At 44.0% G+C, this 124,887-nt stretch overlaps 3 protein-coding genes and 1 long non-coding RNA gene across 5 annotated transcripts in view; 2 read left to right on the top strand and 2 right to left on the bottom strand.

Moving 5' to 3' along the window:
- Samd4a (sterile alpha motif domain containing 4A) overlaps positions 1 to 17,530 on the bottom strand; it is a 214,672-nt gene extending 197,142 nt beyond the window's left edge. For both annotated transcript variants that reach the window (XM_087911988.1, XM_087911987.1), the window contains exon 1: positions 17,335 to 17,530. In XM_087911988.1, coding sequence (XP_087768114.1) covers positions 17,335 to 17,530 — 196 coding nt within the window. The remainder of the gene's footprint in view (positions 1 to 17,334) is intronic.
- LOC148120117 (uncharacterized) lies at positions 17,061 to 18,614 on the top strand. The gene is made up of 3 exons (XR_015739375.1): positions 17,061 to 17,211; positions 17,360 to 17,662; positions 17,862 to 18,614. It is a non-coding gene; the product is annotated as an uncharacterized LOC148120117 (long non-coding RNA).
- A 33,390-nt stretch (positions 18,615 to 52,004) lies between these two features.
- Cgrrf1 (cell growth regulator with ring finger domain 1) lies at positions 52,005 to 77,120 on the bottom strand. The gene is made up of 6 exons (XM_048429999.3): positions 76,889 to 77,120; positions 63,663 to 63,802; positions 58,285 to 58,462; positions 58,012 to 58,159; positions 53,160 to 53,267; positions 52,005 to 52,953 (listed from the first exon to the last, which is right to left on the bottom strand). The coding sequence occupies exons 1-6, from the start codon at positions 76,990 to 76,992 to the stop codon at positions 52,633 to 52,635; spliced, it is 999 nt and encodes a 332-aa protein (XP_048285956.3). The 5' UTR covers positions 76,993 to 77,120; the 3' UTR covers positions 52,005 to 52,632.
- Positions 77,121 to 85,677: 8,557 nt separating this feature from the next.
- On the top strand, positions 85,678 to 99,410 carry Gmfb (glia maturation factor beta; the record flags this gene model as incomplete). Its single annotated transcript, XM_087895865.1, has 6 exons — positions 85,678 to 85,855; positions 92,537 to 92,586; positions 93,113 to 93,162; positions 93,674 to 93,759; positions 94,408 to 94,481; positions 95,745 to 99,410. Coding segments are annotated over 6 exons (510 nt in total), but the record flags the coding sequence as incomplete, so codon positions are not given.
- Between the last annotated feature and the right edge of the window lie 25,477 nt (positions 99,411 to 124,887).

Consider the following 124,887-nt stretch of genomic DNA (forward strand, 5'->3'; position numbering starts at 1 on the left):
ATCCAAGGAGTGAATGGCTAAGGAATACTACATTCCTTTCAAAGCCCAATGAAATAGTAGAATATTAAACACAAGAGGTCTCTTTCTCCCTCAGTGGGGAAAATAAGAGAGAGGCTTGGAAACACCAAAGTAGCAGATGATAGCCTCATTCAACCCTTCCTGGTGGAAGTTCTGAGCTAAGTGCACGCGTTCTACTGACTGTCACCTCAGCCACCAGCAGCTCACCATCCAAACCACAGGGACACCAGCTTGACTTTACCGCTCTGAGTTTCAGTATTTTAACTGAGCTCAGATCATTGGCAAATGCCACAATAATCTGGAAAATGTGCTAACGCAGCCCGTTCTGCCCCCAAAACAATGTGGAGATAGGAAGGTTTTGTTTGAACAACACAAAGACTACTGGCAAGCAACTTTCCACTCTCACAACCTTCGAAGGAAGGTGCAGGGAGAAATAAAAGCGAAGAGTAACAAGCGAGGCACAATTATTTTCTCAGTTAGCTGAAGTATGCAAAAATACGTAAAGGTCTTCCATGAATGGTTTTAGGTTAAATAATTGCTTCTGCAAAGTGTTTTTGTTTTACAAGCAATTCTTTTAAATAATAACAAAAAAAAAATAAAGAATGCAGACCACTAACAGATGTCTAGATTGCATCTTTTAAAAGGCTTCATGTATACCCATACTGGGGAATTTATAGGCAGGGACTCTTATCATAACATGCTATTTTGTGTAAATTTCCTCTAAAGAATTCCATTTTTAACTTTTTGGAATTATTTCTGTGTGTATGAATTTTCTGTCTGCATGCACATGGGTGCCTTTTGAATCACTTGGAACTGGAGTTTGAATCGTTGTGAGCCATCATGTGGGATCTGGGAATCAAATCCAGGCCCTCTGAACGAGCGCCAATTTCTCTTGACCACTGAGCCTTCTCTCCAGCTCCGTCTCCTTTGAAAAGAATTCTTTAGCAATGATCTGAGTCCTTTGCCCAGGAAGAGTATGTGCACGTACGTCACTAAAGGAAAGCATAAAAGTTGACCCCCAGTTAACTTTGATGGCTGACAGGGGGCTAGCCTGTGGGAGCGCCAGCACACACACTCAGTTCCAGCTTAGCAGCAGACCCAGGCCCACGGTCACCATTGTTCATGAAGGGAACCATGCTTCCGTTTCTGCTCTTGCTAACTGAGGGGAAGAGAAACCAAATGCAGTATCTCCCTTGTTCCTTTTGAGCATCTGCATTGCTGTCAGCCTCCTTTAAAATAATAACAACAGTAATTGGTGCGGTTTATGAAGAACTGGAGCTAGGTAAGCGTATAGTCCTACTGGTGGGCCTGTGTCTTCCACAGAGGCTCCCTCTCACAGATGAGGTGACCGACAACCAAAAGGTGTATAAAACTTAGAAGGTGACATGTTTATAAGTCAAGAACTCAAGCCTCTATTTTCTTTTCTTTTTTCTCTTTTTGTTTTCCCGAGATAGGGTTTCTCTGTGCAGCTTTGAAGCCTATCCTGGAACTCGCTCGGCAGAACAGACCAGGCTTCCCTCAAACTCACAGAGACCTGACCAACTCTAACTCCTGAGTGTTGGAATTAAAGGTATGTGCCACCGCCGCCTGGCCCCAAACCTCTATTTTCATCTAGTCTTTATTGCAACCTTCTTGATAACAACACAGTTGTCTTCTGCTTATTTTTACGTTTTTAAGCCTCTCTACTTTCCTCGTCGTCTAGATGGCTAGTCTCGCCAGAAATGGAGCTAGGCATGACATTTCTTTGCATCATTTTTCCCCTTATATTAACAAAAACATAGCTGAGGTTGGTTGTGATGGTACATGCCTTTAATCCAAACATTTAGGAGTCAAAGGCAGGCATATCTCCATGAGCTTAAGGCCAGTCTGGTCTACATAGTGAGTTCCAGGCCAGCCAAAGATACATAGTGAGACCCTGTCTCAAAACAATGTACTGAGATCCTCTGCATGTCAGAAAGAGTATAGAGGATGGAGGATAATGGTGTGGGAGAATTGTCTGTATTTTGTCAATCATATTTTAATAAAATGCTGATTGGCCGGGCAGGCAGTGTAGGTGGGAAAGCCAGACAGGAAGTAGGGGTGGAGCAAAGAGACTGGGAGTATTCTGGGAAGCAGGAGGCTCCCTAGCCACTCCTGCGCAGACCACCAAAGAGGCAGCATGTAACTTGCCCAGCTGAGAAAGGTACGGAGCCATGTGGCTAATGTAGATAAGGATAATGGGGTAAGATAAGTTATAAGAGTTAACAAGAAGCCTGACCTAATGGGCCAATCAGTTTATAACCTTATGGAGTCCTGTGTGTGATTTCTCTTTGGGATTTGCTGGTTGTGGGGTACCAGGCAGGACAGAAACCCCAACAAGCCGGCCCCCTCATGTTACAGGATAAACTAAGACCCACTGAAACCAAGCTGTAGTGAACAGAATCAGTCTTCTCCTGAGAATGCTACACAGAGGTAATGCAAGCTGTTGGCCAGGCCCCAGGAGGTGAGGCCCACTGAGGTGGAGCCAGGGTAATGAGGGAAAGGTTGGTTGACCACATCCCCACACAAATAAACACCGAGTCAGGATGTGCTTCTGCAGTAGATGAATGAAATCCCCTCCCACAGGCAGCAGGCAGTCATGAATGACACCCAGTTCCTGCTGGGATCTAGGCTAACTTCAGAATGGCTGAGTCAGATTCCGCATAAACCCGGAGGACATTACTGGAACTGTGGATAAAACATGCTAAAATCCAGCCAAGCCTTCCTACACACCACTCTGCAAATTCAAAATAAGAGTGCTCGCTGTCATCCAATAGAAACGAAACCTGCGAGAGCTGGCAAGACAGCACAGCGGGTGAAGAGCTTGCTCTGAAAACTCGAAGACTTTAGTTCAGATGCCCACATTAAAAGCTGAGTCTGTTTTCTTCATGCTGGAGGGCAGAGATAGATGCCTAGAGCTCATTGGCTAATCAGTCTAGCTCAGTCTGTGTGTGAGCTCTACTTCAGTGAGAGACCTTGTCTCCAAAACAAGACAAAACAAAAGCCCAAAGTGGGAGAGATGGAGGAAGACACCTGTATGGAGGAGAGCACGTACAGACACCCCAAAACTCATGCGAGCATGCACACACATGCGCACACATGTGCCCGTGCACGCACACACACGCACACACAAATCTTCAATTTATCATGAACAGAGAAACAATGGAGACTCCTGGAAGCATCTCGAGATCAGTTTAATGAAGGTCATCTTTGTAATGTGGGTAAACAGACCCTCTCTCGTTCCCAGTAGAGAAAGGTATTCAGTGTGGTAAGAGACAGGCATGAGAGCACCGTCAGACGTCAAAATCTAGGTCACAAGTGGCCAGGAAGCAGCTGGAAACGCAGCCGTTCTTTTCCTACCAACAGGTGCCCATAGCTGACCTTGATCCGCCTTCCCAAATCCTCAACAAAAGGCTGTAGCAGAAATGGTCTTGACCAACTGTTTGTGTAACGTGTCTTGTACATTAATAGTCAGAAATGTCACACCATTTACAGGCAAGAGGAGAGTCCATTTTGATTTATAGCTCTCAAACTAGTGTGGTTCCCCATTCCAGGCCCTAAAGCAATCTTCATCTAATCCAGCCATTCCTGCTTTGTCAAAGTCAAGGACTCCTGAGCTACTGAGTAACACATTCTTTAGTCTTTCCTCAGACTTGCAAAGCCTGTTTCCCACCCAAGTAGAGGCAGCAGAGACATCCATTCCCCTTAAAGAAAGGAGACAGCTGATGCCCTTTACATTGAAAAAGGAGGAGGAAAAAGAGGAGGAGAAGGAGGAGGAGGAAGAAGAAAACTATATAAAAAAACAAAAAGAGGCCGAGGTACATGGGATAAAAATGGAACACACAGAGAAACATTGAAATGGGCAAGTCCAAAAGCAAAAAGAATCCACCCAAGATTAAATACTTAAAATATTACAGTAAACTATTAGAGGCTAATATTACAAATTCTGAAGCACTTTTTCTTATTTATTAATGCTGACGATTGAACCCAGGGATTCACTTACATAAACTGAGCTAAATCTCCAGTCTCAGTATTTTTCTTTTTCAATGCCAGCATTTTCGTTTCAGTAAGAATCAGAAAGATTTTCATCATTCGTGGGGTGGCACATTTAACATGGGATCAGAAGCATCCTGGGAACCTCCAACCCCCTGAACCCTGTCTCCATGCCTGTCATCCTGGGGACCTCCAACCCCCTGAACCTTATTTTCATGCCTGTCATCCTGGAGACCTCCAACCCCCTGAACCCTAAGTCTCCATGCCTATCATCCTGGGAACCTCCAACCCCCTGAACCCTGTCTCCATGCCTGTCATCCTGGGGACCTCCAACCCCCTGAACCCTAAGTCTCCATGCCTATCATCCTGGAGACCTCCAACCCCCTGAACCCTAAGTCTCCATGCCTATCATCCTGGGGACCTCCAACCCCCTGAACCCTAAGTCTCCATGCCTATCATCCTGGGGACCTCCAACCCCCTGAACCCTAAGTCTTCAGGCCTAATCCTGGAGAGCTCCAGTCCCTTGGACCCCGTCTCCATGCTTACAAGATGGAACTGTTAGTCAGCAGTTAAGCACTTCCTGTGTACGAGAGTCCTGTCTGGGAGCTTGAGTGCATTATCTACTGTAATAGATTGCTTTAATTTCCCACTACTGGTTCTGCTCCTTGTCCCATTCATCCTTTTGATAATTGGAGAGAGCTTGTATCCACTCAGTGCTCAGCACACACAAAGTGCTAAGGAAAATGAAAAAGAGAATGGAAAATGGAAAGGAGGGGTGGTGGGAAGCAGGAAAGGAAAGAGAAAGACGCCGATTTTGGTTGAGCATTCCTCATCCTGAAACCGAAGTCTGACATGCTGCAAACGCTGGAAAGGGATGAGCACCAGCAAACACTGAAGCCAAAGCAACACTGTTCCATTGATCTCGTTCTACCCTTCCTTAAACACCCTGCCTTAGGTGGCAGCCCTGCTCCTTAGCTGAACTAGCTTACCTCACTGCCTACTTCAAAAGAGGACGAACTTGCTCTGTAAGTATAATTCACAGACCACAAGCCACACGTCGGTGACCCAAACTGCCCAGAAGTATAGCAGGAAAACACCAGAAGTCAATTGACGATGCTCGTCTTCTCTTTACTCCTGCCCCTTCCCTTTGTTGTTCTCTTCCCCTCGACAGTCTTGTTCCTCTGTCTTCTTTCCTCATGACTCACAGAAGTTAGAGAATCTTAAACTCAGAAAGGACTTTAGAAGTCACCCAAAAGGTCACAGGTTTTTTTCTTCGTAAATAAGCCCTGTTTCCTGCGGAGGGGAGATGCAGGGAACCTGGCTGTAAGTGACGTAATGGAATGACTGAGGTAGTGGATGAGTAACTCGGGAAGGTGCTCGACACAGAGCAGGTTCATAAGGACGACCTCACCTCGGTTAGACAAATGTTTCTCTGCCCAGCCCAAGTCTCCTCTTTCTTGGTTGAAAGTCAATCTCCCTTTGCTGTATCCAGGGTCTGGGCAGCTCATGCCGAGATAGCTGTCTACTATTTTGAGCTGGTTGTTATCCAGACAGAATTCAAGTCCTCTCCTTCAAACCAGTTCCCCAGTGACCACTCTGAAACAGCTTCGCTCACCTTTGTCTCAGTTTACTTAGGTTTCCAAGTAGGGTTTCTCACCTCTCTTTCTCTCTCTACCCCTGGCCACATCCTGATTCACACATTTTTCCCAAGTACGTATCCAGCGCTGCACCCAGCCTCCAGGGATGGACTGACCAGCAGGGCACAACTGTTCTGAATACAGCAGCTGTATTAGAGTTCAGTAGGAGGCAAGCACGCTGTGACACTATTCATGTGTGGGCCCATATCTACTAAAGGCGAGAAACTCCTTCACGGCTTCTACTGATGAACAATGCCTCCCCCAAGGCTTAAGGAATGCCAGTGTGGGGCTGCTTTTTACTACATTCAACTATTTGGGGGTCACACTTCTGCCCCAAAGCTTCTCATCCTTCTAACAAATACACTGTCTCAGTAGTGCACTTGAAAAAAATGTGTAGGGTTTGGTGTAGGAGTTCCTTCTGTTTGTGTGTTGCTTTCATTGGTTAATGAATAAAGAAACTGCCTTGGCCTAGTTGATAGGGCAGAACTTAGGTAGGTGGAGAAAACAGAACTGAATGCTGGGAGGAAGAAGGTCAGAGTCAATGAAGCCATGGATCCTCCGCCTGGGGCAGACACCCGTTAGAATCTCTGGTAAGCCGCTGCCACGTGGCGATACACAGATTAAAGGAGATGGGTTAAACTAATATGTAAGAGTTAGCCAATAGGAAGTTAGAGCTAATGGCCAAGCAGTGTTTTAATTAATACAGTTTCTGTGTGGTTATTTCGGAGCTAAGCTATCCCGGTGGCCGGGACGAACAAGCAGCCCCTCTTACAAGAGTTCTCTTTTGTAGAGTTCTCTCACTTCCTGGTGTGAGACACCTGCAGACATGGATGAACACTATGTATGTGCCAACCTGGAGGTGCAGAGAGAACATCCTGGGATTACTCTAGACCCAGAGAAAAGGGGGACCAGTATACCCACTCCAGGCCCTGTCCCTTGGCCAATTCTAAAGCACATTCCACATGGCTCCTCTGAACGTATATGGGAAATGAAGCCCCCGCTGCCCCCAGCAATGAGCAGCTCCATCCCAGGCCAGGCAGGTTCTCTTTCCTTTTCTGTTTCTCTCTTCCTAGCTCCCTTTCCTGTTGACTTGGATCAGTGCCCAAAATAAAGCATCTGTATGGGCAGCCCCTGCCTTGGGCTCTGCTTTCCTGGAGCCCTGGGCTAAGTCAGACTCCTCTGGCAGGAGGATGATGCCTAACGTGTGTACCCTGAGGCACTGCAGTAGAGACCTCCCTTCAGGCTGACAGCCACCAGAGCCAGAGCCGAGCCATTCTAAGGCCACACACTAGAACCGCCCGCCCGTCTCAACTCTTCATTTGACTCATCAGGAAATGGGGGCTTTGTCAAAGCTATGTTAAAACTTAAATGAGAGACGCCCACCAGAATTCCTGTGACTGGCCGGAACACAGCAGCCTCTCAGTGAATGCCCTTCCTCCCTCTCTCCCTCCACCCTGCTGAAAGAGAAATGACATTAACCCTGCATGGCACAGCCTTCCCGGTCTTAGATAACCCAGGCAATTCCCTTTTCTTTATCCAGTGTTTGCAAATCACGAGTGTGTGTGTGTGTGTGTGTGTGTGTGTGTGTGTGTGTATTGCATGCATAAGTGCACATGCAGAGGCCAAAGGTCAATGTTAGGTATCTTCCTCTCTCTGTCACTATCTAGCTTTTGTCTTTTTTTTTTTTTTTTTTTTTGAGATAGATTGTCTGTCTAACACTGGTACTTGCCCTTTTGACTATACTGGCTAGCCAGAGGTCTCCCAGTACCCAACTATTTCCTCCTCCTAGTCTGGGATTCCAGGGATTCCAGGTATGCATCTCACTTTTATGTGGGTGCTGGGGACTACCAGGTTCTCATGCTAGTACGGAAAGCACTTTATGCACTGAGCCATCTCCCCAGCTGCACAAAGCACGGTTTCAATGCCCTTCTGGAGGAATACTGCCGAGAAAACGTGCACCTTAACAATCCCAGTGGTGCACAGATCCTACCCCTCCTCCTCTACCTCCTCCTCCTATTCTTTTGGAAATAGGATTTGACCAGGTATCCCAGGCTATCCTTAAATACCCAGTCTTTCTGCTTCAGCCTCTAGGGTACTGGGATTACAGGTATGCAACACGAAACCCAACTGCTCCTTCCTTTTCCATTTTCAAACTGGAACTACCATCTACCCACAGGCTTTGGTGACACCTCAATCCTGTCACCTCTTCCAGGAGTACATCAGCGTCATCACTGCAGTCATGCTCTTGACTGCTGACATCACAATCGGTTCCCAGGAACGGACAGAAATGCATACCGTACCTAGCAATGCTACATATGTTTATGCTGCACACGTATAACAGATTCTACCGGGAGATCGGGATATGCCATTTCAGAAATTCTAATAGCTGCTGTGCAAGAGAAAGCTGAGGAAGTGGGATGAGATTCCCCCGACTCCGGTCTCTGGAATTCACATTCTTGCTCTCTCCAGCTCATCCCTGCAGTCCCCAGCATCAGCAATACTTTAAATGTAAAAGACACCTTTTCAGGAGCATCATAGTCTATGACCGTGATGCTATCAACAGATCATGTGTTTGTTTTCCTATGTGTAAACATCTTCGAGATCATGACTGCTCTGATGGACCCAGAAATCATCGCGCTGTGTCTCATCAGAAGCATGAAAGTCCTGTAGAGGACCATCAGAACGCTCAGAAAACTCAGCAGAGTCAGTCTAGAAGGCTCAGGGCAATGCCACGGCAGGGCTCTGTTCTGTCTTCCTCAACTGGAGCCTCACTGTGAGAGGCAGGTCCAACAGCCAGAAAACGAATGATGACTGAGAGCCGTATATAAAAAGTTGGGTGGTGTAATGAGTGATCACACAGCAAGATGAAAGCACACCTGGCTGGGGGCCTGTGTGTCTAAATAACACGCGAAACAGACGGCAGGCCAGCGATTCCATTTTACGAGGCACACTAAGATCACTGGTATACTATATACTCTTGAAGCAAAACAGCCCGTGAGGATTTCCCAAGGCTCGCCTGGGGAGCTAGCTGGGCATGAATTTCTAGTTAGGACTGACCACGGAAAGTCCCCAGAAGCACCCTGTCCTGTCCCTTCCACACTTACCTTCCAAAGATGGCTGCCCAGAAGAAAGGATTTGCTTCCTTCTGTTGGTGAACCTACCATAATACTGTGAAGACTCAGTAAACCACCTTTCTCATACAGGGCAAGCTCAAGTTGTCACAAGGAAGGTGACCGGTTTAGAACACACGTTAGGACGAAGAAGTGGCTGGCAGACACTGGGTGGAATCGGACAGAGCAGAATAAGAACAGTGCCTGGGGGAGTCTGGTCCCAGTCCCAGATCAGCTGGCAACCAATGTCCCATCTAGGAACCTAGGAAAATCACAGTTGTGGCCACAGATTTTCAAACGTCCATTAGAGTTGGGACACCCATTTCCCATAAACTCCCATAGAAGTTTCCATGTGCAAATGCAAACCTTTGGGGACACACCTGAAGCTTGAACGTCACCGCATCAAACACCTCTGCACTTCCTCACCTCTGTAATACTGTGTTCTGTGTGCTCATTCCTCGCCTCTGTAATACTGTGTTCTGTGTGCTCAAAGGCAGATCTACAGACCTCCAGGGTCAACAGTGCCAGGGGGAGCTCAGAGCCAACAAGAATGTGACCTCACCATGAACACCCTTAGTCAGAGTCTCTGTATCAAGCCCCAGAATGAATTTGCCTGTATATGAAACTTGGAGAAAGATGAGCCCAGGCCACTTCCTCTTTTCTGATCAATGTTTTAGAAGCTGTTGCTTAACATGAAGTCCTAAACAAAGTTCCCTGCAAAAGCCTTACCCTGTGAGGAACCAAGGGAACCAACGACATCTCAGACTTTCAAGGACCTTCAGAGAGATCTTTAAAAAATTAGAGAATCAGATGTTTTGTTTTCCAACATGTTAATATCTTCGAAACCATGACTGCCTGGGTTGACCCTGATACGTCTCATGTTTCCCTCGCTAACATGTTCATCTGTTAATGGCCATGAATCCTGTCCTTAAGGTGGCGCGTACATGGAGTCTCTCTTTGTCTGTGTGACTTTCCTAGTGGAACTGACAGACATGCAAAAGAGGCAGATGTCTTGTGAGCATCAAGGCACATCTTCCGAATGCTATACACCCATTCGGCTTCTCGCACTACCCAAACCACCCAGTCTTACCCCTTCAGCAGTCCAGTGTGGTTCTGTGGCTACAATCATAGCACAGAGCAGTTGTTTACAGTGTAGCTATTACATCTGTGTTTGTTTCTCTCCGCAGCTTGAGTGGAAGCTACTTGAGATGAATTACTACTGGGGCTTCATTACTTGGCAAAGCAGCCAGCTCTTGGGTGGTTGGGGAGTTTGCGTGTGAGCCTAGCCCCACAATTTCTTACCGTGCATTCATCTTTGGCACCATCCAAGTGGTAGTACCTAGTGTATAGCAGAAGGCACGGACTCGTGTGGGCTTTATCCAGGAAACTAAGTAACTATGGTAAAACTGTATTACACTTGATATTTGGAGTTCTGAGATCTGAACTGTCCCAGGCTCCTACAGAAGAGAAAGCCAGTTCTTGGGCATTCCACACTGGCTCTGGGGTGTCAGGCTTCAGGACAGAGCCTGAATCTTGACTGGAATACTAAGAGAGAACACTCGCTCTAGATCTGAAAGTTCTGCTTTCTTTGGGAGAATCCTGCCTCGGGCAGCTTCCACAGAGGCAAAAAATAGCTCCGAGGGGACGCCTGATTCGGCATCTTAATCTGTGACTGTGGAATGAGTTCTGTCAGGCCTCAGGAGAAGTGATGGGGGGGGGGGGGGACTAAAGGACAGGGTCAGGCTAAAAACTCAAGTAGTGATTATATTAAGAAAAACACGAAGTTCTGAACTCCCCATTTTGCCTGGCAAATAAAGGGACATGGGCATTTCGTGAATGACTGACCATCTCCCAAGTCCTTTTCTCCGCGCCACACCTTCTCTTCAGAATCACACCTCTGCAGGATGCGGGAGCATTTGTTGGGTTACTTCTCAGCCCGACTAGCCTTCAGTTTGCCCTTGCTTGTTTATGCAGACATAAACAAGCCAACTTGACTGCTCCGAAGTCTACCCTGTATTTGCTTTGCTGAGCTGGATTATAATATATTCTAGCTACTGAAGTCAGGGATACCCACAGCAAATAACAAGCCCAAGTCATTCACAGCACAGGGTGCGATCCTTATGTAGCACGGGCTACAGTTTGCAGTTGTAACTTGCTGGATTCTTCCAAACCACCGCAGAGATAAATGACAATACCCTACCTTAACTGCATACCACAGAGGCCCTGTCTGCCCATTCTCTTAACCTAATGAGTTCTTCTCACAGTCACACACTGAAGAAGGACAAACAAACAAACAAACATTGATTATTGGAAAAAGTAAGTCAGCGCTACAATTTTTTTAAATATCCAGGCTAAAACAAAGAAGCTGGAGCATGCTAGCCACATCTTTCCAGTAGGCCCCAACATCTTCTTGATAATTTTTAAATGCAGAGATCTCCATTGAAGAAAATTTTCCTATGCCAATTCCATATGACGAGAGGCAAGATCAAACCTGAAGGATAAAGCAGAGCCTTATTGGATCCTTAACTGGGAACTTGTAGACAATGAACAATAAGGTTTATCACTATTATCATGAGAAAACTGAAGCTCAGAAGTTAACTTAGAAGTCTGGTCTGGTGGGTCTCAAATCTGTACTCCAAGAACCGTCTATATCCCTGCCTGCCTGTGGGGATAAATGAATGAGCTTAGGAACAACACCTTGCTTTTCTCTCTAGCTCAGTTCTTTCTTCCCTTTACAGTGATGTTGGCAGCACCCACACAGCCCTGAGACAATGGTGCCTATGGAAAATGCCAGAATCAAGTTGCCTCTCTTCCCCTCTTCTGTATCCTGGGGGATGAACATGTATTCCAAGTCAGCTTTCCCCACAAGTGGAACACAGACAGACAAGCGCAGCATACACACCACACACATGCCCACATGTCATATACCTCATACTACCTATACTGTACACACACCCCAACATAGCACAGTCCTGACACCCACAGGTCATGCATAACCCTATAGACACCTCACATACTTTATCAGCCATACCCAGACCTGCTACTCACACCCACAGTGCATATGGTATACATATCTGCAAGTTCAACATGCCCACATTCCTACATGTCACTCATAAAACCCACGCAGCATACTACTCACATGCACACAACATACCCCTGCCATACACATACACTAGCCATACCACACATACAAATTCAAATGCCACACCATTTACACTCTACACCATACATACACACACAACTAAACACATGTCACACACATCATATGCCTACCACACACACCACCGACCAGTTATCCACATCACATATACACCATACTATCAATAAGCCACGCACTGTGATACACCACATACACGCTATCCACAAATGCCACACATCTGTACACCACATGCCACATGTACATACCACACACACTGCACTACCCATATCACACGCAAATCCACATATCACACTACTCACATCCCCACGCCATGCATGCACATTGCACACACCACACGACCCATATAACATACGGACACATCAAACACATTAAAATCTACGATACTTGTACCACATACATCCCTCCCACCTGTGAGCCCCTTCCCTGACCCTTCCCAGCATGCCCCTGCATAGCAGTCCACCAGGGCTTTCAGTCACTTCTGCAGAATGAACTCCAAACTCTTCGGCTGGCCACACCATGCACAGACACCATTTCTGTTTTGAACTTCTGCACCCTAGAGCTCGACTACGGCACACTCACCGCTCCCTGCCTTACCAGGACAGTTGGACAAATGCTGTCCTCTGCTTTGCTAGTGCGACTTTGCCTCCTCGTTGAAATCTTCTCTATGTAGAACCAGTCCACAGCCACCACTCCAGATTCAACTCCACACGTATCCAGCTCAACGAAGTCGCCTCAGCCTTTGCCGGAGCAACTTGCTGCTTTCTTCACCATCCCTCAGTATGCCTCCTCCCATATGTTTTATGACCGTACGTCCATTTCAGCACCTCAGAGAATTAGCTATTCACTCAATACTGCAAACAGCTACCGTGTGCCAGACACTGGAATATGGCGGGCTATCTCTGTTTTCCCGCTGTGTAGCATTGGGCCAGGGGAATAGCAGACAATCAGAAAGTGTTCGTTGAGAGAATAAATTAAATGAAAAAACTGCAAATAATACCTTATCACGTCATCAAGAAAACCCCCTCTGCTGTTCATTTTACTCTGTTTGCAATCCTGAAAAGTCAGTTGAGGAGAGGAAACAGCACACCAGCACTACGTGACCCAAAGTCATAACACCCACAGGACCAGCATCTTCACTCACTAAGGACAGCAGATCCACCCCAGGAGTGCCCCCCAACTTCTATCCATTCCTGTCTCGAGCATTCCCACTTCAGAGAGTCGTCTCTGGTTTTTAATTAGAGGTAAGCAACAATGTTTCTTTTTTACATTAACTTACTATAAAAGCACCTAATTCCCCTAAAAATACATGCTATTTGTGAATTAAAAGTCTTTATGCATTAACTTGTAGATCGTGATTTATCATTCGCTTTCTGCTGACAGAATGCAATTCAAGCGCAGATGACAGAAAACCCTGAAGAGTGTCACACAGTCTATTGTTCTCTGCAAAGCTTTGAGGGAAGTTGCAGACGTTCTAGTTTGCCATAATGTTAGCATCGAAGCCCCTGCTATTCCGGGAAACTGTCGCTATAAACAGAGACCAGCAAAGTCACAATGTGAACCTGCGCTGGCTCACACTGAGCCCTTATTTAAGGTCACAAGGGTTCTGGAAACAAGCAGTTACTTACTGGGGACATGACCGCCATCCTTGACTAAGTCTGGAGTGCAGAGGCAAAACAGTTGCACAAATGCAGGGAACCGCATTTGTCAGCTTCCGTGACTGTAGCAAATGCCTGCAGTGGTCAGCTTATGAAGAGAAAAGGTTTGACTCACAGTGCTGGAGGTTTCCATCCATGATCAGTTGCTTTTGCTGTTGTGGGCCCATGGTATTACATCATGGCAAAGCAAAAACATTCACCTCAATGTGGAAGAGCCAAGGAGAAGAAGAAGGGGCACACCCACTATTCTCTTCCAAGGGACACCCTCCATGATCTGGAGGCTCCCACCAGACCCCTCTTAGGGGTTCTACCACCTTGCAGTGTTTTCAATCTGGAAATCAAGACTTTAACACATAGACCTTTGGGAAGATTGCACATCAAAGCCATAGCAGAAACTGAGCCAATTCCTTCTTTCCATCTCTCTCTGGTGGTTATGAACCCAGGGCAAAGAAGAAATCAGCATATCACTAGATTCTTTTCCCCCTTGGTTTTTCAAGAGAGGGTTTCTTTGTGTAGCCTTGGCTGTCCTGGAACTTGCTCTGTAGACCCTCAAACTTATAGAGATCCCCCTGCCTCTGTTTTCCAAGTGCTGGGATTAAAGTCATGTGCCACCACCACCCAGCCACTAGATTCTTAGTAAGGAGGGAAATGAAAAACACATCCCACAGATCTCCAATGGACCATGTTCAATGTGCAGCCTATTTAAAGTCACTTCATAGTAATGCTTTTTCTTTATGAGCATAAAATAAAGCCTCAGATACAATTTTGATCCTCATCTACTAAGTTTGAAATCTCCAAGCACAAAAAGAAATGTGCATATATTTTAACTGTTGATTACAAAATAAACGACACAGGATGACTTGGGTATGGGAAATCTCAGCCATTCAATGAATGAGTCACTCTGCACAGCCTGGCTCTCTGAATTGCTGACGCGCACCCGAACAGTTTGGAGGTTAATTACCTTGGATGTAAATGTTCTCTATGTATACTGAACACTTTCTTATCTTCTTAAAGAATGTGTTTTAAGAGTAAGAACCTTCTGGCACTTTGCTGCTGTCGGCAGGAGATAGAACGAATCACTCGTTCATATCATCATGTAGACATGAGCCGAGAGTCAGTCGAGAGGGCCTAGCTAAGCAGTCCCAAGACTTCACTCAGGGTTTGTGATCAATTCTTAAGTTTAGCGTTATCCTTGACGTCATGTTATCTGGAGGTACTCTTCACCACTAGTTACGGAAGTTCTCACCCTCTTCAAAATACGGAGCTGTATAGATTATTATTTAGAATGTTTTAAGGGTTGTATGCACCTGGGGGTGTACCTCAGTTTGATAGAGTGCTTGCCTCACATACACAAGCACCCCCCCCCCCGTACCACATAAGCCAATATGAAGGCACATCCCTCTGACCTTAGCCCTTAGGAAGACCAGAAGTTAAAGATGCCTACACAGCAGCTCTGAGGCCAGGCTGGACTACACAAGGTCCTGCATCAGAAAAGAAAGAACGGTATCTAGGGAAACACTATGTTCTGAGAAAGTCAAGTTTTCTGTGCATTTTATATCATCTTCTCTGGTTGCTAAGCAGATTCTTTTGCCAGCTTCCTGGTCCTTGGCTAAATTCCAGATAAGCAGAGAAGAGCAACAGGTTTGCTAGGACAGGACACATCCGGGGTTTGCTAGGACACATCTGGGGACTCTTTACGTTCTCCACCCTGGGATGGCATGCCCTCACGTCACCTCCAACAGCAACGTGGACGCACAGAAGAACAAGAGCCAAAGGTTTCCACGCAGGAAAAATATTTAGATTGAAAGATTAATCCGTAAACTGGAAAGTTATTCCTATCACATGCAATGGTTTCACATTTTATATTTCTGCATCATTTAGTAGCCCAAATTGGCCAGTATTTTACATAAATATGTTTTCAGTTTAAGAGAGAAAAATTAACAACTGTGCCTCAAAAGCAGACAGAATTTTAATTATTCTTGTTTGTTAAATTATAAGATTTTTTTAAATGAAGCCATTTATTTTTAGTATCATACATCTAATTGCTTTACTTACTCGCTCGATAGCTACTATATTGGAAAAAGTCCTCACAATTACTCAAAGGGGAAAAAATGCTGCATCCACATCTGAATAGCATAAAGACAAATTATTGTTAGTTTAACCAGCCCCTGGGCTTCCTGAAGTCAAGCATTGAACATAAATGACTGTACTTAGATTCCCTGCATTCTACAAAAGGAAAAGTTTACATAATCCTGTGTGTCAAGTCCAAGGAAGCCAGCTCAAGCAGGTGAAAAGCTATGCTTTGACTTAAGGACAGAAGTGAGGTGGGCAGATCATCGGTCACCCTGGTCATGCGTCTACACCCAGGGGAACGAGGTTGGCCTTCAGCTATTTATAAATGTAGCATTCAAGCTTCAGCAAGGGGGCCCAAACACTGTGCCCTTCTGAGTAGCTGTTCTGGCCTGCCAGGCTGGGGCTGAGTGGAGTCTTCCCTCAGAATGACCCTCCATACTTGGCAGTTCAGGGTCCTTTGGATGCAGTCAGGAAAAGGCCTGCAGGATTCCTAGCTCCACTTCCACCCTATGATTCTATATAAGGAAACATCCCATTCTACGGTTTTCAGTATCGTAAGCGCTGTATCAGGCTGGAGGAATGAGGAAGCCACAGGCTCTCCTCTGCCTGTCCTAAAGACTCACTCACTTCAGCAACCTCCAATCCTTAATGCCCTGGACTGGACCTTGTCAACAAATGGCAACCAGGACTCCCCCCTCCCCAGTCTCATAGACTCCCAGATGGAAGAGGACCCTACCTTCTTTACTCTGCATTAACACTGGGGGCTCTGTTAGCCTTCCTGCCGCAGAAAAAAAAAAAACCAAAGAATTTCCCTGCCCCCCAAAATCACAGTCACCAGCCTCTCACACACCCCCATCCCCAGCCTCCCCTTACTCGAGATATAATTTATAATCACCACCCATAACGGCAGATGGCAAACCGCTGGACGTTCCGGCTATATTTACTTTTTGTGTAGTCGCTGTGTCTGTAAATACTAGAAGGTTACTAAGAAACAATTCTGTTCTGTTCCTTAAAGTTTCCTCACAAAAGCCACACACTGTGGAGCCCAAGCCATGCCTGCTCTTCCCACAAGATCTCTTATCAATGCGGATAACGTCATGACCAGTAAGTGTAGCCACATCACAGCCATACTGCAAATGTCATTTTGACAGCCTATAGCGTCACCTACATATTATTCGGAAGACAAACCTCTAAAACAGTGCTATCTGTGGGGGTTGGAGGAGAATGAATAATAAAATTGCATTTTCAGTTATTCTTACAGCCTGTCTGAGCTCGGCGACTGGAAGGGCAGTCCCCAGCTTCCTGGTGTATTGCTGAAAACCAACGAGCCACGTTACCCGAAAGGAGAGGGGGGTTGGGGGGGCGGGTTGGCAGAAAATCCAGACTCTACGTGACCTGACTTACTTATTTCCAAGGAAAGCGCAGGAGAGGAAAAAAAAAAATCAATCATTCATGCTACCGTAGCTACCACACGGAATGGACTAAGGAGTTCACAATGGGCAAAACCCCAAAGCGGACAGAAGAGGAGAAGAGGAACAGGGTCCGAGGTAGATGCCCAGAGCCCCGGGGGCCAGTAAGGATGAGGTCCCCGCGGAGTGGAGGCCGGGGGGCGGGGCCCGGGAGGGAGGCGGGGAGTCTGGATTCCCGGGGAGCCACGGCCACGCACTTACCCGGACTGTTGGCCTCTCCTTCCAGGACGTGCAGCTCGGCGCAGTCGGCCAGCGAGTGCTCCAGGCAGAGCTGGAGGAAGCGGGCCTGGGTCTGGCTCACGCGCTTGAGCAACGACAGCAGCGCAACAGTCTGCTCGCACTCGTTCCAGCCCTTAAACCAGCCCGCCAGCACCCCGACCTGGTCGCGAAACATCATGGTTAGGAGGCCGCCCTCCGTCTACGAAGCCTCTCGGCGCCCCTGCCCGCCCCAAAGTTTGGCGGAGCCGCAGCCCCGCGGCCTCCCGAGACACGTTCCGGTTCCAAGGTCTCCGGTGCCCGGGCGCTGCAGGTACTGACTCGGCTCCTGCCTCTCTCTCTCTCTCGGTTCAGTTACGTTCCGGTGGTTCTGGTTGATTCCCCAGAGACGGTGACAGACAGTAGCACGGAGATTTTTTTTTTTTTTTGTAAAAAAAAATAGCGATTACAAATATAAATCCCTCACAAGGCACAAAACTGAATGAAGAATGCTCTTTCTCCTTTTCTTGTAGCTTCAGGATGGTGATTTCCGGCGTCCCGGGGTCTCCTCCCCGCTGGGCGGCAGCTCGGACCCTTCACACCCGCATTCCCAAACGGCAATCACTACTGAAAAGATAGAAAGAGCTGCAGTGAGACCTCGGCCCCAGGAGGAGAGCGTCTAGGGGGATCCGGGCACCAGGGGGAGCCCGGTAGAGGGGGGTGTGGAAGCTAAGGTTGGGGGTGTCCCGTGCAGGCAAGTCTCCCAAATTCCAACCGGCCCCTCCACACTCGGATGCGCAAGCTGAGCTATGGCACAGCTTCCTTCCCAGGTGCGGGAGGAGACCCCGCGGCTTCCTGTTGCTGCGGCTGTGACCCGCTAGTGCTCCCTGCACGCCCCACCCGGGGTGGCCTCCAGGGCTGTGTCTGCGAACGCCAGCACCAGCAACAGATCCTCCCCGCGCTGAAAACTTGCAATGCGGCTGCGAAGGGGCGCGGGGGTGGGGTGGGGGCTAATGCAAAGCAGAGGCGGTGACAGAGGCAGCCAGGGTTCCAGCCTCCTCCTCTCCTCCTCTTCTTCTTCCTCCTCCTCTTCCTCCTCCCGCTCTCCTCCTCCCTCCTCCAATTCCTCCCCTCCCTCCCTCCACCTCCTCCCGGAGAAGCAGCCTTACGGCTGCAGCTCCATCTACAGCAACAGCCAGCATCTCCACCGCCAGGCTCCCCTCTGGATTTAGGCCGTGAGCAGCCGCTGCGACAGCTGAGACAAAAATAAACTCTCCCTACCCAAAGCTCGGCAAGGCTCAGTCGGAGCTCTCACTCCCCAGCGCCGCTCCAGCCCACCGGGGAGGTTTCCCGGGCCTGCTTGGCCCACAGCAGTCAGACGTGTGTGTGTGTGTGTGTGTGTGTGTGTGTGTGTGTGTGTGTGTGTGTTCGCGCGCGTGTGATTTAGGCATCCTGCTCCCGTCCCCGCCTCAGCCTGCGGGTCGGAGTGTCCTCGCCTGTGGGTCCCAGGCCCAAGGCGAAGCAGTTGTGGGAGCACGCCTTGCTCGAGGACCGTGGGAGCCCATAGTACGGCTTTCCCGAGTGGCAGGGCGGTCCCGATGGGGAATGCAGATTCCTCCCTCCAGCATACGCCCCCCCACCCCAGGATCGCAAAGAAGAAAGTTAGGTTTGGGGGCTCTACCGTCCCACCCCAGCTCTGGTGGCGCAGCGAGTAGGAAAGACTAACCGCCCGGCCCTCTGGGGGCCGCTCGCTTTCAACATCTGCCGCCTAGAAGTTCTGAGTGGGAGCGCGAAATCCCCGGGTAAGGGTCGGAGGGACCGCTGAGTGCCTCGCCGGAGGCAGTAGGAGGGACACTCACCTCCACTCGGCTCATTCCTGCGGCTTGGGGCCCTGTGCGCGGGTCCAGGTCCGAGGCAGCAATCAGCAGGGTTGGGGGCGCTCGGAGCGCGGGCTGCGGGCCATGCCGTCGGGGCTGGTGGCGCGCGGAGAGTGCAGCGCTGCGGGTTCGGGGCGCTATCGCCGCCGCCACTGCCGCCTCCAGTGTCGGCTCGCGAAGGACTGAGCCGCCCGGAGCTCCCCACATGCTACTGATTAACATACACCATTACATCATGGGCTTGGCAGGGAGCGCCCGAGCGGGGGGAGAGGAACCCGGGCGGCGGCGGCGGCACGCGGGGGAGTCGGGGGAGGATCCCCGGGCCCGGCGGGCGGCGGGCTTGGGGGAGGGACGGATTCCTAAGCCGGGACCGTAGAGGCGGAGGGAGCCAAGTGGGAGGAGCGGAAGAGCACAGATTGGAGGATCTGCAAAGCAAAGCACAGAAGTTTGGAGAAGGGGAGGGGTCCGGGAGAATTACTCCTTGCTGCCACCCGCGTGTTCTACAGCGGCAGGGGCACCGGAGTCGCCAGAGCTGGGACAGAAGGGGACCCGAACGGAGCTGGAACTGGGACTGTGCTGCCACCCGCTGCTCGCCCTTGGGAATGTGGCTCTTCAGGTCCTGACCCTTTAGCCCAGCTGGTAGCTGACCGGAGTGTAGACACCCAGAGTTACTGTCGCTGGGGGTTTGGAGAGGTTCCTGGGGTCTGGGATGTATAAGGTGGCAGAGAGCGGCGAAGGACACAGCACAGGGTTGGATGTGCCTGGCCATAGGGCTCCACTGGGCCCTTGTTCAGGAGAAGCGAGCTGCGCCTGGTGGACCACGCTCGGCCAAAGCCGGTCGCTGGATGCCCTTTACTTTGCGGTGTCCAGGTCGCGCTCTCAGGGAGAAGGCCGACTTCAGGAGTCCCATCTCATGCTACCCCTGGCGCGCGGCTGTGGCTCATGGCCTGGAGCTGTGGCCCTAGACGCCCTGGGTGACAGAGAGGCGGGGCAAGGCCACCTGTCAGTGCTGCCGGGTGGAGGGGGAGGAGGTGGAGGCAGACAGTGGGCAGCCTTCACCTGCGCCTGCCTCGGGCAGGGGCAGAGGCTGGGCGGGCTTTTATCGCTTGATGTTCTAGGATGTTGCGGAGAGAGTCACCTACTACCAAGAGCCTGGACCAGTCTCCCACATATGTGGTTGGCTTAAAACACCCTAAAACTTAAACATCTCTGCACCTTCTAGTATTCACAAAGAGGACTCAGTCGAAATTCAGCCTGTTTTCAGGGTAAACGCCAAGCCCTAGAATTTGTTTTACAGCGACTTGGGGCCCATTTGTAAAAGAGAACTGGAAAAGTAAACGTGGGCCCCATATTCCGCTGCCCTGAAATGGCTAGCAGTTTTTAAAGGTATAATCAAGAGTTTATTCCTCCATATTTCAACTCCCGCACTTGCATCACGATTTCCAATCCTTTATTGGTCTCTTCCACAGATTTCCTTTCTGCCGTGTGTCGGTCCTGTCGGAGTGACAACTCCTACCATCTGTTAGGGTATTGAAAGGGCTCGTGGGGCAGCAAAATGTTTTGCCAATATTTCCATCACAACTGAGCTAGTGAATTTTTTAATGTTCATTATTAACCACCCAGAGGAGGTATCTGCATAATTTGATGAGTAGTTTGCTCTATTTGGGAAACATTAATCCCGGAGTCAGTATTTGACTTCTGATTTGTTTTATTATTGTAGAAGCAGGAAAACTTTATAAAGCTTTTTATCCAGCATGCCAACTGTTCCTTGGGAAATGGGGGAAGACGATGAGAGATGGGATCCCGCGGGGCTAACTCAGCCAAGGCAAAGATGCTCCTCATCTGGGGCTTTTAGCCGTCTCCGCAGTGATTTAAAAAAGAAAAGAAAAAGAAAGCAAAAGATACACCAATAACCAGTAATTATTGTCAGCTGCTACCTAAAACAAGGATGGTAAGGTGGAGGGGCGGGGCGGGCGGGGGTGTAGTGGCAAACACTCGAAGAAAGAAAATGGTGCCATCTACCGGAGAAGAATTGTTCTTACAGCAGCCTTCCACCTAGGAACCGACGACTTCGCTAGTCTTGGAAGTCTTGTTGTTCAACACTATTTTGCATTTTCCTCCTCCTGGGGAGAATCTGGAGAGGGAAGAAATTGGTGCTTGCTTAGCAAATAATATTCCTGGTCAACAACTCAAGAGTTCAAGTGTTTGAAAGATTATTGATTCCAGAAAGATCAGTTCCATGTTTATAAGTGCTGAAGAGGATTTCTAAGTATTGTTTTTATCACATATCCTTGAGGATATGTTTATGTACTTTTCAGTTCAAAATGCTTCTAGAAGAAATAAAATAAATTGGGCGAGATGGTTCAGTGGGCAAGGACCTGAGCTTGAAGCCCCAGTGAGGAGCTGAGGAGCTTGTCGGAGACAAGGGGACGTCGGAGGCCCGCCGGGAAGCCAGTCTAACCAAGACAGGGAGCTCCGGATTCAGAGAATGGTCCTATCTCTCCAAATAAGGGTGGGGAGCAATAGAAGCCGCAGAGCAGAGAGCAGGGCCAGGGGACAACAACACTTATTCTCAAGAACAAGCGTCAGGTCCTCAAGAGGAAATACCAAAGGTAGATGGCATCTCCATCCAACATGGAAGGTCGTGTGACATAGGATTATTCATTATCTAAATAAGTAAGTAAAATCTACATTGCTTGAATTATGAGATTATTGAATAGATTAAGAAAACATATACATAAACATTCAATATTCATTATATATGTGTCCTAGGAAAATGTATGATATTACCCTAAAGAGTGATTTTTTTCCCCCAATATGGTAGGACCTCTGAGGATTGTCATCTTCTTTCTCTGTCTTTCCTACAATAAATTAAAAAATCAAGGCAAATCGCTGCATGAGCTCATGACTGCTGCCGCATAGTTAGAAGACGTCCTGAAGAAATGCTGGTGATGTTCGAGGAGAGCACTGTCCTGCAGATGGAAGGGGATGTGTTGATTCTAGCATCACTGTGCTGTGAAACTTAGGCCTGCACCTCCCAGGAACTGGTACTGAGCCTCTTTGGCTTCTTCCTTTAGTCTTGTCCTAGCATCAGAACCCAGCCTCCCTGCCTCCACTCTTAGCTTCCCTGGCAGCTCAGACAACATTCACATTTCAGATTCTTCAGGTTGGTAGACAACATAGAAAGACTCCAGGCTTTGAGCATTTTCTGCTCCTCTGGGCTTCTAATTTATCACCCATTCACTAATGTATACAAGAAGCACTTAGAAAATTCAGAGCATCTATGCTGGGCAACGTAGAAGAGGCATTGATCTTTTGGCCCACTAATTGAAAGCCTGAAGTATATTTTTGCTATACATGTATAGATGTGTGTTGTGAGCATGTGCGTGCACACACACGTGCAGACACACACACACACACACACACACACACACACGGTGCATTATCAAGTAGGTTGGATCAAAGCAAGCCTCAGAGTTGAGAAAGCCCAAAAGAGGCAGGCCTTCTGCCAGGAAATGAAGAAAGACACTGTAGCTCTGTTACCTTCCCAGCCTGAGCCAGTATTACTAGGATGAATTAGTTTAGCTGGAATGGGGCAAAATTTTAAACAATGATGACATCCAGAGGGAGGCGGGTGTACAGATATTGTTTGTCTCCATATGGCCTCTGGAGAACTCCATGTCTGCTTGCTGGAAGTTCACGTTTATTTTGGCAGCAGTAGGAAAAACAAGGAGAGAGAAGGTACTCCTCCATGCAGTAGCACATGTCAGTGGCAAGTAGTATCTAAGTTAGGAAGATCCCTTTTGGATTACCTGGTAATACGGGTTTTAAAGTAAAATTTTGCCTTACACCATTAGTGTAAGGCAAACAGTACTGAAGTATAAGATAAGCAAAAATATGTAATGAGTCTTTCTTTGTCCTGCCAGCCAGCTCCGAAATATTGACATGGAGACTTATTATTAATTATGAAAGCTCAGCCTTAGCTTAGGCTTGTCCCACTAGCTCTTATAACTTAAATTAGCCCATTTTTAAAATTAATCTACATTCTACCATGTGAACTTTACCTCTCTCCCATTCTATGTGTCTGATTCATTCCATGTCTTCATGACTTCTCTGCCTCTCTCCTTCCCGGAGTCCTCTTTGTGCGAAGAAGTCCCACCTATACCTCCTGCCTAGCTCTTGGCTGTTTAGCTCTTTATTAAACCAATCAGAAGGTGCCTTGGCAAAGACACATCTTCACAGTGTACAAAAATATCATTCCACATACAAAAAAAAAAGATCTTATTTAAGTGTCATTTGAAGTAGCAAAAAAAAAAAACTATCAAACTTCCACCTCCATGCTCCTGTTTTCAAAAGTAAGTTACATCTGAGGACAGTGCCTCCAAACACAACAGACTGAGGGGCACAAAGAAGAACAGATAGGTAAATAACATATGATAAAAATATAGCTGTGATGATTTGGATGTAATTGGCCCCCTATAATCTCATAGGGAGTGGCACTATTAGAAGGTGTGGCCTTGTTGGAGGAGGCATGTCATTGTGGAAGTGGGCTTTGAGGCTTCCTATGCTCAGGATATCACCCAGCGTCTCAGCCGATTTTCTGTTTCCTGCAAGATGTAGGACTCTCAGCTACTATTACAGCATCACATCTGCCTGCCTACCACCGTGCTCTCTGCCATGGTGATAATGGCCTGAACCTTTGAAACTGTAAGCAAGCCACCCCAATTAAATGTTTTTGTTATAAGAGTTGCAGTGGCCATGGTGTCTCTTCACAGCAATAGAAACCCTAACTAAGACAACAGTCAAAATATTAAGTGTAGAAATGGGTGGTGAATACCATTCAGTTCTTGCAACCTTTCTGGGTTTGGAAATGTTTCTAGAAAGGGATTAAAAAGGGATGAATCAATAGAATACAGATGGCCTAGAAAATCATGGTCCAAAATCTGCTCCATAATTCTAGCTTTGTGATTGAGAAAGCCATCTCAATGGGCTGGAGAGATGGCTCAGCAGTTGAGAACATGAACTGCTCTCCCAGAGGACCCTGGTTCAATTCCCAGCACCCACGGAGTAGCTTACAACTGTCCATAGCCTTCACACAGACATACATTCAGGCAAAAACAACAATACACATAAAGCAAAAATAAATACATTTTTAAAAGATTATCTCAAATGGATAAAGGATTTTGGGGAACAGGTATTTCAAGGCAGGGTTTCTCTGTCTGTCCTGGAACTCGCTCTGTAGACCAAGCTGACGTCGAACTCACAAAGATACTCCTACTTCTACCTGCCAAGTTCTGGGATTAAACGTGAACACCACTACTGCCCAATGTTGTTACAGAGTTTTAAAGAAAATTTTCTGCCATTTGTGTCAGAAAAATTCAAAACCACTTTGAAAGTTTATCTCACCCCAAGCTGTGATCAAGAAAGCTGACACGTGCTGCCTGGAGACGCAGGGACATAAGAGCAGATTCATTCACTGTTGGGGGGATATGAACTGTTAATGACGATGGAGACTAGGCTGGAAGTCTTTCAAAGTGGAAAAAATCACTACCTTGGGACCCTGCCACACTACCCCTGAGTCTATCCCAAAAGACTGCACCCTACAGCCAGAGATGCCACATCCATGTTTGCTGCTGTCCTGTTCATGATAGCAGAGGAATGGAGCCAGCCTAGTTGTCCCTCAACGGATGACTGGATAAGCTAAGCATGACATATATACACAAGAAAATTTTATTTAGTTGTTAAGCAAAATGAAGCTATGACGTTTACAGAAATAACTGCTGAAGCTGGAAAAGACCGTGTTAAGCAAGGTGAACTAGTCTCAGAAAGACACAAACCATCACTTGTACCACATAAACAGGAAAGGACTAGGGATGGAGGGGGGCCCAGGGGGAAAAGAGGGAGAAGAAGAGGAAAAAAAAAACAACCAAAACAAATTCTTGGAAAAATATTGTCTTATATGGGTTTCTATACCTGTGAAGACACTGTGACCATAGCAACTCTTATAAAGGAAAACATTTAATTGGGGTGGCTCGTTTAAAATTTCAAGGGATTCAGTCCATTATCATGGTGGGGAGCAGGGCGGCATGCAGGCAGACGTAAGGCAATAGGAAGTGGTCACTCTGAGTAAAACTTGAGCAAAAGAAATTTTAGAGCCCACCCCCACAGTGACACACTTCCTCTAACAAGACCACACCTAATCCCAATGCCACATGTCCTGATAGTGCCGTTCCCTTTGGGAGCCATTTTCTAAACCACCACAAGCACTATAATGAAATTTAATTTTCCATAAGATAATAAAACTATTTAAGAAGAAAGAACACCAGTTCTTGGCTGGAAATCCTGGCTTGCATGCCAGTCCTATCTCTTACTAACCCAGTGGCTTCGTATGAGCCACTTCCTAACCTGAGCCTCGGTTCTATTGGTAATAGCCAATCTCATTTTCATTATGACTAATAAATACCTTTGTATTTCTACATTTATTAAGATGGTGCCTAGAAAATGCTATCATTAATTATCATTGCTTGAAATAGGGTGAACGGGCGGAGAGGAGCAAGCACATGTGTATCTCTCACCATCAGAAATAAGTACACAATGCGGGTGGAATGGAGAGAGAAGCATGGTATGGAGCGCTGTATATTTGTTGTTTAAACACTGAATGCAACTGTATGAAGAAAAATCAGACAACTCCAGAATCAGGAACAGGCTCCAAGATAGCTGGCCTGCAGGAGACTAAGTCTTGTATTCAAAATGGCTTGGCTAGGTCATAAGAGGAAGGTAACTACGACTATCTAATCTTTAACCCCGCTGAAGGCCTGAGAAGGGAGACAATATTACTTGAGTAGACAGGAAATACAATCAAGCAGCTTCCAAAATGTGTAGTAGATGACAGAGACAACTGGCTACCTGAGCAATCACCCAAAGTCTCATTTGCAATGTTGAAGCAACCAACCTTGGCTAAGGCCTAGAGTAACTGGCAAACCATTTTCTGAGGCAGGAAAATTTTTAGAACCATCTTACCCTGTCTTGGCAAGGTTTGGCAGTCTTTTTTCTTGTATCCTTCTTGTCCTGTCTGGACATAATGCATTTTGTCAGTGGTGGAGGTATGGGCAGTTCCTTACCCAAAGACCAGATTTGCCGAGAACAAAACTCCAAATGGAGTGTCTTCAGTGCTCAACATTCTTTCAGGAATAAATTGGTGCTTCCAGGAGCAATTGCATCTCACGTCAACAGAACCCTAAGTTATTTAAATGCCATGTTCTACAGATTTTTGAAGTGGTCAAAGATTACCTATTTTGGTAGAATACAATCTCTATATATCTAAAGAACCTAATTAGTCTGACAATAAGTATGACAAATATGAATGACTATTGACCTATAATACTTAATACCTATGTAACTTAAAAACTAAGACTTCATATTAGAGTATTAAACAATCTTCAAACAACTGTAAAAGTTGTTTGAAAAGTAAAGGAGGACAATGACCTCAAAATGTAAACAATGTATAAGTATCTTGAACAGAAGTAGAAATATATAATTCAATATGATAAATATATCCAAAAAATTGTATCAATATACAAAATGTCTTAAACAGATGTAGAAACACGCATGCATACAATCTGACAAAATAACTTTGAATAGGTGTACAAATATTATAAACATAAATACGAGCATATTCGATATAACAAATATAATTTGAACTTGTATCAATATACAAGAACCTATACTAATATAAATTGTCCATAAATAACAGCTTACAAGTATTCACTCTATTACTCACTATTATTATTATTAGTGTGAGTAAGCTCATACTAATCTACCTATTGTCCCATTTAATTTCCCATAATTTCCACCCCAGCCTCCAACTGTAAACAGGTAGTAATCAACCCCTAAATGATATTCCTAACCCTGAGGACAAACTTTGTTGGGAGAGGGGACGTCATCTTCTAGAATTGCTTCCAGCTGTCATGGGGTGATGTTCTTTCTATGGGGTCCTGTAAAATTAAAATGATGGTTAAGTTTTAAGATTACTGTCATGTATAATTGCAAATGATCTCTGAGTAGTTGATAGGGTTTTTCAGAAGATTTTATTTGGAGTTCTGGTCAGAACATTGTAAGAAGGTACACCATTTCAGCTAATCAAGTTGGAATCATCTTGAGTAGTTGGTACCCAAAACTGGTCTGATAATAGCACTATCAGCATCATGACATCATATCAAACAGGTGGAGTCATTGTTGAGGGGTCCCATCTTCTTCCTGGAAACTTCGAAGATTACTGCAGGAAAATCTACTCTTCATTGTGGAAAACTTAAACATTATTTGTATATACATATATTCAATGAAAGATATGATATAGGCAAAAATAGACATGGAGAAAAGTAAAATATTTCCTTAAAAAAATCTATCTTCTTTCTGTGCCATACGAGATGACTCCTGACATTAGACAGAAACTCTGAATTTTTCTTTTAACAACATGCTTGGATTTAGAGAAGGGTAGCCATTGTCCAACTCCAAAGCCAATGCATCATATATGTATATATACATGTGTGTGTGTGTGTGTGTATGTGTGTTTGTGTGTATACATATAGTGATTTTTTTACCCTCAGATGACCAGTCTTTGTAAGTCATATTACTTTTTGCTTGGTGATCCTTTCTGGACAGCTATTTTTTCCTCTTTAGGCATCCAAACATCCACAGTCTCTTGACTTTTTGAAGATGTGTATTTTCCTGTAAAGACAAAAACAGAACCCTACTCCAACCCTATATGGTTTCTTTACCACATACTTACTGTATGGCTGTTACCTTTGTGGATGAACCATTATTTCTCTTTCTCAAGAGGTTTCTTTTTCAAAAAGAATCTTTATTAATATTGCTGGTATTCATAGCTTTTCTTCTCCTGTGGAAACAAGAGCAAAACCCTTTCCCCAATGTAGCACATCTCCTGGTTTACATTGTGATGTCAACACAACCTTGAAATACACTGGCTGATTTAATTCATAAGTTTCTTCTATTATCCAATGTCTCTCTGCTTCCATTGTTCCTTATTATTAGTGTTAAGAAAATTCAAGGTTAATAAAGCATTATAGAATCTATTTCTGGGGATATTTTCCATCTCTATTTGTTTAGCACATCCTTTATAGTTTGATTTGATCTTTCTATAACTGCCTGACCCATAGGATTCTTTGGTATACCGTAATATGCTTTATATTACAATAATCAAAAATCTTTCATTTTCTTAGACACATATGCTGGACCATTGTCTGTCTTTATTTGTGCAAGTATACTCATGATGACCATAACTTCTAATAAGTTTGCGATTACTGAATCAGCCTTTTATGATCTCAAGGCAGTTACTCATTGAAAACCTGAATAAGTGTCAATGGTGTGGTGCACATATTTTAACTTTCCAAATTCTGTAAAGTGGAACACAAGCATCTGCCAGATTTCATTCCTTTGAGTACCCTTTGGGTTACTCCCTGATGGTAGCGGTATTTGGTTATAGAAAGAGCAAGTAGGACATCTCTTTATAATCTCCTTCATTTGCTGCCATGTAATAGAAAACTCTTTTTTAAAACATTTTGCTACTGATGTGGTTTTTTTTATGAAATTTTGAGGCCTTCAGCACACTTCCAATCAATTATCAATCACTTTCTGCATTACCTTGTGCTAGAGGACCTAGCCAACCTGTATGGGATTGGATGTGGGTTATGAATATAGAACAAAGCCTATTCCTGAATATGTCTTGAACTTGAATGAATAATTAAGTCAATTCTGTATTATCTTGTATAAATTCAGTGGTTTTGATATGCAAGACCATTCTTTCTGCATATTGTGAACCAGTAACTATATTGAGAGATTCTTTAAAATCCCTTAATACCATGAGAATAGCATATAATCTTGCCTTCTGAACAGAATTATAAGGCTTTGTTCCACCTTACTTAACTCTTCTGATTTGTAAACTGCCTTTCCTGGTTTATTTACATCAGTATAAAATTACAGGCTCCAGTTATAACTGTGTCACACACAATTTGGGGAAGAATCCAAGTAGTTCTCTTTATAAGGTTAATTCAATCACTTTTGGGATAATTATTATTAATATCTCCAAAAAAGATTAGCACAAATTCTTTGTCATGGTTCCCTATCTTCCCATAATTTTTTTAACTTTATCAGTAGTAAAAGGCACTATAATTTCTGCTGAGTCTGTACCTGTTAGTTGACAAAGTCTCAATTTTCCTTTTATAATTAATTCAGAGACTTTTTCCACATAAGTTTGTAACATGAGGGCCGGCTTGTTGGGGTTTCCGTCCCGCCCGGTACCCCAACAGCCGGCAAATCCCAAAGAGAAATTACACACAGGACTCCATAAGGTTATAAACTGATTGGCCCATTTGGTCAGGCTACTTATTAGCTCTTATAACATATATTACCCCATTATCCTTATCTATTTTAGCCACATGGGCTCAGTACCTTTCTCAGTGTGACAGCTTACATGTTGCCTCTTCGGTGGTCTGTGCAGGAGTGGCTGAGGAAGCTCTGCTTCCAGAATGCTCCCAGTCTCTTTGCTCCACCCCTACTTCCTGTCTGGCTTTCCCGCCTATACTGCCTGCCTGGCCAATCAGCGTTTTATTAAAATACATGATTGACAGAATATAGATAATTCTCCCGCACCATTTCCCTCTTTTTTTTTTTTTAAACAAAGGCAAATACCCATAGTCCATTTGTTGGGAATGTGGGCATAGTATTTCAGGCTACTTCCTCCTGGTTGGGGGCGCTGATAATCTTATGGGGACCTAAAGAAAATTTAGAGTTATGATCAAGTCCTGACTGAAGTATCCTGTGAGTCTTGATCATCTCAGGCAGCAGTCTTGAACCTGTTCAAGAACTCAGACATCCGGATCATCTGTTCCTACCGGAGATTGCTCAGGTGGTCTCCCTTGGTCAAAGATGATTTTTCTTAACTCTGAATAAATCCAGAGCCTCTCATTTTCTGTGGAAACAAAAGCAAAATCTCTTCTCCAAAGTAACATACCTTTTGACTTCAATTTTGAAGCCAAGGTATTTTCAAAATACCTATCTTGGATTAATTCTGCAGCATTTATAAGCAAATATCTTTTAGCAGCTGTTGCTCCTTCCTCAGCATTCAAACAATTTAAAGAGAGCATAATAGCATACAGTATCAAGATTCTCTGTGTATTTTCCATCTTTACGTGGCTTTATTTTAACCTCTATTTTTTTTAATTTCTACTTTTAACTTTTGGCTTTTTGAGATAGGTTCTCTGTATATATCTTTGTCCTGGAATAACTCTGTAGACCAGGCTGTCCTTGAACTCACAGAGATTCTTCTGTCTCTGCCTCCCCAGTGCTGGGCTCAAAGGTGTATGCTACCACACCTTGAACTCACAGAGATCTGTCTGTCTCTGTCTCCCAGGCATTGGATTAAAGGCGTGTGCTACCACACCTTGAAGTCACAGAGGTCAATCTCTACCTCTGTCCCTTGAAGTTTCAGAGGTCAACGTACCTCTGCCTCCCAGGCATTGGGATTAAAGGTGTGTTCTACCACACCCAACTACTCTCTTTCTTCCCTTTTTACCCTAAGAACTTTAACCTTTAGCCTGTATATATTTTTAACACATAGTAAACCATTTAGAGGTTTTTTTCGTCTTTGAACCTCTCTTTACTATATCTCTCTCTCTTTTTTTTTTTTTTTTGACCACATGAGTCTAAAAACCATGGCTTTGACGGCTGGATCTAGGCCATTTCTTAGCTTTCCAGCCTCATGGCAGAGGTACTGCTGAAGCCATTTTTATTGCCACAACTCTGTGGCATTTCAAGGTCCCTGCTAGCAAGCAAGCTGCAGCATTCTGCTCACAGACCACACTCAGTCGGACTGCCTGCCTGAAAGAGTCAGAGATTGCCTTGGCAGGACAGCCCAGAAAGCCGGCATTTTAAAACAGCACAGCTTTTTTCCTGCTACTGCTGAAAACCCGAAAAGCATGCGTTCAGCTTTTCACCAACACCATTTAAGTGTTTCATGGCAGGACCTCTTAATGAGCTGCAAGGTTTTGCAGCTAAAGCTGAGTCAGGAAGCCTCTCTTAGATGAGAGTCTTGCTTGCCTCTAGCAAGCAGAGCAAACCCGAGAAATTGCTGCTACCAACAAAACATGCTTTACTCTATTCTTTCCCAAGCTTTCTCAGGCTTTCTGTGGATTCTGTTATCCACACGTTGGCGCCATATGTAACATGTGGGGCCGGCTTGTTGGGGTTTCCGTCCCGTCCGGTACCCCAACAGCCGGCAAATCCCAAAGAGAAATTACACACAGGACTCCATAAGGTTATAAACTGATTGGCCCATTTGGTCAGGCTACTTATTAGCTCTTATAACATATATTACCCCATTATCCTTATCTATTTTAGCCACATGGGCTCAGTACCTTTCTCAGTGTGACAGCTTACATGTTGCCTCTTCGGTGGTCTGTGCAGGAGTGGCTGAGGAAGCTCTGCTTCCAGAATGCTCCCAGTCTCTTTGCTCCACCCCTACTTCCTGTCTGGCTTTCCCGCCTATACTGCCTGCCTGGCCAATCAGCGTTTTATTAAAATACATGATTGACAGAATATAGATAATTCTCCCGCACCATAAGTTTTTAATTTTTTACTTGGCTTATGTGGTTAAAAAAATCCATTCTAAAATACTATCTTCCCTCTGCATTAAAATTCCTGTAGGGAAAATTTTGAAAGGCAATATGACTAGAATCCAATTAAGATTTAGATGCACCCTATCTACATGTGCCTCCTGTAATTTCTCTTCAACAACAATCAATTCTTTTTCCACTTCAGCTGTTAATTTTCTGAGACTATTTAAGTCTTTGTCATCATCTAAGGTTTTGTTTAAATGAATTATTAGATCAGGAGTTATCCCAACAGTTGGTCATAGACTGGAAATGTCTCCTAACAATCTTTGAAAGTCATTAAGAATCGCAATCAGTCTCTCCTAATTTGTGCCTTTTGTGTTCTAATTTTCTGTAAACCTATTTTGTAACCTAATTAATTGACAGACTCTCTTCTTTGTATTTTTTCAGGAGCAATTTGTAATCCCCATTTAGGTAAAACTTTCTTTGCTTCTTCAAACATTCTTTCTAAAATATCTGCATTTGAATCAGATAACAAAATGTCATCCATGTTATGGTAAATTATAGGAAATTGCTTACATATCATTTCCAATGGCTGACTTACAAAGAATTGGCACAGGGAGGGGCTACTGAGCATTCCCTGTGGGAGGATAGTCCATTGGTATTTCCTAGTAGGCTGAGAATTATTATAAGTAGGCACTGTGAAGGCAAATTTTTCTCTGTCCTTTTCTTGTAAAGGTATAGTGAAGAAATGATCTTTTAAATCAATAACTATGAGAGGCCATCTTTTGGGTATTAGAGAAGGCAGAGGCTTTCCAGATTGTAGAGGGCTCATAGGTTGAGTTACCTTGTTGACAGCTCTTAGATCTGTCACAGTTCTCCATTTTGCAGATTTCTTTTTAACAACAACAACAGGAGAATTCCAAGGACTGGTAGATTCTTCAATATAGTGAACATCTAGTTGCTCCTGTACCAGCTGCTCTAAAGCCTGCAGTTTGTCTTCTGTTAAAGGCCATTGCTTAACCCATATTGGTTTCTCAGTTGACCATTTTAAAGGCAAGGCTGTTAGTACCTCTGAAGGTTTGCTAGTTGCTTTGTGTTTTTGTACAGTCTGAAAGATAGGTGACCTTTGTTTATAATACCTTATAATATCCTTCCCAGAAACATAAGTTTTTGGGACTGCAGAAATGTTAATCTGGGTATCCCATTGCTGCAACAGATCACGACCCCATAAATTCACTGCAATATAGCTACATATGGCCTCAGCCTTCCTTTGTGTCCTTCTGGCCCTATGAATTCAACCCATCTTGTGCTTTGTTTCACTTGAGATAGGATTCCAATTCCTAGAAATTCAGATACCAAAATTCTGGAGTAATGATACTCATGTCTGCACCCATGTCTAGTAATCCCTCAATTACAATGTCATTTATACACACTCTTAGCTTTGGTCTTTGATCATTTATACCCAAAAGTCACACCCCAACCTGGTCCAGCCTCTTAAAGGCTACTGGCTGAAGGAGGTTCCCTATCACAGCTCAGGGTGATTTTCCAAGGTTTTCACCCTGGGTCAGGGTGTCAGGGCCTGCCAAGGGATTCCAGGAACTGCTGACAGACAGAATGTAGGTAGGCCACATCAGAAACCAGCTCTGCTAAGACAGAAACACTTAAAGGAGGGTAGGTAAGGTCCAGGCTTGGGCTAACCTGAGCTCAGAACATCTCAGTATTATTCAGGGTGGACATTCCACTGAAAATCCAGTGTCCTGTTAGGCCAGAGCAATGTAGTGAGTTCCTGAAGCCATTTCCTGAATCACTTGCACATTTTTACACCAATGAGATCACAGCCTCCCAATGCTAGCTCATATCTGTACTGTTGGTAGCTGGGGGGACACTGACTGGGAATTTTTGGAAATCTGTTCACATTCTTTTTTTTAAGAAGATAAAATATGTAACCCTTCAGGGCTGGCCTATAACTTGCTATATAGACCACGCTGGCTTCAAACTCACAAAGACCTGTTTCCTTCTGTCCTCCCAATGACAGGATTAAAGAAACATACCACACCTAGTCCCTGTCTACATTGTTTATGAAAGTTCTTACTGCAGAATAGTTTCAACTCTTCAGTTTCTCAGCTTGGAGCTTTCCTCCAGATGGAAGATTCCTTGAAGCCAGAGCAAGCAGCTATGACTATGCTGGGGAGCCAAAGTAGGATGTGGGCTGGGTGAACATTGACTCAATACAGGGGAAAAAATTCCAAATTTTTTATTATGCTAAAATGTACCTTCCTCTACCATTTCTGTTTTGTTTTTTGAAACAGGACATTGTGGAATATTAGTCGAAGCTGCATTACATTTGTTTATGCTGTGGAATACCTGTTGAATGATGCAAAGATATGTTGAATACTTTATGCTGCACTTGTGAACCCTGTGAAGCTGTGTTACTTTGCCTGTCTAAACCTCCTGATTGGTCTAGTAAGGAACTGAAAGGCCAATAGCTGGCAGGAGCAAGGGTAGGTGGGGCTAGCAGGCAGAAAGAATGAAATAGGAGAAGGGGAAGGAGAGAGGACGCCAGGGACCAGCCACCCAGGTACACAGTCAGCTATGGAGTAAGAAGTAAAGAAAGGCATAGTGACAAGTAAAAGCTCAGAGGCAAAAGGAAGACAGGATCACTTAAGAAAATCTGGTTAGAAATAAGCCAAACTCAGGCCAAGCATTCATAAGAAAGAATTTTAAAAACAACAACTACAACAGAGTTTCTCTGTGTAGCCCTGGCTGTCCTGGAACTAGGTCTTAGATCAGACTGGCCAAGAATTCACAGAAATCCACCTGCTTCTACCCTCTGAGTGCTGGGATTAAAGGCATGCACCACCACTGCCCAGATACTCGTTTTTGTTTCTTTTTTTTTTTAAAAAAAAAAAAAGCAAAAAACCACATCTCTTGAGTATGAACCTGATGGCATGAAGTCCACGTACAGTACTGTGCAGCTCTTCCTCCTCCAAAGCAGAAGCTCCACGCCCTCTCTTACCATCCTCTCCTCCAGTCCTGAAGCCACCATTTTGCTTTCCACCTGTGTGAACATGAACTCTCAAGCGACTGGAATGGTACAATACTGTCTCTTACGGCTGGTTTAGCACAAAGTTGTCCATGCTGTAACATGTATCAGGACCTTGTTCCTTCCTTTCTGCCATCTCCAACCCCTGTCTCAGAGAGAGGTGCAGACAGCAGGCACTCAGTATGCAAGGCCGTATATCCACCTATCCCATGAAAGAAATTTGAGTATCTCTCCCTAGAAAAGAGTCTGATAAGAAAGGCCTACCTAACTCTAATTTTTTCAAGCACTTAGATACATTGTCTTCTTGACAGATTTGTAAACGATACAACTCAAACCAATTAACTGATAAAGTTAACCAAATCAGGAAAATATAAGTAAATGTGGCACAATCTCAACACAAATGCAGATGGATTCACACTTCTTAAAAATAAACAAATGTGTGAAGCATTAATTATAATTTTTACAGCAGAACATCTTCTAATGTGTCATAAACTATCAAACAAGTGCAGTCAGAAGGTCAAGTGTAAGCACTGAAAATCTTATTTACAGGATCTATGTGGGTCAGGAACTAAGGGATGGGAATAAGAGCTCACTCTCAGACTGACACAGGGAAAGAAGTAGAAATTGCTCCTACCGGAAGTCATCAATTCCTTCTTCTGATCATGAGCAAAACTTACCTGTATGTGGTTAGGCACAGTGGGGCACACCTGTAATCCCAGCCCTCAGGAGACGGAGGCACAAGGGTTGCAAATTCCATACCGGTCAGAGACTTGCAATACGGCAGTATAGTTCTCTATGTGGCGAGACCAAGTCTCAAGAAAACAAATAACAGAAAAAGAACTGGCCGAGTCTTCTCCACCTGAAAGTGTGATTGACATGTGCCCACAGTTTTCGGTATTTGACTTGCAAAGAAGAACAGACTGAAAGCCATAACTGGGGAATCTAGCGATCAGAGTAAATGACAGCCTCTGCACTGTATGACTGGAACACTTGCTTGCAAGTGTTCCCCTAAGCAGACACTACGGTTGCCCAGAATTCATTAGATCGAATGATGATCAATCCTTCATATAGATTTCTGTTATTATAAAAATAATGTAACACAATGAAATTACAAAAAAGGGGGAATTGCCTTAGTTTGTAGTTTTAGAGAGCTCTGCCCATGACTGATCGGCCCCGCCCACTGCTTCTGGATCGTGGTGATGCAGCATCCCATAGTGAAGCCCAAAACAGAGCAGCAGTCAGAAAGTGAAAGGAAGAGGCTAGAGTCCTACAGTCCTGTTAGAACCTCGACTCAAATGATCTGAAAACTTCTCATTGGAGCCCACCTTTTTGGTTTTGTTTCGTTCATGCTTGTATGTGGTATGTATGCATGTATACATGAATGTTTATATGTGTGCGTGTTTGCATAGGTACGTGTGGAAACCTGAAGCTGACATCAGAGTCTTCCTCCACTGATCTCCAATTTGTTCACCCAGAGTTTCCAATATAGCTAGCTGGATAATCCTTCAATGCTATCTTTGCCTACCAAGACAGGCTGCCACAGCCATCAGGAAATAATAGTGTTGCTGGGGTCCTCATGCTTGCAAACCGACCACTGTAACCACTGAGCCATCCCTCCCACCTGTAGGTCCCACCTTTTAAAGGTTTCATAACTCTAGTAGTGCTGGCTTGAGGAACAAGCCTTCACCACTTGGAACCTTGGAGATACAACATCCAAGCCATGGCGTATCATTCCCCATCGCACTGCCCAATCCATATTAGATTTTATTGCAAGATTTTCCAAGCCGTTGTTAGACAAATGCTCACTGTGATTCCTCTAAGTAGAGTATATGGTAATTCCTAAACTTACTTCAGTCTAGAGCCCATAGTTCACAGGCCTTGTTGTGGTAGCATTGTCAGGCATGTATTTTGAGATAATAGATTAAAGCAATGACAATGAAAGAATTTGGAAACTGCCCATACAGTTTGATGTTGAAGCACCATGTATACATAGTTCAGGCATTGTAGAAGGGCAACTGGAGTTTAGATGCTGTGGTATTTTGAATGTAATCGGTTCCCATATTTCCATAGTCGCAAAAGGTCATAGGGAGTGGCACTCTTAGGAGGTATGGCTTTGTTGGAGTGGGTGTGGTCTTGTTGAAGAAAGTGTGTCACTGTGGGAGCAGGCTTTGAGGTTTCCTATGCTCAGGATACCACCGAGTGTGTCAGTCAACTTCCTGTTGCCTGCAAGATGTAGGACACTTGGCTATTTCTCCAGCATACGCCTGCCTGCTGCAGCTCCTCACACTGATGCACTGAACTTCTGAAACTGTAAGCGAGTCACCACAATTAAATGCTTCCTTTAGCTGGGTGATGGTGGTGCATGCCTTTAATCCAAGCACTTGGGAGGCAGAGGCAGGCAGATCCCTGTGAGTTCAGGTACAATCTGGTCTACAGAGTGAATTCCAGAACTGACTCCATAGCTACTGAGAAACTGTCTTGAAAACAAACAAACAAAACCAAATGTTTCCTTTATAAGAGTTGCTGTGGTCATGGTGTCTCTTCAGAGCAATAGAAATCCTAAGACAGACATGCAGATGTGTTTAGCCTGCTACCCACAGGCTACATGTACCCCAGGGCAACTATGAATGCTGCCTGGCACAGAATCATAAAACATTATAGGTTTGTGTATGTGAGAGTGCGTGCGTGTGTGTGTGTGTGTGTGCGCGCATGTGTGCATGCACGTGTGTGTGCTGGTTTTATTTGTAACTTGATTATGAGGATTTTGAATGTGACCTTTGCAGAAGACAATGTGGACTCACTAAAAGGCTGCCCATACCTAGGAGCCTACACTTCTGGCAAAGTGAACCGGTTTCAAGTCCTATTTCTCCCATCAAATAGCTGCATGTTAGGGGCTAATTATTTAATCCACTTCATCTCAGTTTTCTGTCTTCCTTAGTAAATTGCTCCAGGATTATGTGAGAGTATATCAAATTATAAGGATTGAAATCCAGCCAAAAGGCATATATTTTATGAATTTATGAGTTTATGAATGTGGAATTGTTAACTGGAAAACACAGTAGTTGCAATTGCAGAAGGCCAGTCACAGAACTGAGAGTCCAGCCAGGCTGACCTTATAATGTTCTCTCAAGGTCTGTGAAGAATTTTGATGGGATTTTGATGGGGATTGCATTGAATCTATAGATTGCCTTTGGTAGAATTGCCATTTTTTACTATGTTGATCCTACCAATCCAAGAGTATGGGAGATCTTTCCATTTTCTGGTATCCTCTTCAATTTCTTTCTTCAAAACCTTAAAGTTCTTGTCAAATAGATCTTTCACTTCCTTGGTTAGAGTTCCCCAAGATACTTTATGCTATTTGTGGCTATTATGAAAGGTGATGTTTCTCTGATTTTCCTTTCAGCTTCTTTATCCTTTGTGTATAGGAGGACTACTGATTTTTTTGAGTTGACCTTGTATCCTGCCACATCACTGAAGGTATTTATCAGCTGTAGGAGTTCTTTGGTAGAGTTTTTGGGTTCACTTATATACACTATCATATTATCTGCAAATAATAAAAGTTTGACTTCTTCCTTTCCAAATTGAATCCCCTTGATCTCCTTATGTTGTCTTATTGCTATTGCTAGAATTTCAAGCACTATGTTAAAGAGATATGGAGAGAGGGGACAGCTTTGTCTTGTTCCTGATTTTAGTGGAATGGCTTTGAGTTTCTCTCCATTTAATTTGATGTTAGCTGTCGGCTTGCTGTGTATTGCTTTTATTATATTTAGGTATGATCCTTGTATCCCTAATCTCTCCAATACCTTTATCATAAAGGGGTGTTGAATTTTGTCAAATGCTTTTCAGCATCTAATGAAATGATTATATGGTTTTTTTTCTTTCAGTTTATTTATATGATGGATTATATTGATAGATTTTTGTGTGTTGAATCAGCCCTGCATCTCTGGGTTGAAGCCTACTTGATCATAATGAATGACTTTCTTTTTAAATGTGTTCTTGGATTTGGTTTGCCAGTATTTTATTGAGAATTTTTGCATTGATGTTCATGAGTGAGATTGGTCTGTAATTTTCTTTCTTGGTTGAGTCTTTGTGTGGTTTTGGTATCAGGGTAACTGTAGATTCATAAAGAGTTTGGCAATGACTCTTCTGTTTCTATTATTTAGAACACATTGAGGAGTATAGGTATTAGCTCTTCTTGGAAGTTCTGGTAGAATTCTGCACTAAAACCATATGGCCCTGGTCTATATTTGGTTAGGAGGTTTTTGATGACAGCTTCTATTTCCTTGTGACTTATAGGTCTATCTAAATTGCTCACCTGGTCTTGATTTAATTTTGGTATATGGTATCTTTCTAAAAAAATGTCCATTTCTTTTACATTTTCCAATTTTGTGGAATACAGGTTTTTGTAGTAAAACCTAATGATTCTCTGAATTTCCTCAGTGTCTGTTGTTATGTCCCCTTTTCATTTCTGATTTTGTTAATTTGGGTGTTCTCTCTCTGCCTTTTGATTAGTTTGGATAAGAGTCTGTCAATCTTGTTGATTTTCTCATAGAACCAATTCTTTGTTTCATTGATTCTTTGAATTGTTTTCTGTGTTTCTATTTTGTTGATTTCAGCCCTCAGTCTGATTATTTCCAGTCTTCTACTCCTCCTGGATGAGTCTGCTTCTTTTTTTTCCTAGAGCTTTCAAGTGTGCTGTTAAGTCTCCAATGTATGCTTTCTCAGTTTTCTTTAATTGGGCACTTAGTGCTATGAACTTTCCTCTTAGCACTGCTTTCATAGTGTCCCATAGGTTTGGGTATGTTGTGTCTTCATTTTCGTTGAATTCAAGGAAGACTTTAATTTCTTTCTTTGCTTCTTCTTTGACCAGGGGTGGTTCATTAGTTGACTGTTCAGTTTCCATGAGTTTGTAGGCTTTCTGGGAGTAGTTTTGTTGTTAAATTCTAACTTTACTTGATGGTGATCCGATAAGACACAGGGTTGCTCCAAATTTTTTTGTATCTGTGGATGTTTGCTTTGTTACTGAGTATGTGATCAATTTTCGAGAAGGTTCTATGAGGTGTTGAGAAGAAGGTATATTCTTTCCTGTTTGGGTGGAATGTTCTATAGATGTCAGTTAAGTTCATTTGATTCATTACATCTTTTAGTTCTCTTATTTCTCTATTAAGTTTCTGTCTGGTTGATCTGCCCATTGGCAAGAAAGGAGTGTTGAAATCTCCTACTATTAGTGTGTGTAGTTTGATGTGTGATTGGAGTTTTAGTAATGTTTCTTTTACATATGTGGGTACTTTTATATTAGGGGCATAGATATTCAGGATTGAGACTTCATCTTGATTAATTGTTCCTGTTATGAGTATAAAGTGTCCTTCTCCATCTTTTCTGATTGATTTTAGTTTGAAATCAATTTTGTTAGATATTAGGATAGCCACACCTGCTTGTTCCTTAGGTCTGTTTAATTGGAAAACCTTTTCCCAACCCTTCTTGTGAGGCAGTGTCTGTCTTTGAGTTTGAGGTGTGTTTCTGTTAAACAGCAAAATGCTGGATCCTGTTTTTGTATCCATTCTCTAAACCTATGCCTTTTTATAGGTGAATTGAGTCCATTGATATTAAGCGATATTAATGACCAGTGGTTGTTAACTCTGGCTACTTTTTGGTGGTAGTGTTTGTGTGTTTCCCTTCTTTGAGTTGTGTTGGTAGAGGGTTATCAGATGTCTGTGCTATTATGGGTGTTGTTAGCTTCCTTGGGTTGAGGTTTTCCTTCTAGGACTTTCTGTAAGGCTCAGTTTGTAGATACATATTGTTTAAATCTGTTTTTGTCATAGAATATCTTGTTTTCTCCATCGATGGTGAAAGAAAGCTTTGCTGGATATAGTAGTCTAGGCTTGCATCCATGGTCTCTTAGTGTCTGCAGCACATCTATCCAAGACCTTCTGGCTTTCATGGTTTCCATTGAGAAGTCAGGTGTAATTCTGATAAGTTTACCTTTGTATGTTACTTGACCTTTTTTCCTTTGCAGCTCTTAAAATTCTTTCTTTATTCTGTATGTTTTGTGTTTTGATTATTATATGGTGAGGGGATTTTTTTTTGATCCAGTCTATTTTGTGTTCTGTAAGCTTCTTGTACCTTCATAGGGATATCCTTCTTTAGTTGGGAAAGTTTTCTTCCATAATTTTATTGAATATATTTTCTGGGCCTTTGAGCTTGACTTCTTCTCCTTCTTCTACCCCTATTATTCTTAGACTTGGTCTTTTCATGGTGTCCCAGATTTCCTGGATGTTTTGTGTTAAGAATTTATTGAATTTGATGTTTTCTTTGATCAATAAGTCTATTTCCTTTATAGTATCTTCAGCAGCTGAGGTTCTTTCTTCTATCTCTTGTATTCTGTTGGTTATACTTGTCTCTGTAGTTCCTGTTTGTTTACCCAGATTTTCCATATCCAGCCTTCCCTTGTTTTGTGTTTTCTTTATTACCTCCATTTCAGTGTTCAAGTCTTGAACTGTTTCCTTTATCTGTTTGATTGCTTTTTCTTGGTTTTCTTGGGTATCTTTGAGGGATTTATTTTACTTCTAACTTTTTGTTTTTCTTCTCTTCCATTTCTTTAAGGGAGTTTTTCACTTCCTGTTTAAGGGTCTCCATCATTTTCATAAGGTTACATTTAAAGTTGTTTTCTTCTACTTCTCCTGGGTTAGGATGTTCAAGTCTTCCTGTTGCGTGTTCACTGAATTCTGGCGTTACCATGTTGCTTTTCAGGATGTTAGAGGAATTCTTGCATTGGTGCCTACCCATTTCTTCCTTCAAATGTGGCCAGCAGGGTCTTGGCATCTTCGTCCAATCTTTGCTGTGGCTGACTGTGTACTTGGGGGATTTTCATGGTCTGCCCTCTCTTAAATCCCTTCAGCACTGGAGCAGGCTGTGTCTGAGGATTTCAAGGACCTCAAAGGCAAAAGGTGGGCTTGAGGGCAGGATGGGTTGGGGGAAGCCCAGCAGCAGGGACACTCCCAGTTGGCTGGCCAGAAAAGCTAGGGAGTTGTGGAGGCGCCCCTACGTTCTGGCCCACTGAGAGTGGGCTGTCCAGCTGTCCGGGCCCGTGGGCACTGACTCACCGCTCAGATTCCCTCAGCACTGATGCAGGCTGTGTTGGGGGTTCCAAGGACCTCACAGGCGAAAAGGCGGGCTTGGGGGCAGGGTGGGATGAGGTAAAGAACGTCCCACAGCAGAAACACACCCCGCTGGATGGCCAGAAAAGCTTAGGGAGTTGGGGGGGCCTGGATTCTGTCCCCCTAGGAAGGTCCCAGAGAGTGGTGCTTCTGGCTGTCCGACCCTATGGCCATCAACTCACCTCTCTGGTCCCCTCAGCATGGGAGCAGGCTGTGTTGGGGGTTCCAAGAACCTAGCGGAAAAGGTGGGCTTGGGGCAGGGTGGGATGGGAGAAAGAAGGCCCAGGCTGAACTTATAAAAATGTAGCATTTTGAAGGCTCTGCAGAGCTAAACCGCTGCCACCTCTAACTGGAAGGAAGTTTGCAGCTGGGTTGGGTGGGGGGAGGGGTCCTGAGGGGGATGAAAACAGGTGTCATCTGGCCCAGTGGCTGCTTCTAGAGGTGACCATGACAGAGACTGGCACGATGCTCTACGGAGCAGGAAACAAACAGCAAAAGTGTGGCTGTTGGTGGAAAAGTGAGCAAGGATGATTCATCCTCCCCATCACATATGTGCCTCCACACCAGCAACACACATACACGCAAATACCATCCCACATGCGTGCCTCCACACCAGCACACATGCAAACACCATCATCACACGTGTGCCCACACACACGCATACACATGCAAATACCATACACATAAGCAAAAAAGGATAGATTTGTACAGAAAAACAAACGCCTCATTGCTGGCACAGCGCAGAGCCTTTGATGCTTGGAAAACATCTGGTCTTTATTCTTCCTCTGAAACTGACCAGTCAGGCCTGTACATGGTGTGTATGTGCAGAATTTCTGTAAGTCAGAGTTAGATCAAGTGTCTGGAGTGACAAGAAATTCCACAAAACCAGCAAGGCAGGCTCAGCATTACATCTCACATGTAAAAGGTCTAAGATTGAGCTCTTTTGTTTTGTTTTTCAAGACAGGGTTTCTTTGTGTAGCCCTGGCTGTCCTAGAATTAGCTCTGTAGACCAGGCTGGCCTCAAACTCACAGAGAACCACCTGCCTCTGCCTCCTGAGTGCTGGGATTAAAGGTGTGCACCACCACTGCCCAGCTAAGATTGAACTCTCTATTTGCTTCTCTACTCTTCCCCAAATCTCATCCTCCCTCAGGCTTTGAAAGTATAAATCAAATCTGGTCATCTCCCTGAGCTCACTCCCCTGCCTTACTTCCTACTGTAGAGAGGACCCTGGCTGCTCACACCTGCCCACATTCCAGGCCTGCCTGTCGGCCCCCACCACCATCACCACCAACCCCACTTCCTACTGTAGAGAGGACCCTGGCTGCTTACACCTGCCAACATTCCGGACCACCACCGCCCCACCACACACACACACACACACACACACACACACACACACACACACACACACACACTGCTCCTTCTTGCTCACTTGGTTTCAGTCACACAAGGCCTCTTCTCTGTTCTTAACACCCCACAGTTCTTTCTCACCTTGGGTTCTGATGCTGTCCATCCTCTGTGCAGATTGCTGTGCCCCAGCTCTTAGTAAGGCCATTGTTTCTTAAGCCTTAGAACTCAAACCATCTCCAAGCTGGTGCAGTGGGCGTGTGTTCCCGAGTTTACAGACAGTCACTCTCTCTGCCAAGCCAGAAGCACAGTGTCTTTAAATTAATTATCCTTAAATGAGGCAACTCATAAATTAGACCTCATCACCCGGTCAACAATGGAATGTTTAAGCCCTTAATCTTTTAATATGGGGCACTGCAATACTGTCTTGACCTTGGCTTTCCTGCCTCAAACTCTCCCCCTTCAAATACTAAACTCTTCTGCCAATTTGTACAGTCATTTGTAAGTGGTGGCCTATGGCCAACTTGAAATTAGTAAAATCCAATGTCCTGTGTAGATAAAAATAATTATGAATTCTAATTCTAAATCTTATTCTTTCCCTAATGCCAACACCTTGAGCCACCTCTAATACAGAGAATCATAAGGTGCAAATATGCACTTGGGAGGCTGAGGCAGGAGGATCTCTGTGAATTCGAGGCCAGCCTGGTCTACAGAGCAAGTTGTAGGACAGTCATGGATACACAGAGAAACCCTGTCTCAAAAAGAAACATTGCACTTAATCATCATATATTCATCAGCTGATATTTGTCAAATGGTAAACTCTGTGCAAAGCAACGAAAACACAGATAACCCAGGCAGGTCCTATCCTGAGTAGTTCTATGTGTTAGGACACAGAGACATAGAGCAACAAACAAAATATAAAATGCTCAGTGCAAAGATGACTGTAAGCAGGGCATCTTGTGTGAGGAGAAGGAAGAGGGACCTACTTTGGACATGAGGCAGAGCGTTCCAGAGATGACAGGAGCCAGACATGAGAGAGACGGGAACTGTATGCACAGGACACGGAAAGAGTTCAGGTAGCTGGAGTGTAGCGTGTGCAGGGGGAAACACAGGGAATGAGCCTGCGGGGACCAACAGAGGCAAGAACCACGAAGAGGACAGGTATGAGCTGGGATTCTTCCCTGAGGGCAAAAGAAGCCATTGAAAGATTTTAACCAAAAGTAGTTTCAAAACTAAGTATAGTTGTGCACACCTTTAATCCCAGCACTCGGGAGGCAGAGGCAGATGGATCTCTGTGAGTTCAAGGCTAGCCTGGTCTACAAAATGGGGCTTTTAGGGCATCTAGGACTGTTAGAGAGACATTGTCTTAAAAAAGGAGGGGGGCTTTAAAAATAAAAATGGGCTGGAAAGATAGCTCAGTAGTTTAGAAAGTGTAATATTCATGTACAAGCCCTGAAGTTAGTTCTCAGCACCTATGCCCAGTGGCCCACAACTGCCTGTAACCCAGTTCCAGGGGATATGACAATTCTGGCCTCTAAGAACACCAGAATTCTCTCTCTCTCTCTCTCTCTCTCTCTCTCTCTCTCTCTCTCTCTCTCTCTCTCACACACACACACACACACACACACACTTGTATACATAAAAATAACAAAAAAATAATAAAGGCATTTACTGGTTGAGTTAGGAAACAAGCGTTGGGATGAAGTCTTTTAGTTGTTGGGGTGCTAGCATGCAGGGGTTTAGGCGTATGCAGAAGAAGAAGAGGGGGCGTGAAACGCTGGCACACTTCTGGCTTGGGAATGAGGTGGCGGATGCCATCATTCACTAAGATGAATGACCCTGGAAGACAAAGGGGTACATGGAAGAGAAGGAGCTAAGCTTTTGACATGTTGAGGTTGAGGAGCCAGCAAGGCAGAGATCAGAGGTCTAAGTCTAGGGACCAGGAGAAAGTTCTGCTCCTGAGACACACAGAGCCCATGAGCACAGTGGCAAGGGGAAGCAACTGCGGTAGGGAAGAGGTTCCTGAGGTCTGACTCTGGAGGGAGCTCACACTGGAGAGAGCAGTGTGGCCGGGAGAGGCATGGCAGACAGCCAGGTAACAGGATGTACAGAAAGGAGGCAGACACTACAATTAGTAAAACGGCGGGGAATCAAGACCTGCGATTGTATCAGATGCAAGGGGAGCAACGCGGGAGCAGGAGTGGAATTGGGGGGTTTTAGATAGTTGGGAAGACAGCATGTCACAGGCTGAGGAAGGGAAGATGGGAGTCAGCCTTTCACAGGAAGCTGCTACACTTTGGTTATGTTGGTAGTGTTTGGGAGAGGTGCACAGAAACTCATTGAGCACGGAGAAGTAAAAGCTTGAGTGTCAGAGAGATCAAGAGTAGATAAACATACGGAAGGAGAGTCAACCTGGGAGTAAGGGCTAGACTCAGCTAGCGGGAGCATGCGTAGTGCACTCTCTGGGGTCACCACATCACGGCAATGGTGTTTAACCAGGGGACACTGACTGGTGGGGTGCAAGGGGAACAACTTGATGAGACATTTAAGCGAGGCTATAAAAGAAAGACCAAGCACCCCAAGGCCAGGTACTGGAAGAGGATGGCTATACCTACCTACTTCCATTCAACGTGCTGCCTGAGCAGAGAGTTAACAAGCAGCCCATGGTGATGGTACTAGGATCACACAAGTCTCTGCAGCTAGCATGAGCTGGCTGGTGCCAATCCCAGAGCTAGTGAATCGGAGTTTAAGAAGGGTGGATATGAAGATCTGCATTGTCCCCTTGTCCTCAGAAGCAGTTCTCCAGCAACACTGAAAGTCAGTGGGCGGTAATGACGCGAACCAGAGGAAGTAGGTTTCTGGGAGGAGAAAGGTGTGTATGACCCTTCACAGGGGTCATAGAGCACGGGGCAAGGAAAAGATGACTGGATGGGCTAACATGCTCTCTGCACACACACACAACCTCCACCCGGTGTGTAAGAAGAGACAGACCAGACAGTGAATGGAGCATAACAAAAGTGACTGTAATTCTAGACTTGGGAGGCAGCAATGGCTGCCTAGGAAACTTGGGGCTCAGCGCGCCCAGGGTTTGGATAAATGGCAGCCTTGAAAGCATGGGAGTCAAATACCTTCTCCAGATGTTCTGTTCAGGAAAACAGAAGACGGACAGAGGTTAAAACGGAGTTAGAGGAGTTGGGAGGTGTTTCTTTAGTACTGGTAACACTTAAAGCTAATAATTAAGGTTGAAAGAAATAAGGCAGGTTAAAGATGCCAGAGGAGAGGCACACGCACATGCGTTTGCTTTCCGAGGGCCGAGTGTCAGCAATTGCTCCTGTCAGCCCCGCAGCACAGCAGTTACTTCCAGGCTACGATGTGGTGAGTCTTGAGAGCACCGTGGTAAGATGGAAGTCAGCCACAAGACACCACTACTGGTGCCATTTCATCCGACCCTGCATGTGAGCCCATTCATGAAATGGCCAAAACAGGCAAATGGACAGGGGCAGAAAGCAGGTTAGTGCTTGCCTAGGGCTAGGAGAAGGTGGGGGATTGGGGCTAACCTGGCAGATACAAGGGTTCCTTTATGAAGTCATGAAAAATGCTCTGAAATTGATGGTAAATGGGTGTGCACCATCATGAGCATTCAAAAGTTACTGTAAATTGTATGGGGGGGGGATGTGTGCTCAGATCTTTACAATTTTTTTCAATGAACAAAACGAAAAAGGGTCACACAACTTTGGGTACAATCATTGCAAACACTTGTTCCTAGAGCCCTGGGCCCTGTTTAGAGATCTGCCTTCCCTGAAGCCACCCGGGTGCACAGAGAGGCCACACTGTGTGAGAGTTACCACAGCCAAGACTGTAGCCCCTGGGTCTTTAAATCACCCCTGCCCTCTCAAGTCTTTTCTAAAGATGTCCCAAGCAAGGCGATCTGCACCACGCTGTCTAACCCCTGCCACCGAACCTGTGAGAACACAATGGTCTTCCCGTCCAGTTCTGTCTGTGAATTGCTAGCACTAATAGATAGCCATAGCCCCTCCCATGTTTTCCTCTCGGCTCCTCCTTAATCGCCCTGAATGTTAGGCTATCCAGCACCCCAGTCCCCAGGTCAGTCTATTCCTAAGTTCCTTCCCTGAGGCTGTAGAGCTTCAAACACCTTGCAAATGACCCCAATTTTCTGTCCTCAGACGGATCGGCCCTCTGCACAGCTGCTGACAATGGCAGGCAGGGTTTGGGAAGTGATGGACTTGTGTAGGGGGTTTCTTCAGTAGTGCTGAGCCAACTGAAAAGGTGGCTTCACGCCGACTCCGGCAGCCTGTCAGGCCCTTGACCTTCTGTAAAGTCACACAGCTGAAGCCAAGCATGGTGGTGTATATCTACAGCACTCGGAGCAAAGGCAAGAGGGTTGCTTCAGGACTGGGCTAGGTAGGGCTAGTGAGACCCTGGTTCTCACACACACACACACACACACACACACACACACACACACTCACACACACGGGCTAGTGAGACCCTGGTTCACACACACACACACACACACACACACACACACACATTCACTCACACACGGGCTAGTGAGACCCTGGTTCAAGGCAAGAGGTTTGCTTCGGGGCTGGGCTAGGCAGGGCTAGGCAGGGCTAGTGAGACCCTGGTTCTCACACACACACACACATACACACACACACACACACACACACACACTCACACACACGGGCTAGTGAGACCCTGGTTCACACACACACACACACACACACACACTCACACACGGGCTAGTGAGACCCTGGTTCAAGGCAAGAGGTTTGCTTCGGTGCTGGGCTAGGCAGGGCTAGGCGGGGCTAGTGAGACCCTGGTTTACACATACACACACACACACACACACACACACACTCACACACACGGGCTAGTGAGACCCTGGTTCACACACACACACACACACACACACACACACACACTCACACACGGGCTAGTGAGACCCTGGTTCAAGGCAAGAGGTTTGCTTCGGGGCTGGGCTAGGCAGGGCTAGGCGGGGCTAGTGAGACCCTGGTTTACACATACACACACACACACACACACACACACACACTCACACACACACACGGGCTAGTGAGACCCTGGTTCTCACACACACACACACACACACACACACACACACTCACACACACGGGCTAGTGAGACCCTGGTTCACACACACACACACACACACACACCAGAGTTGAGTTTAGCCAACTTTGTGAATTGGAGGGCAGGAAATGTAAGCAGACAGGAGAACAGGAGAAGAGGAAAATACATTTGAGATAGTTAAACATAGAACCCAGGATCAAGTTAATGAATTATGAGATGACTCGGGGGCCCAGGAGATAGAGGCCACGGTGACAAAGATTAAAGATGAAAACAGTATAGAAAGAAAGAGACATAGTCACTGGGGAATGCTGTGCTCAGGACCTAGAAAATGGATTTAGGATGCTGTTGAGGGGGCGGGGGCTCAACCAGAGTTACTATGAGTGCAGGCGGCTGACATCATTTTCTCCCACCTTGCCCAAATCAGCTTCAAGGACCACAGGCTCTTCATTCTCAAACTGGTAAAGGCATTAACAAAACCGGCCAAGCCCGGTTGGCACTCAAAGGCTGTGTGCAGCCCTTGACACAGTTAAGTTCCTTCTTTGCGGCTTCTTTAGACATCCGAACTCTCCCCAGGCACCAGGTAGATAGAGGGGTGTGACTAGCGCCCCTGAAGCCGCTTACTATAGCCCTCGGAGGGGTTTCAACAGGATCGCAGGACCAAACATTATCTCTTTCTCATAACACACTCAAACCAAACGCTTTCACACAGATGTTTTCACCGCGTCGTTGTTCATTGGCGAATTCTGACAGAAGCCTCTAGGAGTCTGGGAATATACTTAATGCCATTTAATTTTACATCTAAAATGCTTAAAATAGTGAACTTTACGTAACGTATATTTTACTACCACGAAGTTATGAAAAATAGAGTAATAATACAAGGTTCCCACCCACAGAGCTCCTTATGAGTTCTGTCTTGACAACAGAAGAGAAGTTGGAAACGTTGCACACAAAACACGCGTGGAATCCACCTCCTCTGGCCAACACTCTCCCTGAACAGCATAGCAGTGTACTCACGATAGTGTGGCCGGGAGCTCTGTCTCTGGCAGATGCTATGCACTGCCACAGGTCAGGTTGCAGGTCCCTAAGCTAACACTTGAAGTAAAGCTTCTACTGAATGTTCATTACTTTTGCTACGTTGTGAACCAAACTCTCCTAGGCAGCGCATTATAAGAAGTTGTAAATGGATATCGCGGCGCACAGCTTTAATCCCAACATTCCACAGGCAGAGGCAGGTGGATCTTGGGAGCCTGAGGCCAGTCTAGTCTACAAAGTGAGTTTCAGACCAGACAGGACTACATAGAGAGTAGTCCTGTCTACTTTTGAAGAAGTAGTCTTCTTCAAAAAAGAAGAAAAGAAAAACAAAAGGGCTGGAGAGATGGCTCAGAGGTTAAGAGCACTGACTGCTCTTCCAAAGGTCCTGAGTTCAATTCCCAGCAACCTCATGGTGGCTCACAACCATCTGTAAGGAGATCTGGTGCCCTCTTCGGGCTTGCAGGCATACATGGAGGTTGAACACTGTGTACATAATAAATAAATCTTTTTTTAAAAAAAAAACAAGGAGAGAAAAAGAGAAAAACAAGACATAAAGAAAGACAGGAAAGTAATAGTAATAGTGTGGCCACCTAACTCTTCCCTGATTACCTCACCAAGTTCTTCACACTGACGGCAGGAAAAAATGATTACTTTAGCTGCAGCAAGGAAAACCAAGGCAACTTATCTTTAAAAATCATTAAAAATAAACAGAAGAATAGATATTGAAATGTAGACTATTATTTAGTCTTCCAAAAGACTGGAAAGTGTAGTATAAACCGCAGCGTGGACAGGCCTTGAAAACACTAAGATTCCACCTGCAGGAAGCAGAGTTCAATCTCAGCCATCACAGCGTGCAGTGTGGCTCAGAGGCTGAGGGGGTGGGGGTGGGGCAAGCAGATGCAGAGGTAGAGCTGGGGTAGAAGTGTTCTGGAAATGGGCAGCGGTGATGGGATCACAGTGTAAATACATGCCACTGAATGTATGCATGCTTAAAAATGTGTACAACAGTAGATTCTATGTAGGATGTATTTTACTTCACAAAAGTATGAAAAATAGGATAGCATTCCTAATAGAACTGCAGTCAGGAAAACTGTACCTCCACAAGAAACAATCGTGAGTCTAGGATGATTTGGGAAAGACACCAGGCTAGGAGGGAGGCTGTCTTGAGCACTCTCCCATGGGTCAGGGTGGAGTGAGCATTCAGGGATCACTGCCCCTGCTGGCTGCCGCAGGGACTGTACTTTAGACAGCCCTGCTCTACTACAGTAACAGCCTCTGCTAGGCATGGGAATTGCTTCTAGCCAACCATTCATGTTCCCTTTAGGCGCACACTATTGAGCCTGCTCCACCGCAGCCCAGACCCAGAAGGTTCAGTGGCTTTTGTTTGTTTTCAGACAGAATCTCATGTCATAGCTCTGGCTGTCCTGGAACTCATGCAGACCAGGATGAATAAGAATTCACAGAGATCCACCTGCCTCTGCCTCCCAAGTGCTGGGATTAAAGGGGTGCACCACCATGCCTGACTCTAGAAGATATTCATTACATAGCTATGGAATGCAGAGGAAAGTTTAAATTATTTATAAAATGAAGAACAGATTTTTCTTGCAAGTATTGTACGTGAATGGAAGGAAATGCTATTCAAAAGTGGTGACACAGACTAGAGAGATAGCTCAGTGGTTAAGAGCAATGGTTGCTCTTCCAGAGGTCCTGAGTTCAATTTCCAGCAGCCACATGGTGGCTCACAACCATCTACAACAGGATCTGATGCTCTCTTCTGGCATCAGTGGAAACAAAGCACTCATACCTAAAAATAATACATAAATCAATAAATTTAGCTGGTGGTAGTGAAGCACCCCTTTAATCCCAGCACTCAAAGGCAAAGGCAGTCAGATCTCTGTGAGTTCAAGGCCAGTCTGGTCTACAGAATGAGTTCCAGAACAGCCAGGGCTGCACAGAGAGACCCTGCCTCAAAAAACCATAGATAAATAGAAAGATAAATGGATGGATTAGATAGACAGACAGACAGACAGGCAGGCAGACAGACAGACAGACAGCAGGTGTCTACACAGAAAGGTTACAGAATAGGGTTTAGCATACCCCTAGGAGTCTTGGCTTACTTAGTGTGACCCACTTTCCCAGGAAGCTCCAATTTCCCTTTCTGTTCTTAGTTACCTTGGAAAGAATGTTAAGGGTGGGGGTGGGGTGGGAATGTCCATCGAGTTCAGAGCTTACAAAGTGTAAGGAGGAATATGGGATACTGGGTTTATTTGGGATAGAAAATGGTAGGAAAAGGAAAAAAAAGTTATTTGCTCGGTTTTTGTTTTTCTTTCTGGCTCTGTCCCTCTAGAAGACAACATCTGGGGAGATTTGTCGTGGAGGAAGAAATGTGAGCAAGGCAGTGAGGGCCCCACTGCCCTTCCTGGGCAGAGCACAGTCTGCTAATCTAATCACAGCTGACAACAGAGCCCATAATTGAATGATCCATGAGATTTTATTATCCAGGTGTTATGTGTCTGCCTCCTGGAGATGAGAACCATCTAATCCATGACGCACGGGAACAATCAGAGCTGAGCCTTGTTTATGACTTCAGAACCTATGTGGAAAAGTTAAGACATAGATTTATGTAACTCTAATAAGGAAAATTTGAAACCAAACGAATATTTATAAAAACGTATTTCAGAGACAGTGGAAGGTAAAAAGTCCCTTCCAAACACTTTGCGAATTGGGAGACATATAACTACTTTAAGCAGACTTCAGTCTTCTGACTTCACTCCAGGTTACATGAAAGGAAAAGCAGTCATCCGCCCTAAAACTTGCGTCTCCTGCAATGTCAGCGGATGGATTTGCAGAGTGATTTTCCACATCCACATTACATGAAATCTTCTAGCTGGCAAAAGCCAGATGTTTGCATTCTTCTCAAGAGCTGGGTACGAAGACAGCACTCCAGGGCTCGCCATGCTGAGCAGGAAGAACGTCACATCATCCACAGTGTACAAGTATGAAGGAGAACAGCATTCTCTCTGGCCGTCACGGCTGCAGATTCTGTGTTATGACTGACCCTAAGGACACAAGGTTCTGCACACGCTCCGGCTAGGATGGTTCAGGAGGTTTCCAGCACGTCCTTGTCTGGCTCTTTCTGACTGCAGAGCGCAAAGGATTCCCGCACAAACTGCCGGCACATGGGGCACTGCTTGAAGTAGCACACACAGCTGTCACACAGGCAGGCATGCCGGCAAGGCAGCAGCACCCAGTTCACGCCCCCGTTCTGGCACACCACACAGTCCTTGCTGCTCTCCTCCACTGGCTCCATGTCACTCCCAGCCAGTCCTGCCTTCTCCAACAAGCTCTGCTCGGCATTTCTGTCTGCTGGGGAGGGCCTGCTGGAGGGACTGGGGCTGCTGTTTGCAGACATGAAAAGTTGCTGAAAAGCAAAGAAACCAGTGTGAAGGCGGCTGTGAACTCTATGAAGCCGGGCTCACAAAAGACTGAAGATTCCTAAGCTAGCAAACCCAACAGGCAAGAGTAGTTAACTTCTATATTCTATAGCTAATGAGAAACCATAGTTCTCTTTACAGACAGCCATTCCTCCAACTCTAAAATCAACAAACACTACCTTGTAGGACTTACCTTAAGATCATAAAATTGACCTTGAGCCAGAAGTAAATATTGATACAATATTCTGCAGGGAAGTTTGTAAGTCTTATCAGGAATATGAATTACTGACACCATGGAAATCTAAAATAAAAATTGGACATAAGTCAGTACTTAAAACTATTTCACAGAGAAGTGAAAAAAACAACTGCTTCTCAAACAAGAGATATATTAGAATGTTTACACTAATTTATATAAATCACAGCACTGAAAGGAACCATCACTGACAGATTATTGACACACATTAATTATAATGAAGTTTACAGATTCATTGTGGTCCCAATAAAATCAGTGTAGAAGCTATGTACACTGATTTGAAAAATACTGACATAGAAAAAGGAACATATAAGAAGAGGTAGGAAGGCACTCAATAGTCCAGAGCAGTCTAACCTCATTAAATATTAAATCGTATTGAACTGATTCATAAGTAGATGAATGGAAGAGACAGAAGAAACAGTACAGGAAAAAATAATAAAAAACAAAACAAAACAATTACTTATGTGCAAAAATACAAAGAAGGTGTCATCTTGAAACACAAGGCACAGGGAAGTTTTGTTTATTTTCTTTAAATAAATAATTTAGGGACAACTGGATAACAATTTGGAAAAATGTGTAACTGGATGATTGTCTCATATGGCACACATGTGACACCATGTAACCAATGTGTCTCATATGGCACACACATGACACCATGCAACTGGATGATTGTCTCATATGGCACGCACGTGACACCATGTAACTGTGTCTCATATGGCGCATGTGTGACACCATGTACCTGGATGACTGTCTCATACGGCACACGCGTGACACCATGTAACTGATGACTGTCTCATACGGCACACACGTGACATCATGTACCTGGATGACTGTCTCATATGGCACATTTGTGATACCAGGGCTGGGGAAGAGCACACAGATGGATCCTGGGAGTTTGCAGGCTAGTCTAGCCAATCAGCGAGCTCTGTTCAGTGGAACACCCAACCTCAAAAGCATAACATGCAGAGCAACTGAGGAAGACACCTGATGCTGACCTCTGACCTCCACAGGACATGCCCACATGCACACACTCGTTAACACACTCAAACAAGTGGAAAGTGACTGAAGAGGATGCTCAGCGCTGATCTCTGGACACACACACACACACACACACACACACAGGTATACTTGGTTGTTTCTCACACACTGGCCTGAGACATGTGCCCTGTGCAGAAACTCTGAGATGGCGGGGAGGGCAGAGGGTGGGAGAATTCAGTTCAGGGTATTGGCATGATCTAACTTATACTTCAACTACAGCACAGTGTAAGCAGTACATGCACAGGTTACTCAGGATAAGTCAGTTACACTGGGAACTCCCCTACCATGCAAGCACAGGAGACTAAGTAACTACGGTACACACTCACACACACACTCTGCATATAACAGAGTGTGATGCCAGCCAGAATCACCAACACCACCAACTGCTGAAATCCTGAAAGCTCAAAGACCCTAAAGTCTAAAGCTCCCAAAGATGGAAACCTAGAAATTATAAGCCCAAAAGCTTAAAAATTCTGAATGCTAAAATCCCTTGAAAAATTAAAATGAGGGAACTAGAGAGCCAAATCTTTGGGATGGGTTAGTGTGCCCTCACTTGTATATAGTACAATTACAAAGTGATTAAAAATATCATGTATTCTGCCTGCTCTACAGAGTGAGTTCCAGAAAAGACTCCAAAGCTACACAGTAAAACCCTGTCTTGAAAAAAAAAATAACAAACTAACAAGTCACATATTCCTCTTGCCCTGTCATGCATAGTACTAGAGCTCCCTCCACGGAATTAAAATAAAAAAAGAAGAAAAGAAAAAGCTTAGGGATCTTCTGAACTAAAGACACCTGCTCACACTACGATACCTCCAGTTCACAAACAGTAGATAGTGAACTAGCTTTAGCTAGACATTTGTAAGTCAAACTTATCACAAAATTGAGCACAAGAAACTAATGAGTGTCTCACTTTTGATTAGCAAAGGCACCGTCAAAGTGGTCTCCACTGTTCTGTTTATCCAGTATATGCCATTCATGCCCCTGGAGCACCAGAAATTTTAGAAACTTATCCATTTATGTGTTATTGACTGGAAAAAGCAAAGTGTTTTTATAAATGCTCATCAGAAGATGTGGTGGCCTTCACAAAATAAAATGAATCAATTGAACTGCCACATAATGATGACACTGGGAACTAGATAGGCTCAAGCTTCTGGAAGCAAACTGCAAAGGGTTACCAATAAAATGTTTTATTTTCCACTCAACCAATGCACTTGGTGGAAATTAGACCGTACATCTATTTGCCAACTATACAGAAAGGATGCAAATTTCAGGTTAGGAGCATCATTGCCAGCTCAGCACTCCTTCCGGGTGGTGAAATTCCAGAAGTGCTCAAAGAATCAAAGTCACATTTGCCAGCCAGGGAAGTGATAGACTGGTCTGAAAACATTTGTAAGTACAGTAGCAGGAGACAAACAACAGTGCTACCTGAGAACCAGCTTTATTTTCACCAAATGTGTATTTATCTGAGGTATACAATAGCATGTGCTGATATGGAATGCATAGTAAAATGGTCATTACAGTCACGCAAATTAATACACCCATTACTTTACAATGATTCTCCCTCTCTGTGGCAAGAACACCACATTCTCTTCCAAAATATTCTGAATATCACCAACTCTAGCCTTCATATTAGGTACCACACCTGTAGCTTTATAGCGGGGACCTACACGTCTCCATTCCTCCCCCTCTGGCTCTATTAATCAAGAAAAAAAAAAGCAAAGAAAAAGGTTTCAGTTTGATTTTAAAAAATAAGATTTGAAGCCAGTCATGGTGGTGCACGCCTTTAGTCCCAGCACCCAGGAGTCAGAGGCAGGTGGATTGTTTGAGATCAGCCTGGTCTGCATAGTTTCAAGACAGCTATAGCTACATTGTGAGACCCTGTCTCAAAACAAACAAACAAACAATATAAATAAATAAATAAAATGAAATTTGAGATACTTATCTGCAAATAACGAGTTATATTTTCCAGTAAGAGTCTGTACCTTTCAAAATTCAACACACACTATTTCATAAAGATACTCTGCTTTTTTGTTTTTGTTTTTGCTTTTTTGAGACAAGGTTTCACTGTGTAGCCCTGGCCATCCTGGAACTCACTATGTAGACCAGGCTGGTCTTGAACTCACAGAGATCCACCTGCCTCTGCCTCCCAAGCGCTGGGAGTAAAGGTGTGCGCCACCAGTGCCCAGCAATACTCTGCTTTTTACAAAAGGGTAAAAGTAGGGACCCAGCTCAATGGTAGAGCACTTGCCTATCACAGATGAGGCCTCGAGTCTGACCCCAGCACTGGGGGGAGAGTAGGGCTGGGGTTCTCTCTACTCTGCTTTAGTCTAATAAAGACCTTTGTGCTAACACCCTAGGCTGCTGCTGAAAGGAAACCACAGGCTCATGTTAGTGAATATATTTTGCACATTATACACAAAAGTATAATTAAAATGTCACTGTATCTTTAATAATGAGCAAATACAAGCACCCGGTTTATCTGTCTGTAGCCCTGGCTGCTCTAGAACTTGTTCTGTAATCGAGGCTGGACTCAAACTCACAGATCTGCCTGTCTCTGCCTCCCAAGTGCTGTACTAAAGGTGTGCACCATCATACCTGCAGTTGCCAAAAGAGTTCACCAAAAGTTTGTTAGAGATATGGGCTAAGTTTCTCTGATTAGAAATGCTTAGAAGTAAAAGTGGTCCAGATTTTAGATTTTTCAGATTTGGGTATATTTGCATATACACAATGAGCTATCCTAGAGAAGGAGATGAGCCCCAAGTCTAACCAGGAAATTAATTTGTGCTTTAAGACAATTTATAAACATGGCCTGAAGATAATTTTCAAAAGCATGTTTGGTACACACACTTAACTGTGGCTGGTGAGTGGGGACGGGTTAGTTTCCTGCATGTAGCATGTCTCAGTTTTCAGAGCAGGAAGCTCAACCTATGTGCGTTTCCATCTCACATAGAGGGTGGAGACTCGGAGCCTCTCTGATCTCTTAGATGCTTTTATGCTCCAAACAGGGAACGAACTACCAGTCTAAAGAATCAGTACATAGGGTTGGAGAGATGGCTCAGTGGTTAAGAGCATTGACTGCGCTTCCAGAGGTCCTGAGTTCAATTCCCAGCAACCACATAGTGGCTCACAACCATCTGTAATGAGGTATGGTGCCCTCTTATGGTGTGCAGGCATACATGCAGACAGAACACTATCTATATAATAAACATTTTTTAAAAATCAGTACATAGTGAGAAAACAAGACTCTCATATGACTGAACATAGAGATCCCAAGTGGACAGCACAGGCTTCACAAGGAATCCGACGGACACTGGTGACTTAACTATGGCCCGAGAAGAACAGACCTGGTCATAAAGTCAGGCACTTCCGGTCATAGCGATCCTGATCAACTCAGTCATAAACTGTGAAGAACATACACGTAGCCCAAAGGACATTTTCTCTAAAGCAAATATTACCTAACAGGGAGGACAAAATTAACTTAATTCAACAATAATCTATCTTTTATTTTATAAATAAGCCCCTGTAGTTGTCATCTACAGGGAGTGGGGGTGTGGGGGATCACCATAGTCTGAAGGTGTGTTATAGGTACAAAAATTAAACAGGGACAAACCCATATTTTAATTTTTTAAGACATGTATGTCCAAGACCAAATATATGTTTTCAGAAATTACTTTTTTCCTATCTCAGAAATAATTAAGAATCACCCAAAATCTTGTAAAGGTAAAGTGTTCCAGATGCTCCAGTTACTTACAATATCATAAATTTCCCGATCCTCCTCGTCAGCGAGGGTCAACAGAGCTACCAATGGATAACGAGATCTGGGCACTGGACCAAAGTCGTCAATTTCAGTACCGCTCGGTAATTGGCAATATAGTTCTTCTTTGCTGTGTTTTTTAATACTTTTGAATATGTAAAGGCAAATTGCCAAAAGAAGAAACATATCTTAAAGAGTCAATAACTTGGTAACATTTTACTGTATCCAGTCTCACTTTCTGTGCAGCGGGAGCCCCTGCGAAAAGGATACAAGTACTGCTCTCGGTGGAGGTAGTCACTGTACAGCGCCTCTTCTAATGCTTGCGGGGTGCTTATCCTGAAGCAGTACACGTGCTTCTGAAGGGCTTCGTGGAGCTTTTGGACACTGCACCCCCAGAAGCATGTAAGACGGCTATCTTCAAGGCAATCTGTCGTCAAGGTCATGCCAGCTGCAGAGAATAATCCAGAAAGAGATGGGTGTCACTAATATAATAATAACAAGGGGTAAGAAACAGGCTTTGTTCTGGGTGGTGGCCAAGCTGACGTCAGTTTTTAAATGTTGTTGAAGGACATGTATCTACAAATATAAAAATGTCAATAGCTATGCAGAATTTGAGCAATATAGCAAAGCTTTATTATTATAGTTTATCTTTAGAATGACTGGCCCAATTTTCCTTTTGGTAACTCTAACCGCCTCTTTCCAACAATACATGCAATCATTGTGTGATCAGCACAAGGGTCACACAGGAGAGCAGAACCATCTGAAATGGGTATACATAAACCATGGGGTGGGATGGCAGTAACTGAAGGGAAACACTAAGAAGCAGCTGAGCTTTATTATTAACACACACAAAGGCAGCGTTAATGTCCATTACACAGCAGTGTTCCACGGAATATGAAACAGCCCAAGGACCGCCTAGGGATGCCAACCATGGAGTCTTATAGCAATACTCTTGTTTTCTCCTTGCTTTCAAAGAAGGGAGGTGACAGTGTCAGTGGACTTGTAAGAGGATCACTAAGCGACACACAATTGTACGTGTTGTTTCACGGATGGACTTTATGCTTACACGGTACTTTAAGTGCTATCAATATGATTCTTTTCCTCTCCTTATTAGTGGCAGTTGAAGCATACCAAGTTCAAGTGGCAAGACTTGTAGGGTCTCCTACTGTCTGGAGGGAAACTACCACAGCCGTGTTCAGAGGCGGGATATGTTTGACTAGAACCTACATGCAGTCTGGGTCACTGCTCCTGGTGCAGCAGCTTAGCTTCCGAACCTGGCCTGGGTCCACCAGCAACTCTGCAGGGCTCAGGGTGCCTTTATTGAAGATTTTTCTGCTGCTTGTAACAGGAAGGTGACTGATTTCTCACCTGTTTTAAACATGTGATCAAGAGAAGATGCTGTGAGAAGATCACAAATTCAAGCAGCCGCTTCACAGGATGACCAAGACGGCCCCCTGCCCCTCCTCTGCCTTGCTGATATGTATACAGCAGCGACCCAAGACCACAGTGAGTTCATCAGGCGCAAATTTTAATTAGCAAGAATTCTGCATAGACAACTGGAATGAAATTCCAGTTCAAATATATTTATTTGATTTCAACCAGGTATTAATTCACTGCCAATCGAAAAGTAATCACACTTTCATGTGTCACTAGAACTAGCGCTAGAAGGTAACGGAGAGGAGCACAGCGTCCGCAGAATCTCCTCCACTCTCTCATAACCTCGGCCATCGCAGAGACACCACCTGACGACAGGTCAGCCACTTCTCTGTAGAACCACTCTCCCCTTTCCCCACTTCTCCTGCAGGGGGTTCCCCCTTTCACACATGCTTGTTCCTCCAAATTGCAATGCATACACACAACTGTTTCCATTACTATCACTAACAAAGCTGGGCAGTTGTGAATCAGAAAGGTCAAAGCCAAGTGGGTACGACTTCTTTCAACTGTCTTCATCCAGCACAGCTTCGCTAGGCTAACAGCATAAAGCACCGGAGACATCCCTGGTCTGAGCCATTTAATAAGAGCAACACGGGGCAGGAAAGCCATCCTGTTGCTGTGACACCATGCATGAAGATGATGAGACAGGAGAGGTAAGTTTCCTGGAGAGGAAGGTTCAGGATGCAGGAAGTGGAGGTTGGCAAACCACTCTCCAAATGCTAATGTGTGTTTTCCCTAAGTCTTTTGTTTTATGTTAGCTCTTATTGGATCTGTTAAAACAGAGTGGGCTGGAGTAGGAGGGTTACTTCCAAAGTCTTCCTGAAGCAAATTCATCCAATTCAACTAATAGATACTGAATATCTAACTTATAGTTTAATTAAAGCCTTCATCTAGGGACACGAATTGAACAAAAATCCAAACACAACACTGTTATACAATAACAAAATCTCAGCAGCCTGTTCTAGCAAACCAATTGGCGAGCCTCTCATTTGTTGCCAAGTTACACCACATCCGTAGGTTTGGTCTCTCTCCTGTGCAATCTGTCAGGTACTTGGGATGGAGTGGTGAGAAAAAAAAAATCTGAATTATTAAACTATCTGGGCATGAAAGAAAATAACCTTAAAACCACTATATAGACATCTTAAGACATCTACCTTTCCATGGGCTTTGATCTTGTAACTTCCACTAAAATCCTTTATTCCCACAGAACACAAAGAAGAAATGATTTTTTTAAGTGAGTTCTGTTAGGAGCTGACTCTCAGTGAACACATTCACTTTTCCATCAGTGGAGAGCGTGGGACCAGGGCAGGCTGAGAGCTCCCCTGACTGGCTGTCTTTCATTTGCTCAGACACTGGCAGTCGGCTCTCCTTGAAACTGCTTCTGCCTGAGTGCTGAGGTGACTTCCTCAGTTCTAGCTCCAGAGGAGCGTGCTTCCTCACAGTGCCACCAGCTCCTCTCCCTTCTCAGTGGACTTGCAGATTTGAGGACTGCATGGCAGGAGACACGGCCGATTGGTTTACTAAAGGCAGTCCTTACCTAAGAACCACATGAGACTTTGTAGTGCATTAAAATCTAAAGCTGCTGAGGGGTGGGGGTGGAATTAAACCTTCACTATATAGTCTAATCAGGAATGTACGACCTACTGTTGTGCTTTTTTTGTTGTTGTTTGTTTTTGTTTTTTCAAGACAGGGTTTCTCTGTAGCTTTGGAGCCTGTCCTGGAACTAGCTCTTGTAGACCAGGCTGGCCTCGGACTTACAGAGATCCAGCTGCTTCTGCCTCCTGAATGCTGGGATTAAAGGTGTGCACCACCACATCCCAGAGAGGTAGTTTCTTTATGTCATATCTTAAAATTTATTTTTCTAAAATAAAAAAAAAAGTCAGAATAAACACTTACATACTCTTGAGGGGAAAGGATCTTCATTTCCTTCCGTTTATAGGGTGGTATTATTTATAATTAAGGAGAAAGAATAAGGAATTACATACTTTTTAAGAACTGTAAGTCAAGATTTACCAGCTGAGGCCCACTTGGGGTATATTATGAATTCCAGACCAACCTGCAAGAGCCTGTGAAACAAACAAACAAAGGAGTCGACTCAGACGATGGCCCATGCTGACTAAGGAACCGGTTTCCTGTCAGGGGACAAGTTTTGGGAGTGACAGGCATGAGACTGACTAGAATGGTCCACAAGGCACGCTGTGAAGAAGGAAGCTCAGCTCTGGAGGTGAGTGTGCTCTCCAGTCCAGGACTTGCGCTACAGCACCGCAAGTGGGACGCAGAGGTGGCAACCAGTGACCTTGGCAACAGCCACTTCAGTAGAGCCACCGAGGGGAAGAAAACGACGTTGTTCAGAGAGTAAAAGGGAAGAGGGAGCAAATTTCATAAATCGTGTGTGCACCCGTGCCTACAAACGGCTTTTCAAGGTGAATGTTGAGAATCTTCCTCAGGAACCTCTACCTTCTTCACTGAGGCAGGATCTCTCAAACCCAGAACTCACATACGTCTAGTCTTGCTGGCCAGCTTGCTCTGGAACCCCATCTCCACCTTCTGGAGCTGGAGTTACAGATGGGCCACCACACCTTCCTGACATTTTGTGGGAGCCTGGGGATCTGAATTCTGTTCCTCACACTTGTATGTCCCTGGCCCAAATTTGAAGTTTTTATGTTTGTTTGTTTCTGGTTTTCACAGTTTTGAAGAAAAGAAAATGAAGTAGTAGCAAGAATAAGGTGAAAAGCTAAAAAGATTAGGGTTTCTGTTAAGATTTGAAAGGTGTCAGGAGCAGGCACCTTTACCCAGATTCTGGGGCTGCTTCTGCTCCATCTCCACTGAACGTCACAAAAGCATCTCAAAGCCCACAGGCACAAACCTGAATTCAATACTTTTCCTCCCAACCTGCCATTCCTCCGGTTTTATCCCTGTAAAGGAGCTGTTTCTGGAACCCATGTCAAGTCTTCTAGACTCTTCTCTCTTACCTACCGTCTTAGTTTCCTTCCCTGTCAGAGTGCCCTGATAATAGCAACTTTAGGAACAACGCCGGCTACAGTACAAAGGTGCAGCCATCATGGTAGGAAGTCAAGGCAGCAGGAAGTTGGAGCATCTGGTCACATGACACCCACATCAGAAACAGGGCAGCAAATGTGTGCCCTGCTTACTTCTCTTTGTCTGTACATATCTTAGGGCCAAGGATCAAGGCCAAGCATAATGTGCAGTCTTCTCAATTACCACAGTCAAGATAACCCCACAGGCATGCCCAGAGGCCCGTTCCCCAAGTCATTCTGGATTCTGTCCAGTTGACAGTTAGCACAGATCACCACACCGCCCTGCCCTGTCTTGGAGCCACAAACGGCCTCTTGGTTCTCTCCTGCTCTGTATTCCTCACTTACTTGGGTGCTCTGCTCTCATTCCATCTAGAAGTTTCCTCAAACCCCCAGCAATCACCTACTTACCTTTCAATCAAGACTATTAGGGAATGGGGAGAAGGGGGACAGGAGTGTCTACACACTCTTCTCTACAAGACTTCCTAAACATCTCTACTGCAGCAAATGCAACGCTTTTGCCTTTATAATTCAACTCAGTGGCTCCTAAGTAGACCTAACAAACACAGAAACAAACCTGCCAACTGTAATTATCACATCAAAAATAACATATTATAGCCAGGCATGGTATCACTCGTCTTTAATCCCAGCACTTAGGAGGCAGAGACAGGTGGATTCCTGAGTTCAAGGCCAGCCTGGCAGCCTGGCCTAGAGAGTGAGCACCAGAACAGTAAGGGGCCAGGTCTACACAGAGAAACCCTGTCTTGAAAAAAATGAAAACCAAACAAACAAATCCCATATTATATGAAAATATTGTATACTAAAATATAATAATATCAGACTAAAAAATCAATTGTTTTTAAAAAGGTGAGCAACCTCAAACTTAATGTTCAGACACATTTTATCACTTTTTATTTCACTGAAGACCACAAATGTGGGGCTATGTCTTAACAAACCTGTTTACTGCCCTGAAATGCTGCATTCTGCTCCTTCCGCATACATGTCTCTATTACTGGATAAACACTCCCAGGAGAAAGCTTATGAACTTTAATCTTTACACTGCAACATGCAGTTCAGTGAATGGTGACGTTGAATGAAGAGAAAGCAATAGAGAAAGAAAACAGAAGGGTTAATGACAGGGGACTAGAGATCAAGGAAAGCTTTGGAAAAGCCACCAACCTGCTAGGGAAGCTGAGGACGAGTTAGTGATCTCTAAGCCAAAAGGGTTCTTGACTTGTCTCATTTGTTTCTTGAAAGTTCTTGTGCTGAGCTGGGTCTCTTCTGAATTCCTCAGAATCACCGGAACATCCCAACCAAACCTATAGAAAGGAAAACATAAAACACAGCTTCAACAAATCTGAAATTCTGGCCACGTAAAGTTTTCAACGCTGAGACTTTGTCATTGATGTTCTCTTTTGGTTTGTTAGTTAGTTTGTTTTGGTTTGCATTTTGGGCTTTTTGTTGTTGTTGTTTAAATTTTATTTTATTGGGGGGGGTTTCAAGGGCAGAGGGTGACTATGAAGGGTCACGGGGAGATGGACAGGGCAGGGAGAGCAATGTGAAATCCACAAAGAATAAATTTAAAAAATCTTTTTTTAAAAAAAGTACATTAGGCTTCATTACATATTCCTTCTGAAAATAAGAACCAGGAAAGAAGACTCAGTCGCTTATTTTTTGTTGTCTTGCAGAACCAATCTAGAGGTTCTGCAAGACAACAAATCTTGAGGGAGGTCAGAGGTCTCGCAGAATTGCACTGTATCATTTGACTGAATAAAATCAGCATGCTCCCGAAAATAAGCAGCTCTTTCCTTTGAATTGTGGGTAACAATGTGAGAGCTCAGTGATTATAGGTGAATTATACTTAGAATAAATAACATGGCCATTATTGAACCAAATACTCAAAAGATATAAAAAACAAATGTTTACTCAATATACAGACTATGTTATGAGTTATAAGGCCTGGGAACTATCAAAATATCAAACAGTCGTTTAGAATTTCTAAAATAACAAAGCAAAATGTCAAATACAGACTTTCATTCACATAATGTCTTTTAAAGGTCAAAGGCACTATGCAAGAGCAGGAACTGCGACAATCCACACACAACAAGCTTCCAAACAAAGAAACCAAATGAAATATCTAGTAAAATTACAAACCAGGCAAGTTTACTCAGCCTAAACAGAGTGCCCTAAAATAAATCCACAGTTGGTGCTCAGTTAGAACCTCCAGCTCTTTTCTGCACAATCTGAGAATCCCCATTCCGCCCCCACACACACACACACGCTCCAAATCCGACCCTCTCAGAGAATCTCCAACAAAGGAAAGGTACCAAAAGGCCCAGTTCCACCTTTTAGAAGTTGCTGCAGCAGCTCCTCCCATGAAGGTGCCTAAAGCAGTCAGCTTTTGTCCACACTTGGGCACAACCCCAGCTTGTAGCTGACAGGTCATCACCCTCACCTACAGGGTGTATAACTTTCATGCTTTAGTTCAGCGTGCTTGACTTCTCAGGCTTCGATCTCTGGGACTGGAGACCTCACCCAGGAGTTGCTTTGCAAATAAATCTGTTTTTTTACTTTTTCAATTCGACTTGATCTAGCTTACTACATTGGCAGAGAAACCTATTATCTGACTACAGAAAACCTATTCGTTGGACCACTGGACTTCACCCAGAGTGCCCTAACATGTTTCAACAGCTGAATCAGTGGACTTCAGCTATGTTCATACTCTGATTACATCCTTCTCTCCAAATAGACAGCACTGACAGGGAAGAAAAAAAGAAACAGAAAAGAGTCTGCGAAAACAAGTTGACAAACTGGCATAGTCCAGGGAGAGTGCATTCATAGCACTGAAAAGAGACAGGTACATTGCTATAACTATGTGGATAACTTTCAAAATATAAAGGCTGGAGAGATGGCTCAGCAGTTAAGAGCGCTGGCTGCTCTTCCTGAGGGCCTGTGGTTCAATTCTCAGCATCCCCATGGCAGCTCATAACTGTCTGTAAGGGCTCCAACAGTCTTTTCTGACCTCTGTGGGCACCAGGCAAACAAACGGCACACATACATATAGACATGCAAAACATCCACACAAAAAATTCTCAAAAATATATCAAAAGAGATACAGTATGATTATGTAATATGAAACCCTAAAAGAGGCTAAACTAACCTATGAAATAAGAAGAGCAAGGTTGTTTCTGAGTGTATAGAGCAGGGGTTCCTGGGCAAGTGCCTGAAGAACCTATCAGTGTGTGGTGCTCAATTTGGGATTGTCTAGATGTATTTGGTAACACGGGACAATTAGCATCTTCAGATCTGTACATTCCACTGAAGGTAAACATCACTTCACTAGCACTTGGGAGACAGAAAGAAGCAGGCAGATCTCAGAATTCAAGGCCAGCCTGGTATACAGAGTTTTAGGACAGGCCATTTGGGGGTGGGGGGACCATCTTGATAAAACAAAAACAAACAAACAAAAATCCCAGAGGGGTTAGGTCACTGGGGAGTGGGAAGACAGCTCAGTGGGTAAAGAGCTGAGTGAGGGCCTGAGCTAGAATCCATGTAAAGCTGCCGTGGGAGTGTGTATCTGTGCAGTGCTCCAACAGTAAGACAGCGAGGAGACAGGAGAATCCCCAGAAGCCTGCGGTGCAACTAGACTGGCAGAAGCAGTGGAACAAAGAGATCCTGTCTCAAACAGGACAGAAGCGGAGGACTCCCTGGAAGAGGCTGCCTTTTACTTTCAGGTGCACACTGTGGAACATGCATATGCACACATGCATGCACACATGCACACACACACATGCACACATGTATACACGCACAGGGAGGCACTGAACATACAAAATTAAAAAGAACTATAAACAAAACACTGAGCTGCTGTAGAACAATCTTTTTGTACACTATGAATATGCATTACTCTCATTTGCTAATAAAAAGCTGATTGGCAGATAGCTAGTCAGAAGGACACTGACCTTGAGAATCAGACTAAGAGAATTCTGGGAAGAGGAAGGGTGGAGTTAGATAGTTGCAGCAACTGCAGAGAAGCAAAATGACGCTGCTAAACAGAGAAAAGGCACCAAGGCATGTGGCAAACCATAGACAAGAATTATGTGTTAATTTCAGTGTAAGCGTTAGCTAGTAACACGCATGAAGCCTGAGCTGAGCACTTATAACTCACATCCAGCATCTGAGCTGGTTATTGGGACCCAGAAGTTGGGACAGGAAACACCGATTACATGGAACTTCAGCTGGTGATAGTCATATCCTAGAACTTCGGGGTGAAGAAAACAATTTACTTTGATGTACAGCCTGGAATAAGATGAACACATGATTGTAGAGTAAGAAGGGATGAATAGGCAGATATGCAGTGTAATAAATGTTGATGGTAGAATCTAATTATGTATGTTGTCTATGTTATTTTCTCCTGTGTCCTGAATGTTTGAAAATCCATATAATAAAAAGTTGGAGAAAAGGAGATCTAGCTGGGTTTCAAGGCAACTATTTTTAGGGAGAATGCACTGGACAAGGCTACTGGGATGGACTGATGGGATCTATGCCTGGAGCAGTGCTAAGAAACTAAGCCTACAAAGGCCAGCATGGGCCAGGCATGCAATGCAAGGCTTAGGACAAGGCTCACACTGAGAGCGGGTTGGGTCACTGTCAGTCTGCAACAGTGTCATTGCAATCCCTTGTCCTAGGCTGGATGTCTAAACATCTAGCAATAGATAATTATAAAATAGTAAAACAGTAAAGGTAAGAAGAGAAAAAAACCCTTCCACTAATATTTAGATGGTAAACTAAAATTTCATAATAAACTATCAATCTCGTGACAAAGGGAAGCCAATAAAATTAACAAGCAGAATAGACAGTTACTTAAGATGATGGACCTGATTTTACTGAAGTTAGATGAGGCTTCTGTGGTCCAGCCAAGGAAGAGGAAAAGTAAGCCTCTAGTAGATCAAACTGTTTCTAAGGAAATTAACTGACCCAGTACAAAGCTTAGGAATAATGCAAGAATGTATAAGATAATGGCCCAACAATCCCTGAGGAAAATTTATGTTTCCAATGTTTATTGTGCTTTAAAAAGTTAATTGGCATGTAAAGAAGCAGAAAATATTAACCATAAAGAGGAGATAAATGAATCTATAGAAAAGTATAAAAGTGTTAAAGATGTCAGGATCTTTCTTTTTATACAAGGTGATCTACTAAGCTGGCCTCGAACTCACAGAGATCCACCTGCCTCTGCCTCCTGAGTGCTGGGATTAAAGGCATACACTGCCACTGCCTGGCTTCAAGCTGATAATTTTTATCTTTTAACTGGGAACATTTCCATAATTGTCATGACTGTATTCTATGCACTCAAGAATGCTAATGAGATTAAAAACTGTACAGACGTAGAAAACAGTTTAAAACACTCAAATCAGGTGCTGGAGAGATGGCTCAGCAGTTAAGAGCACTGACTCTTCTTCCAGAGGTCCTGAGTTCAATTCCCAGCAACCACATGGTGGCTCACAACCATCTATAATGAGATCTGGTGCCCTCTTCTGGGGTGCAGGTACACATGCAGGCAGAATACTGTATACATAATAAATAAATCTTTAAAAAAAACACTCAAAAAAATAAAATAAAATAAAAAAAACACTCAAATCAGTTTTTACAGATGACCAAGGCAATGTCTGAGGTAAAGAATATGCTGATCAGGCTTTACAACAGATCAGACACTGAAGAATGGAAGAGGAAGCCATGTGAAGACACTATGATAAAAATGCCCCCAGACAAGGGCTAGGAGTGTGCCTTGGGGTATACTGCCCACCAAGAATGAGGCTGTAGCCTCAATTCCCAGGAAAACACAGACAGAGACAGAGAGAGAAAAAGGCAGAGTCTCTGTCTCTCAAAATAAAACAGAAAGAGAAAAGAAAATTGAACAAAAATGAAACATCCAACTGACAAGTGTAACCAATATCTACAAGATACAAAGTATCTTTAAAATGTTAAGTGAAAATTAAAGACAGACTAAAATCCTCAAAGGAATCTCAAAGTTGTTGCTAACATGCCAACATAGTCATTTAACTCATGCAAATGAAGAGTAACAGATCGGGGAAGGTGATGTGGGAGCCCCCTCCCCTCCATATGCTGTGATTACCATTAATGAATAAAGAAACTGCCTTGGCCTGTTGATAGGGCAGAACTTAGGTAGCAGGGAGGACAGAACTGAATGCTGGGAGAAAGAAGGGAAGAGTCATATAGACACCATGGAGCCGCTGGAGACAGACATGCTGAAACTTTAACCAGTAAGCCACTGTCATGTGGTGATACACAGACTATTAGAAATGGATTAAATTAAGATGCAAGAGTTAGCCAATAAGAAGTTAGAGCTAATGAGCCAAGCAGTGTTTTAATTAATAGTTTCTGTGTGATTATTTCAGGTCAAAGCTAGCCGGGCAGCCAGGAATGAACAAGCAGTGGCTCCTTGTAACAGGAAGGAACAAATCCAGACAAATCAAATAAAAAAAAATTGTAAGGGACTGGAGAGATGGCTCTGTGGTTAAGAGCACTGGCTGCTCTTCCAGAGGTCCTGAGTTCAATTCCCAGCAACCACATGGTGACTCACAGTCATCAATAATGAGATCTGGTGCCGTCTTCTGGCCTGCAAGCACACATGGAAGGAATGTTGTATACTAAATAAATCTTTTAAAAAAATTGTAAAATAGTGGACCTAACTCCAACCACCCTAATTATCACATCAAATGCAAATGATTCAAATTCCCTAACTAAAAGATTGGGATGTTCAGACTGGAGAAAAATGCAATGCCAGGTAAATGAGACACATATGAAACTCCCTTAAAATAGATCTTAAGTAGAGGATGGAAAAAGATATTCTTGTTAATACCAACCAAAAGAAAGCCTGAAGTCCTGGGATGTGGCTCAGAGGTAGTATGCCTGAATGCTTAAGATGCTAAATTTAATCCTGAAGAAAAAAATGAAAAAAGGGGGAGAGAGGAGGCTAGGAGAGGAAGAGAATGAGCAATGAGCAAGCTGGCTGTAGCGGCTATGCTACTAATAGACGGCAGAAACCAGGGCAGAGATTATAGGAGTAAAAAATAGCACTGTTTCATAATGAGAACGGAGTTAATTTATCAGACACAATAATTCTAAATGTTTATGCATTCACAGATAGTACTTCAAAATACAAAGTGAGAGAGAGAGAGAGAGAACTCTAAAAATAGAGAAAAATACATAGAGATTTCCATACTCTGAACCAATGCAATAATTGGTAGCACCAACCAAGAGATAGAAAATCAGTAAGGAGACCAAGAACTTGACTAGCACTATCAACCTGTTTGACCTGTTGATAATTCCATAGTATCTCACCAAGAAGCAGCGAGGATCACCCTCTAACTGCACTAGTAAAGACAGACCAACTCTGGCCTATAGGTTATAAACATCTAAGATTTTGAACTGGCTAAAAATTAAAACATAGGTATCAACTCTGTGTGATGCTGATACTCCTGTACTTAAGAGGGACACCTAGATGCCAAAAAAGAGAAACCTTGAGCTGTCTCAAACTTACTGAACCAAGTTTCAATCAGTCCAACAAGTATGTGGGGCTCCAGGAACCCTCGAGCAAATATCCAAATGGATGTATCTGGTCTTGGAACATTCTATCCTTCTCTAACCACCCTAACAATGTCTCCTATGGAGTGCAGTTTCTATAAACCAGTGGCTCTCAACCTTCCTAATGCTATAGCGACCCCTTAATACAGTACCTCATATTGTGGTGACCCACAAACATAAAAGTATTTTCATTGCTACTTCATAACTGTCATTTCGCTACTGTTACAAAACACAATGGAAATATCTGTGATTTTCAGAGGTCTTAGGTGACCCCTGTGAAAAGGTCATTGGACCGCCAAATGGGTCGAGACTTACAGGTTAACAACCATTGCTATAGACACAGATTTACAAGTAGAATGGGCTATTTCTCACAAGATCAGGTTTTTGTCCTAGTGGATGGGGATCTTGGATTGGGACAAATGATAGGACTCTTTTGTGTTTATCTTTTTAGAAAGCAGCTGTCCTAATGGTCCTGCCATAAGATCTTCACGCCAGGAAACACTGACTTTCCCACTCATGGTAAGCAGGCTGCATCCATAAGTAAAAGATGCTCAGAGCTCTCAGCTTTAAACTGGACCTGGTGGCTCATTCCTGTAATACCAGCACTCTAGAGAGAAGCTAAGGCAGGAGGACTTGTCCAAGTTCAAGGTACGCCTGGTCTACCTAGTGAGTTCTAGGCCAACCTGGGCTATATAGAATATGTAACACTGAAAAAACCATGTGAGGGTTGGAGAGATGGCTCAGAGGTTAAGAGCACTGTCTGCTCTTCTAGAGGTCTTGAGTTCAATTCCCAGCAAGCACATGGTGGCTCACAACCATCTATAATGAGATCTGGTGCCCTCTTCTGGCAGGCAGGCACATGGAGGCAGAACACTGTATATAAAACAAACAAACAAACAAAAAACCAAAAAACTGCCAGGTTTCAGCAAGGTTGACTACGGGACACAGAACAAAGGGTTTAGAGCCCTCAGAAACTCTGTGACTCTCTAAGAGAGTAAGTTTGTTTACTTCCTGTAAATCCTCCAACAAACCCTGGGCATCCCATCATAGCACTAATGTACAGTCACAGCCCTCAGAATCCCCAGTGCCAGACAGTCAAGTACTATAAAGACTTGATCCCCAAAAGTACCTAATTCAGAGACCACTTCATCACAATCAACCAAAGGCATCTTTATTTAAGTTAATCCCAAAGCCATTACATGCAATGGATTACTGAGCTCTCATTTCTCATTTGCAAGGAACTGAAGAATATCCCAATAACAATTAGGTGTCCAAGTTATAATCAACTCAACTCTCAAGCTCTATCTTTGATGGGATTTTGTCTAAGAATCCTCTTCTGAGTAATACTTTATCAGTCATAGTCTATTCAGGAGACTGAACAGAAAGCAATGAATGCATTGAAAACCATTAAGTAGCACTGGAGATGGAACTCAGTTGGAAGGGTGCTTGCCTAGCAGTGGGAGACCCTGTCACCAGTTATTATCCCTGAGACAAAGTCATGGAAGAAAGAAAAATTTGGAGTTGGGACCCTATGGAGCTGCAACTCCAACACAAACAAATAAGGCTGATGTAGGAAAGCTGAACACTATAAACTGGGCCCAGAGCCACTGCCAGAATGGAGCACTGCTGTGACAGAAGATATACAAGGACCAAACAGAAACTGCTGTGGGAGCACATTCTGTTCCTTTGGCCAATAGCTTTTAAGATACCAGCCCACTTGGGTGTGGTCTCTTATACAGTAACAGCAGAGGAAAACACGTGCTGCTCCCTCTTACTTCCGGCTCCCGCTTCGGGCTGCTAGACTCTGTTCCTGTTCATTCAGAGGACTGTTGTCTAGGGCAGTAATCTATAAGTTTTCCCCTTAAATAAATAACCCTTTTATTATCCACAATTCTGAACTGGTGTGGGGTTGTTTTGTGACTTGCGTCATCACAGAAACAATGTGCCCCTTGGTGCTCTCCAGACCTCCAGTCTGTATCTTTCTTGGAGAAGCATTGTCAGCAGACAGCCAGCAAAGGAAACAGCGGTCCAGAGTTCTGTTCCGCTTCACAGGCAGAGTGTATGGGAGAGCTGTTAGGCTGACAGTCAACCTTACTAAATTGTGGTGCAGAGGAGGCAGGGAATTGCTGCCAAGTGATTTTTTTTTTTGATAATTATTTGTATAAAGCACTTGAGGACACCTGTGTAAATGGAGACCAATCTGTTTCCCAGCCACCCAGACCCGAATATTCACACAGAAACTATATTAATTACAACACTGTTTGGCCAGTGGCTCAAGCGTATTCCTAGCTGGCTCTTGCATCTTGAATTAATCCATTTCTATTAATCTGTATATCACCACAAAGTTGTGGCTTACAAGTAAGATTCTGGTGTCTTTCTCCTTCAGTAGCTACATGACATCTGCCTGATTCTGCCTTCTTTCCTCTTCTATCTCTGCTTGGATTTCCCACCTAACTCTATTCTGCCCTTCTGCCAGTTGCCTCAAAGTGAAAATCTGATCAATTGAGCTTCTGTTAGCTCTGAATCTGCACTGGGCCTCTGCTAGGATATCCTCTTACATGTCTGTTACATCAACTCCAGGAAGGTACTCGATAGCATCTGGAGGAAAGGACTTTGGGAAACAATGAGGTTCTACAGGTACCCAGAGAAAATCATAAGGATACTAGAAAATGTCTATAGAGATACCTTTCCATCAGTCAAAGTCTGTGGAGAACTGTGATCAACTAAAGACAACTGTAGGAGTGTCAGGGGAGCGTCCTCTCACCACTACTCTATAATACAGTCCTGGAATTAATAACAGCAACAGCCCTGGAGGGTGAGGAGATAGGCGTGCAGATAGGTGGTATGCAAATCAATAACTTGTGTTTCGCCGACGATACAGCAGTACTTTGCTGAAAGTCCAAACAAGCTGCAGGCCATGCTAAATAGAGTGGTGGAAGCCAGTGAAAACTTGGTATGAAAGTAAACATGGAGAAGATTGACATACAACACATGAGAAGGGCGCACAAGCATGTTAACACTGTAATAAAGAATCAGAACCTCCAGCAAACAGTCAGCATTGTCTGTCTGGGAGGAAACCTCAGTTCAAAGGAGGGAACTATTTCAGACACCAAGAGGTGAAATGGGGACAGCGAGGGCTGCATTCCAAGCACTAGGAAAGGTTTGGTCACATAATGACAACAGCAAAATCACAAGTATGTGAGACACTTGTCTCGAGCTGCCTTCTTTACAGCTCTGAAACCTGGACAGTGAAGCACTCCCTGGACAGCTGCTCAATGTGTTTGAGATGGCATGTCTCAGGAGACTTCTAGGTGTCACACGAAGAGATGGGCTGCACAATGATGACATTAAGAAACATCTCCATCTACAGAGGGACGTAAACTACAGAATACGGCAAAGGTGCCTGAGATACTTCAGCCATGTTATGAGAATGAATGACGCGGATTCCTGAAGACAGCACTGTTTGGAGGAATGAGTGCACGGGATAAGGTGAAGAGGAACGGCCAAAAAAAAAAAAAAACGCTGGATACACAGCATAAAGGAAGACTGTGGAACCTTGCGTGTGACAATAACACAAGCATCTAGGACTGCCCAGGGTAGGAACAACTGGAGATCCGCCACAAACGGGGTGCCCATGCATGCTTAAGCATTGCTGGGGCATAAGTGATGATGAAATGATACATTTGCCCTGCCATAGGCCAAAGCAGCTTCGTTATTAATCAATGGTAATAAAACATATCCACAGCATACCTGACTGATGCTTTGGAGCTCACAGAAGCCACCATGGAGACTAAAAGACATATAGTTCCTGTAGTGTGATTCTTTTTCCTACTGTTATTGGGATCTAAAAATCAGATGCTCCTGTTCTTTGAGCATGCTCACCAGCACAGGTGTGCTGCGGGAGCTCCTTCTGCTCCTTCAGCCAATAGCCACTGAGATGCCAGCCCACTGGGGTGTGGTCTCTTTATCCTTAAAAAGCAGCTCTCTTCCTCCAGCAACTAGACTTCTTTCCTGGCTGTAGTGTAGGACAGGGTTCTCAAAGTTTTTTTTCCCCTCAAATAACCCTTTAAATCCAAACTAGTGTGGGATTGTTTCGCGCATTACAGGTGGGCACGGCCCGGTGGAGAGAAGCAACAGGCAAGAACCCCAGCTGTAAGGGGTAAAAATCATGACTTCGAGAAACAGATAACCAGTAAAGATTGAACTGCAGCCATTACCAAAGTGAGACGACAGGGATGAAAAGTGTAGCACTTGACAGTTTATCTCTGTTGCCTTGGCTGTGATTGAGAAAGATGTTCCTAAGGTTAACATGGTGTCCAAGCTACCACCATTTCTAGTAGATAAATCTCGCTTTGGGTTAGTTTGTAAAGCGCACATAAAAAAGCTTATCTATCCAGATGAAGCTAAGCCAAGTGGGAAGAATGGTTGTTTAGGTTCACCATAACTGGTTAGATCCAAATCAGGATGGAGGTCGCTGGCACTTAGTTACAAGGTCTTGCAGCCTAAGCAGTGCTCAGCCCAGACTTCAAGAAACAATATGTCAATAGACACTTGCAACACTCCTGAAACTTAGACAAGAGGCAGTGAAATAGTCAAATAGTTATTGTACATTCAAATCAAGTCTTAGCGATACAGATGGAGGCCCGCGTTGGAGCACCGAACTGAGCCCCCCAAGATCCAAACGAGGAGCAAAAGGAGGAAGAAAATGATGAAGGACTGCGAGGGATACTATCACCCACTGATACAAGGGGTCGGATCTAATGAGAGTTTACCAAGGCCAGATGGACCGTGACTGAACGAGCATGTGATCCAACCAGATTCTCTGAATGTGGCCGGATTTTCTGAATGTGGCTGGCCTGCAGTCTTTCCGAGAAGCCATTGACAATGACACTGGGACTGGTTTCCTCTGCATATACTGGATTTTTGGGATCCAGTCTGTTTGGATGCTCACCTTCCTGGACCTGGAGTGAGGGGGGAGGAACTTGGACTTCCCACAGGGCAGGAGACCCTGACTTCCCTAGGGGACAATGAGGGAGGAGGAGAGGGAGGGGGGGAGTGGGAGGGTGTTGGGAGGAGGGGCGTAAATGGAAACTTTTTATAATTTAATAAAATTACAAAAAAAAAAAAAAATAAATAAATAAATAAATAAAACAAACAAATCAAGTCTTAGACCTGGCAGAGCCAGGTTGTCTGACTCCAGTGTCTGCCTTTTAGCCAACACACACACACACACACACACACACACACACACACACACACAGAGAGAGAGAGAGAGAGAGAGAGAACGAGCGAGAACGAGAGAGCACACTCCTGGCTTGCCTTTACCTTAGGATGCCAGCATTATGTCCAATATGAATTCAACCCTTTTCCCCAAAGATAGATGTCTAAGAGATAGAATTTATTGGCCTATTTATCAACACATAATGTAATTATCAACTAGATACCAATTTTCCCTATAGAGGAAGATTGTATTGAATATTATATATACTATATATTATATTAGTATTATAGTTCTTTAAAAACTGTGTATTATGATTACCTTTTTCACTTGGGAAACATCTCCCTATTACAAGCTTCCTTGAAGTAAATGACAGCAACTAGAACCTGAAAGGTTGCTGGCAGTGGTGGCCCACGCCTTTCATCCCAGCACTTGGGAGAAAACCCTATCTCAAAAAACAACAACAAAGAACCTGGAAGGTTAATAATAAATAACACTTTAGGATCCAGGCATAGTGGCACACTCCTCTAATCCCAGCACTTGGGAGGACTGCATGCCATCCTGAAACCACCTATCTTAAAGAGAATAAACAATGTGTGTAAGACCGAGCTTCATCTTACCCGGCTCACATCAAGTTTTACACTGTACCATGGGGGGAGGTGTCAGCTGGAAATGTTACATTTTCCTTCTTTTCCAAAGGTGGTATCCATTTTCAGAAGCTGACAGGGACCTGTGCCTGTCTTTAAAGTGATGATGAATATGTAATCAAGTGGTATTTTTTAGCTTGATTTACAAAGCCCGCTTCAGTCCCAGTCCTGTCTGCTTTCTGCTCATGCGGAATGCATTTTCATGCATTCCCTTTCTCAGGTCTGTTTGTTTGTTTTTCCCTCAAAATCCTTGTTCTCTAGCTGTAGCTCACGTCTCTTCGGTAAGGTCCTCTTCCGGCCATAACTCTTGTTCACTTAGAAACAGTGTTCGACACATTTGGATCCACCGTCTTTTCAAGAGCTATGAAGGCTACAGTCTAGAACAACCGCTGGCTAGTTCCATGGTCTCAACTAGCTGTGTAGATAAGGCTGGCCTAAACAAGATACAGACACATCTCCTTTAGAGAAACACCGGAGACTCTCCGGGGTTATGTAACTCTCTGAGAAGTAAAATGCCTCCAACCCATAGAATAACTTACTCCTAAAATCTCGCTACTCTCAAAAATCGTGCTCTCAGCTAAAGATCACTTGAAAAAAAGTGCTTTCAATTCAAGTCATTCAATTACCGAATGGTAGCTACAGAATTCGGGTAAAAGTTCCTCCGAAAGATATTGAAATCAAGCAACGGTCAGTTTAGGTGAAAAACACAGTCAAGCTCATTAGTAACCAACCCATCTGGGCCCTATGGGACGGGTGACCAGTCTCACTGGGTACGGAGGAGGCCCCGGCCCGGGACAAAGCCTACGGGACCCGCACTCTGACCCCGCACAGGACCAAGCTCTCCCGAAGCGGTCCGTCTCACCGGGGCAGCAGCCCGGCCTGAGCCACCCGAACACGGACCGCACACACGGCCGGCGGTCCCTTCGGACACTCACCATCCTAGGACCAAGCCGGTGGTGACGATGAAGCAGGTGAAAACCACCGCGATGTAGAAGAGCGGGGAGTATTCATAGAGCGTTACCAAGAACACTGCGGCCATCAGGGTCTCCTAGGCTCAGACCGGCCCAGCCCGGCCGGTCGGGACCAGAGCCGGTATGGCGCCCCAGAGCGGACAAACTTTGTAGGTCCTCTCTCGCCCAGGCTTCTGGGGAGCTGGAAGCTGCGGCCACCGGAACCAGGATGCCAATCACAATGTTGATAGCAGGCACGCCACGCCCCTCCGGCTCCCGTCCCGACTATTGGCTGCGTAGAGGGAGCAGCCTCGCCCCGCCCATTCCAGGTCCCGGGGTTGGTGGCCTGAGAGAACTCCTCCAGCCTGACCCAGTTCGCAAATTCCAAACCGCAATTTGGGGGATAAAACTTTAGCTGTTGCAGATTCTCAGGTGCGCAAGGAAACCCTACAGACCTTAGGCAAATTTGGGAAGAGGAGCAGGGCCGGCATCGGAGGGGTGGGAGCGGAGGTTCTACTAAGTGAAATAAACTTAACTCCTGTTCTGGTTTCATCTCGATTTACAAATACTCACGAAAAACCAGAAAAACGGTCTCTACCGCCAGCGATTTCTTGGAACCTGGTCAACCTTTTCTAAGTAAGTTTAATCAAAGATAATTCGGCAATACGTATTCAAGATTCTCCTAGAAATAAAGCAATTGTTCTCCCACGGCCTCTTTTTCTCCTCACATTAGAATTAGCCGGACCTTTGAGGACTTTTAGCAACTGATTTTTGTTTGTTTATTTGTTAGGAGAATTTTTTCCTTTTTTATTAATAATTTTTTAATACAATCTTCTCATTTTACATAGCTATCCCCGTTCCCACTCCCTCCCCTCCTCCCACTCCACCCCAGCTACTCCTCTGGAAGGGTAAGGCTTCTCATGGGGTGTCAACAAAGTCTGACACTTCACTTCCAGGCATGATCAATGGAATATTACTCAGCAGCAAAAGACAATGACATCTTGAAATTTGCATACAAATGGATGGAACTAGAAAAAAAAACATTCTGAGTGAGGTAACCCAGACCCAGAGGGACAAACGTGGTGTGTACTCATTCATAAGTGGATGTTAGCCGAAGGAGAATATTTCAAGTACAGGAAGTAGCTTTACGTCTGCTCCCTTTCCTCACCCCGGTGCGCCAAAGCGGCATCCCATGGGGCTCTCATAAAACCACTTGTATCTATTTTACTAGAGCCCTAAAGCCCTACTTACACCTGGAGGTGGGAGAAACACCTCCCACCGCGAATCCCATTCTGTTAGGGAGGAAGAATGGGAGAATGGGCATTAGGAGCATAACTAAAGGTCCCTGCCATTGCCCTAAATCCACCAGGAAAGTCCTGCTTCAAAAAGATGAGTTGGCTTTGTCTAACGGCCTTGACCAAATAACCATTGTATTTTCTGGAGTACTGCTATTTGAGAAGCTTGTTTCTATATAATTTTTCATTAGTAGATATTATGTTATATAAATCTGTGCTCATTGTTGGAAATGGTTTCATTACTATATCAAGCACTACAGAGAACATCCATAAAGCTAAATTATTTCTTTAGGGTATATCACTAAGGTAAGAATTTTAAAATGTGTTTTAGAGACTAGAGAGTAGAAATGCTGTATCAAGTATACAATCACACCATTTCAACTGCAGCTTTAACAAAATTATTGACCAATCAGAAGGCAACTTTATTAGAATGAAACAAAAAGGAATATTTATTATGAAATAAAGATGTAGAAAACTGCAGGTAAAATCAAACATTAAACACAGAGATAGGATTTTGCTCTTGCTCAAACTCCATTGCCCTACAGTAAAAAGATTTAAGATGCCTAAATGCCCTTGCCACCATGCCTGATGGCCCACTTGAGTCCCCTGGGGCCATATGGTGGAAGGCAAGGACAGCAGGTAGAGGAGGATGGCAATGACACTGTCTTGGACTTAAAGTGTCTCTCCGAAGGCAGTGGTAAAGGTCTGATCCTCGCTGGTGGATCTGATCATTAAAGATGACTGCATTGCCTGGGCTTGGTGTGCACACTTCAAATCCCAGCACACAGGAGGGAGCATAGGGGGAATCTCTGTGAGTTCAAGCCGGCCTGGTCTACACATCAAATTCCATGCCAGCCAGAACTGTATGGTGAAATCCTGGTTCAAAACAACAACAATAACAACAACAAAAACAACAAATCAGTATACTGATCAATGGTAGCACATGCCTTTAATCCCAGCACTCAGGGAGGCAGAGATAGGTGGATTTCTGTGAGTTCGAGGCCAGCCTGGTCTACATAGTGAGTTCAAGGCCAGCCAGAGAGAAGCCCTGGACTGTGAGAGAGGAGAGAAAGAGAAAGAGAGAGAGAGAGAGAGAGAGAGAGAGAGAGAGAGAGAGAGATTTGATTGGAATGTGGGGGCTCTGACTTAACCAGCAGACTAACCCTATTGATGGGTTCATAATTTGATGACATTACTATGCGGTGGTGGAATTTGAGGTAGGGCCTAGTTGGAGTTATCTGGTCACTGGGGTAATAGCCATGGGATAGCCATTTCTTGTCCCTTTCTCCATCTCTTTCTTGGCTGCTATGGGGTGATCAGCTTTGATCTGCCATACCCTGCTACCGTGATACTCTGTTCTTACCATGAAACAGCAGAGTCAGCAGGCATACGCTGAAACCTCTGAAACCGTAAGCCAAATGAACCTCCCCTCTTGTTTCTCCTGGGAATGTTGTCACTGTGGTTTAAAAACAAACACATCATCTACTGGAAAAAGATAAACATCAACCAAAGAGCTTTGAACAAAAGAAAGACAACATGCCACATTCTGTTAGAAGAGGGAAAAAGGGCTGTGTAGACTTAAAGTGGGGGAAGTGGAAGAATCTGAGGTAGATAGAAAGCAGATGCTTGGCATGAGAGCTGACAGAAGCAGGCTTGCCGGAGTAAGGAAGAGGAGGGGAAGACACCGCCTGTCTAACCTGCTCCTGTAGGATGCAAACAGACAAAAGAGCTATGGCTGCATCCCAACCACAACAAAAGACCGCAAGCTTACATGAGGACTAGGGATGTAGCTGATGGAACACTTGACTGGCATACTTAAAGACTGGGCTCTATTCTCAGTACTTACTAAAACCAGGCTCTGTGGTGCATAACTCTAATTCCAGCCCAAGGGAGGTGGAGTTCAGAAGTTCAAAGTTATCCTTGGCTACATTGTGAGTCTGAGGCCAGCCTGGGTTGTGTGAAACCTTGTCTGGAGACAGAAAGAATGTTTCTTTTGCATTTTTTTCTAACTCCATTAATTCAGTTCTCCAGCATGAACTTTGTAAATTGCAACATTGTGTTGCAATGGCAAAAAGTTGGGCACACCTGCCCCTTTAACACAGACAAAGGCCGGGAGATGGAAGTTGAGAAACTGAAAGGTTAGGGTGAAGTATGGAAACTAGGAGAAATGTAGGGCCCTGGTCGAATAGGAGTCTTGCGTGTTAACTGCTTACCTGTACCCTTTAAGAACAATTGAAACACAAGGCTGACAATGTATCTGAAATTTCAATAAATAACTGGTGTGGGAGAATTGTCTGTATTCTGTCAATCATATTTTAATAAAACGCTGATTGGCCAGGCAGGCAGTATAGGCAGGAAAACCAGACAGGAAGTAGAGGTGATGCAATGAGAACAGGAGAATTCTGGGAAGCAGGGAGGTTCCTCTGCCACTCCTGCGCAGACCACCAAAGAGGCAGCATGTAACTTGCCCAGCTGAAAAAGGTACTGAGCCATGTGCTAACATAGATAAGGATAATGGGGTAACATAAGTTATAAGAGTTAACAAGAAGCCTGACCTAATGGGCCAATCAGCTTTATAACTTATAGAGATCTCTATGTGATTGATTTTCTCTGGGACTTGCTGGTTGTGGGGTACCAGGCGGGAACAGATACCCCAACAAGCCGGCCGTCATGTTACAAATCACTATGGCTAGTGTACAAAATAACTGATGGGAAGGACAGCAGGGTGTGTGTAAGTACTGGGATATCAACTACCAGATTATTTCAAAAGCCCAGGTAAGAAATCTTGCTAATTCTCCTTAAGATAGTGACAAGGACTTTCAGAAAAGTAGATTCTACTTAGAGGGTTTTTTCTTCTGTGAATAACAGAAAACCAAGAGGGATATAATTACAATTTCCTCTGAATGTCCAGACATGGCAGTGAGAAGCCAAGACTGTGTTCTGTTGTGGGAGGAACCTAGACTCCTTCTATTTTATTCCACTATTTAGACCCCTATTCCTCAGGTCTCTCCATGATCTAATGCAGTTGATCCAGGGGCCATCACCATGTCTGCATCCTTGTTAGCATAGAGGAGGAAAAATGAGAGGCAACTTTCATTGAAGAAGGTTCTAGGGACATGTTACATATTCCATTGACCACAAGTCAGCCTTACGTCCGAATTTAGCTGCAAGGAAATTTTAAAAACTATAGGCTTTGCTCAAGGAAATCATGTGTTTAGCTAAAGACCAGAGTTTTAATACTTAAAAAAGGAGATGCAGAGGAAACTAGAAGTCTGTCCTAGACAAGGTTTATAGAATTTAATCATAGCATGTGGACATAGAAGAGAAACAGGAATTGAGGTTCTGAGTTCTGCCGGTAAAAGAATGTTGTAGTGATATTTTGTTTGTAATCAAAGAAATCAAACTTGTCTGAAGATCAGAGTGCAGAGCTAAATCACTAGTTATCCAAGAGGCCAGGCAGTTGTGGCATACGCCTTTAAGCCCAGCACTCAGGAGAGAGATCTCTGTTTTCAAAGCCACCCTGGACTTCACTAGATTGACCCAGTCTCATAGAGAAACAGAGTCAGACTGGTGGCTCACACCTTTAATCCCAGCACTTGGTAGGTGGAGACAGGAGTGATAAGGCTGAGTGGAGAGAGGAATATAAGGCAGGAAGAGATAGGCGCTCGGATGCAGTCTGAGGATTCAGTCTGAGCATGCAGTCTGAGGATCATAGAGGTGGATGCAGTGTGAGGTTTTGTAGAGACAGCATCGCCCCTTTGGTCTGAGCATTAGTAGAGGTAAGAACTCTCCCATGGCTGGCTGCTCTGCTTCTATGATCCTTCAGCTTCCACCCCTGAAAGCTAACTCTGGGTTTTTATTAGTAAGAACAATTAGAATTGGTGCTATGGAATGTGCCTAATTATGCTCTGACAGATTCTCTCCCCTTCCCCTGTTGCCATTCATCCCTGTTCTTCTCTAAGCACAGATCATAAATGGAATGCATTGCTAATCTTCTGCACACACTGGTGTTGGATGCAGGTTTATGAAAGCAATTCGGGAGATCCATTCTAACAGTGTAAATACAGAGTTACAATGAGGAAGTTAAGTATAAGGCCTGGGAAGGTTCCCCTCAAAACGTGAGGTTAATTCAAATTAGAGTACTTCAAGCTTCAAATTTACCCTACCGCTGAGAATAAAAGTAAGACAGTAGGACCTTTCAGGTACCGATTCCATAGAAGTATAGAGTATGTGTGGAGGATGGGAAGTGCTAAGGGGTACACGCTCTATGTGCATATACACCTTTGTGTATATGGATGGTTGTGAGCCACCCCGTGATTGCTGGAAACTGAACTTATGACCTCTGGAAGAACCACCAACGCTCTTAACCTCTTAACCTCTGAGCCATCCCTCCAACTCCTCCACCCCTATTTTAAAGATGGGGACTGAAGTGGCTAGAGAGCAGCTGACAAGCACTGACTGCTCTTACAGAGAAGCATTCACAGGGCAGCTTGCAACCCTCGAGAATAAGAGTCCCCAGGAATTGGGTGCAGCCTTCTGGCCTCTGCAGGCATTTGCACTCACACATATATATGCATAGACATAAATCAATTAAATCTTAAAAATAAAAAGATAGGAACTTACTATGTCACCCAGTCTATCTTGAACTCTTGAGTTCATGTAGTCCTCTGCCTCAGCCTCCAAAGTAACTAGGACTACAGGTAAGCATTATTGTGTCTAGCTAAAGAGATGTGGCTAATCTTAAGATTAATGAAATAAACTATGTGCAGATCCCAGAGCTGGCTATACCTATTGTCCTAGTTAGAGTTACTATAGCTGTGATGAAACACCATGACCACAAAGCAAACTGCGGAGAAAAGGCTTACACTTTTGGCTTACACTTCCACATCACTGTTCATCACTGCCCACTGCCTCCCCAGTGTTAGAACGACAGATCTTCACCAATATATAAGCGGTTTATTGATTGAGCCATCTTGCCAGCCCTAACTGATCTAGTTTTGTTCTTGAACAAATGGTATGGGTGTGAAGGAAGAGAGAGCAATGGGAACTTAGACTATAAACTGAGTGTCCTATTAATAGTTGGGTCTGGGGGACAGCTCCGTGTGTAAAGGGCTGGCCTGCGCAATGGTGAAGGCATCAGTTCAGATCTCCGGAATCCGTGTGAAAGCCAGACTGAGTGTGTGACCCAGTGTTTCTGAGTGTGTGACCCAGTGGTTCTGAGTGTATGACCCAGTGGTTCTGTGGCAAGGTGAAAAGACAAGCAAATCCTCAGGTCTTGAGCCAGGTAGTCTGGCATGTAGAACAGCAACAAGAAGCTCCTGTGGCCAGCCAGATGGAAGCTGAGAACCAACACCTAACCTTGTCCTCTGACCTCCATGTGTACTTGGGAGGCATGTACTGTGGCACACATATGAACCCGCACACATCCATGAAGACTTTAAAAAGGGAATTGGGTTTTCTTGAGTTTCCCCTTTTAAGAATCTGGTCTCTTTCAAGAAAATTCTCATTCTTCCCCTTTCTTTCCTCCCTTGTTTCTTGCCTCTCCTAAAATGAGAATTTGATGACAGCAAGTGCTCACGGGACCTTGCGGTGGGTGAGGCAGGACAATGAGAGCTCAGCTCTGTACCACGCATTTAGGTCCTCACCACGCTGAAGAAAGCTTTTGGCTTTCTGTTCTAGAGCATCCCCACGGCTGAGGTCCGGGGTTCCAGCCATTGACCTGTGTCAGGAAACCCCACAGAAGCATACAAGCCCTAAGCTCTACAGGCCTGTTAGACTGCTTGTCTCTGCTTTACCGGGGAAGGGGGCGTGTTATAGGAACATACAGAGTCTCCTACATGTCGCAACTGGTTTCAGAGGTATCTTAAGATAGCAGATTAGACCACTTCTGCCACTAAATACATCTCTACCATTTTAAAAATGGTATAAAGTCTAATTCAAGGCTTCTCCCCAGAGAAGAGGACTTTCTCTAATACCCCACCCACTTGGATCCTTCTATGACTATACCTCCCCCTCTGCCATTTCAGGCTGGAGGGGAAAAGGCAGGACAGGAAGTAAGGTTCTACAGAAATAAAGCTGTTCTTCCCAGTTTCCACAAATCCAAAGCAAAATGCTTTTCCTTCCTGCTAATGACTTTGTCTCAGCTTCCCTAAGGTGTGGTATATAGGAAATCCCACATTTACCATTACCGATATCTGGATTTTAAAAAATGCTATAATGACTTCAAAATTGTATATGACCCCCTGTTTTGAAAATGTCTGGTTTTCTAGGGCTGGAGCAATGGCTCATAGGTTAGAGCATTGGCTGCTCTTCCAGAGATTCTGAGTTCAGTTCCCAGCACCCACATGCTGACTCCCAGTCATCTATAATGGGATCTGATGCCCTCTTCTGGCCTGTAGTTGTACGTGCAGGCAGAGCACTCACACATAAAATAAATAAGATTTAAAAGAAAAGTAGAAAGAGAAGAAAAGAAAATGTCTGTTTTTTTAAAAAATGTGATTGTGTTTTGGAGAACCAAAACTCTATTTTTAGAAATCAAAGTTGTTGCTTGCTTTTCTTTTTTCTTTCCTCCCTCCTTTATTTTCAGTCTTCTGCTCTTTTTTAAAAAAAATTATTTTATTACTTTGTGTGTATGGATGTTTTGCCTGCTTGTACCACATGCATGCAGTGGCCCTAGAGGCAAGAGGAGTGCCTCAGACCCCGGAGCTGGAGTTACACTGTGAGTGATCACGTGGATGGGTTCTGGAGCGCCAACCAGGGTCCCAGAGAACCAATGCTTTTAACCGCTGAGCCATCTCGTCAACCCCCATTCTTTCTTGATTTTGAATTTCTAATGCCACAGTTCTAGTAATTTTTTGATGATAATAATTATTTCTTCACGACCAAGGAGAAAGTTCCAAAGGGATATTAAATAGAAGTGTTTTAAAAATCTCTCACAATTTTTTTTCCGTAAAGTTGCCAACCCTTTCATCCACATAGCCTTTCTTGTATTCTTTCATAGGAGGACAAATTTATCTTCGTTTCAGAATACCAGTAGTAATAAAATGGTCGTAATTTTGACGTACTTCAGTTTTAGAATTCAATCTGGCAGTGACTTGGAAGTAAAAGTCCTCGTAATCAACACCGATCACCATTTATTCAGTATGTGAATTCTAGTTGGAAAAGAAATGTAAGCAAGTTCTGGAAAGCTGGCAGGTCAGGAACGGCGCTCTGGGATAGGTGCAAGGATGGAAACCGTGCCTACGTTTGAAAAGCATTAAATCTGGAAGTAAGCTGTAGTCAACACGCACATTTACCACTAAAATCGTTGACTCGGGTTTGTCATCGTGAAATTTCTGCCATTGAGTCTTGTAGAAAATTTAAACGTTCCAAGAACCTGCGCCTCGAGGCTGAGCTCATTCCACGGTATCTGTGAGGGCGGAACGAAACAGGCTTCTTTAAGAAGCTCTGGGAACGCTAGCACAAGCGTTCTGCTGAATTTTGGACCTCGTCTCCCGCCGTCCGCCGTCACGTGCGGACCGCAGCAGCCGCGTAGTTAGGTGGAGGGAGGCTGAGCCGGGCGCCAGCCGAGGCAGGAAGGGAGGTGGCTGCCGAGCCATTCTTAAAGGGGCCCGAGAGATCCTTCAGCGGCGGGCCGCTGACGGCCAGAAGGAAAATGGTGAGTGGCGCGGAGGGCGGCACCGCGGGGCTGGGCGGGCTCGCAGGCCCTTCCCGACTTCCAGCGGCGGCCGGGACGACCCCCCGCCGCGGGCCGCCGGTTGGAACGTGGCCTCAGTGGACAGGAGTCTGGCCCTTGTGGTCCCCGCGGCGGGATGGGCTGGACCCGAGGGGCGGCGTTGGCGGCGAGCGCTTGGGTTCCCGATTGCATTCTGCCCTCGCCCAGGCTTCTTTCTGCTTGCCTCTCCCTGTTTCCCGCTGCATAGAACCCTATTCCTGCTTTCTTCAAGTCGAGGCCATTGGAACCCATGTGACCGGAGGTTCTATGGTTTCGCCTGTAAGCAACTGTCAGAGATTTAGTTTTGCTGCGTCTTGGTCCGTGGCTTCAGTTCTCCTTGACTATGGACCCCAAGCGTAAAGATAAAAGTGGAGAATTAAGTCAGTTGCCATCAAGGATCTTCTGGATCCCTCCCAACGTGCTTTTTAAAATACGATCAAGTTCCATGGAAACAGCAACAGGAGAACATTGTTGTTTTCTGTAACTCCTCTCTTGGGAACCACTTCCATCTAGCTGCTAGGCGCTAGCAGGTCTTGCCGTGGTCATTGAACCCAGGAAAGTCGTTGGTTTTCATTATTACGACCTTTAAACCACATTCCAGGGTGCTGACACTCCTGCTAGAAGCATTCCTTTCGCCATGCTTCCCCCTAAGCTTCTGGGATTCAGAACTCCTGACTTTTGCTCCTCCTCCTGCTGTTGCATCTGTTTTCCTTGGATTCCGTTCTCCATTTCCTGAACTGTGCTCCTAAGAACCCTAGCTAGGCTCCATCCTGAGGCTTCATTCTCTATTGTATTTCCTTTTGCTGAATTCCTCCCTCCGGTTACCATCTCCTTTGAGTTGACCTATGCGTTTCTATCTCTGACCTTACTTCTGAGATCCAACCAGAAGTTATATTCCACTTTTTGGTTAATATACTCAGGAAACAAAGCCGGGCGACGGTGGCGCAGGCCTTTAATCCCAGCACTCCGGGAGGCAGAGGTAGAGGGATCTATGTGAGTTCGAGGTCAACCTGGTCTACAAGAGGTAGTTCCAGGATAAACTCCAAAGCTACAGAGAAACCCTGTCCTGAAAAAAAAAAAAGCAAAAACAAAAAAGCAAAATAAATATACTCAGGAAACACTTCACCACACAGATACCACAGAGGCTCCTCAATTTGTCCAAAAGTAACGCATAGCCCCCCCTGCCCCCACATTTGATCTTCATTCAGCCAGAATTCTGTAACTTGACTAAAGGTGCCATTTGTGTCTGTTTCAGAAGCCAGAAGTCTAGAAGTTGTCTTTGTAAGCCTTTATTTCCTCCTTATTGAATCTAGCCCAATTCCTATGTAGTGATTAAGGGAAAGCGCTATAGCTGCCAGGCTACCTGGTTGCTTCCTGGGTCCACTACCTGTATGTCTTAGATTTCTCTATGTCTTAGATTTGGGGGAAGATGCTTGTAGCCTGTCTGAGCCTTAACATTTCCTGCTAAATGGGGATGGTGTTAGTGTAAGTGAAAGGGTGTGGAGCACAAAGCAGGAGTCAGCCTTGTGCTTCACACAGGGTAACTTAACTGATGTTCCTCAGTTCTTCCTTATGCTGATTTCAGCCTCAGCGGCTTGTCACCTCTTATCCGAAATGGTAATTGGTGCTGCTGTGTTCTTCCTGGCTCTCTGCCTGTTTGCTGCATATCAAAACAAATATGATCTTATCAGAATTCAAATATGGCCGTGTTTGCCTTCCCCACAATACATACAGCCTGTTGACAGCTTCGATTTGCCGATGGAATAGAAATCTGAGTGCCTCCAGGCCGTAGCCTGGGTCCTCACTCCTGTTCATTGTGGGCAGCCGAGTCACACTATGGTCTCTTGATTTGGGCTGCTATGCTCACTTCAGTCACTTTAGATGGCTTTTCCTGTGACCGTGGTGTTCTTCACCACCGTCAGTTCTCAAAGCATCTGTGCTTCTCCATGCTAGCATTTATCATAGGGACCGGTCTACAAATTTTTGCCTGGTCTTTTTGATGTAGGTCTCTTCTCTACTAGACTATCATGTAAGCTAGCACTTACCACAGTGTTGGTGTTCATTAACTGTTCATTTATTGAATACACCAATAAATGGGGCGTTTAAGCTCAACTATCTTAAATAACATTTACCACCTAGAATTGCCTCTATATCCTTGTACTCATTCTGAACCGCTTCCCAATGTAAACATGAGTAATAGCTGACCAAGCTGAGTCCATTCCCTTCTCTCCCCACCCTTTCCTTTTTAGAAGAGACAGTTGATCCTCCTGCCTCAGCCTCTAAGTGCTGAAATGCTGGACATGTGCCACCATTCCTGGTTTCTGAGTCTTTCTTGTAGAATGGGGTTTTGTCATGGCTTTGGGAAGGGAGAAAATACACTGAATTACACAAATTAAATCAAAGCATGTTTTCATCTTTTTCACCGTGCTGAGGGTCACATGAGGCAAGTAGCTACCAAACACATTGAACGTGTTTTCATGGGTTCCTGGCTCAATGATGTCACGCTTATACTTGTGGCCCTCATTATCAGAGCTGAAAGGTAAGACTCGTATGTCAAATTGGTTTTGTCTAAATAAAAATCAAAAGTTTTTATTAGCTTCATTATATTTTTGATCAAAGAAGATTGAATCTTAGCCTCAGAAGTTCCCTATGACTTAGCATCTCTCTAAAAACAGTTAGAAGACTAAACATACATCCCAGCAGTGGTATTTTCTGTTGGCTAGTGCCCTTGGCTGATGTATACTTCCTGATTGTTTGTGTAATTGCACGTCCTATGACACACGCCACATCTTACTGATATCAGAGTTGAGAATTTTAAGGATAGTTAAAGTGATAGCCATTTCCTGCTTTAGTGGATGCTGTCTTTAGTCCAACAGATCAAGCACCCAGGCTTCCATTACATTTTTTTTTTTCAAATTTAAGATTGGAAGCCTTGGTGCTTTAAGGTTCTGATGAGAATTGTCCAGATTTTCCTGAAGGGGAAGGGGAAACTTATATGAAAAGTCCAAAATAAGTGAACTTTTTGCAGCTTGACTCAAACCAACTGTAAAAAATGTAAAACAATGAGGGAATTTGGACATTAGTTAGGTGTTGGAGGCTAGAATTCTGGGAGAGTTTTTCAAGCAGAACGACTACGCTGTTTATGTTTCTCATAACATGTAATGTCTTCAAGTGACGAATAGTACAATGTTTCCAGGTGAATGACCTTTGGGTGAGACCGTCCACTGGGCTTAGTGATGTCCTGTGGGCAGCGAATGCAGATGGCAGTGATTGGAGCTGAATGATTAATACATAGGATTTCACTATTCTGCTCTCCACATTGGTATGATTTGCAAGGTTCTTTTAATTAATTTTATTTATTTTTTTTCCTTTTTTGGAAATAGGGTCTCACACTGTAGCTCCAACCTTTCCCAAACTCAGAGATCTTCCTGCTTCTTCTGGCATAAAAGTTGTCCACCATCTTGCCTGACCGATTTTGCAGTTTTACCCACTATAAGCATCACAGCATGGCATGGTGGCACACACTTGCAATATCTATACTACTGGAGAGGCTAAAGCAAGGGGGATCACAAGTTTGAGCCAGCTGCTTGAGGGGGGGATCCTGTCAAATATCAGCCAGCTGAGGGCTGGGGTGATGGGTGAGTATTTAAAGTAATTACTGTACAAACACGGGATCTGAGTTTGAAGCTCTGGAACTATGAAAAGCCATAATCTCAGTGATCCAACAGTCAGGTGGGAGGCAGAGGCAGGAGAATGCACAGAAGCTCACTGGCTAGCTAACCTTTGCACACGGTATGCAGAGGGATCCTGTTTCAAATAGTGGAAGGCTAAGACTAGCACCCAGAGTCATCCTCTGACCGCCACATGTACACTGTGACACATGTATGCCCAAATTCACATAAATGGATGTATGTGCACATAGAATTTCTATCTGTGCACCTGAAGACAAAGCCAGCTAGCTAAACAACAAAACAGCTAGCTAGGTGTCATAGCCATGCCCTGTAGTACTAGCATTTAGGACACTGAGGCAAGAGGGTTGTAAGTTCAAGGCCAGCCAGGGCTACTTACCGAGATTCTCAAACAGCAAAACAAAAGCAAAAACAAAGCTAAATAAAAATATAAAACTATTTTTGTTCTCTTGTTGCAGTAACTTGCACCACTAAAAGAAGAAAGCTTTTGATGATTTCTGGGGAAGATCTGTTATTATTTCTTCATAATCTCTAAGCATTTCTTTTGGCTTTTATATTTATTTCATCTGCTTTTGCTTTTGTACATTTGTTCCTCTTTTTCAAGGAAATAGATTATTGAGTATACTACAAGGGGGATCGGAGTGAGCAGTCACCAGAGTACTACCTGTCTTCTTGTACATTCTTTTGTTGTGTTTTAAAGACAAGGTTTCTCTGTGTAGCCCTGGCTGTCCTGGAACTTGATCTGTAAACTAGGCTGGCCTCGAACTCAGAGATCTACCTGCCTCTGTCTCCTGAGTGCTGGGATTAAAGGTGTGCGCCACCACCACCTGGCTAAAGATTTATTTATGTTTGTATTTTATATGCAGGAGCACTCTGTCCTCATGCCCACCAGAAGAGGGCACCAGATCTCATTACAGACGGCTGTGAGCCACCAGTGTGGGTGCTGGAAACTGAACTCAGTACCTCTGGAAGAGCAGCCAGTGTTCTTAACTGCTGAGCCATCTCTCTAGCTCTCCTTTTGTACATTCTTAATAGCTAATTTTATATCTTTATAGTCAACTAAGATATAAATTGTTCATTTTTACTGTTAGGTTTATTTTTATTTTCTTCATAATTGTGAAACTCCAAAAAGTAAGATGATTCTCCTGTTCTTGCCCTGCAGTATGAAATCCTGTGCTTGCTTATCTGACGCAGGTGACGGTCCTTCACTTCCATGTTTCTGCCCTACCTCTCACTTCACATAAAATGCTTGTTAGTATGTGCCTGGTTTTTGAAATATTTATTAGCCAAACAGGATTAAAGTGAAGCTCACATTAGAGATGAACAGGTATGACTAATCCACGTAGATCCAAAAGTCGGTAGATTTGAAAGTTCTTTAACGTGCACAAATATTGAAGTCATGGCATTTTAAGTGTATGTATCCCCCTCTCTCTTGTAGAGTGAGTCTTTGGTGGTTTGTGATGTTGCTGAAGATTTAGTGGAAAAGCTGAGAAAGTTTCGTTTTCGAAAAGAAACCCACAATGCTGCCATTATAAGTAAGCTGAAGTTGCCTCGAAACTCTATGATGTGGTTTGTGTTTTCCTGCAGTTCCTTTGACTCTGCCAGGCCTTTAGAAAGTAACAGTTCTCCTGTCCGCTGTACTTGTCACTGCCACCTCTGCAAGTTAAGACTGTGCTCCCTCCCTCCCACCCCCCAGGTCACTACCAACTCCGCTCAGAAGCTGATTGTCTTGGTCCCTTAGGAATGAGGTCCCCATTTGTAGTGACTTTTTTGTCTTTCTCAGGGGCTAACATTCACACCCAAATGGTAAAGTTCAGCGTTGGCCTCCTTCTAACTGTACGTTACTTCAGTTTTGTGGAGAGGGCTTTACCTGTTTTCGTAGCTAATACTTTGCGGGCAATGATTTAGGTGAAGGAAGGTTGAGAGACTGAAGATGTAAAAGTATAGACCTGGCCTAACAGATCCATCATCAACTGGTGACACCTTATGAATTTTGGTTCTGTTATAAATAAATACTATCATGTGGTCATATGGTTCTTTTATTTGTTTTATTATTTTTGTTGTATGAGCGCTCTACATGTATGTCTGCATGCCAGAAGAGGGCATCAGACCCCATTATAGGTGGTTGTGAGTCACCATGTGGTTACTGGGAGAACTGGGAATTGAACTCAGGACTTCCGGAAGAGCAGCCAGTGCTCTTAACCTCTGAACCATCTCTCCAGTCCCCTTTTATGGTGTTTTTTTGTTTGTTTGTTTGTTTGTTTTTAGTGGCCATATGGTTCTTAGTAGGGAAAATGCAATAGTGCTGTTTACCCCAACAAATGAGACTGTTTGAAGTCACACTGTATGCCCATAGGATTTAATGTGAATTTAGTACAAACTCCAACATAGTTTATTCTTTACACAGATAGAAAAGAATAAAGGCATGGGTGGTCTAAGTTTACTTTGATTTAGGTTTCGATTATATCATTTATATTTGAATATATTTGAACAGAGGTGGAATTGGTAATTCACTTCCTTAGACTAATGACCATATGCCATGAAATTATAATGTTGGAGAAGCTATGGGTCTTGGGGTTTCTCTCTTCTGAGCCCTGGGCAGCTCTTCTTTGGCAGTTTTAACCACGTTGCACATAGAGTCTTGGTCAGAGTTAGTCTTCCAAGCCTCTTTTTATTTCGAAAGATATTCTGGAGTCATGAAATTCTCCATCCATACAGTCCATGTGAGGAGCTGTTAAGAGTCTAAATAAGCAAGTTCCATGTTGGGAATTGTACCCGGAAGTGGAAAAGCTCATACCTAAGTGTATTTATGCTGTGTTTCTTGATGCCTTAGTTATAGGTGCTTCCCTCCCTCCATCTAGACTAGAGCTGCATGGGTTGCATGGGCTGGGTAGTCTAGGTCACTAGAGTCACACTTATATTGTTTCCCTTATAGTGAAGATTGACAAAGATAAGCGCCTGGTGGTACTGGATGAAGAACTTGAGGTTTGTTCAATGTGCTAAATACAATTTTTATAGTTATTCCATTATTGTTGTCTAAACAATGCTGTTTGTTACATGTACTAAAACACGTTCTGGGCCTCCTTAAATATGTACTAATTATGCATGAAAAGCATGGGCTAAATATTGGTTCCACACTGTCTTGCTGATTTAACTGTCCTCTGTAAAGCACTAATGAGATCCAGCATGGTAAGCAGGAGCTGGCGGTCTGTACCTAGTAAAGATGAGTCAGCTCGTGGCTCGTGAGCTGTGTGCAGAGTGCTGTCACACTAAAGCCGGCCACTGGAGGGGCTGGTGGAGTTGCTGTTCCCTCTGCTGCTGCTTCTGTCACTGTCACCCGGTGTTTCCTGACAGTGGATCATGAGCACAGTGGGAACACTGTCCTTTAGCCCTTTGTCGATAGAAGCGCTTTTGTGATGTGATAACGAATTCCTAGCTCTTAGCAGATTGGGTGCTCAGGGGATCTTTGGGTAAGGACATGCTTCAAAGTTTCTTTTCTCCATGCTGCCAGGGCGTCTCCCCAGATGAACTGAAAGATGAACTACCTGAGCGGCAACCTCGATATCCTTCTCTAAGTGGTTTGGGACAATTTTTGTTAGTCATCAGGATTTTATTTATGAACCCATTTGTTCAGCTTTCGAAAGATATATTTTATATGGCCTGCAAAGAGAATGGGGGGACTGTTGGAGGAGGGAGATGGAGGACAGCTGTGAGCAGAGGACTGCATATAAGACTGCTAAGACGCCAACAAAACACCATGACCCCGGCCCAGTTAAAATACCTATGCGTGTCGTAGACAGGAACAAGGAAAGTTGATGCATTTAGATTTCGTTTTAAAAACTTTTTCTTTAATGTGCACATAATAAAAACTGATAAAGAAAAATTAAAACTGTACTTTTAACAAGTTTTTTTTGAGAGGCTGCATGATTTTATAATTTGTCCTTGGGGCCTGTTTTGTAGACTGATATCAAAAGCGTGGTGTTAGATTGAATGAAAAAGGCTGTTCACTAGCTCCAGGTGTTGATCGTTGCCTGTCTTAGAGCAGAGGCTTTAGTTTCTTTAACTTGAGAAAAACCTTCATTGTATATAGTTATAAATACCAGCATGATGATGGAAGAGTCTCTTACCCTCTGTGCTTCATTTTCTCCAGCCCTGTTGGTAAGTCACTTTCTTTAATAATGTCTACTTGGCTTTGATCCTATTGAACCGCCTTTTGCTATGTATAAAAATGAAGTTGTTGAGTAGCCTAAACTGAGGTCAGTTGATGTGTGTGTTTGTGCACACACCTTATACACTCTAGAGCGGGTACCATAAAGTGTTGTCTCTCGGGACTCACTTATCTCTGCCAGTTAATTCCTAGAAGTGTAATTGCTGAGTTCATCATATATTCTAATGATTCATAAATATAATGGCACCTTTTAGAATCAGAAGTATATATTTTAATCTTGTTTAGTATGTGATCTTTGTGCGGTCGTGGTACTACACATAAAAGGAGGTACTAGGGATCTGCATGTAATAAGATGGTATTTTTACTATGTCAGTTAGAATAGTGCTGAATAAAGTTTTTAAGTGTCAAGACTGAAAATCAGGGCCCATGGGAGATCTAGACCCATTTTAACTTTGAGTCGTCTGTCTTTGTGTAGACAGTATACAGTGGAAGAATTACAGTGTAGCCATATGCATTTAGAGCAAGACTTTTGTAAACTTAGTAGCAAAGGGAATCCTGACTAGACCTTTGTGAAAGACAAAGGTAATGGAAGCCACCACCCTTCCTAAAGCCACCCGTTTCTGTGCTGTGTCTTCCAGGGTGCAAGCCGGAGCAGCAGATGATGTACGCGGGGAGCAAGAACAAGCTGGTCCAGACCGCTGAGCTGACCAAGGTAGTGCCTGTGCCGACACGCCTCCTGTAGAGGACGGCGCCATAGCCAGGCAGCAGCTGCAGACGGGTCTTCTCTAGCCGAAGCCCTGTGACTGATGTGCTGCACAGAATAAAGCTTTGTATTAGGAGGAGGAGAACTATAGTAATCTTTGAACCAAAATGTGTTTTTAAAATAATTTGATTTTTAAAAAGTAACTTTCAAAATGTGAGTAGCTTCACATAGTGGTACATGCCTGTAAACCCAGCACCGGGGGTTCAAGGCTACTTTGGGTCACATAATGAGATTATCCTAAAAGAAGAAGGAGAAAAGCAAAGATCATGGTAACCGCAAAGCTACTGGGTCTTTGGTACTGTCTGCACCATAATGTGCTAGACCTGACATGCAGTCTGCACATGACTCCTACAGCTGCCGTCATCTCGTTCTGTACAGGTGTTGGGATTGATGGTCATCTTTCTGTAAATAAGAAAACAGACTCATTGGATAATGGAACTTAGCACCAAGCCTTGTAATCTTGCTTCTGATCCCTAGAACACACATGGTATAAATAGAGAACCAACTCTGTAAGTTGTTCTCTGGCCTCCGTACACATACTACGGTTCATAAGTGCACGCATGTGCTTGTACACAAACACACACACACACAGATACAAGTGTCATTTTAAAGGTAGAAAGAAAAGCAGGTTCAGAAGGTGAGTGACTTGTTCAGGGTTGCGTGTTAGAGCTAAGATTCTGACTTACATCTGGTTCCAGATCCCATCTGTTTGCTGTAACTTCATCTCCCTCTAGCCGTGTGCTTCCTGGACTGAACTCACATTTCTGCTGGAGAACTGTAGCTTCCAACTCTGAGTGTAGCCTCATCAGATTAGTCAACAGCTGGTGTTAACATCTGATACTCAGACTGTGAAAGCGCGGCCTTATGTTTCTTCAGCTCCTCGCTGGGTTGATTTTAGATATGTATGCTTGGCTGTCTTTTCTAATGGGCAAGGTTGACAGAATTACTCTTTGAACGTGCGTGTGCTGGTTTAGAATTTGTGGTTCTAAGAGTGCAGGTTTTATGCCATCTTGATTGCTATTCTTTGGTAACTTAAGTATTTAGCACTTAAAAGGAGTTAAATATTACTGAGAAGTTACATCTGATTTACTCAGATTACATGACCAATATGAAGGAAACAGAACGTGGTATTTAATACTCGGTGCAATGTAGGGTTTGGTTTTTAGAGGGATGGACTATGAATGACTTCAGTTTGTTTTTTCCTTCCTTAAGGTATTTGAAATAAGAAACACTGAAGACCTAACTGAAGAATGGCTACGTGAGAAACTTGGATTTTTCCACTAGTGTGAGCTTCGGTGTTTCTAAAGTATTTATGTATTAACCTGACCATACTGGAACCAGACATAGTTAATTTATGCCTCAGAATGCACTGTTACTTACAGTTTGTTTCCTGCAGTAAAGAAAACGTCTTCATTTGTGCAGTCTGAACAAAGGAGAAATCATCTTCATAGTAACGGAACTTTGTGACGTGTGGCCTTGTGTTTGTCATTGTTAGCTGGACACTTTTCTCCAGGGGTGATGTGCACCCTCGTGACTAATTTCTGTGATTTATGGTTCAGACACTAGTGGAAGGTGGCTTTAGGCTCTGATAGACAGCAAGTCCTCCTTTGACCACCCCTGGGCATGGGCAGTCTGTAAGTGCAAATAGCGTTCCATCACTTGTCACGCCATCCAGGTTCCTTGGGGCTTAAGTCTCAACCTGGCCGATTCTGAGCCAAGAGCAGTGATTTGGTAGAGCTTCTGCTGCTCTGTCCATAAGTTTTCCTTCTCTCTTGGTGTCCTGTAGCTTTGTAATCAAGTGTAGAAACTATATCAGTCACTCATTCTTAAGGTCTGTGAGTTGGATTTTATGGTAGAGTTAGGATTATTAGGTTTTTTTCTTATGAGAAATAGAATCCTAGTCTAAGAAACTGGTGAGTTGTGTAATCAAGGGCTTCATTCCTGATTATGTCACTAACAGGGAACTTAGAATGTGGCTTGGTAACACTATAAAGCACCTCCTAATGTCTTTTGAGCACCGTTTTAAATGTGTTAATACTGTGCCTTTGATTTGTCAGCATTAACGTTAGCTTAAGACTTCTACACTGCCAGTATTCTAAATTTGGCGAAATTAATACTTTTTTAAAAGGTTCAAGTAAAACAATTTTCTAAGATGTATAACTGAAGTTTGTAATAAAACCAACTTGTTATTTTTAAACTTCCAACTATCTGCCCAAAGTCGTGAATATGTGGTAGGTGAGAATTATGATTTGGGGTATAATTACTATTAGCTTTGTGCCATATGTAAGCATTACTTAAAATGTTGGTCATAGTTAATAGCAACATATCAATTTATCCTAAATGTCAGAAGAAATTCTATTATGGACAAAGCCAGTCATGTTAGATGGTAGCACCATTGTTAGGAAGCAAAACTTCTAATCTACTTGTAGATATTACGTTACACTTAAGAAAACATGTAGGAAACTACTGAATAGTAATTTGATTTAAAAAGAAAAATAGAGAGACTATAGAGGCAGATCAAATTCTTATATTAAGAAGGTAATCATTTTGAGCTGGGCAGTAGTAATGCACACACCTTTAATTCTAACACTCGGGAGGCAGAGGCAGGCAGCTCTCTGAGTTCTAGGCCAACCTGGTCCACAGAGCTAGTTCCAGGACAACCAGGGTACACAGAGAAGCCCTATCTATCTCAAATAAACAAACAAACAAAAACCTAGCAAAAGCATTTTTACGTTGGTGCAGTTCATTGCATACTGTTTGTCTTGCTTAGGGTTCTGCGCCAGCTTTACTGGAGGAAAGGTAGTTGGACTTTGACAGTGGAATAGCATGTGTTGTGGTCCCAGCTGTGTGTTCATTAACCTGTGTGTCAGGAAGCAATTGCAAGTGCTAAAGGAGGTGTTTGCATTGCTCATGAATGGAAAAGTTCCTTTATTTCGGTTTCCAGAGAATGAGAAACGTTCACCCAAGAAGTCTGAGATACTATGCAGGTTTTTTGTTACAGGCTAGAGAATAGCTTGCTTTTAATCCTACAGAAAGCAAATGAGATCCAAGTAGAGAGTGACTTTGATGTTTTTGAATGAAGCAAATAAGGTTTTGTTTCAGCTGGTTGCATAAGTATGCTGTTGAATGTAATGCTACAAGAGTGTACATTTTTAATATGGCTCCTTATTTTGGCTTGCACGTTTACCTTAGTTTTGGAAATCTTGAGGTCTTCCATCAGATCGATGGTACTGGCCTGCCGTACACAGGATGCTCCAGTCCTCCGGCAGCAGCACCGCGGCTGTCAGCAGCTTGCTTCCTGAGCTTTTCCAGCCCTTCCCAGTAAGTGTGCCTTTTGGAAGGCAGCACATTGGATTGGGTCATCAAATGAACATTTTTATTCTGCCTGTCCATAATGCAGGTTTGTAAGTCCTATGCTCCAAAGTATTCCTCAAATATTTATGTACATTTCCAGTTAGCTAAAATTTACATTCTTTTAAAGTATTTTTATTACTTTTCTACCTTTCCATAAAGAGTATTTCCCAATTCCATAATTCCAGCTTTTACACTCCATGTCTTTCTGGAACAACCATTCCTACTCAGCCTTAAATCTGAATTTTTTCTTTTTGGAAGCCACTCTTTCCAGGAACCTCTTTGGTTTTCTAAGTCAGCATTGGTTCGGAGATTTTTGATCTTCTCAAAGTTGTGCATAGCATCTAATGTCAGAGCCTACTCAGAATTACCAGGTGTATTTAATGCAGTTCTGTGACAACCTGGGTGGTGTATGAAGAAAGGTGTTCTCAGGCTACTGTGCTGAACTTCCAACATGTCTAAGTTCTGAGCAGTAATCACTTTGTTCTGATATTGAAACAATTATGTTAGCAAAAAAGCTGGGTGACTGTTTTGTTTAATTGACTTCTAAACTCTGTTCGAATTGCCTATCTGAAGAGTTTACTGGATGCCTAGTGCAGTTAAACATTCTCTTGTGTGAGGGGTGTTAACTAGATTGTTTGTCATTACTAAATAATTTGTAGCAAATGTGTGTGAGCATTTCCCCTCCCTTTTTGTCTCCTATTTTCAGGAGCCAAACTTAGCCATAAACTGTATCCTGGTCTGACACTTTCACTAATGGTTTCCAGTTAGAGGAGTTTATTGCCGAATTAAGCTTGGCTCTTATCCCACCCAGACAGAAACTAAGGAAGGTACACAGAAGAAGTGTTTGTAAAACTCATGTGAGGGCATCAGTCTGTATGTGGACCAGTGAACAGATATTTTCATAAGGGTTAAAATGCCAATATTTGGGAAGTAGAGAGTAGAGTATATTCTATCAGTTCTATTGAGTGTTAATATGGTTGTATTCTTTATTTGTTCTCTGGACTGATAATACTGGAATCCATAAAGTTTGAGCCTTTACAACTTATATGAAGAAATGTTGCGAACATTTCTGGATGAATCTTATTTTGTATTTCTGGAAGAATGTAAATAATCTCCTAGGCCTCTTCGTGCTGACGGTTCCAAGGCAAATGTTTGCTAGGCCATTTGACATTTCAGATCAGTGAGCATATTCCTGTCATGTTTATAACAGTTACATTAAGCCTGTGATAGAAACAGTGTCTTGCTTTTTAGAATATAAATACTTGAATATTGTTTGACATCACCAACATGCCAGGGCAAGTCCCACTGATTTTCATGGTCCAATATAATCTCATTCAGGAGGCTTAAAGCATTGGTGGTTTAGTCTTGTGGATTTTCACAGTTCTCTGTTGTTTAAGAGAACCGACAACTGGCATACTCCTTCAGCTGTGCTCCGTCTGCTAGCTCATACCGCATGTTGATTTTGGAGTCTTTGGTAAGCATGGTGCTTGTATTGGTTTAAATAAAACGCTAACATGAAAGGAAGTCGAGTGTTTCGTTTTTCACCTGCCTTCTACCACCTCCTGTGAGTTTCTGGGAGACACGTGTCCATTTAGCAGTTTACTTTGTGGGGGAAAACCAAATAACAATAATAACAAAAGACAGGAATCCTTGGGCAACTTGGTGGAATGTGACGTGGAACTTTTTGCTGCAAAAATAATGGATTTGTAAGAAATACCAGTGAACAGCAGTAGGGGCAGAAGGAGCAGTTCCAGATGCTGAGCCTGGCCTTGAAAGGGAGACTTAGGAGTTAGGGGTCCATGTGCCTCTAAGCAATCCTGTCATTGTTTATACTCATGCACCCTTCCTGCTTAAGGGACTGTGCTACAGGGTGGAGCCAATGGTGTCTGTTAGAGTGGATACATACAAATCCCTGATAGCTCTATAGTTTACCATGTACTATTTGTGATTAAATCTGTAATAGTCACAGTTTGTTTGGGTTATGAAAGGAGTAATTAATGCCTTCCTTTAAGAATCTCAGAAGGAAACCTGACCACAGCCAGGAACCATTTTTCTTATTTCTCAAATTTGGTCATTTAGCTACTCAAAGAGCCTTTTTTTATTATTATTATTTCACTAAAAAATATGCCCCTTGCTGCATCCTAACATGTAGAAGGTAGAAAGGTCGGCACCGCTCCCTGTGTTCCTTCTGTACTAACCGTTACTTCATTCATGAGGCCTGCCAGTCCTGCCTCATAAGCCTGCTGCTCTGGGGGCGGATGGAGGGTTCAAGACAGGGTTTCTCTGTGTAGCCCTGGCTGTCCTGAAACTCTCTGTAGACCAGGCTGGCCTCCAACTCAGAGGTCCTCGGCCTCTGCCTCCTGAGTGCTGGGATTAGAGGCATGCTCCACCACTGCCCAGCTACATGTAAATTTTCAAAACATGAATTTTAGGGACCTTGTCAGATGGCAAAAGCAGCTAGGTACAGATATTCATTCGCTATAAGACGCTCTGCACTGCGTCTTTCCCCCTCTGCACCTGTGTGTTCTTATCCCTCCTCCACCCCAGTACACAGTCCTCTTCCAGCCCCAGCTGACTGAACCCTAAGGCATCTTCTGTGGTATCGCCCAGCGGGTAGCAAATAACAATCTGGGTCAACCATTCTTATAAATAAACAGCTGGCTGTGGAAGCTGAATGTGAGGGTGCTGGTTAGGGAGATGGCATGTGTAAGCCCCAGAGGCCAGCCTGGTCTGCAGAGTTCCAGGACAGCCAGGGATACACAGGGAAACTCTGTCTTGAACCCTACACCCCCCCCCCCAAACAAAACAAAGCAACAACAACAACAACAAAAACCAGAAAACTTGCAAAGCATCAATCACCAGTGAAAGCAGGGCCTTTAGGCAAAAGCCTCAGCACAGAATAAGCAGCAGGCCTAATGGCTGAATCCTGCTAAGCAGGGGGCTCCAAATCAAAGAGCCACATTTGGGTTTCCACTCCAAGAGCCTCCTTTGATCCAGGGCCACTCTTCAGTCCCTTCTTCTTGAGGCCTGGATGGCCATGTTTTCTAGATCCTCTGCATGTCTTAGCAGAAAACCTCAATTTCTACAGTCAACATGGGCAGATGTTTGCTTCTATACAGAAGTGTAAATAGAAGTTTCTCTGTCTTGCAGCCATTTTTTAAATAATCACTCAGAGGCTTAATACTAATTACAAAATGATTGGCCAAACAGCTCAGACTTACTACTAACTAGCTCTTGCATTTAAATTAACCCATTTCTATTAATCTATGTTTTGCCTTGTGGCTGTGGCTTTTACCAGTCCACTGGCATTGGGCGACTGGCTTGGTCTGTCTCCACTCTGCCCTTCTTTCTCACTGTATTCAGTTTGGCTTCCCTGCCTAACTGTATTCTGCCTTGCACAGGCTAAAGCAGCTTCTTTATGGAGCAATGGGGGTAAAACATTCACAGCACACAGACGGGCATCCCACAGCACAGAAGGGCTGAACTACAGGACCAGCTCTAGGGCATCTGCCACTGTGGTCGGGATTCACACTCAGCCCAGCATCTCAGCTTCCTGAGTGGCTGACACTCATGCTTCCCCCACCTGCCCAAACCAGTGCCCTTCAAAAGCCACCTCGAAGTCTTTGAAACCACAAAATGCTGTCTGTTGAACTAAATAAAGGGTTCTTTAAAAAAAAAAATCAATGAGGGGCTGGAGAGATGGCTCAGAGGTTAAGAGCACTGCTCTTCCAGAGGTCCTGAGTTCAATTCCCAGCAACCACATGGTGGCTCACAACCATCTGTAATGAGATCTGATGCCCTCTTCTGGCCTGCAGGCATATGTGGAGGCTGAACAATGTGTACATAATAAATAAATAAATCTTTAAAAAAAATCAATGAATAAGCAAAAGGAAGAAAAATTCCTCAGTCAAAGGAGTTCATTTGTGACATTTCGGCTATATTTTCTCTGTCTCTGAGCATACATGTTTTCTTCCTCAGGCCCCTCAGCTTCTCTAGTGACTCATTCTGAATTATACTTGCTTTTTTCAGGTAATAAGGATTCCAGCCTATTGTTAATTTTTTTTTCTTTTAAACTTCCTCTTTTGTCCTCCCTACCATTCCACTTCACCTTCAAATATACATAATGTTGAGAATGCTTCTATTCAGGGCCAGAAATATCTGTACCATACTAGCATCCTGCCTAATGCTTCAGTACTAACCGACTCTGGTTCCTCTGCGATGGGGGAGGACCAGTGCAACAGAACGAATGTGAAGCCTCATTCGCTCTACACGGCGGTCGTCTAAAGCTGCCTTCCGAGTGCCGGTGTCAAGTGTGTCTCCTTCTCTGAGGTGCTTTTTTTTTTCATTAGCTTCCCACCCTCCCCAGTTGGGGGCCTCAGGTCCTGTGGTTATGGTTTCTGTGGCTGGTGGTTCTGCAGCTCCTTGCCTTTGCCAGCTTTTGGTGGTCATCAGTCTTTAGATGCTAGGCACCTTGCCTGGTCCTGCTCACCCCCCCCCCCCCCCGTCATGGGTGTCTGTTATATCTCATTTTGCCTGTTCTCCTAATCTGCACACCTTGCTTTCCCGGCCAGACACTACCGCGGCTGGCTTTTCTGTTCCCAGCGGTACCTACAGCTGTCCCTCAGGTCCTCTCCCTGCTCATTCATCCCAAGGCAGCCATGTATCATCATCATATCATGTCTTGTCATATGGGTCATTCTCCACACACCCCTTCCTTCCCTCTGATACATTTTCCCCTGATTTTTATAACTTAGCAGATTGAGGTCTCTCAATTGGAATAGTATGGGAACGTTTTGTTGCTATTTTTAAAATAACAAAGTAACTGATTCAGACCTACTTTGATACATTTTTGAAAGAAATTATACATTTAACACTCCTATGTATTTTAACCCTCACCTGGAGAACTTAGTAAGTCACCGATTGCTGGCTCTAGCTATGCAATTTGGAATTGAATGGTATAGAACATTGGTTCTCAACCTATGAGGGGGCATGGCTCTTTTCGAAAGGGGTCAAACAACCTGTTCACAGGGGTTGCATATCAGATATTTACACTGCAATTCATAACAGTAGCAAAATTGCAGTTATGCAGTAGCAATGAAAATCATTTTATGGGTCAGGCAGTGATGGAGCACACTCAGGAGGCAGAGGTAGGTGGCTCTCTGTGAGTTCGATGCCAACCTGGTCTACAGAGGTAGTTTCAGGACAGCCAGAGCTACACAGAGAAACCCTGTTTTGAAAAACATAGATAGATAGATAGATAGACAGACAGACAGATAAACTTATGGTTGGCGTCAGCACAACTTGAGGAACTCTATTGAAGGGTTGAGGATCACTGCTAGAAGGAGGCAGGATAACTTGGATAATTTACATTTCTAACAACTGCCCAGGTGGAGGGGCTACATCAGCTTAACCTTTAAAGTTTTATATTATTCATCGAAAGGTGTACTTGTTTGAGGTTTTATGCTTATTCAAATCTCTTTTTACATTTTGGTATAAACTAGATGCAGGCTTGATTTTTCACAGTAATGCACAATCATGATTAACAGTACTATGAATATTTATATACCTACAGATATTTCCCATTAAACCTGTTTTTCTTCTTTAGAGAAGAAATCTCCAAACAAAATCTGGGTGACTTAATGGTAGATCTTTGTGCAGTTTTCTAGAGAGAAGAGAAGCTTCTAAGTAGTGTGTGTTCTGTCTGTGATAGTTTATTTTTTATTTTTAGTTTTTTGAGATACGGTTTTATGTTTAGCTCTGGCTGTCCTGGAACTTGCTGTGTAGACCAGACTGGCCTCAAACTCACAGAGATCCTCTTGCCTCTGCTTCCAAAGTGCTGGGATTAAAGGCATGTGCCACCACTGCCCGGTCAAATGGCACAGTTCTTTTTTTTTTTTTGCCATACATTTTTTTCCCACTTTCCTACCTTCCTTCCCTTTCCCCTTCTACCCTCTTTCGTGATCCCCATGTTTACTCTGGAGATTTATCTTTTTCACCTCCCTATGTAAAGATATTTTATTTATATTGATACAACAGGAAGTGTTGATAGGCATGTCGTGATTGATATCCTTGCTCTGCGGTAAGCTGAATAGGAGCTGTACCTATCAGGGTTCTCCAGAGAAACAGATTCAGCAAGAAACACACATGTGCGTGTATGTACATTCTCAGTACACATGCACATACACGCAGTATCATCTCTTAGGATTCACAGGGGATTGGTGCCAGCATCCCTCCTTGGGTGTCAGAGTCTGTGGCTGTTTAGTTCCCCTAATGAAGATGGGACAGTAATTATACATGACCTATGAACATCCTTCTGTATAGAGACACCTGTAGGTTACTCCTGATACCTCGTGTGATGTAAATCCTATATAAATAGTTGTTATGCTGTAGCGCCTGCATTACGGGATGGCATGTGAGCTGGAAACTAGGCTGGAGACTTAAAAACACACACAGACAGACAGGCAGAGACATGGGGACACGGGTCATCCTTGATACAAGAATGCCAACTTTACTGTGCTCCAGAGAAGCTTATATAGGGATCCTTAAGTGATAGCCGCGCCCCAGCTTTTAGGATTTCCAGCTGCAAAACCCACCAGAATTCACTCCCCTGCCATCAGGAACTCATGAGGGGCTCGTGCTCAGAGCAGCTGCAGGCACAGGTAAACAAGTTGTTCTGCTCAGTTCACTCCAGCAGGCAAAGGGTCTGAGGCTGGCAAAGTAAAGGGGTCTGCAGTCCCCCCCACCACAACATGATACTGCATTGTTTAGGGAATAATAGCAAAAATACTATTCTATTGTTTTAGTTAATATTTCTTTTACCGTGAAGAGACACCATAACCATGACAACTCTCATAAAGGAAAACATTTAATTGGGCTGGCTTACAGTTCAGAGGTTCAGTCCATTATCTTCATGGTTCAACCTGGTGGCACGCAGGCAGACATGCTGCTGAAGAGGAGCTGAGAGTCCTACATCGTGCTTGGGAAACAGAAAGTGAACGGAGGCACTGGGTGTGACTTGAACATTTATGAGACCTCAGAGTCCATCCTCATAATGACACACTTCTTCCAACAAGGCCACACCCACTCCACCAAACCACACCTAATACTGCCACTCCCTATGAATTTATGGGGGCCAATCACATTCAAACTACCACAACTATAAATGCTCAGTATAAATGAGACGTCTCTATGTATTTATTTTTTGAATCTGTAGTTGTTTGAATCCATAGCTACGGAATGCATGAAGAGCCAGGTATCTAATCTACTTTATTTACTATGAAGAATTGGACTGAGTGAGTATAGATCTGAGAAGATATGGGATCTTCCTATAGTATGCTGGAGACTCAGGAAAGCTGGAGGTGTCCAATGGCCTAAGAACAGGGCAGTTCAAGAGCACAGAAAATGGCTTTCCCATTCCAGAGGCAGACAGGATGCAAAACAATTTCCATTTTTGTCTTTTATGCTATGTTCAAGCCTGTTGCCTGGTGGGTGTTGCCTCTCCACAATGGAAAGTGTATCAGCTCCAGAGTGTCTCTCTCTCTTTCTCTCTCTCTCTCTCTCTCTCTCTCTCTCTCTCTCTCTCTCTTTCTCTCTCTCTCTCTCTCTCACACACACACACACACACACAATGTTTAATGTGGAAATGACTTCTGCTAGCCAAGTTGACATGGAATTACCTGTTTCTGGATCATAAAATTGTTATAGTCCAGGCTGGATTATTGTGGCTGAGACAAGTGGATGGCCTCCTAAAAAAATAATAAATCTTGGAGGGCTGGAGAGATGGCTGAGTGGTTAGGAGCATTGCCTGCTCTTCCGAAGGTCCTGAGTTCAATTCCCAGCAACCACATGGTAGCTCACAACCATCTGTAATGGGGTCTGGTGCCCTCTTCTGACTTGCAGGCATACAGACAGAATATTGTATGCATAATAAATAAATAAATAAATATTAAAATAATAATAATAATAATAATAAATCTTGGGCTGGAGAGATGGCTCAGTGGTTAAGAGCATTGCCTGCTCTTCCAAAAGTCGTGAGTTCAATTCCTGGCAACCACATGGTGGCTCACAACCATCTGTAATGAGGTCTGGTGCCCTCTTCTGGCCTGCAGACATACAGACAGAATATTGTATACATAATAAATAAATATTTTTTTAAAAAAATAAGTCTTAAAAAGGAAAAGAAAGAAAAAAGATTATCAAGGTTAAAGTTTTGGAGATTTCCTAAAAACTTCTGAGGCTGTGGATTATATTATTTTAAGGTGTGTTGCTTTTGTTGACATGTTTGTTTAACTCTGTGAAGCTGTGATTCTTTGCCTGCCTAAAACATCCAATGATCTAATAAAGATCTGAACAGCCAATACTGAGGCAGGAGCAAGGATAGGCAGGGCTGGGAGGCAGAGAGAATAAGTAGGAGGAGAAATGGACGAAGACTGAGCAAGCAAAGAAAGAGCAAGGAGAGGGGAAGCTAGTCGAGCTACCCAGCCAGCCATGGAGTAAGAGTGAAAGTAAGATTACAGAGGTAAGAAAGGGAAAAGCCCAGAGGCAAAGGTAGTCAGGATAATTTAAGAAAAACTGATAAGAAACAAGTCAAGTTAAGGTCAGGCATTCACAACTAAGAATAAACCTCCATGTGTGATTTATCTGGGAGTTAGGTGGTGGGCCCCTCAAAAAGCCAAAAGAGTAAAACATCACACAACACTTCACCCTGCTTTTATCATCTCATTGATTATATGGAATTAGAATTGGTGACTTTCCTTGTTCATATTCCACCCCCACTCTTCTCTGGTGCTCGTGTGTGTGTGTGTGTGTGTGTGTGTGTGTGTGTGTGTGTGTGTGTTTGTGTCAGAGAGAGAGAGTCTTTTTGTACTCCTAGACCTGGGAATTGGACCTCACACATCTGTCTGTGTTCTACACACACACACACACACAGAGAGAGAGAGAGAGAGAGAGAGAGAGACAGAGACAGAGACAGAGACAGACAGAGACAGAGAGAAAGACAGAGACTTTTTGTGCGCCTAGACCTGGGAATTGGGCCTCACACATCTGTCTGTATTCTCCCACCGAGCTGCATCCCCACTTCATCTTCCTGTCTCTTGATAGGGACAGACTTCTGAGATCTCCAGAGGTTGCCAGTATGGTCTAGTCAGAAGGAACATTCTTGCTTACTCGTAAACCCTGTATGCAAATCTGTAATGGCTTCCAGACCAGTTCCCAACGAGAGGGATGAAGTAGATTTCTTGTACTAAATTTAGTGAGGTTTTGCAGACAGATTTTGTTGCCCTGTTGAAATGACATTGCCCTGCTCAATAATCAGACTTTAATAATAACTTTATTAAAATATAATTCACATGGGCTAGAAAGAAAGCACAACAGTTAAGAGCGCTTGGTCTGTAGCTTTGCAGTGGGGCTCAGTCCTTTATTCTAGCACCTGGGACACAGACACAGGTGGATCTCTGTGAGTTCAAGGTGAGCCTGGTTTACAGAGTGAGTTCAAGGACAGCCAGCGTTACACAGAGAAACCCTGTGTGACCGGATGCTTAAAGAAAAATCCTCTGGGCTGGAGAGATGGCTCAGTGGTTAAGAGCTTTGTCTGTTCTTCCAAAGGTCCTGAGTTCAATCCCCAGCAACCACATGTGCTCACAACCATCTGTAATGAGATCTGGTGCCCTCTTCTGGCCTGCAGGGATACATGCAGGCAGAACACTGTATACATAATAAATAAATAAATCTTTAAAGAAAAAACCTTAAGAAATAATAAAATTAAATTTAAAAAAAGAAATCACACATTAGCTCAGACTTGAGAAATAGATATTTGCTTAGGGGTAAACTCACAAATCAGAATCCTCTGCTTGACCGGTTGAATCACGTGATCCAAAGTGAGCAGCTGGTGGAAAGGAGCAAGGGGAAGGAGAAAAGGGACGGACCCAGATTTTTCAGCTGTGTTCATAGTATAAGAGGCCATGCCCCAGTAGGTGGGAAATTACAAGCTACAGCAAGCCTGTCTCAGAGAGAGAGAGAGAGAGAGAGAGAGAGAGAGAGAGAGAGAGAGAGAGAAAGAAAAGAAAAGGAAGGATGGAAGGAAGAAGGAAAGAAAGAAAGAAAAACACTTGGTCCTCGAGGACCTGGCACCCACACTGTGCTTCACAACCATCTCTAACTCCAGTTCCAGGGGATCCAACACCCTCTCTAATCTCTGTGGGTACTAGACATGCATTTGGTGCATATGAATACGCGCAGGGCAAAACACTTACAAAATTAAATAAACCTTTTAAAAATGTAGCACACAATTATGGAATCGTGATGTATAGTAAAAGCAATCCAAGGACTTTCCACGAAGTCATGGTCAGAATAATTTTAGACCATGTCTTCACCCCAAAGAAACTGGACCTACAGCAGTCACTTCCTGTTGCCCCGAGTCTTAGTGTGCACAACATGTCTCAGTTTTGTCTTTACATCTACTCTGATGACTTAGATGAGCGGTGCCCTTTCCATGGAACCGCGGTCCTGTGACGAGCCTCTCCCAGTTTCCACAGTTCATTATGATGTGTCAGCACTTCATTCCTTTTCTTTGCTAAGCGACTTTCTCTTGTGAGGAATTTTGTGCTATTTGTTCATGGCTGGCGTGTTGTTTCCACTCCTTGGCTGTTGTGGATAGCACTGCTGGGAACATTCACACTTAAGTTTTGTTAGGCCACAAGGAATCATCAGACTGTTTTTCAAATCAGCCACAGTATTTTACGATAGCACCGTCAGGGTTTGTGAACCGCAGTCTCTCTACATCCTGTCAACTCTTAAGACTGTCTTCGCCTAGCAGCGATGGCACACTCCTTTAATCCCAGCACTTGGGAGGCAGAGGCAGGCAGATCTCTGAGTTCAAGGCCAGCCTAGTCTTCAAGAGCTAGATCCAGAACAAGCTCCAAAGCTACAGAGAAACCCTGTCTTGAAAAAGAAAAGAAATAATAAAATAAAAAGAGACTGTCTTTTCTGAGTATAGCAAAGCTACTGGACTGTGCAGTAGCATCTGATTGTGGCTTTGATGTGCGTTTCACTGGTGGCTAATGACGCTGAGCATCTGTTTGTGTGTGACTGGACACTTGTTACCTTTGTATTTAGAGCCTTTTCCATTTCTAACTCAGATTACATATATTTTAGTATTGTAAGCATTCCAAATATATATTGGACAAAAGTCCCTCATCAGACATTTGTTTTGTAAATTATTTTCTCCTGTTCACTTTTTTGGTGATGTTTTGTGAAGCACAAAAGTTGTTAATTTGGTATCATAGCTAAGGATATTGTGTATTCCCAAGGTAGACAAACAAACAACCCACTCCCATGCTTTCTTCTTACGAGTTTTTATGGGAATTGGAAAGTTCAGTTCCCAGCACCTAGGTTAGACATGATTGCCTTAACTCTAGCTCTGTGGGATCTGACGCCTTTCTGTAACCCCTACAGGGGCTTGTACAGCACACACACACACACACACACACACACACACACACACACACACTGTGTGTGTTAGGAAAAATGCTTAGGAAAGAGTTCATGGTAGGTTTGTGATCCACCTGGAATTCACGGTGTACAATATGTGAAGGCGGCCAGGGGCAGCTTCTCTCAGTGAGATTTGGGAAGACAAATCTCGACCGCTGAGGTGCGAGTGCACTTTGACGTCTTCCTTTTATGTCACCACATGTTTATATTTATGTCACTACCGCACTATTTTGAAATTTCTACCTTTGTGTTAATTTACCATTAAGGATGCGAGTTCTCAGTGATCAGGTCTTGAAGCAGTTACCAACCCTGTCCACTGACTAGTGTATATAACTCAGAATAAGTAGCCGGGTTTTTCAGTGTTCTTTAGTCTTCTAAAAAATTTTATTTGTATGCTGGATGGTGGTGGCATACACCTTTAATCCCAGCACTCAGATGGAGGAGACAGGTGAATCTGTGTGAGTTCAAGGCCAGCCTGGTCCCCAAAACGAGTTCCAGGGCAGCCAGGATGGTTACACAGAGAAACCTTGACTAGAGAAAACAAAATATAAAACAAACAAACAAAAACTGTCTTGGTGTTAGTGTGTGTGGATACTCAGTACAGCACGTGATGACGGTCAGAGGACAGCATGTAGAGTTGCTTCTCTTTCTCTACCCGGGTTCTAGGGAAGGTTGCCCAGCTCGCAAGGCAAGACCTCTACCCACTGAGCGCTTGATAGCTTGCCCTTCTTTCCTTCCTTCCTCCCTCCTTCCCTTCCTCCTTCTTTCCCTCCTTCCTTCCTTCCTTCCTTCCTTCCTTCCTTCCTTCCTTCCTTCCTTCCTTTTGTTTTTTCAAGACAGGTTTCTCAGTATAGCCTTGGCTGTCCTGTAGTAGTCCTGTTGTATACCAGGCTGGCCTTAAACTCACAAAGATTCACTTGACTATGTCTCCCAAGTGCTGGGATTAAAGGTGTGCACCACCACCACCTGGTGATCTCTTTCTTTTTTTAAATAATATTTTTATTTATCATTTCAGAATCCCATAAAATACATTTGATCATCCCCCCCCACGACATGTATATGATGTATCTGTACATGTACAGCTAGGACTACACAGAGAAATTCTGTCTTGAAAAAAACAAAAACAAAATATGTAGTTTTCTTTCTGAAAAGTATGATAAATGCAGAAATATATAAAAATAGGGAAAACTTATTATTCCATCCTTTAAGATAATAAGCATTTCAATATACATTACTTTCAATTTCTACATATTTAAAAAATATTGCATATCGTATCCAAATCCAAATGATGGTTAATGCTTTATAATGTTATCCATTAAAAAGCAAAAATGCTGGAGGTGACAGCACACGCCCTTTATGCCCATACAGCCAGGCAAGTGCCACACTCGTGGCTCTAGCAATAGCAGCTTTGAAAACTACCAAAGCATAAAATTTTTAAGTGAATCATGATATATGTGCTCAACAATATTAGAAGACTATTTGTAAGGTTGTTTTTTGTTTTTGTTTTTTTTTGGTGGTGTTTTGTTTTGTTTTGTTTTTGAAACAGGGTCTCACTATGTAGTCTTGACTGTCCTGGAACTCGCTATGTAGACCAGGCTGACCTTGAACTCAAAGATATCTGTCTGCTTCTGACCGAGAGATGGTCAGGAGTTAAGAGGGCTTTCAGAGGACCCAAGTTCAGTAACCAGCACACAGGTCCGATGCCTTACAACAACCTCCAACTTCAGCTGCAGGGGATCTACTGCCCCTTCTGCCCCGCCCCCACCCCAAGGTACCTGTAGCATGTGTACATATACATGCATAAGTGAAACTCAGATATTTAAAACTACATGTTTCTTACCTGGAAGGAGTGTTGTTTTGAAGAAACACTCTAATATATTTGTCCTGTCTTTGTTTCTGGTGCTCTGTAGCTCATTGCTGTCCAGCCTTAGCCTCCCAACTAAAGAGGACCAGCTTCACTGGGCCCAGCAGATTCTTGGACCTCAGCCAGGTGATGATGGTGCATGCCTTTAATCCTAGCACTTGGGAGGCAGAGACAAGAGGATCTCTAAGTTCAAGGCCAGCCTGGTCTACAGAGCAAGTTCCAGGACAGAAACCAAAGCTACAGAGTAAACCCTTGAGTTTTAAGTAAAGTCTTGAAAAAACAAAAACAAAAGATTCTTGAACTGCAACCTCACTTATATTATTGTAGCTTCATATATTGCAAGTTGATTGAAGTCAGAGGAAAATATTGCTTTGTTTATGATACTGAGCATTAACTCAGGGCTTTAGACATGCTAGGCAAATGTTCATTTACTAAGGTACAGCCTAGGTCAGTTCTTTTTTTTTTCTTTTTCTTTTTTCTTTTTGAGACAGGGTCTTTCTAAGTTGTCCAGGCTAGCTTAAAACTTGAAATTCTTCATTACCTCTCGGAGAAACTGGGATTAGAGGATATGACACCATGCTCAGATCTCTTCTTTTAAAATTATACATTTAAACTCAAAGTGGTTTTAAAATTTAAGCAGTGAAATAAAGGACAAGGACATTAGTAGTTGTTTTAAAGTGTATATATGTCTGTGTTTCTGCGTTTGGATATGCACACATGAGTGCACTTGTCCCTGGAGGCCAGAAGAGGGCACTGCTTCCTCCTGGAATGGAGCTCCAGGTGGTTGTTGGCTGCATGAACTGGGGTCCTCTGGAAAAGCAGACACACTGAACCACTGAGTCAGTTCTCCCACCCCTTCAAAGTGTTTTTTAATATTAAAAATTTTAATTTTAAAAGTTTACAGCTTAAACATTAACCACACAAGACTATAAAATTTAAAGATTAACAAGTAATGAACACAGATACCTTTGCACTCATTGTCTAATCTGATCACCAAATGAAGAGGCGCTGAGAGCGGTGCTCAGTGTTAGCTGAAGAGTGTCTCCAGGTACAGGACAAGCTGTGCTGGATCTTCAGCCTTGCTCGTTCTTAAGCTTTCTGAAGCTGTGGTAAGAAGTGGCCGAAGTCAAGTTCTAAGGAGGTTATTCTTGAAGACAACATAGACATAAGGCTCAACCTAAAACGAACAAATCTTCTGTGTCTTAGAGATTAGGTTCTGAAGGTGTAGCCTCATGAACGAACCTGTACTCATATAGAGCAGCTCCAAAGCGTCTCGATCAGCCCTTCACCAAAAAAGATGCAGCTAGAGGGCTATGAACCAGAAAGCCGCTCTCACCAGACCTCTCACCTGACTACTCGGTATTGGACTTCCAAGCCTCCAACACCAAGGGATAGAATTTTTTCTAAGCTACTCGGTCTATGATATTTTTTTATAGCAGCCAAAGCAGACACATGGCATGTTCAATCTTTTGACATTGCCAGAAGATGTCATTTACAATATTGATGCTCAAAATTTACAATTTAATTTTTTATAAAGTCACATAAAATTTCAATTTTTTTTTTTGAGACAGGATTTCTCTGTGAGACAGTTCTGACTGTCCTGAAACTCACTCTGTAGACCAGGCTGGCCTCGAACTCACAGAGATCCAGCTGCCTCTGCTTCCCAAGTGCTGGGATTAAAGGCGTGTGCCACTACTCTCCGGCAAAATTTCCTAGTGTTTTAAGTAGATTGTTTACTTTGTTTGGCTGACTTTTAAAGCTATACTTTGCTGCATGCAGCCCATGGGCTGTGGGTTGAACATCCCTGGTAAAGGAATATAGAACTTTTGTATGATTGTAAATAGCTTCTCACTAGTGTTTGGGAAGGGAAGAAAGTCCCTGTAGGGGTGTGGCTACTATTCTACTTAAATGTCATTTTTCACCTACTCATAGCTAAGTTATGCCTTCAGTTTGCTCTAACATTGTGCTTGCATCCAGGTTCTGTCGACTGTTCTGTCTGTGTCCTGTGCGTTACTCTCACTTGCTGAGTGTCCTTGTGTGTCTCATATTAAAAGACTTGAGGGGCATAGAATCCGTGTAATTTCTTGGGAATTGTTGTCATGGGGAGGCAGAAACGTCATCCAGCCAGACTCTACCATTGCTCTACTCCAGTGGTTCCTTGTGGAGGCAGGGAAGCAGAGTGCATGACCCAGGCACAAGCCCAGGCCAGTGGGAAGTGGGCACAACTGGAAGGACTCTCGGTCTCTGCACAATTGTCTTCATGTGGAAATTCTGTGACCTAGGAACATGTGAGTCCTAGTGAGTCCTTTGGTGCCACACTTTTATTTGACAGCCATATCTCCAGTCCAAGGTCACCTCTTAAGGGCCTTGTCGCCAGAACCCCTGATCCCAGCAGGCATCTAGATGCGTGTTGGAAGACTCACAGCCCTTAACTGTGCACTCATTCCTATACTTAGCGAATTAACTGGCAGCTAGCCCCTCACATAGAATGGACATAAAGAATTTCTAAAGCGTCGACTCAAAAAGACTCTGAATTTTAACTAATTAAACCTTAAAAGTGCCAACTAGTGAGTAAGAGAGACTCCTAACACTCCAGAAAATTGCAGCCCAGAAAGGGACAAGACTTCCTGGCAGCTCCTTCCCACTGCATCCTTTTGGTAAACCGTGGACTGTGGCAGCTGGTCAGGTTGTTCCTTACAACCCCAGTGAGCCCGACTAACTCCCTGGTCCATCAGACTGGTTGGGGTGCTTGAGTTGTGTCAGTGTGACACAAACCTGGGCGTGTCTGGGATGGGGAGCTCAGCTGAGAAAATGGTGTCTCCACAATTGCTTGTAGGCAAGTCTGTAAGACTTTTTTTTAATTGGTGATTGATGTGAGTGGGTTCAGCTCACAGCCCACAGTGGGTGGTGCCCCCCCCCGGGTAGGTGGCCCTGAATTATGTAAAAAAGCAGGTGAGGGGCTGGAGAGATGGCTCAGAGGTTAAGAGCACTGACTGCTCTTCCAGAGGTCCTGAGTTCAATTCTCAGCAACCACATGGTGGCTCACAACCATCTGTAATGAGATCTGGTGCCCTCCTCTGGCCAGCAAGCATACAGACAGACAGAACACTGTATACATAATAAATAAATTAAAAAAAATAATTAAAAAAAAAAGAAAGCAGGTGAGCAAGGCCACTCTTTTACGGTTTCTACTTCTGGTCTCTAGGTTCCTGCCCTTAACTTCCCTCAGTGATGTATTTGATTGCGACCTGAGAAATGAAAGCTGAAATAAGCCTTTTCTTCCCTGACCAAACTTACGGGAATAAGGGTTCTGAATGGTGAGTGGAAGGATCAGGGATGCGAAATAAAGAAGACAAAGGCAATAGCTGGAACTGGGAGGTCTTGTGTAAACTGATGACTTACGCCAAGCAGGTTCATTAAGAAACATAACATCACCGGGCAGTGGTGGCACACTCTTTTAATCCCAGCACACGGGAGGCAGAGATAGGCGAATCTCTGTGAGTTCGAGGTCTACAGAGTGAGTTCCAGGACAGGCTCCAAAGCTGCACAGGGAAATCCTGTCTCAAAAACCAAACAACCAACCAACCAAACAAACAAACAAAAGAAGTATAGCATCTTCCCATGGTTCTCAACTTTCCTAATGCTACAACTATTTAATACAGTTCTTCATGTTGTGGTGACTCACAACCATAAAATTATTTTTGTTGCTACTTCATAACTGTAATTTTGCTACTTTTATTGTAGCACTTTAAGACAATTTTGAGGCCATTTGTGAGTGCCTTAGTGCTTCCCCCTCCCTCCCGGGGAATCTAACAACTATACTACATGCCCGTACTGAAATGTTGGGAACTTTCCATCTCCTATGACCTTGTGGATATTCTCCAAATAGAGCTCTGTTCTAGAATTGGGACAAGATAACCCATAGATGTCCACCGATGTTTTGACTTGGTCCGTGGAAAGGAGTCAGAATGACCCCCAGATGTTCCCCGTTGCCTCACCTGATCTGGCAACCACTCTCCACTCCTGGTTCAGACCACTTGTTATTAGAAACTCCCCCCCCCCTGCCCTGAATAAGCCAATCCTAATAATTAGAAAACTGCCCCCCTGAGTCCCCCCTTGTTTCTATGGCATTTTGCTTTAAAAATGGCTTGTAACAGGCATTGGGGGTCCTTGGCATTGAATGCTATTGAATGCTAAGTGACCCCACCACAGCAAAATTAAATCGTCTTGCTTTTACATCAATTGAGGTGTGAGAGTGTATTCTTGGGGTGACTCCTCCTCAGTAGTTGGATTCTAGGGTTCAACATTATGAATTGTAATGTAAATATTTTTGGAGATAGAGGGTTGGCAAAGGTGTGGTAATCTACAGGTTGAAAACCACCGTATTCTATTTGTATTGGGAAAATGGGCCATTATCAGCAGAGAGCTAACTCAGACAGTGTTGGTGAAGAGAACACAAGATACCTCAGATACAGCTGCTTTAGGACTGGTAACCACAGCCCTTCAGAGGGAAAACCAGGATCCTAGGAACTGAAACCTTAACTTCTTCAAGGCCCCGCATCTTTAGGTTTCTATTGCTGCAATGAAACACCATGACCAAAAAGCAAGTTGGGGAGGAAAGGGTTTATTTGGCTTTTACATCCACATCACTGTTCATCATTGAAGAAGTCAAGACAGGAACCTGGAGGCAGGGGGTGATTCAGAGGCTGTGGATGGGTGCTGCTTACTGAGTTGTCCCCTATGGATTTTTCAGCCTGCTTTCTTTTAGAATCCAGAACACTTGTCCCGGGGTTGCACCACCCACAATGGACTGGGCCCTCCAACATTAATCACTAAGAAAATGCCCTACAGGCTTGCCAACAGCCAAGCTTTTGTTTTGTTTTATTTTATTTTATTGAGAAAGGGTCTCACTATGTAGCTATGGTTAGCCTGCATAAAACTCCCACAGGTCAGACTACCTCTCCCTCCATCTACCATGTTCAGAAAGACCCATGGGGTTTCCAGATGTGCACTGGTCTGTAGGGACTGAGAGTATGCTGGCATAATGTTGTTCAACTCATGTTTATGAAGTCATGTCTGTGAGACTTTAAGGGTGTAGCTTCTCACATTCATAGGAAGCACAATTTCACAGGCACTTCCCGACCCTCTGGCTTCTACAGTCTTTCCATCCCCTCTTCAAGGACCTCCGAGCCGCAGGTGTGGGAGCTGTATCAGAGATGCATCCACTATTCTGTAATGGCCCCTGTCTATTCCAAAGAGAAGTTTTCTTGACGAGGGGTGAGAATTACACTGATCTATGGGTAAAAGGACAGATATTTAGCAAATAGCTAGGAATTATACTAGTTTAGTAAAGTGGTAGTGATAGGTTCTCCAAGATCCATGCCTTCACTAGCCCTAGGTAGTTGGTAGGTTCCCAGTACCAGGCATGATTTCTGTCTTGTTCAGCAGGTCTTAAGTCCAGTTACAGAGCTATTGGTCACTATCAAGGTATATGTGGCACTATACTGCACCCTTAAGGTTATTTGCCATACTGGTTGTTGGGGTTCATATGTATCCTAGCTGGGTAGGACTATTGGTTGCTTTCCTGTTGTTTTTCCATTGGCTTAGTGGCTGCACCTGAGTCTAGTGATCCTTTTATTACCATCTGTCACCCTGCTGCCCTGCAGCCCTGCAGCCAGTGCTCCTGGTGGGAGTTCTAGTCCTGCCCGCACCAGCTCAGTCGCTGCCGCCAAATGAAGTTTTTACCTAAGTCTCTATTGTTCTATCTACCAATAAAGACTTGGGAGTAAGATGTTGGGGTTAAAACCTGATAGGCCAGAGGGGCCAAGAAACAACCAATTGACCTTCCTTTCGGCCGCAGCCCCATCAAGAGAACATCTCTCCCTTCGTCCCAAACCAAAAAGACCACAAATCTCTAAGTCCCTCCTTACACCTTCTAGTGCGACTTTCGATCTGTCTTTCTATATACTCTCTATGGCTAATTTTTGTCAACTAGTTGCTGGCTCTGCCCCCATTCGAGGTTGATTTTGTTAACAAAGTCTCAGGGTTTCACAGTGTGATCAATTATCCCGCAACACTTCCCTACTTTGAAAGCTTGCGTGGTACCTTCTGGTACAGTGAAAACTAGCCCTTAGGGGCAAGAACAGGAGCCTGTAATGTTTTGGGAGTCTCTGGGACAGCCCTAGCCTACAACTCAGAAAACATTTCTCATGCCTGGTGTTGGGTTTTTAGGGTGATCTTTGACTCTTGGAGGAATCGTTGTCCCCTCAGATGAGAAAGTCTCATTTAACTCTATATGAATCTTTGTAGACAAACGCACATGGGTTACTGGGATTTTCTTAAAGGTATAGTTCAAAGTATGATTCCTTGTGACTTCCCCAGACACTCTTACCATTATTGACCCTTCTCTCTTCTCCTGTGCATCTCCTTCCTCCAATCAGATCCCTCCTGCCCCCATCAGACCACTCAGACCTTGCTATTCCCTTCTCTGTTGTGTCCTCAGCCCCCACCCTGGCAGCTGCCTCTTTTTCCTTTCCTGGCTTTTGTAGTTACCCTAGAATATGTCTTGAGTGTATAATTTTATCTAAACTCATTGTACTCTTAAATGGGAAATATGTTGTATTTTATAAAGTCATACCTCAATAAAGTTGACTTTAAGAAGAATACAGATACACAGAGCAATGTGGAAGAATCTCAAGCAAAAAAGAAACTCAAACATATGGTGAGCCAAGAAAGACAAAACAAAGAAGAGATAAACGATTTCATTCAGTAAAATTCAAGATCATAAAACATCTATGCTCTGTGATGAAAAGTCGAGTGTTTGTTACCTGGGAGTGGGACACAAGGGAACCTCATGGAGTGTTGGCAAGACCGTTGGTCTCCTGAAGGAGGGGTGCAGATACAGAAGGGACCACTGTGTGTTGTTTGTCTCACTGTCCTCAAACTTTACCTTAATTAACATTATAAAAAAGACATAAAAATAAGAGTAGGAGGGAGCCTTAGTTGAGAAAATGCCTCCATAAGATCCAGCTGAAGGAAATTTTCTCCATTAGTGATCGATGGGGGAAGGACTCCGCCCATTGTGGGTGGTGCCATCTCTGGGCTCATGGTCTGGGGTTCTATAAAAAAACAGACTGAGCAAACCATGTAAGCAGCATTTCTTCATGGCTCCTGCATCAGCTTCTACCTCCAGCTTTCTGTCCTGACTTCCTTCAATGATGGGTCGTGATGTGGAAGTGTAAGCCAAATAGACTCTTCCCTCCCCAGCTTGCTGTTTGGTCATGGTGTTTCACTGCAGCAATAGAAACCCTAACTAAGACAAGGACTAAATAGACACAGTTTTGCACATATGAGATTGCTGGCTGAGTCATGTCTGTATGTTTGTACACTAATTGCTTTCATAATGGTTGTGTAATAGGCACTCCTTGAGCAAAGGCCACGGTGGACCACACAGCTATCTGATATTGAGAAATCCCATTCTGCTGGGTTCAACGCTTTCTCTTTGAATATAGCCTTGGCCTTATGTTCTAGGGAGGCATATTGTACTGGCTGCTTTTGTGTGTCAACTTGACACACATACAAAAGCTAGGGCCATCAGAGAGGAAGGAGCCTCTGTTGGGGAAATGCTGCTCTGAGGTCCAGCTGTAGGACATTTTCTCAACTAGTGATCAATGGGGGAGGGCCCAGCCCACTCTGGGTGGCCATCTCTGGGCTGCAGGTCCTGGGTTCTATAAGAAGGAAGGTTGAGCAAGTCATGTGAAACAAGCCAGTAAGCAATACCCTTCCATGGCTTCTGCATCAGTTCCTGTCTCCAGGATCCTGACCTGTTTGAGTTTCTGTCCTTGACTTCCTTCAGGGATGAACAATGATATGACAGTGTAAGCCAAATAAACCCTTTCTTCCCCAACTTGATTTTGGGGCCATGGTTTTTCATCGTAGTAATAGAAACCCTAACTAAGACATATATAGTGAACAGAAGTGTATTAGGTTTCCGTTGTTGTGATAAAACCAAAAACAATCTGGGAGAAAGGGTTTATTTGGTTTACATGGTCTGATCATAGGCCATCACTGAGGCAGGTCAGGACAGGAACTCAAGCAGGGCAGGAACCTGGAGGCAGGAGCTGAAGTGGAGACCGTGGAGGAACACTGTTTACTGTTGACTTCTTTTTTAATATGCCCTGGGACTGACCATGTATGCAATCATCAATTAAGACAGTGCCCCACAGGATGGCCTGCAGCCCAGTCTGCTGTGGATATGTTTTATATATTCTCAATTGAGGTTCCTCTTCCCAGGTAACTCTAGCTTGTGTCAAATTGACAGTAAATAAAATGAAATAAAATAAAAATTAGCATGGACAACCAGTTGTCAGCTCTTTTTTTTAGATGGCTGTAACGAGACACCATTGTTATAGGAGGCCACTTGTTTGTTCCTGGCTGCCCAGCCCCGAAATAACCACACAGAAACTGTATTAATTAAACCACTGCTTGGCCCATTATCTCTAGCTTCTTATTGGCTAACTCTTACATTTTAATTTAACTCATTTTTACCAATCTGTGTATCACCACGTGGCTGTGGCTTACCGGCAAGATTCCATTTTGTCTGTTCCCTGTGACAGCTACATGGCATCTCCTGACTCCACCTTCTTTCTCCCAGCATCCAGTTTAGTTTTTCCCGCCTACCTCTATTCTGCCCTGTGCAGGCCTAAGACTGTTTCTTTATTAACCAATGGTATTCACAGCATACAGAGAGGAATCCCACATCACACCATGACCAAGCAATGTTCAGAAGAGTAAATTGGAAGTTTGAGCAGCTGGTGGGTGAGTCCATGGCCATCATGGCACAGTGGCAGCAGGCAGGCATGGTACCAGAGCAGGAGCAGAAAGCTATGTCCTTGTCAGTCAGTAGGAGGCAGAGAGAGCTACCTGGGAATGGCTTGACTTTTGAAACTTCAAAGCCCATCCCAAGTGACGCACCTCCTCCAAGAAGGCCACACACCTCATAATCTGTTCCAAATAGTTCTACCAATGGAAGACCAAGCATTCCAAATCTTTAACATCCTCATTCAAGCCATCTCAGAGTGCAAAGGAAAGTCATTCATCTCTCTTGAAGAATGAAAGTTACCTTTTCCTTGGGCTGGGAAAGGATCCTCCTCTGACCAATAGCAAAAGGGCCATAAACCCTTGAGCAAACTCTGCGGTCTGCCAGTGAGAAAGAAGTGGGTGTAATTGTCACACTTATGATGCTGCGAGAAACTGTGACAAACACCTGAGTTTGGCCCCTTTGAGGAGTGAAGACTTATCTGGGTTCCTGACTTCAGAAGTTATAGTCTGTTCTGCTATGCTGGCTCCATTGTTTCTGAAAGAGCATCAGGACAGGGCAGGGAGGTGGCGCAGAGCTGTCTACCACTGGCAGACAGGAAGCAGAGGGGGCAACTAGGCTAGGGGCATGGTTTGTCTTTCAGGACACGTCCTGTCTTGTCACTGTTTTTTTTTTTTCCTTTTGCTATAAGAGGACATCATGAATAAGGCAGAAGAAAGCTTTAGTTGGGGCTTCCTTACAGTTTCAGAGGGTGAGTCTCTTGTCATCACGGCTTGGAGTGGAGTGTGGCGGCAGGCAGGCATGGTACTGGAGTGTAGCTGAGAGCTCACATCTGATCTGTAAATTGCAGGTAAACAAAGAGAGAGACTGGGCTTGGCATAGGCTTTTGAAACTTCAAAACCCATCCATCCTTGGTGACACAGCTCCTTCACCAAGGCCATACCTCCTAATCCTTCCCATACAGTTCCATTCTAGGGACCAAGCATTCAAATGTATGAGCCTATGGTGGTTATTCTCATTCAAACCACTACACACCACTTGTGACCTAGTTAGTCTAATTAAGCCCCACTTCCTGCTTTCTGCTACCTCCCAATAATGCCATCCCACTATGACTCCATCAAGGAATCCATTAATGTTTCATCTCCCCAAAGCCCTACCTCTGAACACTACTAGATCAGGAAACAAACCTTTAACACAGAAATCTTTTCAAGGGACACTTAATGTCCAAACCATAACAGTAGATTAGGTTATGTTCCTGTTACCATAATTCCTGTTACCTTTCTTGGTTCCCCCAATTTCATAGCTATTCCCTCCATGTCTTGGGCCCACATGTAGATTCCTGTGTTACCCATAGCCACTTGTAATTTCCAGGTAAGATTACTATTACTCCAAATACACAAACCTCTTATGGCAGATTGAGAACTGTTGTCCTATAATATTCTTTGTGCATGGAGGATCTTTAGCCAAGGAGCAGTTCTCTATCCTCCTGTAGTGGTTTGAAAGAAAATGGACCCTATAGGCCCATTGGGAGTGGTACTACTAGGAGGTGTGGCCTTGGAGTAGGTGTGCCTTTGTTGGAGGGGGTGGGCTTTGAGGCCTCAGAAACTCAAACCAGTTCACTTCCTGCTGCCTGCTGATCCAGATGTGGGGCTCTCAGCTCTGTCTTCAGCACCAGGTCTGCCTGCATGCTACCATGCTTTCTACCATGACGATAATGAACTAAACCTCTGAAACTATAGCCAGCTCCAATGAAATGTTTTCCTTTCTAAGAGTTGCTGTGGTCTTGGCATCTCTTCACAGCAATGGAAACCCTAACTAAGACACCTCCCAAAGCATTGTGTATCTTGAGATGAGATGCCCCTCATTGTTCCACCTCTATGGGAGTCCCGAGTTGAATGAAGGTAGATTGAGATCTGTCCAAGACTTGTCCTTTTCTGTTACACCCTATCTTTAAATATCCTACTGCAGCTCTCCTGGCAGTGGCTGAGGACTCCAGAGCCTCCTGAACCAAAGAAGGATTATTTCCTTGGTATGAACTGGATTGGTACTGACTAGAATGCTCTGGTCTTCCACCTGGAAGAACAATGGGTGAAGTGTAGCCTGTTGTCAGCTGGCAGCACCCATGGACAGGTGGGTGTTAGGAAAAAAAAATAAACGAATGAAAAACCAGATTTGGTTGCTAAGAAACTCCCTAGATTTTGGCAAGATGGTGCTGATTTCTGAGGTCCTGTACATCCCTTTAAAATGGCTTAGAGCCTCCCCTTCATCATGTTACACCAGCATTACCTAGTCTGGGACAGACACTAGATGTTATAATCTGCTGACTGGTCTGTCACCTGGGTACCCCGTCCCTTTAAGAGACAAGCCCTGCCCACTCCCAACCTCCTCCCCAGCCTGCTCCCCCACTTCTGAATAGGTAACTATTGCCTCCCTCTCTTCCCTTCCCCTCCTCCCCTCTCTTCTGGAAAGGCAGATTCTGCCTCTCTCTCTTCTCCCTCCTTTCTCCCCCTTCCCCCTTTCCCCTCCATAACCCACTAAATAAACTCTATACCCAAACTCTCTCTGCCTGGCATATCTGTCTGTCTCCCATGGAGGCCTCAGGCCACCCACTAGGGGACTCATCGAGGCCTCGGGTGATCCGCCATCACCCCTTCTGGGACCAGCCTCGGGTCACTCACGTGTCTTTATAAATGATAACACTGAATGCTTTGTAGGGCTTATCTTTTAGATCACCAATGTCTGACTGGCAGTGTCTAGTTATATGAGTTGTAGGGCCTGATTAATAGGGGGTGTGCAGGCAAACTGATGGAAAGACAGCTTGACCCAAGGAGGAAAAGAGCCCCGAGAGGCAGAAGGAAAGAGAGTGCCGAGGTCAGTCAGCATCCAGCTCCATCTCTGTATATACTATAGCCAGGACTTAATGTGTACTACAAATACTCCTGTGTTTTGAGAGTTAATGTGAATCCTGGGAGCTGTTTGGACCCAGGGCATAGATTGTTCACTGTTGGTAATGGCCCTCCAAAACGTCAGGTAGACTTATTAGTTCCCTTGTCTCTTGCCTTGCGTGGTTGATTGATTCAACTGGCTCTTTGCCCTCATTAAAGAGGATGCGTTCGCCAGCAGTTTACAGCTGTGAGATATTCTACACAGTTCATTTGGTAGTTTTTATTTTTGTGATGTCAGACATATCCTGTACGCATATTAACTCAGTCACATGAGGACGCTGAGTGCTAGCAATATGACCAGTGTGGCCCAGTAACTATTAAAAGTTTGTTTTTGGTTTATGTGTATGGATCTTTTGCCTCCACATCCTAGGTGTGTGCAGTGCCAATGGAGACCACAAGAGAGCATCAGATCCTCCAGGACTGGAGAGAGCCTATCTGAAAGGTACAATTTTCACACGCCATATTATCCTGGTGATACAGACCTTTACTGTTCACTACCTTAGCTGCGTGCAGTATTTGAAGTTCAGCTGAGGACTGGAGAGGTGGGTCCATGGGTAAAGGCATTTGGCTAAACCGCGAGTTCCATCTCCAGGATCCACATAGTAGAACTGATTCCTCTAATTTGTTCACTGACCGTGCAAGTAATCGTTGCATGGTCTCCAGGAATGGACCTGACGGGGGTGTCAAGTAAATAAATAAAAGAACAGAACAGCTGGGGTCAGGTGGACTGGGCTCTTGGCTGGAGAAAGCACAACATCCTCTGCGTGTTTATTGTGTACAGTGAACAGGAAGAAGAGGCTATTGCATATAGCTGAACAAGGAGGCGGGTTAGTGAACCTCAGTAGGAGCATCCACACACAGATCAGAGAAGGGTTTTGCCGTTTCCCTGAGTCTGGGGGTGTTGTTGGATTTGCCATTTTCCTGTGGATCTGAGGCTTTAGAATACTTGATATGGCCACGCCCACGTCAATAATGCACACAGTCACTCAGGGCTTCCTCCTTTCACCGCAGACCAATGGGTGTGTGCTTACACAATATAGAAATGAATGTAGCGTTAAAATAAATTTTAATTGATTAAAGTGAGGCACAATTTAAAGTTCAATTCCTTACCCATGTTAGCCACTCTGCATCTACAAGTAGCCAGTGGCTGTTGTAGCGGATGGATTCTGGTAGGGCAAATGTCCACCACTGCAGAGTCTCTCAGACAGACTGGATTTACCTTCTAAACCATTCTATACAATTTGCTAGTGTGAGCAAATTCCAGTGCGAATTTGGCACGTCTTTCTTGCTTAAGGAGCCTTGAGTAGTTTTCACTTGCACCACCAGCAGCAGCGAGTTGGGGTGAATTCTTCTGTGGGTTGCAGCCCCCATTACATGTGAAACAAGTTCTGCTCTGAAGAAATTTTATTTTGTTTTTGTTTCTTTTTCTCCACCTCTGACTTTCTAATTTGCAGTCTTTATGATGTTACAGGGTTGCAATGAGAAAAACAAAATCTTTGAAATCCTATGATAAACAAAAAAGGTCGAAAACTTCGGGGGTCTGGTTATAACCTGAGTTTCTGCACTGAACATATTTTGGTGTCTATGAATTGACCTCTCTCTGCTCTTTCACGCAAGTTCCACTAACAGACCTAATGCTATTTGCACACAAGTTATCCTTTCTTTTTTTTTCCATCTCTACCTTTGCTCATTCTAACCATTTCCCCGTATTATCAGCGCTCCCTTCTCTTTGCTTGGATTTATCATCACATAAACCTCAGAGTAGCTTCAAGGAGGAATAGGTGCTCAGAGGAGGGCTGGGTGCCCTTCTATGACCTTTCATAGCACGCATGGTTACCTGCTTACAGGTTGTAACATTGTTATTTAGTCGCTCCTTTCTGGGAGTAG

This window comes from Myodes glareolus, chromosome 12 (genome assembly GCF_982192425.1).
Source record: "Myodes glareolus chromosome 12, mMyoGla1.1, whole genome shotgun sequence".
NCBI classification, from domain to species: domain Eukaryota; kingdom Metazoa; phylum Chordata; class Mammalia; order Rodentia; family Cricetidae; genus Myodes; species Myodes glareolus.

Coding starts and splice junctions, on each gene's coding strand:
- Cgrrf1 (XM_048429999.3), bottom strand. CDS start 76,992: ATGGCCGCAGTGTTCTTGGTAACGCTCTATGAATACTCCCCGCTCTTC. Junction 53,268..58,011: donor ATCGGGAAATTTATGATATT/GTAAGTAACTGG, acceptor TTTTTATTTTAG/ATTTCCATGGTGTCAGTAAT. Junction 52,954..53,159: donor GTCAATTTTATGATCTTAAG/GTAAGTCCTACA, acceptor TTTGCTTTTCAG/CAACTTTTCATGTCTGCAAA.